A 120,109-nucleotide genomic window follows, 5' to 3' on the forward strand; every position below is an offset into this window, starting at 1 on the left:
GATGGCACGCAAACAAACGTGGGTCTGATAAAGACATTTGACTAAATTTGGAGTAAGTTCTAACAGGATGTCCGTGTTTCTATGATTTCCTGTACAGGGTGTACAGACTTAACCGCAGATGTTTGTCTCTGCTGCTGCCTGCTGTCGTCCACTTTGTCGTCGCTGAGGAGCAGTTCATGTTGGACAAGCCTTCAGTCTGTGAAGCCTCACAGAGAGATGAGAGGAGCAGCTATGAGTTTAAGTGCAGCAGCCAGTGGATTTGTTGTCTTCCTCCTCTCTGTGTCAGGTACTGTATATCTACAGTTACATTCACTGCATTCAAAGAGGGGAATGTGGCAACATGTGGGCTGAAGCTCACATGTGGAAATCAGTGGATCAGAGTTGTGTGAAGGGAAAACTTCCCAGAAACACTTTGGATCATTTCTGTTTGATTTTGTGTCAGTTGTAATGAATATCAGTAAGATGTTCTGCTGTGTTGGCCAACATGTGTTGCTGTTGTCTTTTGCATAAAGTAGCTGTGTGCTAAGCACTTTGACATGCTGTGAAGTGAGAATATTGTGGCTTTTATTCCTAACTGTTTCCTCCTCAGCCTGTTTCATTTGCTCTAAAGCCGACCCTGCTTGTAGAAGCTGCAGCTCTCGTGGAGGACGATTAGTTTCTCTCTGCAGCTTCTTTTATGACAGTGAAGTTTTTTGGAGGGATGTTGGTCTCACAGTGAAGTCGCCACATACTGACTGAACGGCTCTCATATTATCATACGTCTGCACCAAACCCTGCTAGTTCATGTTGTGCTGTCTGACCTCAGTGTGATGTTTCCCCCCTCAGAGCTGACGGTTGTTTCAGCTTTTATTTTTATGCCAAAGTTTGCTGCTGAAAACAGTTTCTCACACCTCAGTGTTCTGCTTTTATTTTTAGTCTTCACACGTCAGTCAGCAGCAGCCTGAGCACAGAGTGAACAGAGAGAGAACTAACCAAGACAAACACAGACTCTCTCATAATGAATATTTGTCCTCTTATCCTGGTCAGTAAAGCACATTAAAGGTCACAGGTCCAATACATTCCTGTTGACTTGACTGCACCTTCAGACTGGATGATGTCCTGCCTCAGTGCACACAGAGATGAAGTGTAGGAAGCATGTGTACATCTTCCACTCTTCCTCTGCACTGACTGTGTAGAAGTGAGCAAACACTTTGTGTTTGGACTTCTGTCTCTTTGTGGTCCCTCTGGTTACATTCAGGAATAACATCCAAAAAGTCATCAAACATTATTTGTAACAGGAGTCAGAGAATCAAACAGGACATTAACTGAAGTTCCTCATTTTGATTGTGACTCCTGATGTGCTCTGTGTTACAGTGGTACAGGGTCAGGATGGCTGGGCAGTGACTTACACTCCTACTGAGATCTGTGCCTTAAGAGGATCAACAGTGGACATGAGATGCACCTACACATACCCATCCAGGATGAATGGCCTGAACACCACCGTTGAGAGAACATTCTGGCATACTTTATCACAGGGTAACGAACCTGTGGATCTGAAAACAGACCCACAGTATTCAGGTCGTGTGGATGTTCAGTGTGGTGACAACGACTGCACTCTGAGAATCACAGACCTGAGAGAGAGCGACTCAGCTGAGTACAAGTTCAGGTTCATAACAAACCAACCTGGTGGCAGATATTCTGGTTCACCTGGAGTCACTTTGTCTGTCACAGGTGACATTTTCATTCATATGTTAATTATTTCTAAATATTCAACATCTAGAAAACAGTGATATAAATGTGTTGTGTGTGTTCACAGTTTTGTCTAAACTAACTCTCCTGTTTCTTCTTCACTGATCCAGATCTGCAGGTGCAGGTGAGAACCTTATCTTCTAACCGGACTGAGCTGACGTGTCACAGCAGTTGTCGTCTACCTACTTGTCCTTCCTTCGTCTGGTACAAAAATGGAGAGAAAATTGAGACACAAACTTGTTCTTCTTATTCAGTCGACTTTGGTGATGCAGACAGTTATTCCTGTGCTGTAGCAGGACATGAGGATTCCCCCTCTCCTCCAGTGTGTGAGTGTCCTATAAAGTCTTCACTAACACACTAGTGGACCCTTATGACTCCATGTGTTTTAATATGGAGACCCTCATTGTGACTGTTCACACAATTGTTTTATCTTTCAGGTGTTCGTGGTCAATCCTGCAACAAAGTGACGTACGCTGACAGACGCATCTGTGCTGTCAAAGGCTCATCAGTGGACATTTCTTGCACTTACTACAGTTACAACAGATACATCAGGTCTAAATTGTGGTTCAGTCCTGGACGTAGTCTCCAGTGGCAGAGTCCCTCACAGCTGGACTCTCAGCGTCGTGTTCAGGTCCTTGATGAAGGTGGAGGACGCTCCACTCTGAGAATCAGTGACCTGAGAGAGAGCGACTCAGCTGAGTATCGCTTCACATTCACAGCAGGAAGCTTTGAATGGGGGAGGAGTTTACCTGCTACAACTCTGACTGTCACAGGTACTGATGAACTCAAAGTGATGTAAACACACCAACACAGGACATTTGAAGTCACAGAACATGTCAGGAATGATCCATCATCACGAGTTTGTGTACTTCCTGTTGTGCAGTACTACTACTTATAGAAAGTGTAACTGCTGTGTTGACATGTATGTACATCTACCATGGATTTCTTTCAGAGCCAGTGATTGTAATCTTGTTTAATGTTCTCATATCCAGATGTGCAGGTTCAGGTGAGCAGAATATCAGTCAGTCAGTCTTATACTGAGGCAGAGCTGAAGTGTCACAGCAGCTGCAGTCCAGCAGCTCGTCTTTCCTACGTCTGGTTCAGGAATGGAACGAAAATCTCAGGGGTGGAAACGTCTTCTTATAAAGATGGCTTTTATGTGGGAGACGTCGTCTCTTGTGCTCTGAAAGGACATGAGGATTACGTCTCTGCCTCAGTGTGTGAGTTTACTCCACTGTGTCAGGACAACAAACACAGACACACACAAAGAATTATTTCTAAAACATTATGACACAAACACCAAACTAAAGTGCTAAAGTATGAGGTCCATAAGAAAAACAATATTTAGATATATGTTGTAATACAGTATTTGAATTCTTTTGAATTTGATGCCTGTAACACGTTTCCAACAAGTTGGTTTGTTGGCAAAGAAAGACTTCCTTGTAACTGTAACTTAAATGAGAGGCCTGTCAGGACAGACAGACTGAGCAAACAGGACCTGGACACTGCCAGCATGTATAGAGAAGAATGTGTGGAGTTGTTGACAATAACAAATTATTAACGGCTTGTTATGGTCACTTCTCACCATCAGGAGTCCAAACAAAGACAGATCCAGGATCAGAACTCTGGACAGCCGCAGGGATAAATACAAATAAACTCAGAGAAAGACATTTAAATTAAAATAGTCAGTGGTCTGATAACATGTTGTAAACTTTGACTAATGCATGTTCATATGTTCTCCAGATGGTCCAAAGCTTCCCTCTGTGTCAGTGAGTCCCTCTGCTGAGATAGTGGAGGGCAGTTCAGTGACTCTGAGCTGCAGCAGTGATGCTAACCCAGCAGCTAATTACACCAGGTACAAAACTAATGGAAATGGAGTCAGTTTTAAATCCCAGCTTGTCTTCAGCTCCATCCAGTCCTCTGACTCTGGACAGTATTACTGTACAGCTGAGAACGAGCTGGGGAGGACGACGTCTGAGTCCATCTCTGTGGATGTGAAATGTGAGTGAAACAGTTTGTTTAAAAACAACAAACATCCTGAATGTTTTCAGCCTTTGCAGGAGAAGAAGCAGAACGAGAAGTTTTACTGTTTAGGTCCACTTTGTTCAGCTCTGCTTGCTTCACATCCATTTGTCAGACCACATTCAGTCTAAAATGCTGACACACAAAGCAACAATTTGAGTCAAATCAAATCATTTATCTCCTCCAGATGGTCCAAAGCTTCCCTCTGTGTCAGTGAGTCCCTCTGCTGAGATAGTGGAGGGCAGTTCAGTGACTCTGAGCTGCAGCAGTGATGCTAACCCAGCAGCTAATTACACCTGGTACAAGGAGGATGAAGACTCACCAAAAGCATCAGGACAGAAGTTCACCATCACTGACTTCAGAGCTGAACACAGTGGGAATTATTCCTGTGAAGCCCAGAACATAAGAGGAAGTCATAGGAACACCTTACATCTGACTGTGGCAGGTGAGTTTTGTGATTATCTGACTGTTTCACCTGACAAAGTGACTGATGTTTCAATCCCCACTGAGGTCTCATTCCTGTCTGTCTTCATTTCCAGACACATCAATAGTGACAATGAATATCATCAGGTTGGCTTTGACGGCTGTGATGCTGATTTCTCTGCTTCTGTTTGTCCTGTGTATGAGGTGAAACTCATTTCCATTACTGATCCTTTACTTTGAACGGTGACTTTTGGAGGTTTTGATTCAAACTTTTCTTTGTCGGTTTGTTTTTGGATTCACTGCAGGAAAAAGAAAACTCAGAGCTCCACCACTGAACCGAATGAAGCCATAGAGGCTGTGGAGGTGAGACGTTGGGCCACAGTGACAGAACTCGCTTGACTAAAGGGTTTTAATTTGTTGACTCATGAATTCAGTTCCTTTTCTTGTTAATATATGATGTCTTAAAGACAACTTAGATTTAACATGATCAGCGACGTCCTCCTTCATACAAACCACCATAACGTGTGTTTGCCTTCACACATTTTACAGCCACATTCACTGCAGATGTTCGTCGTACCAAAGAAGAATTTAAGGAAACAACTTTGCTCAAATTAAATCCAGATTCCATTAATGAACCTCATCTTGTTGTCTCCCCATCAGCTGGAGTCTCTTCATGATTATACCAACGTGTCAGCCTGAACAGCATCACTGCAGCGTGAAGTACAAGAGTTTCATTGGAGTACAATGAAAACTTCATTCTTACTATCATATATTTTATATATATTATATGTCCAAATATGTTATTTGAAGGTTAATGAAATAAACTTCCTTTAAGAAATCCTGACTGCCCCGTCACATCACGCCTGCCCTCGCAGAGAAAACCAATGTGAACCAAGTCGGCTCAAAACAGACATGTTGAGCACAATAAATACGTATTCATCAATACTTCATTTACAAACCAAACATTAGTCCAGCACTATCACACTTTGCCAGCTGTAACTTATGTAGTATTGCATTTGTGACTGAAATGAAAAGCTTCAACAGCAACTCTGTAGTCTGAGCGTCGCTTCACTTCCCTCTCACTGCAGCAGAGGGCGACAGAGTGCAGAGCGCTTTGGATTTCAGCTTCAAACTAACTCAACTAAACAAGAAAATTAGTATTTGTAAACAATAAACACAAATAGAATGTAAAACAGTTGGTTTGGTCTGACTTCTTTCCCTCTTTACCATTTGTTCATCAAGAAAACTCGTAATGCTCCCTCTGAATAAAATCCAGAGTATCCAGACTCTAAAAATCCACAGGTCTCATTCTGTCCGAAAAGGTTTATCTGATTATGAGGCTTTAGCCATGCAACATGTACAGACCACATGCATGTGTTTCAGAGCTGATCTTCTCAGTATGAACTTTTCTCTTTCTCTGGAGTGGGGTGTTACATTGAACAGATTGTAATGTGTGGAATTGTCCTTTAAGTTCCTCCAGTAAATGAAGTGTTGTCCATTCAGCCATGTTCCCGTCACAGGGTTCACCTTATTGAGGAACAAGTTGACTCCTGAAGCGTGAATATTATCGCCCTCTGCTGGTGAAAAACAACAACAGACTGAAATCGAGTCTTTGGATGAAGAAAATCAGACTGAAACCTCTCCCCTTCTTACCCTGCAGATATTTTACTGGATGGTCATTTCCAAGGGGACAAAATTCTGTCCTCGTTTGAATCAGAAAGTCCCGAGGTGAGCGGCAGCAGAAGCCACATGTCCCGTGAGGTAAGCACACCTGCCCGTCAAACCTCTCGAGCTGTTTGTGTGTCTGTGAGGGAATTCAGGCCAGATTACGTGAGGTCACCTGTTAAAGTGAGCCCGTCTTTTCCAGTGCAGGTGCTGCCGCATGCCGCATGAGACCAGCTCTGCACGCTGAGGAAACCACTCCAGGTCATTCATCTGCCCCATCAAACGCAGCTTATGATTTCTTACAGGCCAGGCCATATTGTTGAAATATTTCACTTTGTACGACATGTCCTTTAATGCAGTGATTCTCAAACTTTCACATCGAGGACCCCTAAACTAATAAATCAGCCCACAGACCCCATCTGAGTCTCCCACCTGAGATGTTTGATTGTAGAAAGTGTGTGAAACCTGATGATAGTCACACATTCTGTCCTTGTGTTACTTATGGATGTGAAATTCACATTATGGAGGATTTGTCCAAAAATACCAACAGTGCAAATCATTGACTGTTGAGGTTAACTGTAACCCCTAACCCTGAATAAATCATTTTTTCTTACTCACAGGCTGCCTGTGAGAGCTCGGTACAGTGGGAAGACTCTGCCTCTCCTGCCTTGTCGAGATGTGAGGCCTCCGTGGGGAGACGATCAGGCTCCATATGCTGGTCTAATCCAGTCCAGGTGGTCCTGTCTGCTCCTATTAGAGCAGGCTGCGACCAGAGGAGCCTCCAACGGGACGACTCCAAATCAAAGAGGAAAGCAAAGTGGTGATAGTGTGCTTACCCTGAGGTTACAGGAAAATCCCCCAGGAGACGCTCTGCCTCCCACAGTGCACCTGAGGGAAAGGATGCATTTTTATGTATGCAGTCTGGCTGGGTTGGGTCAGTGCTTAGTCAGGAGGCTCAGAGAGCTGATGAGAAAATCAACGACGCTTGATCCCTATTAACCTGCCAGCAGGTCCCGTTTTTGTCTGCCGAAGGATTACGAACGCCGCTAAAGCGTTAGCATGTAATGTTTCTTACAACCAGATGGAAGTTCCCTAAATCGCAACAGGCCCAAAAGCCACCTGCTTAACGTGGTCTCTCACTTGGCAGCCATCTCACCTGAGTGTCGCACCACCTCCACCACCACCTCCCTTTACTCCCGATATGAAAGGCAGCTCATATACACGTCATCTCAATGTAACATGACACATATGGTAGAAATTTTAACTTTAATTAAGATTTGTAAGCATAATTCACAATCAGTGGTGAAAATAACAAACTAGGAATCAAACACAGTACTGGAAATGTCGGGGCGTAAGGTGACCAACAACACACACTCAGCCTGTGCCACAGTCACACTCCTTGAATCAAACCAAGCCCGGGTCTGATCACGTTTGTGAGGCTTGTTTTAGCCTCCTGAGAGCCTCAGATGGGTGGAGTTAACTCACACTGGGACAAATTTCACTTTGGGTAGCAAACACGGAGACCCACATTAGGTTTCCTTTTCGAACATGCAGTCCTCATCAAGATGGAGGTTACAGTAGAGAAGAACAATTCAGTGGCACAAAGTTCATTTCATGTGCCAAATATTTCAACAGACAGCATGCAGGATGGGCTGATGACACAGAAAGTGTGTTCAGTTTCTGTAATTCAAAAGCATCAGCCTTTTAGCTGTGAATATCTGACCACCTTTAGACACTGAAGCAGCAGAAGTCCAGGCTGAAATCCTGACTTTTAGGCTCAAACGTCTTCCAGTGCTACACCTCCAAAACTCAACAGCACTGAAACCTCCCTGTTTGAGCTACACTCCCACTTTGTAACCACAACGTAACCACAAGAGAGCAGCTTTGTTATGAGTAAACTAATCGTTTAGTGTAACTTCCCGCCCAGACTTTTCTTCTCAGTCAGGGTATTTGAACTGACAGCCCGTGTTTACCTGTGAGTTGACAAGCCCCACCCATCTGGCACCTGCACAGACAATGATCAGACCCAGGTAGGTTTCGATGTTCACTTGAAGTCACAGCTCTGCTCTCCCATCAGACAGTTGATCTTCTTCCACCACGTCTCGGAGAGGCTCTTGATTTTATCTGGCGTCTTCTTCCTCAGAGTCAACCTTTGCTGCTGGACGCTACAACTGTCAGTGTGCTGGATGCTGGCCAGGATGGCTGAATCAAAAGCGTCCTTCAGATTCTTCTGGGTCAGCGCCGAGCACTCGGCAAAGCTCACTGCCCCGAGCTCCTGGGCGAGCTGCCTGCCCTCCTCGGTGCCCACCGGCTGCTCCTGGTTCTTTGCCAGGTGAATCAGCACCTGGACGTCCTCCCTCAGGTCCAGCTGGGTGCCAACGAGGACCAGGGGCGTGCCCGGGCAGTGCTGCTGGATCTCGGGAACCCACCTTGTGATCAGGTTGCGGAAAGAGCAGGGGCGGACCACGCTGTAGCAGAGGAGGAAGACGTCGGCGTTCTTGTAGCAGAGAGGCCGAAGACGCTCCAGCTCGTCCTTCATGAGGCGAAAACAGAGAGGTGAGGTTAGCGTAAAGTGGATACTTTCAGGATAAGGTTGGCATTATTATATCAGTCCACAAATCCCATGAAAAGACCAGAACCAGCAATGTGTTAGTAGACACATTCGCTGCTGGTTTGGATCTGTTCAGGGAATTTGATGACAGTAAGACAAATATGAAACACCATCACCTCCCTACCTGAAGGAGGATCTAATGGAGGCCACTGAGGATGGTTTTTATGAAGATGAATTTGGCTGCAGATTCACCTTTTTTCCCGAAATGCAACTAAAAAACACGTTGGCTTGTTGAATCACAGCAGGTCTTAATCAAGGCTTCCATAGTCTGGTCTCACTCGGTCTTAAAGTAGCAAACGTGTCATCTTGACTGTTTTTACGACAGATAATAAAACAGATGTGAACCACTCAGAATCAATCTAGTCCAAATTTGACCATCTCTGGAGCTTTATTGTACTTGCTGTTTTTTATTCATGCAGAATCATCATTGACCTCCCTTGACATCTGTCTCTGCAGACGGTTTTGGTTTAACTTGTTCCAGATTTGTCTTTGTTACTGAGATTTCTGGTTTCAGTTTCTTTGGTAAAGCTACTTTCTTCTGACGAAATATTCCCCATAAACCCTGTTAGCAGTGAGGTCTGTGACTGTCCAGAATAATCCCGTTCAGCAGCTGACTGTCAGACACTGAGAAGGTGTGAAGTTGAGCTCCGGGTGACAGAGGGAGTAAAACCTCTGGATTACAAACCCGTTTCATTCCTGCAGGGGGCGGTGGAAACTGCGGAGTTACAGGAGGACTTGGCACTGGGGGTCTTAAGGGATTTTAGTCCGGGACTAAAAGCAGGCTGCAGGGGGCAACCAACACAAACACAGCCGGAACTACGAACGTTCAAAGCATCAACACCAGCAGTTAGCAACACTTATTGATCACCGATGACTTACGTTGATTGATCCACCAACCAGCCCCCATTTCTATCAGGTAAAGACAGGAAGGGAAAGAAATGCAAAAAGAAGCGGAGCTGAGTGTCCACGTGTCCACTGAATACACGCAACGTCACGTCGGTCTGACTGTGCTCACATTCAGACTGCGACCGAGAGGAGCTCACCTGTCCTGCCATGTCACACAGCTGCAGTCTCACCGGCTTTCCGTCAACCACAACCATCACTGAGAAGACAAAGACAGCACATGTGCTTCAACAGTCTCCCTGTGGACGAACTGCAGGCTTTAAGACCGGAAACTGGGCATGCAACACAAACCAAAACAAATCCCACAAAACTTCCAGGTGCACCTAAAACTGGATCTCAGCTGCAATGATGTCAGAGATTACCTGTAAAGTTGTCAAACGCTGTCGGGACGTATTCTGTCGGGTATCCGTTGGTGGTGTAGCTGACGATGAGGCTGGTCTTGCCCACCGCTCCGTCTCCAACCAGGACGCAGTTCACCTTGCGCTCAGGCGCGGAGCCGGACCGCCGGCGCTTCACGCTCAGGGGGAGGTCCCGGTTCTTCCATCGCCGAGGCGGGACCGGAGGAGCGTCTCCGCCGCACACCGGCTCCGACACGCGGCGGGGCTTCTGCTTCCCGACGTCCTGAGGGAGCATGGCCCTGCCTTCCGCCAGCGAACGAGTGGTTTTGGCTGTTCAGAGTTGTCGGCGCTCCATCTCCCGCACAGCCCACGTGTTTCTGCTGATGTGTGTCAACGGTGAAGCGCCAAACGACGTTGAGGTGCGCTTCGCGTGAGGCGTGGCACAGATCTGAAGCGCGCAGTGGCACAGCCGTCTGGTTTCTCCGCTCAGCGGGAGATCCTGATTGGCATTCTCCTCCGCATCTGCTGTGGTCGTGAGTCCTAAGAGGCTTACCGAGCAGAGCGCCATATGAAGCTCCAGAGCTGTCCAAGTGAAATGAACTAAGCCTGCTGAGCCTTTACCCCACAGAGTGACACACAGTACGTCACCTTCGTTAGCCGCTCAGATGATGGAAACAAAGGCCTGGCTTTCATGTTGATGGTGGATTCATACGTGTAGTTCAGTTTGTCTACGCAGCAGGAGCCACACAAATACATTCATTACAAGAGACTGCGCCAAGTTCAGCTGTTTTTAAACCATATTAAGCTATGAAATCTCCCCTGATGGAGCTCCTTGAGATAAAAATCTGCCCTGGAAAATGTGAACGGTGATGAGTGAATACAGCCTCCGTTCAGTCAACCACACACTTCACCTCCACCAGGCTGTCGAGGTGAAGCGGCGCGCTGACGCCCCCTCGTGGTGACTGAAGTGCCGGGTGCAGCATGAATCATCCCGTCCTCAGCGTCAGCACCAACGGATAACCAGCAGAGGCTCCACAGAGAGTCTGAAGACCAGCATGAGCAGAGCAGAGAGGAGGCTGACACACACTGAGGTTCAGACAGGAACGGAAACAAAACGCATGGGCTCACAGCGTCCGTGTCCAACACGTTGGAGAGGACATGTTTGGGTTGGTGCAGGGTAAGGCTGAAGCAGCAGTTTTCTAAGCCGTTAAAAATGGACCCTGATTAAAATAAAATAACGTCCTTCCAAAGGTGTGACAACAACTTCTGCAGCTCAGGACGCTGAAAATGTCCAGAACCTTCTGCTTCACAAAGGGCTCATGGTGCCCTGAGACATCAGACTCTACTGTTTTATTATGTCACTACAGACAAGAGAAATCATGAATCCACCCAGCCGGCGTCTTCGTGTGTGTGTGTGTGTGTGTGTGTGTGTGGGAGGCAGAGTGTGTTGCCATGCATTGATTGAACGTCACCAAAAACACCAGTGAGTGGGAGTGAAACCACACGCACCAGCAAAGAACAAGACGCCTTCTCACACACACACACACACACACACACACACACACCGACGTGAGCTTGTTGTCAGCCTGAGAAGCTAACGCCAACATTAGCCTGTTAGCTTTAAATTTCCCTGACCATGTGTCAGTAGGCACAGATCCTCTCCGCCGCCGATGTGTCCAATGCCCGCTTGTCTTCTCTTGTCCCTCAAAGCAAATCTGTGACAAGTGACATGTTAGCTGACAAGTTAGCTGTTGTCATGGTTACGGGCGATCTCATGTACAGTCTAAACACAGATACGGACATGACAGAACGAGTGTGGACTGAACAATCCAGTTTACAGTTCAAGTTAAGATCTACAGGATGGGTCACAACTTAAGGACGAGGACAAGCAGGACATTTTTCTGTAAGGAGGCCCCTGAACTTAAACTCACTCAGTCTGCCTTTAAAGACACGAGGGCCGCCAAAAAAACGTCCTCGCTCCCGAGCTCTAAAACCAAAAGGTCAGTCCCCGTGAAGATGAGACGCACAAGAGCAAAGTGGCTCTCGGCTTCTCGCTGAAGATAATCTTTAACCAGGCGCTGACATCACTGCTTAACAGGATTAACGAGGAGTCAGCGAGAAGCAGCAGAGATGCTCCGGCTCTGTGAATGGAGGCAGCGGGCAGCTCCAGAAGCTGGCACAAACCCATAAACCCTGTCAGCACGCACACACAGACACACACGCACACACACACGCACACACACGCACACACGCACACACACACACACGTTACACACAAAGCTGCCATTCTACTCATGTACAAACAGTCTCCCTCCTCCTCCAACATCTGATAAACTAGACACCTAATCAGAATCTTTGGGGACCCCGGGCCTCCTATTGGAGTTTGCAGACCAGGCAAATACATTAACTCAATTTAGAGTTTGGGATTAAGGACCCACCCCTCCCCCGTTATAACACACACACACACACACACACACATGCAGATACAACACACACCTCCTCCTCCTTTGCCTTTCCTCCTTCTCTCATCTTTTTGATGGGATCAGCTGAGCGCTACATTCTCCTCTTCTTCCCCTGCACCCTCTCCTCTCCCTCTCTCCTCTCCCTCAGGGGACCGGCCTGCTCGGACTCTATAGTTATGGGCCGGGGCCATCTGTCACCGTGCGCATTCACGCAGCCACCAGAAGGCCGCAACATGTGCAGATTTAAATGGAGAACCCAACTTTCCCAGGACACACAGGCCTGACCCCGGCAGCCGCGGCAACCCCCCTCCCTCCATCCTCCTCCTCTTCCTCCTCCCTCCCCATCACCCTGTGCCCCCCCCCACCACCACCTCCTCACTCCTCCATCCCACGATCATCACCACCATCATCCAGCATCCCTAAAGCCCAGACCCCACCCGCCTGCCACACCCTCCTCCAACACCACCAAGAAATACTGTCTGCATGTGAATCAGTGAATTAGACCCCCCCCAGCCAAACCTCCTGGACCAATAACCCCCCCCCACCCAGCCCGAACACTAAGCGTGTGTGCTGCACCTTCTTTATGCACAATGATGGATTTCCACCTTACATAGCAGCTGATGGTGAAGGGGGAGGTAATGTGGGAGGTGGGGTGAGGGTGGGAGGAGAAGGGGATGAGGGCAATGCCTGGTGGATGTGTGAGAAGGAGCGAGAGGGAGATCAGCTGATTGGTAAAATTGATTGTGAAGGAGAGAGGGAAAGGAAGAAGGGGAGTGTGTGTGTGTGTGTGTGTGTGTGTGTGTGTGTGTGTGTCGAGCAGCAATATGAGTCTGTGATGTGGTTTTTGTGGTGGTGAGGGGGGTGAGGGGTGGGAGGGTAACAGGATTGGTCTTGTCTGTGGGACCCACGGGGAGGACAATGGGACCGGCGGGGGTGGGGCGAGTGTCACACGCTTTTGCTTTGTGGCTCGGTCAACAGGCGTGTGCCACGGGTGTCGTCTCGCCTCCCCTCGCCTGCTGTCCGACTCCGAGGAAGGACCAGCAGCCATGAGAACCGGGGCCCCGGGCCCTTTAATGAGGGGCGTGCTGTTTCTTATCAAAGATGGACAAGCCATCATTACAATCATCATTAGAAGCTGCACAATGGAGCACGCCTCCCTCAGCAATGGATGGGAAAATCCTCCTACAGAGCTGGCAGGGGGGGCTGAAACCAAACCAAAAAGAGCACAAAACCGTCTGAGTGAATGTGTGCGTTTAGTGAATCTGCAACAGTTACGTCTGGCGAGGCAGCACGGATCAACACGCAGCTGAAAGATTTCAGCTTCCATTGAACGCTGAAGGAAGTACAAACCTGCGACGGCTGACTCAACCCCCCCGTCTTATTCAGTGCTGCCGTGCGTGTTTTCAGCCCGATCGAGGGTGCGTTCATGTCATGTGGGATCGGTGGCAGATTCCCATTCACGTCACCGGCCGACTCAAATGAGTATCGAGTTGGTGGTGTGAGGGATAAAAGTACTTCAGAAGGTCAGTATAAATACTGCTGACTTGGAGCACAATATCAAGTTGAAAATATCAACATCAACTTTCAAGTTTCCCAGTCAAACTTACGACTTGGATCTTGGCGTGAACACCACAGTCTGAAACTGCGAAGATATGAGGGTGTCTCATCTTGTTTCGATCACACGCTACAACTGATCAATGAACAAGCCATCACGCCCTGTGAGACGTATGGAAGCAGGTCCAGATCTCGACCCTTTACAGGCAGAACGGCTCCACGAACTGGGACAATCTGTGGCACAAAACACACAGCACCTGCTTACTTACTTTATGCTGGTTTTCCTTTCATTTGTCACCCGTTTGATGGATTACACTCTTGGTCAATGCACTCCAGAGTGTCTACCTGAACTGATCGGGGTGGGAGATAAAATGATGACTAAAACAAATGTGACTTGATAAGACCAGTATCAGTATCCACCGAATGACAGATGAACTTTGCCTTTTTTATGGTTTGAGTCTAAAGGCTGAAGTCTGTAGTTGATCTATTTGTGTGTTCGATGCCAAAGTGAAAGAAAAACTATTTGTCTCACAAGTCTCAGTTCTTCTGTCTGAGAGGAAATCTGCAGCTGGGTTTGTGCGTCTTTGGACAGAAGTGAGTCTTCAAGTCGGCGTCTTTCCATCGAGCTGCTTCGCCTACAGACTCCAGTGACTCTCACACAGAAATCACCATCCCTCTTTGCATTATTCAGCTCTCTGTTTAATTCACTCTGAGTGGGCTGGCGGGCCGATGCGCCCAGGTTACCGTGTCGAGCACCGTAACCCCACTCTGAGTTTGTCATCATTAATGTTCAGCCAAAAAACATGTTGTTCCGCTGAGGCCTTTCTCAACACTGTCCTCCAAGTCCTTTTTAATGCTGTCCTCTGGCCTGTGGCCCTGGCCGCAGGGAGCATTGTCATGGTGCTGAAGGTGGAGGGGAGGTGTGTGTGTGTGTGTGTGTGAGAGTGTGAGTGTGTGGAGGAGGGGGGGCATGACGCTGCAGCAGTGGCAGCTGGCGGCCCAGCTTGCAGGGGCCATCTCCTCACAATGGAGAGCCTTCCCCCTGGGGCCAGTGATTTAGGACAGGGCTCTCTGGACAGGCCCCTGGAGAGGAGGAGAGAGGACACTGGCTTTGGAGGAACGCACCCTCCCCTCCTTCTCCTTGTCTTGTCCTCTAAAGCTTCCCTGCTGGTTCCCGTACACCCCCCCCCCTCCCCCCGCCTCCCCGCTCGTCCTCACACACTCCTGACACCCTCCCCTCATCCCACCGTGGCTAAGCTCTCTCCTGGGACGAGCAGCCAGGCCTCTGGAAGGGGAGCATTCCTGAGGTGTAGCACGCTAACGCTAGCCGGACACAATAGGGGGACGACAACAGGTGCGTGTGGATCCTCTGTCGTCCAGTGGCAGCTGAGAGATAGGGCCGGGGGGCTATTATGGCACCATTATCCACCGCTGCTCTACCGTTGGGCTGTTGGACCTCTTTTCTCGAACAAAAAACAAGGCTTTTTATGTGTAACCTGGTCTTGTACCCACCCTGCTCCAACAAGCCTCTCTTTCATCCTCCTACCCCAGCTAGCACCTGCCACCCCCGGGCCCTCCAAACGAGCCCACTTATCCCAAGACTGGATTCAATTCAGTCGAACCCCAACTGCAAGAGAACCTGAGCCCACTTGTTTAAAACACCCACTGCGTCATATTGAAGCCATAGAAATTATCCAGGCAGCCACCTCTGCAGACCACCCCGTCCCTCTGAATTATGTTATGTCTCAAATGAGCAGTCATACAGCAGATTGTTCGGTGCAGCCACTTGATATAACTGGTGACAATGCCTCTAACAGAGCGAGTGTCCTGGGGGGATAGGCAGTATTTGGTTACTGCATCCCTGATCTCTCCCCATTGTGGTCGGCTCCGGGTCCCATGGAAGGTTGAAAGGGGTTTTGGGGAGGGGGATATGTGCGCATATGTGGGCCCACAGCGCAGGTGCCTACATCTGTTCATTTCTGGGCAGATGCTCATGGCTGTAGAGATAGAGAGGGAGAGTTAGAAGGGAGGGAGGGGAGGTGGACTTCCTCCATTTACTCTCTCATCATTCATACTGGTGACTAAAACCGAGATGGCACCACATTAGAGTAGAGCTAACGGTGACAAATGGAGACTCACACTCATTCTGGTTGCAAATAGACAAGATGTAAATCCTCCATGTGTTTTGTTTTTGTTTTTCTCAACATAAAATATACAATGTGAGTGAAAACATTTTGGTCTGGGGTTGTTTTTCATGGTTTGGAGCCAACTACTCTGAAAATAAGTGTATTATGTAAGTCATTTATGGGACAAAATGTTTTGCTGGTCACCTTCACTGTGTCAGGCTTCTCAAATATGAGTTATTCCTCATTGTATGTCTGTTTTATTTCACAGTAAATTGAAAATCTTTCAATTCTGGACTATTGGTCAAACAAAACCAGAAATCTACAAGATGTGACCTTGAGCTCTGGGAAACTGCAAAGTGCATTTTTTATGACATTTTATAGCTTAAACAGTGAATTGATTTATTGTGCTGACTGTGAGCCAGGACTGTTGATGCTCCTGTCACTGAATAGAAGCAAATCCCAGCAGCCAGACTCCAACATGCGCTGCCAAACCTGAAACCAAAACAGTGGAGGCTGTAACGAAAGCAGATTATGGTCCAATGAAATGTTTATCAGTCATAAACCAGTATAACATTTGATTGCCTACATGATTTGGCAAACCTAATAAAACCTGCTGATCATGACATCGTCCTCAGTAGAGAAGAAGTGATTTTATTGTTATATGATTTCATCATATTGCAGTACATTAAAATCACTGCACAAACACAGCTCAGTGTGCCTGTCCTCTGCTGTTAGCTCCATGCTAACATGCTCACAATGGAAAGATTCAAGATTCCATTTAAGTCATTGTTATACAGGAAGGACTGTACAATCAAATGATGGATGTAGACCCTTTCTCACAAAAAGCAAAATGTAATAAATGCATGACTAAGTAATGAAACATACAAGTGGATACTTCTGTACCTCTTGTCAGGCGGCAGTGGGCTGAACAGGGTGAGTTAGTTTGTAAGGTTTACCATGGCCACCATCTTAGTCAAGTGTGTAAGCATGGTAGGATTAGCTGAGTAGCACTAAGAAAACACTCGGGGAACAAAGTTATTACAGTCCCTCTTCTGGGGGGCACGAATGTCAGGAGTAAATTCATGACCGGCCAACTACAGAGTGTTCAGATGCTGGTAGTGGCGACCAGAACTGTGTGACATGTTGCTCCACCTTCTCTCGCAGGTGTTCAGGCTAGTTGCGATGTGGTGACTGTGAGGCCAGAGTGAGCGATTCAGGCTTTTCAGGGCCCCCGTGCTCTGTGGATGGGAGGCTGTTTGTGTTAACATGCTTTCCTCTTGCCATCTTGATCCAAAATGGAGGTCAGCTGGGTCTCCTCTGTCTTGTATCATACAGAACAGCTGTATGGAAGCCTCCGCACTTCTTCTGTTTCTCTGCTCACCTGTTCAACTCTAAAATTTTTTAAATGTTCTTATAGAGTGAAAAATGGCCATTGTGGTGTTTTGAGACGCTTTAAAACATTTTTTGTGAGATTTACAAGGAGGAACCTCAATACTAAATCAGGTAGTTTGACGTCTTTTTTCCTGTAATGACCTATAAAACACTATATTATTAAGTGGTTTTTAATGTTTGCTTAACCCTCAAGCTCGACATCATTATGTCAGGCTGATCTCTCATCAACACCAACTTGAGTATTTGTTGTGGGTAAACGTGTCACGCACAGCATCAGTTGCTGAAATATCGATTTTATTCATGGGGACCCGCATATGCTGCGGTGCGTCACCCCGAGGTGCGCGGCAGATGTGCTTTCATAAACATTGGCACGCGACTGGCCACGTACAGCTCCCTCTTTACCTCCCCCTTAGGTCCCCAGTGCCTGTGCGCGCGCACACACACACACCACCCCCTCCGTTCTCACACACTTACAACGCACACACACAAACGCACTTGCAGGCGCGTCTCTGGGCCCCCCACGTAATTACCGCGGCACTCTTCCCATAAACTTAAGCCCAGCACGTCTCCAGTAACAGCAACGTATGCAAATGAGACAGCAGCCCCGGACCGGGAGCCTCGAGGAGCCGTGGGAAGCCGTGGGGAGCCTCACGGAGCCCCGAAGAGCCCTGGGGAGTCGCGGATCTGGCCTGTGGCCCCCTCTTCCAGCAGCTGCCCACAGTAATGTGATCTGGACACAAAGGAGCCTGTTGATCTCTGCTCTTGAGCAGGTAAAATAGGCGAAGCAGACACAGACAGTCCAGGTCTGAAACCAGGAAACAAAGACAATACGACCCATCATGGCAAAACCAACCTTTGGTAGTTTAAAATTTGTAAAACAAAGTACATGTTGATGGGACGATTTTAATTTTCCACGTGATGATTAATTAGTAACTTATCATGACGTTAACTCCGGCTCTTTGCGCGTAAACATCATTAAGGACTCGGGGAGGCGTGCGTAAAATCATCTCCTGACAAAGTGCTGATTCAAAGCCTGCCGTTTCCTTGAGAACTTTCTTTGCCTACATTTAGCACGAGTGGCCTCTAAGATACCCCTCCCTCCTCCTCCTCCTCTCAGCTCCATCCAACCGTGCAGGTCTGGTGCCTTGCTCCTCCTGCATCATTCAGGGAAGGGAACCACCAACCCTGGCACCGCAGTGGAAGTGAAGATGCGTCAGTATTTTCTGTGAAAATGAGGTATCAGTGTGAAAAATCAATTGATCATCACGCAGCAGCCCCCTCCCCGCCCCTCGGCCTCCGTTCCCCAATCACCGTTTCATATGATCGATATCGTGTGATGCGCGCCTTGTTTACGTTCCCACGAGTGACCATGTGGTGTGTCCTCATCTGGGACCAAAAAGGAAAAAAACTCCTGGCTTCCCCCTCGCCATATGGCCCCGGAGGGCCCATACCGTTACAGGTCCTTTAACATGCTTCCAGTTGAGTGTAGCCGGAGCCCGGTGGACAGAGGACATAGAGACGTGCGCTTCAGGCCGGAGGAGGGAAGGAGGGAGGGGAATAAACGTCGTTTTCGGGATGTGGGGGGGTAGTTAGTGGCAGATGGCTTGTAAGGGTCTGTCCGCGTCTGAAGGCGTGTCGTGGTCCTTCACTGAAGACCCCCTTCCTCCCTCCCTCCTGCATTCACAATCAATGGAAATTAAAGCGCAGAGAATGGATGAATAGTCAGACCCCGAGTCACCCTTTTTTGTTTGGCGCAGCTACTGGTGGGCAGGAGTTAAACTACAGCAGCCCCCTACAGTAGCACTTTAGTTAAACAGTCAGAGCCCAGCCAGCAGCATCTTGGCCAGGAGAGCAGGGGACAGGACCACCGAGTCCAGTTTTTGTCTTCTGGGTTCAGCTCCTGCTTGAGTCTGACTCATTTCTCTCGTCTTGGTGCTGTTCGGGTTTAGATGCAAACTTTTTGTTCTTCTGAGCAAAACATAAAAAAGGACAAAAAGTGAGTGAGTGATGCTGCTGGTCAGTCTGTTCAGGGGTCAGAACACAACATGAGCAGAGAGCTGAGCTTCAGTTAAAACAGGATGAAAACCTTTTAAACCTCAAGCCAGTTTTCCTGTCCCACATCGCCCCTGGTTGGTTTTCACACCTGGTTGTGGCCCGTCAGTCAAAGCAGCAGGATTAATACAAACCCTGTGGGTTTACGTTGGCGCCTCCGCCTGCAGATCTTCACGTTTTCACTTTTCAGAAGTCCAGCTTGAGGTTCAGAGCGGCCTCACGCTGAGATTTGCTCTCCACAGACTTTATGGAAGCTGTAAAACGTTTCAAACGGCCTTCCTGAGAGAAGCCTCTTCTCTCCCGGGGTGAAAATATAATTGATCGTGTTGTCTCTCTCGATCTGAGGTTAATTGTGACGGTCACGGTTCAGCCGGCGCTTGGCTTGAAGAATAGCCCGGTGTGAAAGGAGAGATGGACAGGTTTATTAATGGAGGAGGACTTTGTTTGGTTGCTGCTGCCATTGATTGGAGGTAATAAGTAACCGCGGACACGTCAGCCACGTTGGGAAGTGAAGGTGATCAGGAGCAGAAAGGGAAAGGCCAGCGGGCAGGTGAGCGCGCACCGGAGAGGCGCCGCGTGGCGCATATCTGAGCACAGCGACGCAATGCGCGTGCGGCTCGCGATTGGGCCAGAAAAAAATCACACCACTAATGAAGGACCTAATTAAGAAACAACCCCCCACCTCCTCCTTACTGGTGCGCGTGCACAGGCCACCTTCACACAGAGACACAAATATACCCCCACCCAACACCACCCAGCACCACCCAACACCACCCAGCGCCCCTCGAGCTACACAGGATTTGGTCAATATTTAAAGAAGAGGCAGAAGAAGAAGAAAAGGGAAATATATGCGATGTTTGTCCGGTTATGTTTGATGTGTGGAGAGAAAAGCGTGTGTGTGTGGTGTGTGTGTGGAGGGAGGAGACAGAGTATTGTGTATGGGACCATGTGGGCGCGCGCCCAGCCAAGAGAGGCGCGCGCACGCTGTTATTGAGGGGAGAGCAGGTGCTGGGCGAATTACCATACAGCTGAGGGGGAGAAGGAGAGAGCAAACTTATTCCTTCAGCACACACACAATAACAAAAGTTCCCCCTCATGTTGGCCACGCGAGCGACTCCGGAGCGCGCGCGCACGCTTGCACGCACACACACATCCATGGACATGGCACACACACACACACACGCGTTCCCCCCTCCCTCCCTTAATCTTAGCCCGCAGAAGGAGAAGAAGGGGAGAGCAAAATGGAAAAGCAGGAGTCCAGCCCCTGCAGCAGTTCAGCGCAGCACACAGCTCTGCCAAGGAATGTTTTCTTTAGAGTCGATTCAAAGCACCAAATTCTTCCCACAACCAGAAAATACCAAAATCCAGAGGGTGTGTGTGTGTGTGTGTGTGTGTGTGTGCGCGCGCGCGTGCAGAGGACGAAAAGAGGGAGGAAGAGCAGGAGGAGGAGGAGGGGTGTAAACAATTAACTGAGTCAGGTTTTGACCGAGAAACATTTTTGTTGTTGTTGTTTCTTGGCACTTTATCCAAAACATCTTAAGATGCCCAGAAACAAAGAGTCCAGTGAGGCAGCAGCTGGAGGGATCAGTTCAGCCGCATGTCATCGATATCCAGCCAGAACTGGTCGGACCTCTTTGCGTTCAGATGGATCTGTAGACGCGTTTATGTTGGAGGAAACTTCTCTGCAAACACCAGCAACAGCAAAAAGTTTATTCGCTCCCACTCCTGTTAAAGTTAGTGCCCCCCCAGGACGCTCCCGTAAACATGAGGCATGTCTGAAAGGATTCTTTAAAACCACCTTAAGCGAATCCCTGTCCCTCAGCAGGCTCTCTGGAGTCTCCCAGCACCTGCAGGAGCCGCGCAGCTTTCTTTTAAAGTTTCACTTCTTATTTGGTCGAAATGCTTCCACACGTCTCCATTTTTGGGGGGTTCAGACTTTAACGTTGTGTGTGCTGGGGTAAAGGGAGGCTGCTGGGGCACTTGCGTGGGATCCCATTGTGGTGAGCCAGGCCAGATTGGGAGGTGAAGTCGGGGAGGAGGAGGAGGAGGAGGAGGAGGGGGGCCATTTGCATGTTATTACCATAGCATGTGTCAGGCCGTATATAACAGGCTGCAGGCGGCCTTGGCTGGAGACAGACGCACAGTTCACAGTGAGAAAAGACATTAGGAGGAAGAAGGAAGCATGTTGGACCAGTGACAAATCCGTCCTTGGGTTAGACCAAGACCTTCACACACACACACACACACACACAAAAAACGGCTTCCTAAAATTCGTCACAAAACAAAACAAGGAACCCATCTTTGCTCTTCTGCCTTTACGCACTGGATTAACGCTTCGTAACGGAACTGGAGGACTTCTCTGTTTGTGCTCTCCGCAGCGCACGCACACACAAGTTCACAAGTCTTGTTTTGTGATCTGTTTTTTTTTCATTATCACGTTGAAGGTTTGGGATTTATCCTGTTTTTTGTTCCTCGGGACATGAATGAGAGCGGCGCGGCTGACAGCGGCAGCAGTTGATGAGAAAACCCCGTGAGGCGACAGAAACGTGCTCAATGCATCTTCCTCAGCGGGATTGAACAGGAGGAGGCACCCTGAGGACAAGCCGAGCCCCGAGACTTTTTAACTCTATTTATTTATTATTTATTATGTATTTATTTAATATGGGGCGCGTCATCCTGCTGACTCTTGCCGTCATGTCCATGTTGCTGTGCCAGGTAAGCTTCTGAATCAGTATTTCTTCCAAACAATGAGCCTTCACCCCCCCACACCTACACACACACACACACACACACACACTCCCACCTCATTGTGCTTATGGCTGATGATAAGTTGCTTTCCTCCTCAGGGGTTCTGCTCCGGAGTTTTTGAGCTGAAGTTGCAGGAGTTCCTGAACAAGAAGGGAGTGCAGGGCAACAAAAACTGCTGTAAGGGAGGCCTGACCGCGTCCTTCCAGCAGCAGTGCGAGTGTCAAACCTTCTTCAGGATCTGTCTCAAGCACTACCAGCCCAACGCCTCCCCGGAGCCTCCGTGCACCTACGGCGGCGCCGTGACGCCCGTGCTCGGCTCCAACTCGTTCCAGGCGCCCGATGCCATCCCGGAGAGCTCATTCACTAACCCCATCAGGATTAACTTCGGCTTCACGTGGCCGGTAAGCTCAGCAATTCATGTCCATTTCACTACAGCAGAAGTGAAGCAAGCGAAATGGCGCCATTTTTTGGGGTAAATCCGTGCGTAAAAACGCGCTGATCCCAGTTCACAGACCGAGAGCGCACAGAGTTTACAGGTATTTAGTTTCACGTTACGCGGCTTGCCCTCAGCTCAGTGGGTGTATGGCACAGTCGTCACGGGCTTTTGCTTGATGTTATCGCCACATCCCCGCTGGCCACCTGTCTCATGAAGCCATTTGTGTTCCCAGGGGACCTTCTCGCTGATCATTGAGGCATTACACACCGACTCCAAAGACGACCTCTCCACAGGTAGGCAGTAAACTCCCTTCCCTTTCCACTCTTAATCACATGCACGCACTTTGCCATCCCTTAACCTCCCTCGTTTTGCGCCTCCACTTGCGCACTTCAGAGAACCCAGACCGCGTTATCAGCACCATGACCACCCAGAGGCACCTGACGGTGGGAGAGGACTGGTCTCAGGACCTGCACACCAGCGGCAGGACGGAGCTCAAGTACTCGTACCGCTTCGTGTGTGATGAGCACTACTACGGGGACGGCTGCTCGGTGTTCTGCCGGCCGAGAGACGACGCCTTCGGCCACTTCACCTGCGGAGAGCGCGGCGAGATTGTGTGCGACGCCGGCTGGAAGGGGCAGTACTGCACCGAGCGTGAGTAACAGCACGCTCCTAACACAATGAATGTTCACGTTAGATGTAAATACAAAACTCCGCGAAGCTTCTTTAAACTTGACAGGCGCAGGAGGGTTTATTATTTGTTGTAAATCGAAAAATGTTAAGCAGGAAAAGTTTATTTCTGCGCCGGGGCTGTAATCAGATCCTCTGAGTGCCGTTAGAAGGCAACTTGTGCGTAAACACCACACGAACCCCCTCCCCTCACACACACACACACACACACACACACGACCACTTGATTTATTCTAAGGAAAGTTTTTGGGAATAATCTCACGCGTGCCATAAATTTACATGCTACCTTCCGATTCGTTACTCTCGGAGTGGGCCGGGCTCTGATTGGCCGAGGCGGGGGAGGTATTGTTTGAAGTGGGCAGCTGCCGGCAGAGAGGAGACAATGGAGCAGCTGTCGCGCACTGGCAACACACTCGCCAGCTGTCCACTCTTATCTGCCCCAATCCGAGACATTAAGGGGAGTGTGTGTGTGTGTGTGTGTGTGTGTGAGCGTGTGTGCGCACAGAATGAATAAAAGAGTTTTGACCCGCAGCGAAGAAGAAAAAAGGAGGGTGGTGGGGTGGGATGAGGGGCTCTGTGTGTGTGTGTGTGTGTGTGTGAGCACTCTGTGGCACACACACATTCACACACTCCCTCCTTTGTCTCAGCACTATGTTAAGCAGAAAATTCTTCCATGCTGATAAGGAGATTGAGTTTAAGGTAACGGCCCAGGGGTTTATTTTAATTACTGTTTAGGCGATAGGATCAAAACAAAGAAGCCACATCTGAGTTCTTCTTCGTGCCTCCGTGTGTCTGAAAAGTTCTCCTTCTCTGTCCTCCCATGCAGCCATCTGCCTGCCAGGCTGCGACGAAGAGCACGGCTTCTGCGAGAAACCCGGAGAGTGCAAGTAAGTTTCCCTCCACCAGTCCACAGGGTGGGGGTGGGGGTGGCGTTAATTACTTATTGGGACACATGAGGTAATGTGAGTGGACTGACCGGTGTTCCCTCCTAATTGGACAACAACAGGTGCAGAGTGGGATTCAAAGGCCGCTACTGCGACGAGTGCATTCGTTACCCGGGCTGCCTCCATGGGACCTGCCAGCAGCCCTGGCAGTGCAACTGTCAGGAGGGCTGGGGGGGACTCTTCTGCAACCAAGGTGAGGAGAGGGAGGCACTGATTGGCTGATTAGCAGGTAGAAAGGTGTCCAGGTGTTCAGGTTAAAACCTCGAGGTGGGTTAAAAAGTGAAAGGTTAAGTCAAACAGCAGAAGCAGGTCCTGCCTACATTTGGAAGGCTCTTAATTGACTTTTCAGCTAAAGTCAGTCCATTTTCACGTCCTTAAACCGCTCAAGTATCACATCAGTGCATCTGGGTTTGCTTCAGCTGTAAATGACCAAAGTCCCGTTTTAAGAGAAGGCAGAAACGGGCGACAGGAAGTGGAGAACAGGAAGTTCTTGAGGTCAATTTTTACAAAATTCAGTGCAGGAGCTTTGCCTTGTGCTCGCTCGTCTGTTGAGTAACGTTTAACAGCTATAAAGAGGCAGAAATGTGAATGTGAATAAAACAAGGCACAAGATAAAAGGCATCAAAGCTAAAGCAAAGGCCACAGAGCAGCAGTTGTCTCAGACTGAACAGCACAGACAGGAAACCTGGACAGAAAAAAGAAAAAGAGGGCTGAGAAAGAGTCGAGTGTGCCAGAGGACAAAAAGACATTCTGTTGCTGCTGCTGTTGTCCTGCCATGTGTTGTGCTGTGGCTAATCCACATGTGCTGGTCTGTCTGTCCAGATCTCAACTACTGCACTCACCACAAGCCCTGCATGAATGGAGCCACTTGTAGCAACACTGGTCAGGGCAGCTACACCTGTTCCTGCAGACCCGGCTTCACTGGGGCCAGCTGTGAGATCCAGGTCAACGAATGCGCTGGAAACCCCTGCCGCAACGGAGGGAGCTGCACTGTGAGTGTGATCTGGGCTTCTCGAATGATCTCGGAATGAGTACAGTGGCTTCCTGTGTGGCTTGGCGCCCAGTGATGCCTTTGTGTCTCACCATTTCTTTAACCTTCTCTTGACTTTACATTAAGCCAGAAAACCTGCCAACATTTCAACACAACAGAACCGATACAGCAGACTGAGACTTGGAAAAGGGTGTCTGTAGCAGCTGCAAGACCCATCTTGATGTCAAGCCTGTTCTATTTTTTTCCCCGCAGGATTTGGAAAACACATATACCTGCACTTGCCCTCATGGTTTCTATGGCAACAACTGTGAGCTGAGCGCCATGACGTGTGCCGACGGGCCCTGCTCCAACGGTGGTCGCTGTGCTGACAACCCAGACGGAGGCTACTTCTGCCAATGCCCCACAGGATACGCAGGGTTCAACTGCGAGAAGAAGATTGACCACTGCACCTCCAGCCCCTGCTCCAACGGTAAGACCGCCTGGCCGTGTGATCCCGCCGAACCTACTCTTAGTGATGTGTGGATTGTGTGCTTTGAATGCCAAACAAGAGCTGCTCCAACCTCCCGACCAAACATTTATGCAACTCCGTATGTCTACTCTCAGGTGCGCGTTGTGTGGATCTTGTCAACTCGTACCTGTGCCAGTGTCCAGACGGTTTCACTGGTATGAACTGTGACCACACTGGGGACGAGTGCTCTACGTACCCTTGCCAAAACGGTGGGACGTGCCAGGAAGGTCCTGACGGCTACACCTGCACCTGCCCACCAGGATACACCGGCCGCAACTGCAGTTCGCCCATTAGCCGCTGTGAACACAACCCTTGCCACAACGGTGCTACCTGCCACGAGAGAAACAACCGCTACGTGTGCGCATGTGTTCCTGGCTACGGTGGAAGAAACTGCCAGTTCTTGCTTCCAGAGCACGCCGCGATCCGGGGCTCAGAGGTGCCCTGGATGGCCGTCGGGTCTGGTGTAGCCCTGGTGCTGCTGCTGCTGGCAGGATGCGCCGTACTTGTTGGATTTTTCCGATCAAAAGCCCAGCGTGGCGGTCAAATAGAAACCGCTGGCGAGGGAGAGACGATAAATAACCTGACCAACAACTGTCACCGCAGTGACAGGGACCTGGCGGTCAGCGTGTTGCCAACACCAGGCGTCAAAAATATCAACAAGAAGATGGACTTCTGCAGCGGCGACCCTGATGAAGGATCTTCGCCGGGGAGGAGCGGCTACAAGAGCCGCCACCCGCCCGCAGACTACAACCTCGTACACGAGGTCAACTACGAGCAGGCGGCTAAAGAGGCCATGCTGGAGGCAGCCTGCGAGGACAAGTGCCAATCCCTGGACTCATTTGAGTTTGAGGAGAAGCGCAGCAAACGTTTAAAATGGTAAATGTTTGTCACTGAAATGCTGACAGTCTCTCACACACAATGCAACACCGAGGCTGTCAGAGCCATGAAGCTAACAACCATTTTTTCTCTCTCCCTCCCAAAGCGATGCATCAGAAAAGAAAGCCCCAGAAATGTCTGCATGTGCGGACACCAAGTACAAATCTGTGTTTGTGATGTCAGAGGAGAAGGACGAATGTATAATTGCAACTGAGGTGAGCTAAGTCTGCTTTACTCTGTTTTGCCTCTCAGTGAAACAACACTTGTGTGGTCACTTGGCCGACAAACGCTAACGTTTTCTGGTCCCTTGTGTGCTCCCTGCAGGTGTAACGAGCCACCGTCGGGCTGCCCGTTGCTCATTTGCTCTATGGGAGAGTTTTTGTACTCCTTCAGATGCTGCTCTAACCCTAGGGGGAGGTGTCCCGCCTTGAGACTGCTGCTGATACTGAGACGTTTAACTGATATTCAGAGTGAGCTGGTTCTCTACTGGAAACTAAGCGCAGGCAGCGGCGGCCTGTGGGATAAGAACTGGCAGGGTAAAGAAAAACGTTTAAAAAGTTTACGGTTGAAAGTAAACTGCCACTTAGCTTTCAGTTCTGCTTTTTTTCCCCCTTTTTTTAAAAAAAAAAATAAAAATAAAAATAAGATATAAACGGACGCCGACTCGTGGCGAAGATGTGCGATGCTACGAGTTTTGTTTTTGCAACATTTGCACCCAGGCCTTTTCTCTAACCCACACGCCGTTGCTGAGCGCAGGAACTGCATCAAACGGTGGATGTTTGGCCATACTGGCCTGTTCTTCACGAGGCTGTTCACGTGGGCTGTGCTCCCATCACCACACCTGTGAAGACTGTATGTATACTTGATCACTGTGTTAACTGAAGTGCGTTTTCCCTCCAAACCATTTATGACATAGTATTGTTCATTCTCTTTTGTTTCTTCTTTTGGGACATGAAAACTTTGTCTTAATTAAAAAAAAAATGTTGCTTTTTGATACAGATTGTCCTTTTGTAAAATAAATAAAGAAAAAAAAGAAGAAAAAAGATTTAAAATTATGATTTAATTTAAGTTAATTTAATTAATTTTGTGTTATTTTTATTTTGTATTGTATATTTGTGATGTTTGTTATGATTATTTAAGTTGGCTTTTTTTAATGATGATATTTGCAAAGGCACTTCAGGTCAATGGGACTTTTCTTTCTTTTTTTTTTTTTTTTTTAAAGAAAATGTTATTTAAGAGGGATTGTACTGTACAAATGTTACTGTCTCCTTTACCTTTTTTGAATGAAGGAATTAGCCAAGACTATTTTTCCAAATAAATATTGCTAAATGTGAAATTTTAACTGCGTCCAACTTTTGTTTTGTCCATTTGCGAGCGTGCTGAAAAACACTTTTAGGGGTCTGTGAGCAAAGTTAATCAGTAACATCTGTTGTCGTCCCCTGGCGACCCCATAGTGGGCTTTTCTATGCCGACTCTGTTGGCTACTGCCAGAAGTTGAAAGTGTCTCCCTGGAGACGGAAGAGGGGGCCTATTCACAAACAACAATGTCCCTACGCTAGATTTACCACTCCTAGTTCTGCCCCAAAGGAACAAGTCAGGTAATTCATGCCTCTAAAATTCAGATCAATGTAGCGTAACGCCTACTGGACATCCAGCTCCGCCAAAAAATACACAACAAAATTACTTTTTCTCACTCACGTCTGTCATATCTAAAAGTGAGAAAAGCAACTTTAAAACGTGCCGGTTGACACTTAGACCATTTTTCACAATGAACTCTTTAAATTCCCCTCAGTTTTCTTTCTTAATTGCCCCTCAAAGACGTTGATTGTGTTTTCACACAAATAACTGTAAATCATCAGCCCGGTAGAGTCGGCCTCTGGAGGGGTTTATAACCCCGCGGCATTATGGGAACAGACTTCGGGAGACAATGATGGAATTGACAATGGGGGCACACAAAAGGCCACCCTTGGGAGAGCCTGCGTGTCCCTCGGCATGCTGGGAGAAAGAGAGTAACAGGAACAGATGTTGTTGAGTAACAGATGCCTTCTGGCCAGAGTTCAGCCACAACCAGCCAGACCTTCAAAGGCCCGAGCTGCAGGGGAAACAAAAAGAAAGAATACGTACGTGGGCTTCAAGAAAAGACAGCTTTCACGCGTTGTCGTCCTGACAAATACGCTGGGGTTTTGAGAAATGGCAGCGATAAGAGAAGACCTTCGAGGACTTTTGTGTTGAGCGATGAATGCGGACAAAGAAACTACAGTACGTTCAGCTCGAAACGAAAGAAAACATCAACTATCTGAGGAATAAAGGAAAGTTATTTTTCACGCATTGTGAGGGTCAAATCACACCGAGTGTTGTGAGAAAAACAAGTGAAGTAAAACCATCCTTATTTACGTGACAGAGCTGTTCCTGACGTACGAACATCAAAACAGTGAAAAATGACAAAAATGGCCAAGAGATATTCAGTTTACCACCACATGGCAGTCATGAAAAAGAGCAACGCTTAACATTCATTTACCTGCTCAGCAATTTCACTTTGAAAGGGCACTAATTAATGAGAAACTTTTAACAAAAGATTTTGTTCAAACCTTATTTGTTAGAGAAACAAGCGGATAACGTTTTAGTTGTGTACCAACTGAAAGGTCTGAGAGTTCGCGACCGCTCATTTCATCGCGTTATGAGCGACGAGTAATTCATAAAAACATGAAAATTAACGTTCACTGACCACCGTCACTTCAGACAGCTTAAGCTAAGTTGCATCAGTAGTAACTTCACTGAGTTGAACTCGGTATTTAAGGGCCATTTTGAGGTACTGGGATTTTATTTGGGTACTTTTTACTCTACTTGTACTTTTCAAAGGCACTTTACTAACTACTTTGTAAATACAGTTAATATCTTACTCACAAAACCACCTTAATGATAAATCACATTGTTACTGATTAAGCTGCCTAACTCCTAATAAGCTTGTTAATAATTAACTAACAGTATAATGACTGTTTGCACATCAACGCCTCAGTAACAATACAGTATAATTTTACAACAATAACGAGTACTTGTTACTTTCAGAACTCTTTGCTACTCTTCAGGACTTTCACTCATGTTAAACTTTTAGACTCTACTACTACCACAAATGATAAAGAAAAGCAGCAGATTTAAACTTTAGGGAGCTGGAAACAGCAAATGTTTGACAGAGTTCACTGAAAATGAATAACTGAGATGATGAATCGATAGCCAAAATAACTTAACTCTTTTGATCGACTAATCGCTCCAGCTCTGAAGTATTTTCCTGATGTTTCCCGTCCAGACAGGAACATTTTAATGTGGACTGAAAAAAAAAATACAATAAAAACAAAATCAATGACGAGCAGCTGGCCGGGAGCCATAGAGGACTTTTTTTATTTGGAGAAAGAAATCTTTGAAATCACTCATTTTTAAAATTCAGTTATTTCATTGAGTACAACATCTAAGTTCTCAGAAAAAGTTAAAATCATGCCTTTAGTCTTTTTATACACAAAAGATGTGGTTTTACGATGACAAGTGATATATATATATATATATTTTTTTATAAAATGACCGTTTCTTCTTCTGACATATTGAACCTCTGTTAAAGAAATATTAATGTAGAAAAACAATGATCAACTTCCCTCCTGATAAAACAAAGAACAGAAAGAAAAGGCATAACACAGTACGTTACAATGCGCTGACATGGCTTCAAAGCACACATATTACAGTACTGTACAAGGGTCCGCCTCAGACAAGATGCACCAAAACCACTTCCACTGCTGAGGATGGATCAAACCTCGGAAACAGCTCAACACTGCTTATTTACCAAAGCCAGACCGCAGCACGGTGTTGGCCACTGGTACATGAGGTAACTATTTCCAAAAGAGCACCAAAGGTTTGGCGTTAAAATTTTTATATAGCTTATAACAACAGCGACTTGGAGGAGTTTCAGTCCAGCTTCTCTTAAATCTCTTTTTTAAAAACGTTCTGCCTCCACAGCGCTGGTGAAACCGACTCTGCACATTAACTTGCAGCGTTCAGAGGCCAATGAGCGCACGCTGCCAGGCCTGCTCCCCGTAAATAAGCAGTTTCTCCACGTTTAAACATTTCATGTCAGTATTTATAGTGAAGTCCAGAAAGAAACGATTTGAATCTACATCTTTGCTGGAGTCACTCTTTTAAATCAAAATAGTCTTGAGTCTTAAAGTGATTTTCTTTTTTTCTTCTTTTTTTTTTTAAGTCAAATCATCCCATAACTGGCAAACTTCTCAAGCTCGAAATGCCTCCCTCGTTAAGGAGGCCCACCTGTGAAATCACGTCAATTAGAAGGCTCTTACAAAGCTTAAGTAAACTACTGAATATCATATAAAGCTTTGACTAACATTAAGGAAAATGAGCAAAAAGCAGGGACACGTAAGGTCTTTATAAGATCACCTTTCAGTGTAAAAAGAAAAAAAACCCCAACAACAACAAGAAAAAAAAACAAATAAACAAACAAACAAACAAAAAAAAAAACAATCTTAGGCCAAATACTTTAGGGGACCACAACATCTATGTCTAAGTAATAAGATGTGCAAACTTAAATGTGCATAGAGATCAAATTGTAATAAATATTAATGTGATAATTATCATCATCACGAGTTTGACTTGGTCAAAACTTGAAGGGGTGATTGTACGTTTTCATGATTAATTTAGATTTATTAAAATATTAAAAATGTTTTTTTTTCATAGTGCTGCGAAAAAAGCTTTTATTGTTTTTTTTTTTTTTAAGCAACAAACACTTCCCATTTATTATTAACCAGAGCCCCAAAAGACAAACACAAACACTTAATAAAAATCCCAATAAAAATCACTGATTTGTCATAGTTATAAGTTTAACTTCCTCTGAATGGCTTTCTCTTTGTTTGTTTTTTTGTTTTTTTAAAGTTCTGCCTTATTTCTGCATCAAAGAATCACATGAGCAACAAATAACAAACTGAGCGTTATAGCGATGTACAGGAACTTTACAGAGAAGTACTTTAGTAAGCTTTCAGAAAAAGTAAACGGATCTATCTTAGCTTTCATTTTCACTGTTTCTTCGTTTGATGTAGCTTAAAAGATGTGAAGCATAATGCCTGTCTTTGGACCACAGAGGTAATTGTAGGTGTGTGTGTGTGTGTGTGTTTGTGTAAAACATGCTGAAATGTTTCCCAAACATTTCAAATGAGAAAATAGTGTCCCTCCGAGCCATCGGGGGCTCGTCTTGGTTCGAGGTATATGATCCTGGGGCCGAGCGCTGGCGCCTGTGGAAAATGTTACAAAGCTGTCTGATGGATGATGGGTGAATTTCATTCACACTGCTGTGCATCACGCCTCCTCCCCCGCCGCCTCCCCCGCCCTCCCCTCCCTGCTGTAGTCTCAATCCGCTCAGACCACTCATCCCTCTGCATCGACCTGTTCATCAACAACCCTTTGTCACCGTGGGTTTGCTCCTGAACAGCGCTGGGCTCCATTCACATTCAGTTCAGTTAAGTCACGAAGTGCATTTTTTCCCTAAATATTCAAAAGTGGGAAAACACTAATGAGGCTTTTAAAGTAAAAGAGAAGCGAATTTTGCTTTCGTTTCCTGTAAGAGAATCTGACCTGGAGTCTTTCTGAAGTTTTCAGCCCCTAACAGATAATAAATGTGACCTGAAAGTGATTGGCTACAGCCGCCTAACAACACATGCTCGACCACAGACTTTTCACTTCCGACCTCCAGTTTATCTCCTGTTTTCATGCTTTTCTGGTGCAGCATAAAACAGCCTTGGGATACCGAAACACTTTTTAAGTCTTTGCCTAAATTTCCAACACTTGAAGCTGACCTGATCATTATACTGACCGTGTATGGATTTGCCTTGAATCTAAATTCAAATTTATTTTCACCTTAACATTAAATGCTGCTACAAAAAAAGAACCAAATCAGGAATGTCAGGATTGATCATTAAGTGTTCTAAAGTGCTATTTAATCAATTCTCTCAGAGTCAGAGCTGTTTGAAGACAGTCAGTGTCATGTTACCTGCAAAGGTGTTTGGAAAATCTTCAGTGGCCTGCAGGCTTCACTTGTTTCCTAATGAAGTCTCCATGTTACATTCCAAATGTGCAGCAGAGCCCCTCCTCTTCGTCTGACAGCACAAAGTGTTTATCAGCTTGTTAGTGGCTCGCAGCCCCAAATCTCTGCATGTAAAAGACTACTTAAAAATCAATGCACTGTTTTTGAGAAAGTATCACTAAAGAAACTACTGCGACTACTGCGATACTCAAGTATCTTAATGTTTTTTACACACCTAGAATAAACAAATGGAAGAAGCCGCTGGACGACGTCTGCTTTAACGCTTGATGACGTGACACTGAACAGAACTGACTCAACTATCAACTTGAATTAAATGAATTGAGGGTGAATAAAACCCAGCAAACCCTTATTTTCCCTAACTGGCATCTCCATATAACTCCAATCCCCACCCTCAACTCCACCTAGAAATACTAAGACTCCTCTCGCCCTCGCCCTCGCCCACTCCCAAACCCGCTCTGTATTCCTAACCTCTTTGGTGACTCTCCGGTGTCTTTGAAACAGGGTTCCTACACATTTCAAAAATTCAAAACTTTTCTCTGCTGAAAAATAACTTTTTGGCTGGATTTTGGATGGCTGTTCAACAGGCTGTGTGATTGTTAGCCACGTTTCTGATTAGCCATCACAGCAACAAATGTCACAAAACAGGAAACGAATAGAAGGACTACAACTACTTAAGATGGACTTCTGCAGCAGGAACAACTACCTTTTTTTTTTTTTTTGATTTTTTACAAACTTTTCCTGGGTTTCTGTGCAATTTCAAAACCTCCTTTAAAATTTATATTGTTTTCAGAGTTCAAAAGTTTGTTCCAACCCTGTGTAGGAACCCTGAATGTTTCATTGAGCTAAACCAGTGGAACCCGATAAGCTTCGGTCCCACCAGAACAAAAGATCAACAAGGCTGTTAGGACCAAATAAGTTTCGGTTCAAGGAATGGGCTCTCTAACCCCCAACCCCCCGTATCTCCCTCTTCTCTCGCTCTAGGTGGAGGAAGCTCCGTGGCTTGGCATGTTGGCCATGCTGCCAACCATGCCAGCCGCGCCAGCCATACCTGAGGGCCCTCCCAGAGCCGGAGGACTGTGCTTGGTAGGTGAGGTCATATCGGGCCCACGCCCCTGGCCTTGGCCCTGGGGGGCGTGGTGGGCGTGCTGAAGGGCATGGCGCTCCAGCAAGGTGCGGTGGGTGAAGGCCCGGTGGCACACGTTGCACTGGAAGGTGCGCTCGGCACGGTGGGTGCGCATGTGCACGTTAAGCGAGCTTTTCTGGGTGAAGCGCTTGCCGCACATGGAGCACTGGAAGGCCCTGACGCCAGTGTGCACCACCATGTGTTTGAGGAGGTAGTCGCGCAGGGAGAAGGAGCGCCAGCAGATGGAGCACTGATGAGGTTTCTGACCTGGAGGGACAGGTGTGTTCAGACACGCAGTAGGTAGAAAGAAAGACTCACACAAAGCAGTCATGTCACACAGCAGTTTTTCCTTCTGTTCACATGGAGTACTAGAGCAGAGCAGAACCCGGCTGATATATGTTTTTCAATTAGAGGTCCACCAATTAGAAGAAAATGAATATTATATTCAAAGAGGATCCTCCATGTTATCATCAATGACTGATACTGGATGGTCGATAAATGAAGTCAGACAGCATCCTGAAATGTGTGCCTGCCAACTCAGAATATTACTAGTATTCATTTGGACTCCACTCGATGAACTGATCATCACTCTCCTTTTAACTCGAGTTTGGTCTCCACCTTCTTGCGAGAGGAATATCTGGCCTTTTGGCCTTATCGGGGCCTGTTTGCTGAAAACAACTCCATGACACCAGTTGTCATAAGAACAACTTCGATCTAAATCTGAGAATAAATGTTCGGTAAAAGCAAAGCAGTCAGGTAGAAGTGTTGGTGATGTACTGATACCACCTTTGTTCTACCAAGTACTTGCATACCAAGTGCTACTTGCCAATACAGAGCATCAGTACTGGTACTCTCACTATAACCTAATTTTAAAGCAGACAGTGTAGAGAGGATGGAGATGGAGACTAATCTGAACTGCTACTAGTGCCTTTCCTCTGCCTACCTGCTCAGCTCGAGACGAGAGTTTAACAACCTGCAGCACAGTACTGACCAATACCAGTACTGACCAATACCAGTATCCGAGCATCTCATGGTCAAGTCGATAAGTAATAATAACTAAACTAAATATGTGATATAAATAAAATAACCAACAATTAACAAGCTGGAGGAGAAGGAGGCAGGTCCTACCGGAGTGGATGAACATGTGCTTGCTGTAGTTCTTCCTGGAACGTAAAGATTTGCCACAGTGCGTGCAGTCAAACGAGGTCTCAGATCCTTGGGAGGAAGGGGAGGGGCCCGCAGAGCAGGCGGAGGTGGAAGGGGGCGGGGCCGGAGTCATCGGAGCTGGGGGAGGAGCCTGCTGCTGCTGACCGGGCTCCGTCCCCGCCATGCTGTCAATGCCACCCATGGGCCCACCCACGTAGAACGGAGCTGGCTGCGACTGGCTCACTGGGTACTGGAAAAGGAGCTGAGGGCGAAGACAATGTCCACTGGATGAAAATACCTGAAAATGAAAATTACAGCCTTCCGAACTTTGCTTAGTTTTGTTTATGCTCACACAGGCAGCGTTAGAACCAACAAAACAAAACAAAACAAGGGGGAGACCATACGATCAGTTTATTAATCACCCGCTGAACTCGCCCACCCTGCTCGCTGTAACGTACATCTGCTTTGTCATTCTTTCTGCTAAAGTCAACTCACATTGTCCTCCACAGCTGAGGAAACTGTTGACGGGTAACATGATGTCAATTACATGAAAGTGATTTGGGTGTTAAGGCTGTCTACAAAATGTGCCACCGGTCAGTTCCAACAAGGACAGGAAACACAACAAATCTTTTCCTCAAATCACTTGAAAAGCTTTCATGCCAGCAACTACATCATTATTTTAGTGAGTTACAAGAAGAGCTAACAAGTACTGTTTTACTAAAGCACATAACAAGTGTTTGCACATGATGTCACTTTATATTACCTTAAATCATAAAATATGTTCCAAACGAAGGCCTGTTTGCACAGTTAAATGTTTACATTGTGTTATTCTAACTATATTCTGAAGTTAAACTTAACAATCCTCTGGTTGCTTCAGGTGTCAGTCACTATCATCATACTCTTCAAGCTCTTTTTAGTGAACAACACGCCACTTCGACCAACCCTGTCATAATTTCATAGCTAATTTTTTCATCAAAAATGAACCCGATGGCAGTCTGTAGTTATAATCAAATCATCTAGACCAGGGCTCGGCAACCTTTAGCATGAAAAGAGCCATTTCGCCCATTTCCCACCAAATTAAAACCCACTCGGAGCCACAAAACCTATTTGACCACTAAACTGAAAATAACACCACATTTAGTTTCCTTAAACTTCTGCTTTATATATGAGAACTATAATATGTTACTTTTATAAAATTAATAAACTTTTAATGAAAAATGACAATTTTTTATTTTCCACTTTTAACAGTGCAAAACACCTAATTCTTTTGTAAGTTGCTTTGAGAGAAAAGTATTTATACATTTATCTTCAAATAAAGGACTGGGACTGGGCAAGGGACGCGTTAATTAACACCGACAATTATTATTCTTTATTTTATTGCGCATTGACACAGTTTTTTTAAGTGAGCAAGTGAGCAACGGACTTTAAAAATAATTATTATAATTAAAACAACAGCGCGATAAAATAATTGTCACCGTTAATTAATTAAAAAATGTTTGCTAATTTCTCACCACATATTAAGCACACTGGTAAACCAGTTTTGTCAGCAGTAAAAGCAAACCAGTCTGTCCATGAGGCATAAACAATCTATTTTCACCTGAAACTTTTCTCTTCTTTGATTCGTCCATTGCTAGCTTAACGCGGGGCCAAAACAAGTCATTTATTTGGCGGCAACAAGTGTAGCAAACAGGACTTGACGGATATTTTGATCAACAAAATATTAAAAGTTTTACGTTAATGTCACAAGATCACCTCAATCTCCAAAGAAATAGCTATTTCAACAAAAAAACCCTGAATAAATAGAATGAAATCAATTTAAATTAAGTGTCCATTATTTATTCACATCATTTTTTCCCCCAAAATATGCTCGCCCTGTCGTAGTCACAGGAGCCACAGAAGACTCCCTCAGGGAAACTGACTCACAAGATAAACTGCATTTCAAAGTTTGGTTGCTATTGTACGAGGGTGAGAAAACCAGCGGCGGTGGGCCTTTTCACCTTTCCCTTTCCACATGGTCACGCATCTACTGTCTAAAGCTTAAAGCGCAAATGCAAGCCCTCTTTTACATTTCCAAAGTCGGCACGACTGTCAGTCAAACTGTGTAGGCAGCACTTTGGAAAAACAAGATAAAATAACTCCAACTCTAACAATGCACTAAAGCTGCATTTAGCTTTCTGTGTTTGCTTCAATGTTCTGACAGTTTTTGTGCAGAGCCGCATTACTTCAGATTGTGTTTTCTGTCAATCACCTCGTTACAGCAAAAACCAGAAGAAACACAGAAGCTGTTTGGCCTAAACGAACGTCCTTTCAACGGAGCGCAACAACAATTCAGCTCGTACGAATGTGATTTCCATATCCTCGTCTCTTCAGATGCTGCGGGTCCAGAAGGCAAACCAGTCACATAACTTATTTATTCATTCAATCGTGGTTAATCTATGTGTCCCCTAACATCTGCAGTATGTCTTTATGTTTCTCTGCTGCCATCATTTACGCTTTCTTGAGATAAAAATATCATCAGCAAAACAATTAAAATTTATACTGATGTGTCCTCACAGCTGCAGCTTTTCAGTCTTGTCTGATTCCCTCTGCAAGTCTCTGTGTCATTAGTATAAATCACAGCCGCAGGATATTTCATTAATAATTATACAAAATCTATCGTCTCAATCTGAGGAAAAATATTTCGGAGGCTTTGAGCAAAAAAAGTCGTCCACGTGCTCTTTCAGCCATCACTCGTGTATCTATACTATCCTTTAGTGTGCTGTATGGGACCAAAACACTGTTGGTGTATTTTTAATGATTCATATGTCTCAAGTGTGCTAAAACTGCTAAAATCTAAAGGTAACCCCAAAAACGTGGAGAGCAGCGTATCACCTGAGTAATTATCTTTGGTTGTAGCTATAGCGACTGTGAGCATATTATTAGCATGTTATTTGGGACACTGACCTGGTTGTTGATGGACTGCGTGGTTGGAGGTGGAGTCAGAGGCTTGTTGACCCTTCCTCTGGGGTTGAACGCCATAGCCTGAGAAGGCTCGCTCTGGGGCCAGAAGCTCTCTGAAAACACCCCCTGCTCATCATAGAAATCCTGAAAGACACACACATTACCACGGATGAAAAATGGGACTACTCAGCTCAAAGATGGTGAGAAAGACAAATCAGCACCCCTGACTTGTTTCTGAACGACTTTTAAAAACGCACATACCGTTCAGTCCTTCACTTCCCCACGCTGGATGCTTACCTGTTCCATAGGTGTTGATCCTGCCCGCGTCTGTGCTCTAACTCCTCTGTTAGAGCACAACTGTTCACCTCAACTAATGAGTGCACTTATTGGAAACCAGTCCCAAACTACACATTCTTCTGCACTATACGTTAAGACCACATCCCTCTATATTTGCACGAACAACCTATTGTTCCCCCAACCCTTCCAATGCATGAGTGCAGTCAACGGAAAGATCAACTCACACAGTGTAGTCTGACCAGTCAGGCTACATTACTGTCAAAACAGTAAAGTCATAAAGGTACGGTTTGAAGTGTGCCTGACAAGATAATCAGACAAGAAATACCAGCATAGATGGAGCTCGTCTAACATGAATCCCAACATGAGGCCATTTTTGTGTTTGTCAGTCAGAAAGTTTAACTGGCTACACAGAGGATTCTAACATGGAGTCAAATGACGTAATATGTGATTTGATATTGCAACTGTGAAACGCATCTTAAAAAATGCATATAAAAATGTATATCAAATTTATCTGAAAAGTCATTTACAAAAGTAACCAGAGGGCCATTTCTGTATGCCTGACTTAATGAATTAAATAACTGAAAAATCGAAGCACATATGGATTCATTGTGCTAATTACACCATTGTAATAAACCACTTCTGCATATGAAGTTGCAATATTAAACAAAAGTGGTCTCAAAAAACCCGGCATTAACCAGCGACTTCGCCACCGTACAAAAGTGATGTCCCACTGTGATGTCATTTGGAGCCAGAGTCTGTGCAGCAGTGATTAGCATGTGGACCCGCAGTATCAGGTTCCCGCCCTTATGCCCCTCTGACCCAATCAGGAGGAGTGCTCGGCTGTCAATCATGAGCAACAAATAACTAATTAAAACCAAACGTATCACAAAAATGAACACCTGAACATACACCAGTGTGATAAGAACACCTGAACATACACCAGTGTGATAAGAACAGCTGTTTGTACAATATGACACCGTAGCCATTTGCATGTGCTCGAGGGGCCACTATGACGCGCACTGGTCACATGCTGCTTCGCTGCCAGCCTTGCTAACCCAGCTTATATTTACTTATGCTAAAAGAAGCTGTCGTGTTGGTTCTCCTCATTTCACTTTGCTATGGATTCTTTTGTAGATTTCTGCTTGAGAAAGCAGAACAGGTAGAGTTTCTTTATTAAAACTGTGGTCAGCCTGTTCAGATGAGTCATTTACATCTAGCTGAGATCCAGTCAGAGAGCGAGCCACATCCAGATGTGCTGTGGCTGATCTGATCACAGCTGCAGAGCATCCTGTGTTCAATCACACCTTACGTTTAGTTGTGTTTTTCCTTATCCAGATGTGACTGTATCTCAAACGGATGGCAAAACCTCCACAGGTTAAAAACGTCACGATTTCATCATATCACCCGACGCTACGGCGACTCGTGTCAGTATCCAAAACGATTTTTGAATTAAGCAATTTTCAAATAGTGGATGCTAACTTACTGGCTTGTGAAGTCTGAATATACAAGAGTCACAGTAAGGAGAGGCAATAGTAAGTATAGAAAATAAAGCTTAAAATATTTGTAGAGGCACATAATTAACTGCAGAATAATCACTGTCCCACTTTGCCATGTGACACACAGTTGTTGTTCGGATAGCACGCAAGAAACAAAGTGCTTCACAGCATGCTGTGTGACGAGAACTGAAGAGCACAACAGAAAGTCCGAAATTTAGATGATTTCAGTGTGTGTTTGGTAAACTGATGATCACACGCTTTGCTTTGCATGAAAAGCAAGAAACGCCTTAACTGCTCCTAAACTGAGTGGATGAGTCCATTTCCAATGTGACTGACTCTGCAGCAGCACTTGTGAGATAACTGACAGGCGAAGCTGAATCCTTTTGACTGTGTGGCAGATGTTCCTTGTGGAGTCTGCAGGGTACAGCAGGCTGCAGCATAAATCTGCTCCTCCACGTTTTTACCTCTACTTACATCAGGACTTGTGACAGAAATGCTGAGAATGAATCCAACACAATGACTTTCCTTCTGAAGCAATTTCCACCAAAAATGTTACCTTGAAATCAAAGCTCAACACTTAAATAGTGAAAGATGTTTTAGACTCTGAGCGTCCTTCTATGAGCAGTAGTTGATAAATTATTAAAATGTTCGATAAAAGTGAGCCTCACGTCTTTAACGTGGTTTTCTTTCATCAGATGCTCTTCTTCACTGGCTTCAAAGGCTGCAGCTCACCTCGGCGTTCAACTCACCTGTCCAAATCCCGCCATGGATTCCTGGGAGCCCTCCTGCTCTCCATCTCGTCTCCCATCCGCCAAGGCATAGACGGACCCATCTGTGTCCTGCACCCCTTCGTCTTTCACCACCACTCCCTCTCCCCCAAGCACCTGGAGAGAAAAAGGTCCATTTTTAAATTCGGAGCAGTGGAGACATCATGTTTACAACAGTGATCCAGCAGATCCAGAACCAGCTAGAGCCCCTTCAAGCAGGTACTAATAAGTTTAACGACCTACAGCAAATATGCAGAAGTCCATAGAATATCAACAAGGCAATTACTGCTGAAGTTAAGACGAGAGCTCCTCTGCAACAGTGCAAAGTGCAGAAACATCTCAGCGATATACGCCAATGCAGTGTGAGAAGAGGGAAAAGCAGAAAAAGAAAGAAAAGCAAACCGTTGCAGCTCTGCATGCCTGAAAGCTGTAACCATGGCAACCCCTCCCCTTATCCCTCTACCTGGAGTCTTAGCGGCTGCCTCTGCTTGCGGCTGTGGCTCGCCCCCCTGTCTCTGTCTCCGTCTCTTCCCCGCTCTCTCCCGTCCAAGTCCTCCTCCTCGCTGTATCTGTCCATCCCCACCAGCTCATCAGAGAGGTCAGTTGTGTTGCCGCGGAGGCTGTCCCTGCCGATGCTGTCCACACTGCCCACGCCGGAGCCGCAGCCTGCCGAGAGGTTCCCTGTGCTACTGGTGCTGGCTCCATTGGCCGACTGCGCCAACAGGTCTCTGAGCTTGTACCTGACGTCCTGAGTGCAGCTGGAGCTCTGCTTCATGAGGATTGCGCCGGCCCCAGAGCCCAGTCCGTCACCGCCACACATGGAGCCGGGGCCCATGTCGCCAAGCGCCATCAGACTCACGGTGTTAGCTTGCTCCATCGGGCCTGGGCCGCTCTCACTGACACTGACGCTGGCACCCCCCAACCCCCCGCTCATGTTAGTCGCCCCGCACTCAGTCATGAAGTTGGAGAAGTTGGCATAACCTCCACCCCCACCTGCGCCACCAACAGAACAGCTTCCACTTCCGCCTCTCTCTGCCCCCTTCCCCTCCCCGCGCTCTTCTTGTTTCGGGAGAACTCCTCCGAGCATCCCTCTTCCTGCCGCTGCCGCCGCCGCCGCCGCAGCTGCGCTCGCCGCCCCCGCCGCCGCCTTCCTCTGAGAGATGATCTGGGTGCACTCGTCGATGACGGTCTTGATCTGCAGGATGCTGGCAGCAGTGAGGATGCAGAGGGCCTGCGACTGCAGCACCACCAGCGAGCCGCTGTACATGAAGTCCACGAGCTGCTTCACGGTCTCGGCGGGCACCAACGGTGGCACGGAGATTTCAGAGTGACCCAGCAGCAGCTTGTCCTGGAAGAAGGGGCTGCCAGCTGCCAGGACGCAGGCGTGGGCGCGTAGCGAAGCATCGTGTATCCGCACGGTCACATCACAGAAGAGGCCTTCGCGCCGCTGCGTTCGCAGAGCTTCCAGCACCGACTGGCTGGAGTTGTGAAGGTGGATGTAGTGCACGGTCTCTGTGCCGGGCGCCATGGGAGGAGGGGGCGAATCGCTGGGGACGGGGTGGGAGTGGGGGTGGGGGAGGGGGGGTAGGTGTCTGGGGTTTTGCGTCAGCTTGAGGACTGAGGAGGGCAGGGAGAGAAACGGGTCCAGTGCATGGGCCACGGTGGGTCCGCGTTCCCCTCAAACAGTCATGAGTCCGATGGAAGCTTTCAAACCGCTGCTAAGCTGTGGTTTAAGTGAAGAGTGAGGAGCTGCCTTTGTGGTCCTGAGTGGGAGTGACGCTAAGAGGTTGTTTCCACCAGCGTCAGCGTCTCCGGGAAATCTCTGTGGAAAGAAATCAAGTGATTAAACACGACGCTGTTGTGCTAAATGCTTACATTTATTCATCAGTGTTCTCTTTGTGTTTGTGTTCTTGAACGATGCAGAATTCGTCGGTCCAACAGATCATCAACATGTCACACTGGCACGTTGAAAGCTGTTAGTTGCAGCCCTGGCTTACAGCTTGTACACTCGTTCGATTCATGTTGGTGCCAAGTCAAACAGTTGTGTGAGAAGGTGCCGGAGGTGTCACCTGAGAGACTGCTAATCAATCAACAAATAAGTCGCGTGCAGCCCACCTGTTTTGGACAAATGACAGCACGTGCGGTGCGCGAGTCCAGCACTTCCTCGGGTCAGTTTATTTGGCTGCTCTGCACAGCGGGTGGCCGGTAACGCAACGCCGAAAGTAATGTGACTGTTAGTTGTGCTAAACAGACGCTCTCGCAGTGAGGTAGCATGAGCCGAACAATGGAGAAAGAGCTCCTCGGCTGAATGTAACTGCCAGCTGCAGCGGAGTAAACAGGTTACTGAGCAGTCGACGTTAGCCGCAGCAACAAGCGAACAGGTTAACGGTGACAAGCTAAGTTAGCTAGCGTTAGCTGTTGACATTAGCCGCTGAACACCCGAACGGAAATCTGCACGAAATGCCCACGTTCACACATGCAAACCGAGCATCGTCATCGACTAAACACGAACGTGAATTGTTAAATATCAAATGCATACTGGCAACGTGCCTAGCATAACATAAAGGCGGCTGTCGGAGCTCGCCCCCACGCTCCGATACAATGCTAAGCTAGCTAGTTTACGCGCTAGCTAGCGCAATTTGCAAGACACAACTAGTAAAGTTAGCACGCCAGCTAACGCGCTACCTCCCTTTTCTGCACACAGCCTGTTTAACGCTCTCGGGGCTGACTGCTAGCCTCGCTGCATGTTGTTAAATCGTGACTACCTACCTGCAATGTGCAGTGACACTTCGGCGCTTATAAATTTCAGGCAGATGGATGCAGCAGGAAGCTCTCAGTGTAACGCACCCAACCCGGTGAGAGCTGCAAACAAACACACACACACACACACACACACACACACACACACGGACAGGCACAAAAAGGGATGTGGACTTTCTTCCGCTTAACGGCAGCTAAACCACCACCAGCTCTCACTGTACTGTAAACGCGGCGTTTTTTCTTACGATAATCCAGACGGGCAGGCTCACACCCTTCACAAAGTAGGACACATTCCGACACACACACACACACAGGACAGGAACGCGTGTAAATACGTGTAAACCCACCCGTGCACACCCAGGCTCTCCAGAAAACAAACCCTGACAAGAGGATGTTGCGCACAGACAAACATGAACTGTGACATGTGCATTCATCAGCACTAAAGAGTGTGCCAAGATTCACGCTGCGGGATCAGATCTCTGTTGGTGGTTGGACTTCAGTGACGGTGGCAGCAGGTCTCATGGACCGGGGACAGCCAGAGTCCAGGTCTCGTGGACCGGGGACAGCCAGAGTCCAGGAGCAGCGTGTACTTTGGACGGGAGAAGGCTTGTGAGGTGAGTAACGCAGTGCTGCACAGCCCAGACACGACTGAGACCAGATCTGCCACTCAGCTAATTAACTGACCGGTCAATCGAAACCAAATTAGCTGTCGGCTCTTTGGTAAATTCATCGTTTTCAGTCATTTCTCACTCGAAAATGCCGAACATTTGCTGGCTTCAGCTCCTTAAATGTCAGGCTGCTTTTACTTGTCGTTTATGACAGTGAATGAAAAGTCTTTTTTGGACTTTTGGTTCCCTGACAGAAGCAATGTGAAGACATTTTACAGACTAATCGATTAATCGTGAAAGCAATCAGCAGTTTAACTGATAATGTAAATATCTGTTAGTGTAAACTAGTGAGGATCTGTCTTTGCAGGATGAAGAGTTGAAGTCTGGCACACGTGGAAAACTTCTTTTTTCCTAAGCTGACCTAAAATCACAGCAATGGGCCTTTTTAAAAATCTTTTCCTGGCATCTAAAGACTAAATGAGGTATTGATTATATAATAAATTTTAAAAAACAAACGCTGATGAAAGGCAGCACGACCTGTAGGTAGCCTGCAAGTGGCCAATCACTTTGCTTTATTCTCGATCAAACCAAAGTGTTGTGTTTCCCAAGAAATACTGAGAAACACCAACGTCTGTCGGTTGAAAGGATTCTTCCTGATATTCATAAAAGTAAACAGAACCTCATTAGTCCAGATGACGTGCTGGTTTGAAAGTGGTGGTCTTGACAACAAATACGTCTTGACTCCTCCACCGAATACAGCTGGTAGATCCTGAGCTTGTATTGGAGTTAATGCTGAGCCAAAACACACACGACGAGAAGCTCTTTTCTCTTTGCTTTTGTTGCGTTGCCTGAGTGCAACACGTTTTCTGCACCTGACACGAGTCTACCTGTCCAGCGTCACAGCTTTAGGCCGCTTGGAGGTTAAGAAAGAGACACCAGGGTTTACTCCACGACAAAATATAATTTAATGAATTCACTTTTCACTGTGTGGATCACAAATCTATGTTGATGTAAAAAAAAAAGGAAGAAGAAGAAAGAAAAGAAGATGATCCAGTGCTGTCCTTTGTCTTAATGTAAGGCATGCAGTCTCCACAGAGCTTTGGACATTGAAAGCTACAGGTCATTACAGACGGACACACTGACACTCAGCCACAAATACACACGAAAGCGCTCATAGTGTCCACTCCTTCGTCGGGGGCCCCGATAAACATTTATTCTTTGCGCATACAATGAGTAGAAGTGGGATTCATCACAACACCAAACGTTTAGTAGTTCACAAATAGCAACAGGATACGCTAACACGTCCACTTGGGCCTCGTCTGCCCTCTCGGCCCCCTCAGAGGGATAAATGCGATGGTGCCGCTGGAATACTTTAGCATGTGAGTTACACTGATAGTTACACAAAAAAGGGGGTTAGTAGCAGATTAGCACGTTGTGTGAGCATGTTGCACATGAAATGAGGATGATTTTAACAGCCGTGACTCTTGCATTCAACCCTATGCAGCGAGCCCTTTTGGACCTGGTTTTCTGAACCAGCGTAAAGCCTGTAAAAATGAGTTTTCATCATTCAGCGAGAAGGACGTCCTTCATTTGGAAGTTACATTGAAATGCTGCTGTTGTGACTCCCATATAAAAAGTGCAGACATTTTCTTGCGTCTGTGGTGCAAAACTCCTAATGACCTCTGGGATTCAAAGTGGCCTCAGCTATATAAATACAATTATATATTTGCCTCCATATAAAAATAAAATTAGCAATACACATATATTGCACACCTAATGAGTTTAGATTTATCAGATTGCTGACAAGCTAGTGAGGAAAATGTACAAACATGGAAATAATAAACCCTCTGGTGCAGTATAAATAAATACTTAGATATTCAGTTTTAATTCCCTACGCATGCAGCATGTCTCTCTGGCTGTGGGGGGCCCAGGTGGGGCAGAGGTGGAGTCACGGCTGCCAAGGGGAGGCGGAGTCGGGCTGTGCGGCGGGTGAAGGTCACGGCGGAGCAGCAGGTCGTTCTCGAAGACAAAATGGGGCGGAGCTCCTCAGTGCTGCTGCGCTTCCTGCTCCCTCTGGCGGCAGCCCACGGCCGTGATGAGGGCGGCCCCCTTGCCGCTGCCGTCCTCGGAGAGCAGGAAGTTGACGTCACATTTTGGGGCGAGTTCCTTCACCGTCTGCTGGAAGATCCGAGAGAAGCTGAGGGAAGAGAGAAACAGGAAGTTGTGGTTATGGAAACAAATGAGAGACGCTTTCTAGTACAAGCAGCAAGCAGATCTGTCACCCCGACTGCAGTGAGCTGACGAAGGCGAGCGAAGTGCATTTAGGTGCAGTCAGAGCAAACGCATTAACAGACTGGCTGTGTCTAAATACAAAAGAAAATAAAGTTGCTTGCAGGATTGTTTAGGTAAAACAGTTCAGAAATTCAGGCAGTTTTTAGCGTGGAAAAACTTGAAGCGAGTGCCATCCACTCCTCTGAAATGATGGATACGAGAAAATGAAAAAAGATAAAACCTTTGCAGCCTGAGGAAACCCAATACGCACTGTAGTGTTTTAGAATGAATGGACCCCTTTTCCCCCGAACACGCCCCCCATTATTATGTTCTTATCCCGTGTCTTACTGTGGGTGCAGCTTGTAGAGCGTGCCGTCCACGCCCACGGTGATGTCCAGGTGGTCCAGCCGTCTGTTCTCACGGATCTTGTCCACCACAGCAGCCATTCCGGCTCCGCAGATCTGAGCCGCGCGGCGGGACACCGTGCCGCACACCTCTTTAACGATAATACTGTCATCACAGGTGCTGTCGAGGCCCAGCTGCTGCAGGATCGCCCTGACCTGCAGCAGCGCCAGACGATCGCTGTGGAGGGGGGAGGAGGCGGTGTCAGAGGTCAGCCAACAGCAGGAGAGTCACCGGATACCTCACAGCTGTTCCCACAGGCTGAGGTAGGCTTAAACAGTGTATAAACTCCAGTGGTCACATTGCATCCCCCTCCTCCTCTCATACCAAGGTGTGTTATTCCCCCGCCCAGATGCTACGTTTCTGCCAAAGCGTGTGCTCTTAAGCACCTCTCGATCATACTGCTGTGTTTCTGTATGTCTTAGCCTCAGACTGCGTAGAAGCACTCATACGTCAGGAATGTCACAGCGCTGCCAGCTGTTTGGCTGTTTCTTCCTTCAGGCAGCCACCATTTGTCATTCATTTCGCTAAGTATTAAAACAAACCTGTTTGATATACTGGGATAATCCGTCTCCCACAAAACCATGTTTGCTTTGAGAAAAACTGTTTAAATATTTAAGTTGTAATTATGCGATTGTGTTGTTGTTAGTACAGATTTATTTGTAACAGACTGCTTTGCGTTATCACACACGTACAATGGAAATATGCCGGAAAATGAAAACAGTTTAAGTTTCATTTTGCCCGGGAGGGAGGAGAAGCTCGCCGGCGGCTTTGGAAAACGATTGGTCCCATTTGACTTTTACTAAATGGACTGAACACGCAGAACTACCAGCCAGAATGTTTGTACATTTTGATTTGAGCTTTTAAAATTTGCCTGTAGGAATGAAGGGGATATTGTGTTAAAGGGACAGTTCAGCCCAAAATCTCCTTGTACCTGTAGTGATGTTTATCGATCTAGATTGTTTTGGGGTTTTGGAGATATTAGACTTTTTAGATCTCTTTAGCAGCGATTTCTCCTCATTTGCTGCTGAAAATTATTCTGATTTAAATGTATGAACGTCTCTTCTGAAATCAGAACATGTTTACTACCAAATGCCTCACAACTTGAAGGTGGAATTAACCCTTAAATGTACCTTTAAATGTGACAGGAGTTTGTAACAGACACCACAGCTAATCGTTGAGGATGTGGCGATGACTACGGCGAGTACTGCTGAAGCAGCTGAGGTAATACGTGTCACATGATTCACTCACCTCTCTATCTGTGACAGGAACTTGGTCTCGAAGATGCCCCTGGTCTTCAGCGTCTCAGAGATTTGTCCCCGGAAGAGGAAGCCGCGCTTGGTCAGGTCGATCAAAATCTGCCTGACGATCTCTCCGAGGTACATACCGCTGCACATCTTCTCGTATCTGACGCGTTGGAACGAGACAAAGCTCAGTCAGCAGTTAGATAACGAAACAGATATCTGTTCATATCTGTAATATGATTTGACAATCAAGTATTTGAACATTGGATCACTATCAGAGGTGCTCAGACTGGCTATGATGACGCTCAGATATATTTTGATAGGAGGTTTCTCGACCTTTGTTTGCCTTCGTTGAGCGAGTTCTCGTCCACCGCCTGGTCGTACTTCGTCCTGATGTCATCCAGGCAGCCGTTGTCTCCAAACGCCCCCCACTCCATGTTGACACACATACGGCCCTCGGTTCCCCCGACTATCTCGATGTTCTTCATCTCTTCCATGTAACAGGCGTTGCTGCCTGTCCCTGAGAGGACACACAGCCAACAGGACTCAAAAACCCTGAACGCGTTTCACCTCATTTCCCAAAGCTCTCTGCTGAACCCGTACATTGGAAGCACGAATCCATCTGCTCGTGTTTCCTACCGGTGCAGCAGATCGCCACAAACCAGGACGGTGTGAAACAGTAACGTACAAGTTTACAGTACAGGTTCATAACAAATATGTAGATTACACTGTTATTATGAGATGGTGCTAAACTCACCTGCGATCAGCCCCACCTCGCAGGTGGGCTCCTCGTATGCACAGGTCATCATCGTCCCCACCGTGTCGTTCACTATGGCAACCACGTCCAGCTCAAACTCCTGAGATTTAAACGCGGACAGAAGAACGATGAAGCTACACGTATGTCGTCGCGTTACGCAGATCTCACTATTCAAGACGCATGCTTTGTGTTATAATCGAGTTAGTCAACGTACAGCGTGGAGTTCAAGTCACGTTACTTTCACGTCGTTAGAGCTTTTCTGCTGGGTACAAATGATTATTTCCACCAAAACTAAACTCTGTTATAATATGTCAAATCACTTAATGTTTTCACTCAGCTTTAAAGCAAAGTAAAAACCATCTTCCACATCCAACAACTGTTGAATGGGCGTGCTGACAGAAGGGTTAATATCAGGCTTGGAGGCTTTTCAAACACCACACTGAGCACAATACGGTTCGGTTACATTCCTATACAGACACAGTCACATTAGCAAAACAAGTTGTGGAACTCAGGAGCTGCACCAAACACAGAATATCATCCCTGTCATCACTGCACTAATGCTGAGCCAACACTGCAGACACACTCCTCCACAACATCTGACTGTGGGTCTTCCAGGTGTTATGACATGCTGCTACAACAGCGATCACACACTGCTCCAGTCCCATGACGCTTTACCTGCCACTTAATGATTTATGGTCTCTTAATACTTACTGGATTCTCCATCTAAAAGGGTGAAATCGGTGTCAGAAACTCGAAAGTGGTGGCATGAATAAACACATTGTGTCCTGAATACAACACAGATGGATTCATCAGCGCAAAAAAGTTTTGTTTTACGATGGGTGACTGCTGTGACGTACATGTCACACTCTAACAGGTGCTGTTAAGGTTGCACAGTAGCAGTTAAGTGTTAAGTGCTATTATGCACAGCAGGCTGACAGGTAAAACAGTTCTGTTGTATTACTGTTGCCTTTTTGCCAAAGGAATTTTCGAAAACACTGCTGCAGGTGTTGGTCGAAAGCCAGCAGACTGCACCTGTCGGATGGCACTCAAACCTTTTGTATGAAGGCAACATGAGACGGCAATCTGTGCTGCAAAGAGGACACATTTTGCTCAAATCACACGTGGTGCATCAGCCTTAAATCTTGACCAGGCGAGGCGCCAGGATTTAAAATTTGCATGGACTTTTTAACTACAGAAGTTAATGCTGTTTGCCTTCCTTTTGAAAGTTTCTCACCAGTCTCACTGAAACAGAAATGACTGATATCATTCTGTGAAAGACGAGAAGCACGTGTGGTTACAACACTTCAGTAAAGCATTTTCAGTGCAGAGATATTTTAGTATTTCCCGTATTTTATCATTTATCATTTATTCCAAGCAGAACTTTATGGCTCCAGGTTGTTTGAAAATGTCATGATGATTTTTCACTGTGGGCAGACCAACACATCCACTCATTTACAGATTGTAACTCCGTCTAAGGAAATATCATCATGTTTGGATGATAGGGCTGGACTGTTTTTCGTTTGAGTTGATTGCAAACAGATCGACTGCAGGGTGAGCTCGACTGGGCTGCCAGTTGATAAGCTCGTCTCATCAGAAACTGTCTGCAGGTGTCAAGTCGGACTTTGTTTTGCCTGCGTAAAATGGTCTGTTGTGATTGGTCCAGACTTCACGCATGAGAGTAGCCTAAAAAATTATGTCTTTTTCTTTCTTCTTATAAAGGGAAACAATTCTTTTGAGGTTTTCTTGCATATTTCATTATCAACAGTTAAGACACTGAGGACGGGCCAAGTCAACAATGTGACTGTTCTTGACCACACGTTGCAGAAAACAACTTCAGTGGTGCATCTGCTAAGCTGAAAGTTAATTTAAACCAGCAGTTTAATGCTATAGAGTATAGATCAGTGGCTTTCAAAGTGGGGTCCGACACCCCCTGAGCTAATCACTTTAAAATTAACATTCTTTTTGATAGGGCTTTGACCTCACTAAAGGATCCAACTAACTTTCTTCCTGTGGCAGCACGACAATCCCACAGATTTGTTTATGTTGCAGGGGTTCTGATACGACGATGATCAGATTCTGTTTGCGATTACCTCTTTCCTCTTGATCGCTTCCCGAAGAAGCTCCACAACATCTTCACCTTCACAGTCTGTGGCCTTGAAGCCTTTGGTCCAGGTTACGAGGATACCCTGCAGAACACAGCACACTTACTGAGGAACATCTCAAAATGCTGTTGGGACAGCATGACGCTGATAAAAATCATCTGAAGGGTGAAGAGATTCGAGCAGCCTTGTAACTGAGACTTCACCTCCTGAAACCCTGAACAAGATGGGAAAATATCAGTAAGAGCAAAGGATATTGAGTGCTGCCATGACCTTCATCAGGGTTTGTGGTGTAGCCTCCCTTTGCATTGATATTTCTGACAAACTTGGATGGCACCCAGAAAAATTGTGAGCTATTTTTGAGAGTATTGGTAAAGAACGTACTGCATCCAAGCTGGTCTGATGGCAGGGGAAGGAGAAGGTGAAACCCAGCGGCAGCCGAGCGCTCTTCATTCCCATGTAGTCCAGGAAGTCGGAGATGCAGTGCACAATGTGGTCAAAGAGCTGGAAAGAGACGTAATTTTAACTTCCCTGTCTTTGACGAGACATGAGATGTTAAGATGCATTCAGACGGTGATGTGAAGAAGTAAATCTGCTTCTCGAAGGAAATGAAAGCAAATGAGAATTATTTCCAAATAAGCATAAACTCCACGGGAGCAACAGAGAAATTAAAACTGGAAATCGTTACCTCTTCTCCTGTGCCCTGCATGACTTCTATGGGAATGGCGTAGATTTTGTTATGCATCTCCACTGATCGCCTCTTCCCGCTTCGAATCTTTACCAGAAGCACCCGGAAGTTTGTGCCGCCGAGATCCAGAGCGAGGAAATCTCCGTTCTCTGTGTTACAGGAAAAGCCTTGTCACCTTAAGGCACATGTCACTCACTCCTTTCATTGTAATGATTATATTGCTTAGAGAAAGTCTACTGCATTAAGTAACATGTGAGAACCTACCTGAGTCGTGATCACAGCGTCGGATAGTGTGACAATAGTTTTGGAACACTACCAAGTCAAACTATTTAATATTAAGTATAGCTTAAGGCGCCTCAACTGAACAGTAGCAACGTCTGTCAATATCAGAGCAATTTTGGAGTGCACCATTAACTGCACAAAATAAATGACTTGCCATCTAGTTTGACGTGTTCCTGTATGATGTAGCCTGATGTGTGACACAGCTGATGAACATTTCTAAAACGCAGTCGAATCTCTTGAGTAAAAAACAGTTTCAGGTAGTTGGTTAGCAGAAAACCATCTAACTGTACGCTGTCTTCAAAGTGATTGAGGCTGTATTGTCCGCCTGAACTCTTCTTTTGAACTTGAACTGTCTGTCTTAGAAAGCACAAGTTGATTTTTGTCACTTTGAAGCGAACAGAAGACGTAATCGATCGCTCATTTGTCACCTGATAAGCTGAGAATCACGTTTTTAACATTTGTTTCCCTTCCCTTTAAGTGTAGTAAGAGGGCGGAACCTTTACTTCAGTGCTTCAATAACACTGCTATTAACCCTACTATCAGGTAATAAATCAAATCTGGTTCATTTAGAAAAGACATTTAAAGGGACAGTTCCCCCCCAAATCAAAACTACATATGTTTCCTCTTACCTGCCGTGCTGTTTATCCATTCAGATAGTTTTGGAGATATCGGCTCTAGAATATAATTAAACTACATGCTATCTCACTTGTGGTGCTCAAAGCACCAATAACCCAACCCAACAATCTTTAAGAGAAAATCATGTTGTCCTCATGGTACTCTAGGTAACTCACAGACCTTGTTCTGAGCAGTTTCATGTAGGAACTGTTTTCTTTCTGTGTCATTGTGCATCTGCTGATGAATGAGAGGTTAGCTAACTAAGCTAATGTTTACATCCCACCCTGTCACGAGCACAAGCCCCTTGTGGATGAAGATGATGCACTGCACACCAAAACACCAATCTAGATGGATAAACCGCACTACAGAAAAAACGTGTATTTTTCATTTTTGGGGTGTCACTTTAATGTAATCTTTACTGTCCTTACTGTGTGGTAGTACTAGTACTATAGTAGTACTGGATCTGCTATGGCTCTTTCTAGTCACCTGTTCCATCTGGTGTACTTCGTACAAAGGTTGGCAGCATTTTGACGGTGGCCTCCTTGTGGCTGTCCTTCTTGAGGCCTCTTTCGATCTCCACCCTCATGCGTTTCTTCACCTCCAACAGCTGGGATTTGCTCAGCCGGAATTCTGCCAGAGTTTGCTGAATCTGGCGCGACTGCTCCGTCAAACGGTACGCCACTGCTGTCACCATGGCTGCGCCTTTCCCGCTGCCACTCTCGGACAGCAGGAAGCGGACATCTGAGTCTGGGACCAAGCGCCGCACCGTCTTGTGCAGACGGCGGGCGTATCTGTTCAGAGAGAAGAAGATGTCTTCAGAGCTGCCACAAAATCCAAAATTTAATCTTTGCTGAGCTTTTAAAACCAAATCTTTTCACACGTTTCTTTTCTCTGCGGTGATGGAGCGGGCTGTTAATCTTAACATTAACTTGGATTTGCTCTAATGAAGATATTTATCACAGTAAATAACCGATCCAATGGTGAGAGCATTTTCCTGTATTTTAATATTGTTCTTATGTGTTAAATAACTGATTTAGTTGGGGCGGCACGGTGGTGCAGGGGTTAGCCATGTCTCCTCATAGCAAGAGGGGTCCAGGTTTGGATCCCGGGCCGGGCTCTTCTGTGTGGAGGTTGCATGTTCTCCCCGTGCCTGTATGGGTTTTCTCAGGGTTCTCTGGCTTCCTCCCACACATTAGGTTAATTGGCTAGGTGACGGATAAGCGGTAAGGAAAATGAATGAATGAACTAATTTAGCTTTTAGTTACAGTGTTTGGCTTAAAAATGTCATCATCACATTTTTATTCAGCTGAAATAAATGCTAATATTGTCTTCCTTCCCTAAGACCAGATCAGATCTTGAAAAATCTTTTATGAAGAGACATCATGTCACTTGAAAACAGCAGAAGCGATTTGGATTCATTCCATTTAAAGACTGATTTATGGGAATCTGAAGTCTTCCCACTGTCTGGTGTACATCCTTTTTATTCCACAGAGGATCACTGCATTCTGCTGTTGATGTTTATTTTTCGGTGGTGTTGGGGGTTCTTTCAGGCAAACATGGAGGCTAATACAGAGACATGAAATCCCCACTGTCAGTATGAAGCATTGATGGACTCTCCACGCTGCTCTGCCCCATCGTAACAAATACTCACTGAGGATGCATCTTGTAGAGGGACCCGTCGATGCCCACGGTGGTGCGCAGGCGTGCGACTCCCTTGTTCTCCTTCAGCCGGGAGAGGATGCCTCCCAGCGTTGCGGCAATCAGATTGGCCGAACGGAAGGATACGATGGTGCACACGTGCTGCACAGCCAGACAGTCTTCATCCGAAGGCTCCACCCCGAGCCTCGTCAGGATCTCCATGCATTTCTTCAGTCCTTCTTTAGTCCTAAAACAACAAGTGCTTCTAGTTATCAAAGCTCTCATCCCTGCAGCTGAGGAAAAGCTAAAACCAGCAACATGACCCAGGGTTATGTGTTTTTCTTGACACTGCAAATTGTCTTCCATGCTCACTTTTCAATGGCAGAAACGTGTTTCGTCTCAATCTTTCCTCTGGTCAGGAGCTCTGGGGTTATCCGACCCTCAAACAGAAGCCCCTCTTTGGCCATCTTGACCAGGATGAGTCGAACCAGCTCGCCCATGTACATCCCACTGGCCATCTTTTCAAACCTGAGCAGAGAGACACAACATTGATGCGGTTTGCATTGATCTTTCCATCTCCTCTTGTGGAGTCACTTTTGTGAAAACACCAGCAGTCTATTTATTTATCTGGCAGGGACAAATCACAGCTAATTCAGAGTTAGCTAATTCACAAATTGACTTTATCTTCCATCCATTTGTAATCCGGTATTGTGTTTTACAGTTATGTAATTTTATATTATGTGTTATTTAAAGTCTTGCTGTAGTCTTGCTAATAGATGTTGATGCTATTTTCTGACCAGATTGCCCACTTCTGTCTGAAAGTGTAGCCTGGAGAAACAGGATCCATAAGGTTTGAATGAATGAAGGTGTGAAGGAGGAGCTTACAGCTGCTTTCCTGGGTTGATGGAGCCCCTGTCGATCTCACGGTCAAACTCGGTACGGATGTCCTCAATGGATCCGTTGTCCCCGAAGGCGCCCCACTCGGTGTTGATGCACATCCGGCCTTCGTCTCCTTCCACCAGGTCAATGTGACGCAGCTCCTCCATGTAGCATGCATTAGTTCCCGTTCCTGAAAGGATGCAGAGCAGCATGACTTCTGTGCAACATGACACGAGGGTGCATGTACCTTTGGCGCCCCCACATGTACGACTGTGGTGTGAGGTGCTTTGGACTGACATGTGTTCTTAGTCTGCTTTTACCTGACATTAAATAGCTCAGTGAGAAAGTAATTTCTTCCCCAAAAAGGGAGAGTATTCTGTCGCGTCTTTACCGATGATGATTCCAACTTCACAGCGCTGATCGTCGAATCCGCAGGTCATCATGGTGCCCACTGTGTCATTCACCACCGCCATGATGTCTGCCTCATAGTCCTGCAAAATAGGGTATTATGGCACTATACTTTGAAACGCATCAGGCAAAACTGAACGTTTAATTTTTTATGCAGTTGTTTCAGTTTAAAGGAAAAGAGGAAACTCACCCCTCGCTTCTTGATGGCCTTGTTCAGAAGCTGCACAACATCCATGCCTTCCACACCACTGGCTTTGAACTTCTTTGTCCATGTCAGTAAGACGGCCTATAAAACAAGTCGTTTTGTAAAGCCGACGTTTCAGTTAGACGTTAGACTTGGCAAGTCCAAACTGCGTGTCCCTTTCTGGTCCAACAACAAACTCACTGACACTTCTTTATAATGGGAAAGGCACAGCTGTCCCTTTAACGTCAAACTGTGCAACACATTTCTTTAAGTGTTTACCTCGTCTAGTTTGGACTGGGCACAGGGGAAGGAGAACGTAAATCCCACAGGAAGCTTTTTGTCCTTGATCTTTTGCTTCTCCATGAAGTCGCCGAGGCAATCTGCGACGTGGTCAAAGAGCTGCACACAGGAGGGATTTTACACTGTAGCACAACGCCAGCCAAACCTCTGGTCAACGGCAGAATCCACAAACATATTACGTTTTTACACACACTCGCTGTCTGAAATTATCGACTGTTTCACAAGAAAAGAGCAAATTTAAAGAATTAAGAAAAGGATTAAAAAATAAAAATTCACAACAGCCCTGCCGTAAATTCTGAATGTTCGGTTTTAATTGAAACGGTGGTGCTGATTCAACTTTATGCTCATTTTGAAAATTACTTGGTGGAATTTAAGCAGATATTTGTCTGTTGATCAGTGCAGAATAAATATTGGAAACTCCCCTAACGCAGTACAATTCAACAGTCTCCAAAATGATCATAAATTATACCCAAACCTCTGAAATAATTTGAAGACTCTGACTTTTGTGAAGGCAGGGTTTTTTGCAGGACTGTCACTGTACCTTATAAACTGGCAACTGAGTGTCACACTTCATACTCTCAGCACTGCAGGGCTGCACTCACTGCTGATATTCACATGGGTTTTCAGGCCATTTACTTCTAATGTTGACGTGTCTGCAGCCAGTGCGTTAATACAGAACAGTGAACAGAGTGGGTGTCCATTATCAGGGGTTAATGCACACCCTGCAGCCAATCACTGTGATATAAAAGCTTATGAACGACTGTTGACAGGGGAAGATCTTTCATGGAATAACATCACACTTAGACTTTAGAAACAGCTGAACGTCCTTGACGAGGTTCACTGTGATGAAGGCTGCCGTGCCTCATATTCCTAGTTATTGTGTTTTACCAAGTCGCCCTCCATTAAGCCACCTTGTTAACAAACACGCTCCTGTAGCACATTGTCGGCCAGCTGTCGCCTCGTCATTTCATTAGACGGCATCTGTCTCCGCTCTGATCCAATCACACAGCCGCTGGTGTTTTGGTTATCATGTTACTCTGCGACTGCCAGCTGTTCCCCACAAGTTCAGCGAAGGTCAGCTCGCAGCGTTACTGAGGAGGTCATTTTACAGACACGGATCCTCAACTTGACCTGTGCTCGAGGGCAGACGCAAACACTGAATATGTGGCATGTGGTCATGCAGTATTCCTGAGTATTTGCTGTTGATTGCAGCACAGTTTAGACTGTGCAGTGCAACATTCATTCAGTTCTGAGGTCTGTTTAGTGACTAACCACACCGCAGAACAATGATTTCTTTTCTTTTTAAAACAGAAAGTTTAACACAACATGTAAAAATTTGAATGAAGTTGACACATATTTGTATTTTTACCCGTGATCCGCTGCCGTGGATGATGTCATCGGGCGTGTCGTAGACCTGGCTCTCCATCTGAACCGGCTGCTTCTTGTCCTGCGTCACTTTGACACGCAGGATCCGAAAGTTCGACCCCCCGAGATCCAGAGCTATGAAGTCCCCCTTTTCTGTCGAAATAAGAATACACATTTCTGAACTTTCTCGGTTTGCTTTCTTCCCGATGTGTTGTCACTCTGTCACGTGAGTACTGCTCTCATGTCTCTTTCCTTTGGATTCTCTGGTGATGAGGTCTGAGCGTCTGTAGGTGGAGCTGTTGCTTTGAACTACAGTTTGTCTTCTGAGAATTAAAAACCGACCAGGAGACAAAGCTTTTTGCTTCGTTTGTGCCAAAGGATTTCTTACCTGGAAATAAAGAGCTTGAATCACCACTGATGACTCAGTGAAACAGGGTTTTTGTGCTAAAGTGTCAGAGATTATTTTAAATACGATTGACCCAAAATATAAACTTTGAAGAAGTCAAGAGAAACATCTTTGGTTGAGGAGAAATGAAATCGTGTTTTTGGTGTTCTTATCCAACAGGTTTACTGAGTAGGGATGCACCAGTTGTCAGCCTGGTGGATTATTTTTTTACAGTTAAATGTATTGGTGTTTTCTTGTATGTTTTCTTTACTATTTCTTTACTTTTATTATTACAAGTAATAATAAAAAAGCAAGTAGTAATGGAGTAAAATATGTGCCTCCAAAATGCAGTGGAGTTGAGGTATAAAATGAAAATACTCGTATCAAGCACCTCAAAATGAAACTCTAGTACTCGAATAACTTTGACTTTTTTTTTTTTTTATCTTTACTGCAAATATCTATCAGTGCCAAGTACTGATTATTGGTCTCCTTGATTACCAATAATGTGTATTACTTTTTGATTCCCTGTTAAAGCTCCCTGGAGGCAGTGCTGCTCCCTGACTCCAACACCACTTGGGAACTTGACCTGCTACAGAAAAGGAAATGCGTACCACTGAGTCTGCCTTATGCAAGCTTTATGAGGTGCACTTGAATGCACCTTGAAGTACTTGAACTACCCGCGTCTGGCGCTTGATGGGGGTTAATTTTGGATCCTGGGGCAGAAGTATGACGTCAAAGGCCGTTCTACCGGCTGCAGGCACAGTCGTCATAAAATAAATCATTCATACGGTCCACTCCTGCCTGAACCGTTCAGACACTAAAAGCCTGAAAAGTGAAGTGGCCATTAAGAAAGAGAAGACCCACAAAGAAGCAACAGGACCTTATTTAAAGGTGCACTTCAGCAGAGCCTCCAGCCAGGTGCTGAGTCTCCAGGCAAGAAGCCAAAATGTAAATCTCTCCTCACCAGGGAGAAGCTTTCTCCTAACGTGTAGAGTTGGTTTCATTGAGTTTATTCCAAGACGAACACACAACGTGTCTCTTGTAATATCCAGTATGTCCTAATATTTCAAAAACTGCAGGTCACTACGTGCTCTGAAATGTCAGTGAATGAAAGAAGGTGAACAAACAACAGCAAACAAAGTCATATTCTCATTATTAGCTTTCAGGTCTTTATCTGACCCTGATCCAGAGTCGGTTACAGTGAAAGAGTAGAGAAGGCAAACATGATAGTGTGTGGATGTATGGGATCAGACCTGTGACCTTTCCGTTACGGGAAATCGGCCAGGACGCATTGCCTCCCAACAGAACAATGTTCTTGGTTTAGTGCCGCCGTGAGTGCCCGGCGTGTTGCGTTGTGCTCTTTGTCTCCTTGACCTGACTGGAATGACATGTGAGCAGGCCTGACATATAGACGTGTGACTGAGCTGCTGCAGAGTCCCTTTCACAGTCCTTGTCTCACTATATTATCAGCCTAAGTATGTGTGCTTCATATGCATGTTGGGAGGCAGACAGCAGAGGCATCCAAAAATCATTTCTGCCAGCAGTAAACTCATGTAGGAAAGAAACGAATATGCACAAGCTCAGAGACGTTACGCAAGGATTTCACATAGTTAGACAGCAGAAATGTGGTTGTCATTCTTAAATATAATCCCGGCAGCGCTAACAAAGCCAAGCGTTTATTCAGTTTTCAAGAATTATAATCCCGAAAAAGTCAGCAGGAGCATCTGAAGGTGCGGTCACAGGGGTCGTCGAGATCCCGGAGAGCTCGAGAACTTTGCTGGGTGAATGTAAACTGGAGAAAACACAGCTGGTCACAGAGCAGTGAGCCGGAGACTGGGTATCGAATAAGTCTGTTGAAGCACACATTAGTAGCAGAGGAGGGCGTGAATTTGGCCATGTGACCAGGCTTTCCTCAGTGTTCAAACTGGACTAAAACTGCTAACTTACTTGCTAACTGACTTACTCGTCAGTGGTTTGTAAACCAAGATTACTTTGCAGTAACGGACGGATTGACTGATTGACCTTCTGCTGAAATATGAACAGAACAGAACATAAACTGCATTTGATGGGATGAACTCAGTGAAACTCAGTCTGTCACGGTGATCATGTGACTGATTGCTGAGCCAAGTCAGAGACAGGAAGACGTTGTTGTCAAGTTAGTTCCATTATTTGATGAATTCTGTCTTTGGAGGACATCACTGTCCTCCTTTCATGTGCGCACCCTTCATGATTGAAGCTGAACTCGAGATGAGATTTAAATATTAAGACGAGCTTTTCTCCATTTTGTCTTTATGAGCTGTTCGTCTAATCTTCTTACACGGTAGAGATTACCCCGAGCTAACACCAATAGAGCTGAGTCATGATTTCATTGACTCGTTTTGCTTTGAGAAAGTCTGTTCTGACGTTACAGTGCAGGAAAAGTTAGCTTTTAGTCGTGTAGCTGCGGTCGTCCTTCCAATTGCATGTCCATCGCTGTTGATCAGGCTTTCAGTTGTTGGTCATTTTTACCTTTTCACCTTTGTCCTTTGCTTTGATCCCTCTGAGCTCCTGTAGTTGTTGAAACCTGAGGCTATTTATATTGCAAGAGAAGGCAGCAGACAGGCAGCGTGGCCTGTCTCTCTCTCTCTCTACTGTCCGACAGGCGTTTGGTGTTATTTTTGTGTCCTGGCTTGACTTTGGTGGTTTAGATTCTCTGAGGATATTTAGCACATTAAAATAATCCTGCTTTGTCAGAGAATACCCACGCGCAGATCCAGAAACGGCTTCACTTACAGCTTTGAGATTATTACATCATCGATTTTGTATTTCGAGTTTGTTTTTCCCATAACTACATAATTGTTCCCTATAAAGATGAGATCAATAAAATGTCAGTTTTAGTTACAGTATTCCCCCCCCCATAACTTTAATACGATAGGTTGACTCCCCCATGTAGTTCGCCATCTTGCACCTTTTCTACAGTAGCTGAGAACTGGCAAACCAAACATGGACTCCAGAGAAAGGCCCTTCATGTTTTTTTCATTTTTACTGGCCGTTGTCAGGGAGGGTGAGACGAGGGGGTGTTCAGTTGGTTGCATTCTGCATCCTGAACACTAGGTGGCACTGAGTCCTACACACTGGACTTTTAATTAGTGTCACCTGCAGAAAACAGATTTCCCAAGTTCCCAATTTTAATTTCAGCAAAATCAAACCCGACACGACCCCGATCATAATGTAACAGAGTTAACGTTACTGCTGCTATAAGATGCCGACGGTCAGACTGTGAATCATGAATATTTAACGTGCAAAAGGTTTGGAATGTATTAGTTAATCACATTGAAGCTGGCATGATGAGGTTCTTGTCTGCCGGCTGCATGTTATGAGGTGACGTCGGGCTGTTTGGAGCTAAAACAATAGTGATCTACTGAGTCCAAATCCAGAGCGCAACACAAAGAGGCTTATGTCAGAGAACAGGCCTGACCATTTCACCACATCAGCACATTGTTTGTAGCCAGATAGAATCAGGATACATCAGGTGCTGCTTTAGCACGCTTTCCATATGGAAGGGCTGTATGTGACATTACAAACACACTGTAGTCTTTACTCATTTGTCCCTTCAACGTATTCCAAATGGATAAAACATTCATAAAGTCACACAACCAAAACAATAACTGAAATAAACTCAAGAACTTTTAACAAAAATTACCCTTAAATTAATTCTGAACATTTGGCATAACGATGTAGTCCCTGATTTCCCAAAGAGGCTAAAGTCAATAACATAATTATGGTGACAGGACTGCAAGGTTTATTGAATGATGAACTCACTAACCCTGACCCCCCTGAACTCGAGCCCTTTACTGACTTTTACAATTTGTCACAGATCATTAATATGGTCACAAGGAGGTGGAGTTTTTCTCAAGCCCTTTTTAAACTCTTTAAATGCTTGTGTTGTTCCTGCATTTTTGATGCTGTCACGTATTCAGTTCATGTTATTATGGTCGGCTTATCGGAGTGAATTCAGCTGAAGCCCTCTTTGCTGTTTCGACAATATGATTAAATTACTCATTAGGTGTTTTGTGTATTGTTTGCTGAATCGCCGAGTTGAGCAGGACACACGGAACTGATGTTGAGGAGTGGCGGTCAATTCAGTATTTAACTAATATTTAACTTCCAGCTGAATATTTCAAACTGACCTCCATGACTTCCAGTCAATACCTGACAGAACAAACTGGGTTGGCAGCCACAGATCAGCTTCTTTACGCCAAGTTTTTCTTGAAGATGCACAACATTTTAAAGCTGCTAATCTTAATTTTGCTTTACCGGGTCACAAGTTCTCCAGATTTTGCCTTAAAATACCATTAACTGGATCCCGTTCCCTGTTCCAGTCTTTGTCCCTTTGTAATTGTCTTTGCCAGAGGTTTGGGATCAGGACTGGAGTGTTCACACAGATTGTCTGTAAACATGTTGAGTTATGACAGTGGTCTGTTTCTGAGAATCTTCATGTGAACCGTACCTGATCCGTCAGGGATGGACCTGACGAAGGTGGGCAGCATCTTGACGGTGGCGGTGGGGTTGGTGTCGCGGCCGAGCCCGTTCTCCATTTCCCTGCGGAACCGGTTCATGATGTCCTTCAGCGTCTCATCCGAGAAGCGCATGGAGTACAGGTACTTATCAATCTGAGGAGCGGCAGACGCAAACACACGAGGTCAGGGAGTCTAAACGTGCCAAATTATTTACAGACAGAATAAATGTGCCAGTGGTGAAGGTCTGGCGAGGACCGCCGGTGAAACAACCGTGTGTCAATCTTCGGACAAACTGACTTAACTACAAATTTAAACATTTAAACCCTGAATGCCTTGTTGCTTTGGCCTGTCCTCACGGTATAAACACAATAACTCACTGCGAGTTGTGTCCCGATAAAGAAAATGTTGAACCACCTCATCCGTTAGATTCGTGTGTAAGGACACACCAGGTTTTGTTTGTGATTATTTAACTAATTGAATGAGATGTGTGTTGGCTGTGAGGCTGGATGCTGGTTAAAAAGTCAGTAGATCGATTGACTTGACACAAAGTGCCACACATTGTGACCAACAAACATGTTGACGTGTGGACAAAAGTGGTGACACTACTGCAGCACAACACAGTAAGCAGGCGCTTCCTGCGTGTCTGACGCCTTCGTAGTATGATGCAAGATTCAAAGCAGCAGCGTGATAATAATAATAATCAGTTTGGTTAACATTAGGGACGCACTGAACCCCCGACAGCAGACGTTGCCTGAGTTCAACTGATAAATTGGTGCGTCCCTACTTGAAAGAGCATGTGTGGACACTGACTGTTGGATAATCACACAGTGAACATGCCATGTGGGACGCCACAGTTCAGAAATCCATTCTGTGCCATGAAGCACAGTCCACACATTTGTTTCTCACCGGGCGTCTCTGTGTGGCTTTACTATTATTAGCCTCAGACAGACTAATGCAGTGTGAAGCGCAGTGACATGGCAGAGTATTGACTGCACAGGATGACACACCAGGAGTCAAGTCACTGCTTCCTGTTTATACCTCTTAACCCCGTCATTTTGGTGTCATTCAACTTGTCTTGATTCCCTTCTTACATTTTATGCATGACTGCTCCATAACCGTTGGACACAAAGACATCCTCATCACTTTCCGTTTTCCTCAGAGTAGGAACTACCATCGGTGTAGGACAAAAGTTTGCCTTCATTTTCCCGGGAGATTTTGTACCCGTTGGCAGACAGAACTGCAGAGTCAAACTGACTTTTGAACTACAAGAACAGAACCTTCGTTTGGCTTCAGTTATTCATATGCTTGGATAGTTCTCATCCTTTTAAGGGTTGTAGTTCACCCCAGTGGAGACTTTTGTAAATTCCACTAACCTACTTCAGCAGAGGCACGTGAAGCCACCACACTGTGACATCACATCTGACATCATAATTCACCCCCACACCCTCCCCCGTGCGTCTCATCTGACTCCCGGCCAGGGGAACGTCTCGCCGCTCTGTCGTCCCATCCAGCGGCTGATTTCTGCTGAACCCAAGGTCAGTTCCCGTAGGTGACCAGGGGCTTTAGTCCTGCTCAGATTCCACTGATGGCAACATCTGCGTTCTGCTAGCAAGTTTATTTGGCTTTCCCGGAGGTAATATGAGAACGAGGGAGTAAAGAGAGGAAAGATGAGACGGGGGGGAGAACAACCATGAGAGAAAGTAAGAATCGGTGAGTGGAGAAGTCAGCCATAGAGGGAGGAGATCGGAGGGGCACACGGCTTTTCCCAGCAGCCCCTCACAGACACCTGTCTGCTTCAGACGCCCTGGCAACCGACGCTCCGGAAACACTCGATGTGATGAGGGTTTGTCTGCAGCTCATCCCCACCATCACTGGCCACAGCCCCTCTCAAGGACATCCATGTCAAACACTGCTAACCCCTCTGAACAAACTAAAATAGAATCGAATCCAGAGAAGAATGCATCATGGCCTCCTTCTCTTCTGCTTCCCCAAATGCTGCATCCTCCTCCTCCCAGCCCACAGGCTCAGCACTGACATTCAGATAAACCGTCAACCGGCGTCCGTGCTGCTGTCACGTTACGCAACTCTCCAGCCCACCAACACAAGAGCACCACTGTGGCGCTTTAAAGCTGCTTCCACTCACCTTTTTGAGTTGATCATCCTTCAACTCGGTGAAGTAGTAGGCCAGAAGCTGAGCTGCTATCATCCTGCCTGCACGTCCGCCAGGAGCTGTCAGCAACTACGAGCTGGTTAGAGAGTAAAGAAGGAGGGAAAGGAAGGCTGCCGTCCGTTCGCTCCTGTCCCCCCACGCTGATCCGTCTTTATCCTGAAGCGGAGGAAGAAGCAGGCCTGAGCTCAGCACTGTGGCAAGGCAAGGTTACAAGGAAAAAAGTCTGCTGGAACAAGAGTGCAGCAGCGGCTGTGCCTGCTAGTCTGCGACAGGCACACACTTACAACCACACACACACACACACACACACACATACACTTCAGCACACAAACACACACACACACACAGAGGCTGGGTCTGAGCGTGTCTCCTCCCTCTGAGCTGCTAGCTCCCTGTTAGCTCTGGGGAGATGCAGTAGCTCTGCACTGGAATGGTGGTTTTGCTATGCCCTGCCCCCACCGAGCGCTCTGATTGGCTGAGCTGAGGACGTGCAGGAGAGGAAGAAGGGGAGGGGTGGAGGAAGGGGGCTTCTCTTTCAGCGGGAAGGGAGTGGAGGGAGGGGAGATCCACACACACACACACGTTGCCACGGCACCCAGAGGTGTACGTGCAGAGGGGCAAGGCGACCACACGATGACGTCATCACCCGTCTTCCTGCTGCATCACACTCAGCATCAGCTAACAGGCTGAAGGGCTGCAGTGTCCGCAGCTGAAGAAACTGACTCGTGACCGTTTGTTATCTCCTCCAACACCCCCACCCACACACACACACACACACACACACACACACACACACACACACACACACCCCTCCTCCTCCCACAGCAACTGAGTGTCATGTTCTTCTCAACATGGCAGCCAAAGGCAGGCCGCAGCACATGAATCCTGGCTTCAGAGTTTGCTTGGTAACATTCAAACTTCTTACCGAAGATGATGGAGCACAAAGACCTCATAACATACTCTGAACATGAGGCTCCGTCACTCAGCTGTTCCTGCTGTCTGTCTGGATCACCAGTGTGGTTAAAAAGTGCCCAGAACTCATGCTGCAGTCAAATTAAAGCCATCACCGTAAAGGTAATATTCACCCAAATGTACTAAATGTACTTGGAAGCACATGTGAATTATACAAATGTGTACTGCATTCAAGAGGTCGAATGCTTATTGGCCTTTTTCACATTTACCGCATTTTTCCCAAAAACCAAATCGAAGACAAAATAAACGTCAGTGCTTTCCCTCACAAACTGCTGTTTAGGACTTTGATTCTCACTTAGTTCAAACCCGGGATGAGCCCCAGATTCTCGTTACGGGATCCTACTCAAAACCTGATGAAGACGCCCCCTGAAGCTCTCGATCCCCTCAGGTGAATGTTGTGCATGCGTGAAGCACTTTTCATCTCTGTGACACTTGTGGGCCTGCCCAGAGGACAGTTGGAAGTCAGTGAGACAGTAGTCGTCCTCTCGGATGTGCTGACGTGCTTTTGGTCTCATGAATGCGTTACATAAATATTTAACCGTGACACACTTTTAGAAAATTCTCCTCTTTTAATCACATGGTTTGACGCCCCTCTTTGAGTCGATTATGAGGCCTGATGCAACAAATCTCAGCGTTGCTATTCATAGTCAGAGCCGACCCCCCACCACCCACCACCACAGCTCAGTTACGTCAACGCGCTCTGCGTAAAACGACGCGCATCTGCTGACTCAATGACGTGCAGGAGCCTGTGACGTCCCGCTTTTTCCCTTTTTGAACGGACGGCCGAGATTCAGGACTCCCTTTCTAGATTCCCCATCTGTCCTGCCCACAGTCCCCTGCTCCTCCTCCTCCTCCTCTTCTCCTTGTTCCTCTGCCCAGTTTTCCTCTATCTGTGGTCAGTGAGTGCATGAATTGAAAGGACGGCTCCCCTGTACCGTCTTTCCCCCCTCTGAGGCCCAAAAGAGCTGCTCAAAAGGGAGAGTGGAGGAGGAGGAGGAGGAGGAGGAGGAGGAGGAGGAGGGCTGGATTAGCATTCATTCACTCCCCTCTGCCTCAGAGGGGAGTGAATGAAGAAGTCTGGCCTGGTGTCATGGCTGCTTCACCGTGACCTTCTGCACTGACCTTCACAGGAGCCTTCATTAGAGCCATGTTAGAAAATATGTAGGTTTATAGATATATAATATATCTAGTTTTTGTTGTTGTTATTGTTTGTTTTGTTTTTGTTTTTTATACATGCAAACACCTTGGCAACATGTCCACAGAAAGAAGGCGGACAGAACTGTGTGATTTAATGGGATATTTAACCAGACAATAATATTGATACACAGGGCAGCCATCTTGGATTTTGAGGTCTTGAGGCGACTTCCCAAGTCGAACATCTGACTTCAGGGGCCGTTCAGTTGAAATTTCTGGGATAGTCGCATCTGTAGCTGTTTGTTACACACTACAGGCGTCTGCTATTGTCAGCGATGTTTAAGAAATGAAATGTTGAGACAGTTGAAGATGAATTTAATCAATATTTTCCATTTTTGTGCTTTATCTTCTACTACATTTGTTTGATAAGTTTAGTTACTTTGCAGATGACCTGTTGCATCAGAGCCACGTTTACACATTTTTACATTATATTATCTGCAGTCTGATTTAAAAAAAACAGATGAACACTGATTCTAATAATCCTAAACATTCTGAGTATCAGATCCAATAATCAGTTGATCCCTGGTTTACACATACATGGAAATATATGTGTACTTATATATTTAAAGTATTTCTACTTTGTGTCACCAGACTCTCGTCTTTCACATTCACTCATTATTCCTTTGATGGAAATCAGGGCAATAGTTCTGCTGACGTTCTGTCCTAACTTCAGGTACGTTTGACCTGGTGTCACAGGAGAGGTCATCATGCAAATCAGGCCTGATGAGGTTTTCTCTCATCCCCATCCTGACATAAACGAGAACAAAGAAAACTCTTCTGACCTGTTTATTATGAAGCAACAATTTATTAAAATGCCTCCTCATTACTTGAGTCACAAACAAAAAGTCAGTGCGTGTTTGAATGGATGGACGTCCACACACCCTCAGAGGCCCCTCAGACTTCCTGCTCGTCGTATTATCATGCTCCAATAATCTCCTTTATTCCCACTACAAACATGCTGCGTACTGGGGCCAAAGAGAGGAACGAGACTGGAATCCACACACACTCACACACACACACACACACACACACACACACACACACACACACACACACACACACACAATGGCATAAATCAAAAACTTCAAACGTGAATTGATCAGTCGTAGTCATAAAACTTCTGTGATACCACTGACCTCTCATCAGTTGAATTGAGTATGTATGAGGAGGAGGAGATTGTCAGTACTTTGGAAACATTTTGTAAACTGTGTAAAATATTTTTAAATAGTATATATTTATACTTACAACACGCTGCAGCCTCCCATCGAGCAGCAGTGAACTCTGGGAATATTCAGGTCTGAATGTGAGCTCCATGACAACCGCACCACCCAGCAGTGTTCTGGTATTCAAATTTTATATGATCACTTTGTTGAGTGATGGTGAAGGTATCCGTACACAGTATCCAGATGTAAGTACTTGTATTTGGTCAGAGAAAGAAGTGGTACTGGTGCATCCCGGGTTTTGGTCACCACACTGAAGTAACCAAGTACATTCATTCAAGTACTGTACTGTGCTGTACTACTGTACACAATTTTAAAGTACTTCTACTTTACTGGAGTAGTATCATTTTCTGCCACTGCGCTACAGTCCAGATGCAAATGTTGTTTCACTCTACCACATTTGTTTGACAACTTAGGTCACTTTACAGGTTTAGTTCCTTAATACAAAATATAGCAAACAAATAAATTATGATGTGATATTATTGATTTAGACACACCCATTATTTATTTTTTTTACCTTTGGTACTTTAAATATGTCTTGCTGCTTCTGTACTTTTGCCAAAGTAAAAATTTAAATGCATGATTTTTTCTTGTATGCTGTGCGATTGCTACTTTTACTTAAGTACAAGAACTGATTCCAGTACAGTAGCAGTTAATTGGATTTTGTTCTATGGTGCTCAAAGTGTTGAAAGATTTTACATTATGTAATCCTGTTATGAATCCTTAAGTAATTCTGTAAACTCAAAATTAGGTCACAGGTTACTGTGACCTAATTTTGAGAGGAACAATTTAAATGAGGTTTATTAAGATTACTAGCAATAAAACTCCAAATTATGATAACGGAGAGCAAGAAAAACATTCTCAAGCAAAAGAAAGATTTGATATTCCAGATCAGCTGATCAACTTTAGCAAACCAGACACCAGGTGGCAGCATTTAACAGAGAATAACTGAATGTGGCTTTAAAGGGCAGCTCCACTGATTTTTATTCCGTTACTGGTTGTGCTGCTCAGCCAGTGAAACCTGCTGTTTAATGTAATCCACAGCAGTTTAGGTACACAGAAGAAGAAAACGCTGCAACACTGTAAAATAACAGTGGTTAGTTTATAGGAATGGCCTCTTGTACAGAGATGGAGTCACTTCATCAGGAGATTTGCAGTAAGTGAAGCGGCAATCCAACAGTAAGTCAGTAAAGTTTATTTAGTACACAGGAAAGTCACATGTGCTTCTCAAGAATAAAAGGAGTATTCATAGAAAGACCATAAAAATTAGCAAAACAAACAAAACAAAACAATAAAACAAGCAACAACAAAATTTGTAAAAGTACAGACAGTCATGGCTGGCTACAGTACAGGACATCAGTAATAAAAATAATAAAATAAATCTTTCCCAAAGATGATATCTGTCATTTTAGGTAGCTCTTATCACGTAGATGTTTGTTCAAATGTAAACATCATTAATGACAGCTGAGTGCTGCTCCTAATTGGCTCAGATGGGCGTATGGGTGGGAACTCTGTACCAGAGCTCACAGCATGGCAGTGCTCGTTTCTGGGATGTTTTGGCTTAATTTACTATGCAATGGGAGGAAACGGAGATGCATCATCCATCTTTATTTGAGTGGTGTGCACTGACTTCGGCCACAGCGTCTTTCCTGAATCTACCACTCGGAGGCGCCATAAGCCTAATTGTTTTCTTTTTTAGATCTCACAGTGTAAGGAGAACATGTAATACATGTTTTAAAGTTTTTTAAAGACTCATCTGTAAGCGTGAGCAATGATGAAGGCCAGTGTTTTCTAATTAGAGAAGGGCAGGTGACCTTTCCGTTGAAGACACACGGCAACAACTGCAGGTCATCTGGCCAATAAACGTTCAAGACCAGCTGCCTGTTTTGGGTTCACTGTGGTGTTTTCTGTCACATCTGAGTTTGACCAACTCCACCTCATGAGAGGTTTCTACTCTGTGTCCTCAGTCCGTTTATCTTCTTAAATAGACTTGTGTGAATGAAAATAGCTGCAGGGGCTCTTGTACAGTAAGAATTGGGGGTGTCACTGTATCGGAGGACTGGCTGTTAAAAATAGCCTGAGTGTTGCTCACAAGTGTTGAGCCAAGGAGGACAGACTGTCTTGAGAAACCTAAAAAGGTCTCATAAGCTTGTCAATGTTGGGATTCGCCAGCAAATTATTTCAAAATGTCTTCCTGGATTCGCCTTGTTTGAATTAATACTTATGAAAGATGAAGTCCTTCTTTCCAGTCTTGTTAGAAAAGGAGATGAGTTGATAATGGGAAGGTCAAAAAGGTACCATTTTAACCTGTGACTTGTACAAAAACAGTATTTCATTTTAGAAATCCAGCCTCTGTAAGCATTTAGCAGACATTTTACATTTTTAGCCTTTTACTAAATGTCTCAAAATAATCTTTAAATGTAATAAATCCAGTGCATGAAACATACCTCTGAACTATTCAATAAAATTGCAGGCATGGATGTGCACTCCTCATCTCCAAAGTGCAGAATGAGACCAAAATTTGGGACTAAATGCTATATATAGTCTTAAGTGCATCCATACATGGGGTGGAAGGGGGACAGCATTCCTCCACTGAGAGGGTAATATTTTTGTTGCCATCAGCAAGTGCTTCCCAAGCGGCATCAGGCTGGTCTGCCACCGCTTTGCGCTGTTTTAATCTCTTGGGGTAAGTCTCTTTTCCTAATATTTGTTCACCAGCGGGCTGACTTTAATGTAGAAAATGAGCATTTGCAGGGTGATTTTTCAGAGCAGGAAGGTAGAAGGTGTCTGCTCAGGTCAAACGTGGGATCAGGGAAATGTGCTGCTGTAATGAATGGCTGAAGATAATCCGTCTGCTGTGTGGGGAAACGGCAGCAGTCTCTTGTAATCTCCCTGAGTGGTGCTTCCTTAACATACCAGGACATTAAGAGGTTGCTGACCTTCTTTTCCCAACTTTTGTGTGCCATTAAAGAGGTACAAATGATTGATTCTGTAGGATGGATGGCGATCCTGTGTGAGTGTGGATTGGATTTTTCTTGTTCACTTTGAAAGAGCCTACGCTACAGTGCGATCAGTCCCATTTCTCATTTTAATCAGTGTGAGGGCTGCCGGTAATCACTCAGTTTCCTTCATTTCTCCAATCATGGAATAGGCAGAGTGCTGCAAGCTATTCATAGCTGAGCTGTGTGAGGTTGTAAGCTGAAACATTTGAAGTGCTGAGCTCTGGTATCTGCAGGAACCGTCCTGATGCCTCCTCAGTGCTGGACTTTAACTGCCTCTAAGATAAATATGTTCACATGATGTCTTTCTGTTCCCTAAGAAATAATAATATGAATACAGAAATTATTCTTGAGAAGAATGTTAGAGATAGTTGTACTGAGGTGCGATTGGGACAAAGATGCCCTGTTGATGCTTTGTGCTCAGATGAATGAGGATCACAGAGACGTCACAAGGACAGACTTGTAATGACATTGTTATCGTGGTTAACACATGTTTGGTCTCCCCCACCTCACCCCCACCCCCACCACCCCCCCTCGGTGCTCTTGGCCAGGTCTCCTTGAAGTGTTTCCAGTCATGGCTTCCAAAGTCATACCTTGGTATAAGAAGAAGCGTACGAGCCAAGTCAAAACTGATTACGCTTTCCACCACAGTAAAAGTGTTGTCAAGCAGCAGATTGAAAGGTACGGAGGTGGTCTTCACCTGCTGCTTTGCTCGTGCTGCTTTGGCAGGTAGACCAGGAGATCGAGCTGCTGCTGCTGCTGAGGGGCAGAGGGGGTCTTACAGTACGAGTCTGCTTCCCAAGACTGGCTGCATGTTTGTCTGCTGAGGCTGGATTTAAAGCTGTGAAGTTCAGACTTTACTGAACAAGTCAGCCTGAAGAGTCACATTCATATTTATGAGACTGGATGAACCTCATGAAGAAGCTCCTCATCAGTGCTGGACCTTTTTGTATTTTTGCATTAGAATTAGAAGGTAACCAGTCCGTCTCACTATCAGTGGAATAATCAGGATGTTCACCTTCCAGCGTCAAACACCACACGTTATCTTCTGAATCAGACTCAAGGCACTAACGTTTCCAGGACAGATTGTGCCTGAGTTGCAGCTTGTTGTTGGCTGGAGACCTTTTGAGAGCTCAGGTCATGTTGAAAGGAAATGAGATCCAGCTTTGAACGTGGGAGAGCATTTCATCCCTCTGTGTGGTTCTGCTTGTTCCTCTGTCCTCAGTGAAAGATGGCACATGTTCCACATGTTCCTAAAGCTCTCCGGAAGAAGCTGCCACAAGCAAACAAGTGAAATCACGTTTTAAAATGGTCCCCAGCGAGTCTGTAGCCCAGGCACTGCTAGCACTGCTGCAGCTTCTGTCCACAGTTTTCGGCTGTTTTTTCTTTATTACTCAGAGACTTTCTTTGTGTTTGTGTGTGTTTTAGTTGCATGCTTTTAGCACTGCACTCGACCTGGCTCTTAGTCTGGCTCTGCTACGCACTGTGGTTATTCTGATCTTGAAATGCAAGTTGAAGGCTGTGATAGCTAGCTTTGTCTGCGCCCGTGATGAGGGTAGAAGTTAAAACTGCCACACCTCAGCCCCTGAAAGCCAACCTCTGATTGCCGGCATCGTCCTGCAGAAAAGTGACGTGTTGTCATGGAGCTCCTGCCTTATGTCAGAGGCTGCATGCCACTGCCCTGAACCTGACCCACATCTGAGGCTACAGCTGGAGATACGGACACCAGTGCTCATCAAGTCTCTCAAGAAGTTTTCCATAAGAGTGACTGGAAAGGAAACAGCACGGAGGGCTGAATGTCGAGTTTTTGTGTTTTTTGGCTGAAGAATTTGTCCTTGTGGCTGATGCTCCTTGGTCAAATTCTCTTCACAACCACCAGTTTCACAATAGTTTTAGCTGCAGTTCATCAAAACTGTCCATCAGCTGTCCTAAAGAGGGATCATTGAGGTTTTCTATTCCAACACAGTTGGGGTTTTTTCCTTTCAGTTGACAGCCAGTAAGTTCATGTAACAAGATAGGATTTTGTAGGATTCTATCTAGGAGATGTAGAAGTGTGTTATATTGGCAGCGCAAAGGAGAGATGTTTGATATGGATCGTCCCTTCATAGTCAACGAAAGAGAATTTAAATACTACAGACAAACAGGCACCATTTTGCACTACTGTAGAAACACGTCACGTAAAACAAAAATCCTGGAAGATTTCCGATGACAGTTTCTTTTCATTGCTGTTGTTCAGTGATGGACCTCTTCCCTCCTCCCAACAGGAAATCAAGCTCTAAATCGGTGAGCCAGGTGCAGGCCGAGGCCACAGAGGCTATGGCAGAACCAGCGTACACCATACCGGTGTTCCGGCAGAGGTGGGTTCCTATTGGCTGCTGTCATGTGTCAGGCTATTTCAGGTGTAAGGTAATACTGACCTCCAGTCTCTACGAGCTGTCCTCAGACAAGAAGACAGCGCATTTCTTCACTGTTACATGTTGTTCACTTTTCAGTAATAATCACTGTGACTTATCAAGTGCTGGTTATCACACGAGCGAGGAGGCTGACTGTGTGATGCGTTACATTAGCTCTGTTTTAACTGCAATGTTCACTGAGTTCGTACATGCATTCATAAGTATCGATGCTTCCACACGTTTTCGATACCACACTCCAATCTCCAATCAGATTTTCAACCCAAGACAGCACAGATACTAGTGTTATTACAGACGTGTTGGTATGTGATATTATGGTTTTTATTTACAATCAAAAATAGATAGAAAGTGTAAAACTGGATAAACGAGTTGGGGTTACATGTGTTAGTTACTGAAGAAGTACTTCTATGAATCCAACACGCTGACGAGCACATATCAGTTACTCTTACTCGTGGTTGACACACTGAATTATTAATCAGATTTATGTAAGAGCAGTTGATCAGTGTAACTTGGTAGCGGAATTTTTACTTGAAATTCTTTAACTGAAATAAAAATAGAAATTAGACTCTGGGAAAAACAAAACCTAAATGAAATGATGGTGTATCTAAGCTGAAGTAAAAATAAAGAGGGAAGTGCCTGCTGAAAGTAATAAAAACTAAACTGAAAAACCCACTCTGGAAACAAAAAAAACAAAAATTGAAAATGAAATAAAAATTTAACGCTGTGGTTTCTCTGGTTATTAGGGCTGCTGAGGAGACTGAGGAGTACCAGCGAGTGGCGACGAATGTTTCGAAGGGGTTGACTGTGATTCAGGAGGAGCTCCAGAGGATCAGGATAGCTACCAAGGCCCAAGTGGACAGTATTGCTATCCAGAGAGAGGTCAGAGCCAATCACACGGCGGCATCATCACCTGCAGAACTGCTGTGACAATCCTTAACAACAGGTTTGATCCCCCAGACCGAGCAGGAGGACTGAACAGGTCCAGGTCTCAGCCGTTGAGCATAGTGTGCCTTGTTTCAGTTCTTTACAGTTAAAACAGCACACAAATTGACCTGAACGGGGTGTCTCATGTCGCCGTAGACGTGATGAGATCATGCTGAAGTTCAACGTTGTGCTCAGACGTCCACTTTCACATTTGTTGACACTTGTTGAAGTGAGCGTGTCGACGGCATGTCAGAACAGAAGGGTTTATAAGGACTTTTCATTGACAACATTTTGCTCAGTGTTTTCATGTTAAACCTTTAAACGTCTAAAGATGCCACTGCAACGTGTTGGAGAGCACCATGTGCTGTATGCTCTCATCTGACAGCAGCTCGCTCTCTCCAGGTTAAGGGCATGATGAAGAAGAGGGAGGATTTGTTGGATGAAATCCCCAAGATGCCGGACTTCCTGGTTGCCCTGCGGCCCCACACCGTGTGGGAGAAGACGCCGGTCAAACTGTTCTGCACCGTGCAGGGAAACCCAAGACCCATCGTCAAATGGTCAGAATATTTCAATCGAAGCTACAGCACTGTTAGCGTTCCTTTGATCCATCTGTTAGCAGTGTGCAGTGTGTAGCAGTGGACGTCTCCTTGTAGTTAGCTCACACATTTCACTGTCTTGTTGGCTGGACCATCAGAGTCGCGTGTCCACATACCGATTTAAAGTGAGTGCGTGTTGGTGTGACCGGTGGCTGACTGCCGGGTGTTTGCAGGTATAAAGGAGGAGTGCCAGTCGACCCCCTGAGCGCCCCAGGAAAGTACAAGATTGAAAACAAGTATGGAGTCCACAGTTTGGTCATTAGCAGGTAACAGCACCAACAGCAACCACCTTTAACAGCATACACCCGTCACACACAGCAGCTCTTTGGTCTGAGGAGTGTTACTGATGTGCCCCAAGTGAAAGCTCCACATTCATCCGCCTCATCTGGCTTCCACACAACAAGCAACAAAAAAGATGGCATCATACATGTTTAAGAAAGGAAGTGACAATTTGTACCTCAAACTACAAGCTAAAAATCTCCTCTTTCCCCTTTGATGTTTTCTCTTTTTATTTTCGTCCATAAATGAACACACGTATAAAACCCAAACAGTTCACCTCCTACCAACCCCCACCTGCAGTCCTGCTGTGGTGGAAAGGTCTTCCTCATTCATGCCTGAAAGTCAGAAAAATAAAGAAAAATGTCAGGTACAAGCTCATGGATTTGTTGCCTGTTTAGAGAGGCTTTATGGTGTAGTGCGCTGGGCTCTGTTAAAGGTATTAAACTGTATTCCTCTTTGATCTGAGCATTTCAAGAATATGGTGCCGGTCGCTCTTTGCCTTTTAATGTTTTAATATTTTAGCTCACCGCCTTCCCTCTTGGTGTCTAAAATTAAAAGACAAGTGGTCAGAGGGGGAAGTCAGCCTGCTGGCCTGTTCGTCATCTTCAAGACTCCTCAGCTGTTCGCGACAAAGTGCTGACCTTTGCGCCATTCGAGCCATGAATTCCTCCCACTGCTCCCTCCCTCTCTGCCTCCCTCTCTCCCCCTCCTCTTTCTGCCTCTGAGGCATTGAATAATCCAGTCACTGCGTTACAGGGTCAGTGGGCAGACTCTCATTCGTGTCTCTCTGTACTCTCTAAAAGAATTTTCTCATTCAGATCTCCAGTGAAAAGCTGGAGTGTGGAAGAAGGACGCAGTGTATGACCTCCACGGCTGAGAAAATGGATCCTCTTTTAAAATAGTTTGGTCCAGGGTGAAGGTCACATATCTTCCTTCTATTCTCACCCTCAGACTCCCGTTCAGCCCTCCCAACATGTGAGGCTAAGTTTTCAGAAGGAGGCAGCACATGATGTCTCAGTCAGACAAAGCTGACCTTGAAGAGCCGTCGGTGTGTTGTTGAGGAAAAGGCAGAGCTTTTGTCCCCCATTCAGTTTCACCTCTCAGGCCACATCACCGGCTGCTCATTAGTGTCGGGGCTGCTGGACCCACATGCAGCCTGAGGGCACAGGGAGACCAGATGTCCTGACAAAGTCAAGGCAGTGCCGAGCTGCCCCGATTCCTGTCCCAAAAATTAGACTAAACCCCAGTTTTGAGTAGCTATAGTCTAATAAAACATTAAATCCTGATCACTGGGAAACATTCTTATGGCCCTCAGATGGGCTTGGCTACAGCAAGGACTGAAATTTAAAAGAACATGAAACAGTGAACGTTTGAACCCCGAGTGTTTCAGGTTTATGGAATATGTAAAAATTGTGTGCATATATTGAAATAATTGATTAAGGTTTTATGTTCTGTCCGGTCTTGTAGGTGTGTTGTGCGTGATACTGCCGAGTACAGCGCCGTGGCCACCAACCAGCACGGCACGGCTACCAGCAAGGCTACCGTTACTGTGAAGAGTAAGTCATCCTCCCATTTCAGACGTTCAGCCTCTGCTCTCCTCTCAGGTTTCTGTCTGTAATCCACATTTTCTTTTCTTCACAGGACCAGCAGGATCCGGGGAGCTGTGCCACCTTGGCTTGGGTGAGGAGAAGGGCGGGTCGTAGTCGAGGGTGTAGCTGGAGGGTGTTGGGGGCAGTGGGGGTCATTTTTGGCTGGAATCAGGCCCAGACACGACCAGTTCGACCAGCTGGCTACAAATAGCTTTGCATGTGAGGGGCCTGATAAACAGTGGAAACTATTGTAAGAACCTGTTGTCCTGATCCAGGAACAAGTTAAAACGAGAAGAATTTATCTGAATACCCGAATATCAATGACAAACAGATGAACTGGGGTGCAGTTGTTCTCCGTGTCCAGGGGCCCACGGTCGGGCCCTTTCAGTGATGTCCTGTGGCCCCTGAGCCACACTGTGGGCACCACAGCAGTTTCTAAACAGCCTTCTGACCACTGAAGGTGACCCTGGCAGCTTTATGTGCTTTAATGGGAATTTTTGGCAATTTTTTAACGCAATATCAAAGTAGAGTATTCTACTACTACTAGTATTTCTCTATTCTATTTTTATACTCAGTTTTGCATTGTGTGTTTCATGGTATTCAAACATACCAGACTGCTATGACAACATAATTTCCCCTCGGGGATGAATAAAGTCGTCTATCTATTTAGATTTTAATGAAAACTAAATATATTAAAAATATCTCTACCTATTATGGGATGTCTGGTATTCTCGACGGGTGTTAAAGGTGTATTACCTTAAGATGGCGGATGCAGAAAATGCAGGAAATTCACCATTCTGGTCATAAGTAATTTAGAACGGTTTTGGTTGGTTCAAGCCCACGTATGCACATGTCTTGTTTTATAGAGGGAAAACATGGTGGGATTTGATATGGGTTTGTGGTCATTTCCTGTTTATTGGTTACCAGGTGCACAGCGTGACCATGAATGTGATCTAAAAGGCTTAAAATGCAAGACTTTTGTCATTTTCCTGCTCAGTGCCTCATCTGACTGAGATCCATCCCAGTAAGCTGGAGATCACCCTGCTCGATCGCTTCCCGGTGAGCTTTGGCGTGGAGGGCGGCTCCATCAGTCTGGTGTGCAGCATGGTGGTCGTCCCCGACCTCCCCAACGTGCCCCCCCTCGCCCAGTGGTACAGAGACGGTGAGACATTCAGTTCAGGTCCCAGACGGCACGTCAGCGTCGCTTTTCATTTATTTATTCTGCTGTTTTATTATTTCCACGTATTTTCATTCCATGTTTGTTTTATTCATTCGTTCTTCTCTGCTGTTCTGCTCTCCTGAAGTAAAACAGCAGCTTGTGTTTGGCGGCTTCTCACCGTGTCTTCCGTGTTGTCTGCAGATAAACTGCTGAAACCCAGCAAGCTGGTGGAGATGACGGTGGGTGGAGGAGCGGCCCGTCTGACGCTGCCCCACCTGGCCAAGGACGACGAGGGCCTCTACACCCTCCGCATCTTCACGAAGGACGGCACCGCCGAGCACAGCGCCTACCTGTTTGTTTCAGGTACGTCACTCTGCATCGTGTTGACTTTAGAGTGGAGAAAACTGGGTCACGTGTTGACTAGAACAACTGGAAGATGATCGGCAACGGTCAGTGTGACTGAGTGTAAACCACGAAAATAAATTCAAACATCATCCCGTACTGTGCTGAGCAGGAAAGGGTGAACCTGGATGGTGCAGACGTGGTTTCTCTGTAGCGTCAGGACGGACGCCAGATAAACCGGTTCCACTGAATATTCACCTTCTTTTCACCACAGTCACAGTTTCGGGACTCAAGCCAAATCTCAACCCTTTACAAAAATGTCAGATCAGTTGTAGATTATGCAACAGTCTCACACACTCGCCAAACCTGATCTCAGGATGGGCCTCGGCATGACAAAAAACCAGGGGTTGTTTTCTTTAGCGCTCGTCCACAAACCATTAATTATTGAGGATTTCAGTAATTCCCATGAAAATCAGCGTAATTGGCCTGGCTGGAGTTTTGATGAACTAAGAAGATTTTTAAAAGATTTAAATCAAACACTTTTACTACCAAAGGAGTGTGAGTTATGACTGGTTTGATTTCTGTGCCTCCCGTGAAGTCGTGTTTCCTTCTACTGAAAGCTGCACTGCACCAAACTGGTTTCATCCTCCTCTCTGCATCTTTCTGTCCTCTGTCATCCCTCCTCCTCCCTTCCTCCCTCATGCCCTCACTTCCTTGCTGTCCAGATGCTGCCCCCTCGGCGCCCGGGGCTCCCGGTGCCCCAATGAGTGTGAAGGCGTATGACATCAACTCTGACTACGTCCTGGTTGCCTGGAAACCCCCCAACACCGTCAATGAGGCGGCGATCACCGGATACTTTGTGGATCGGTCAGCCTGCGTCCCTAAAACTCTTCAGGCTTTCTCTTTATAGCACAGAGCTGGCACACTGACATGAATACAGTCAGACCTCAGTGCTCTTAATGTGACTTGATGTTCAAAGCTGAACTCATCAATATTTTTATCAGCTTCTCTGCAGTTCTGTGAGCCTTTTAGTCTCTTTTAGCCTCATGGTTTCAGAGTTACGTCACATTTAGTTTCTCGTCCACATGACTTTTGGTTAATCGATCGAGTATTCAGTAAATGTTTGGATGTGAAGTGAGATTTTCTCTCTGATGATGTCATGCAGGTGTGAAGCTGGCAGCGACACCTGGGTCCAATGCAACGACGCCCCCGTGAAGGTTTGTAAATACCCGGTTCATGGCCTGAGCGTGGGCCACTCCTACCACTTCCGGGTCCGAGCCGTGAACAGCGCCGGCATCAGCAGGCCGTCCCGCAAGTCCGACAAAGTGACCGCTCTGGACGCCGCCGAGAGCGAGAGGCTGCAAGGTACCGAGGAAGGTAAATGCAACATGCAAAGCAGCGGGATGCAACCGTCTCCTAACGGGTCTGTTGTCGTTGTCGTTTCCCGCAACAGTGATTAAAATCGAAGGGAAATACGACATAGTGATCAAGGATGATGAACTGGAAGGTACAGTAGTACACAAAGACTGATCTGGGTTCAGTGATTTGCTTTTATCACGTCAGTGGAATCTCACACAGAACAAATACTAACATCCACATTCCAAACTCATCAGCATAATAACAGCAGGGGAGTCGCACTGCAAATAAAAATGCAATTGAAATTTTATTGCCACTCTTATCACGGCTTGTTGCACTTCATCACATTAACGTTTCATACCTCATGAGGACAAATCAGCTTCTTCTTTCTGATTCATCTGCAAACAACAAAAACATCCAGAGGAACAAAAAATTATCTCCCAGTTACAAATAAACACCACAATCATGAAAATAAATAAAATAAAAATTTTATTTTTTTTCGCCTGCCATTTTAGATTTTTCTTAATTTGTCTGAAAATTTGGAGATTAATTTATGAGTAACAAAAATGTTTATCTCTACAGTGCCAAATTCCTCCATAAAGATCAGATCTGAATGTATTAAAAATGTCCTTTTATTCCCTCTTTATTGGCATTTTTGTTTGCTTCCAGGCAAGCGTCTCTCAGATCTTAAACTTAAAACCGAAAACAAAACACATCCGGTCTAAAGTTTAAAACTTAAAAACATCTCTAACGTTTGCTCTAACTTTTCCCATCTCCTCCTGTCCTGACTGTTGCGGTGCCGTCTTTGCTCTAACTCCAACTCTTCTATTCGTGCTTTAATCAACTCAAATTTAATTTTTTCTTTTAAACCACCTGAACAGTTTTGCTCTTCCAAAGTGTGTCGAGTTTCTCCTCGTTCACTTAAAACCAAATCTTTTAACACAAAAACTAATTTAAAAACTAAAACAAATGACGTCACTGCGTATTATTTTTACCCATGAGGCTGTTGTGGAAGTCCCACATGTCAGTGCAACACAAACCGCAGCTCCTTCAGGTTCTAATGGGAGTCTGCTGAGGAAATCCACAACCCTCACGCTGCTTCTGCTGAACCTAAAGGAGATCCTTTCATCTGTCTTTGTGAAAAGCTGAAACACGAACACCTCAAACGCAACACTCATGAGGCTTTCACAGCTCTTCTGTTCCAATCAATGTGCTGTTCTTGTTGTTGTTGTTGTTGAGTGCTAACAAAATATTAGTGTTAGTAAATCAGCAGTCCCAAAATACACACCGTTCAGCTTTTTGTGAAGACCAACGAAAGGATCTTTTATCAGAAGTGCAGTCTGACCAACAGAGCGTTTGTCAAAGGGAACAGAATTAAGCTCTTTATGTGAATTAGGAAAAGATGCTGCTGTCCACCCAACAGCGACATGGTCTTTAAACCCGCTGACAGAGGTCCATTTAGTCATATAATATTATGAAATACAGGATTGAAAAACGCTTCACAACACCAGGTTTAAAAACCACATGATGTGGGACTTCTGCAACAGGTGCTGCTGTGTGTACTTTAGGCTCAACACCGTTCGCTCCCCGTCTAGGCTACGTTACAATCCCAGGGGAGCCCACCGACGTGCACGCATCAGAGATTTTCAAATCGTATGTCGTGCTGAGCTGGAAGCCTCCCAGCCCCCGCGGACGAGCTCCGCTGTGGTACATCATCGAGAAGGTGTGTGTGTGTGTGTGTGTGTGTCGCTTCACCGTCACCGATACACTTCCACCAGCGTAGCCAGTGTTTTCAGTGTTTCTGTAATGTCCTAAGCACATAAACATGAAAGCACTTGTTGGTCATTATCTCGTTTTCAAGAGAAAGCTCAAAAATTCCCCTTCAGCTTTTTCCTCCGTAGACCTTTGTCACAGCTGTAAGGCAGTCCTTGCCAAAATGTTTAATACGAAACAAATATTGTAGCAGATGCCTCTAAGATAATAATATTCATATTAGTTCCCAGTAATCCTCTCAAGATCAGATTAGATTTGCTTTAGTCTGAGTTTGGCAAAATTAAAGGTGCAATCTGTAAGATGTGGCCAGAACAAGAACATTATCAACAGGGTGTGTAGAAGCAAGTCCTGCCCCCCCTGTCTGCAATACCATGTTGAACCACTAGAGGCAATAGTTTGACAGCTCCCCCATGTTTTCAGCTGGGAGATGAAAACGAGCGGCACGTTCGCTAAGTTTCACAAGATCTCTTAGAATTTAGTCTCATCAAGAAACAAAACAAACTCAGAAAATGTCGGGAAAGGAAATATCCTTACAGCCACTTTCCTTACTAAACAGAAAAATACAACCGTACACTTTCTGAACTCGAGTTTCTCCCTCTTTTACCGCAGTAAGGCGAGCTTATCTGCCATGTTAACTCGTCATAAAACTTCAATCACTTCAATCAAACGAGACATCAACAAAGTAAAACTTCTATCTTTGTACTGTCCAGTCGCAGTCTGGTTCGAACCTCCACTGTTCCACTACCAATCGCGACTCCCTCGTCACCTCAGGTTGCAGTCCAGGCAGACTTCAGTTAGCTATAGGACCACTAGCTCCGCGGCTAACTGAGCTAAAGGTGGTTGTAGCTGCAGCCAGAGTTAACTACATTAACCAGAAGCAGTTACTCAGGTGATAAGCTGGTCTCTATATACAGGAATAGTTCTGGCCATATTTTACATGTTGCCCCTTTAAACCTAAACTGAGCCCCAGCTATGCGAAAACCCATAACCTGTAAGCTGGACGCTCCTTGATGAGGTTGTATTGCAGATGGCTGTACCTTCTCATGTCCCCACTCTCCCACAGTGCTTAGCGGGCACTGGAGCATGGCAGCGGATCAACACGGCAGTTAAACTGCACTCCCCTCGTTACCCGGTTTTTGATTTGCAAGACGGGCAAAAGTACCAGTTCCGAGTGTATTCGGTCAACATGTACGGTTCCAGCGAGGCCTCCGTGCCCTCTGAGCCCATCCAAAAGGTCGATGAGGACGGTAAGGGCTCGGATCAGTGTCGTATATTCACACAAATACACAAACATTCAAACGTTTGTACACACTCATACATACTTAAAGGAAGTGAGAGCTGATATTTTATACAAATATTTGTAGTGCCCTGTGGTTCCCCTGAATCACAAACATTTCTCACACCTAAATGTTGAATTGTGATGAAGATCAACAGCACGATGGAAACCATTTTTCGTTGGTTAGTTTTTACTTTACAACAAAATTTATTGACTGTGAAACAAAATCCAAGCTAAAACGTATTGTAAAAAGTATTGGGTTGCTTTTGAGTGCAAAACGGGGGAATGTAACTTCCCAGTTTCCAGTTTCTATGTTCCAAAACTGTTCAGTGTGTCTCCATCCGGCCTGTCGTCTCACCTGGAATTTAATTCGCCTGAGGACAGAAAGGCCTCTAAAACGTCATTGTCTGTACCGCCACACCACAAACTTTGAGAACTGAGTACACAAACACATGAAATGCTTTCTGTTTAAAGTGAATCGCTGTGTTGTTGCAGGTGCTGAGCTGCCAGTTGGTATGTACAGTTCAATGGAAGCACCTTTTAAACACAGTTCACAGTTCACTCTTCCACTGCGTGGTCTCACCGTGTGAGGGGCCGAGCTCACAGGGAAAATAACACCGGGTGCAGAAAACACCTGGAGGACACACCTGCATGAGCACTGCATGATTTACAAGTGACAGCCATTTTGTAATCCACAGCACGATGACAGCAGCGTCGGGTAATGAGTTCCTGTTACTGACAGCTGATCTGATGCTGTCTGAACAATCCCGATGGGGTAAACCAGGCACGCTCGGTCTTCTTGATATGTTAGGATGTTGACACTGTTAACCAGAAACTGGCCACCAGTTTTTGACCTCTGGTTGCCATTCAGTTTTCACTTTTTAAAGAGAAAGTTCACTCCAAAATCAAAAACATGAAGATGATGGGATTAAGGTGTTTAACCACAGGGTTGAACATTTCAGCTAACCAGTCAACAACCCAAACAAATGAGCAAACTGATTCAACCAACAAACAACCAGACGAACCTCAATGAAAACCATAGAGGAAATTTGTGTCTTGGAAGGTGACGAATGTGGAGAATTATACTGCAACGCGTGAAGGAAAATACACAGTAAGTGACACATCAAGCTGATGAGTTCACAACAAGCACTGGACATGACTGTATGGTTAGCTGCTTAGTATTTAAATTACTGAAAATATAATGTGTCTGAAAACGGTAACCGCATTCTCTGATCCGGCCACCGAAAGCTGATGTTGAGCCCTGTTAGCATAATTAGAGTTTATAACTAGAGTTTAATAATGACTCTTTTTGTCCTGAACAGGTGTGCCCTCTGCTCCCGGTCAGGTCGTTGCCACCAGGAACACCAAGTCGTCTGTGTTTGTGCAGTGGGAGCCTCCCAAACATCTGAAAGACCTCATGGGCTACTACATCGACGGCCGCGTGGTCGGAGCCAAGGAGTGGTTCCCCTGTAACCACAAACCCTTCAGACACACCAGGTGGGACGTTCTGTCCAATTTAGATCAATAACAATCCATATGATTCACCTGGGATGTATGTGATACTTACAAATGACAGTGTTGGCACGGAAATCCACAGGTAGGCACAGGAGTGAAGTCACAAAGGTAGCTCAGGTTTATTTAAATACAAGTACTCGGTGGTGGACTGCGCTGTCGTGGCTGTCTGTCCAATGTGATGTGGTGACATCTCTGTGGCAAAAAGGAAACACTGATTTTGTTTGTTTGCATCTTTAAAATAATGCAGGTTTGTGGTCCACGGCCTGATCCCAGGGGAGACCTACGTGTTTCGTGTCCAAGCCGTCAACATCTTTGGTCTCAGCGAGGAGTCTCAGGAGTCGTCCCCCATCGCTGTGGAGCCAGCCCTCGGTGAGAGCGCTTGTCACATTTACATTGAACCAAAGGAGCTAATAGCAACGCGCTTGAAAAAACCTTTAAAATGCTCGTAAAGACGGCAGGATTCTGCACAACATGAGAAAATGTGAAGTGTCAGAAACATAATCAGTGTGGCTCATTTCATTACTCTGTCCAGGTAAAGGGGTGGAATATGGTATGTAAGACATGTCTCCCACCTGACTTACCCACTGCTCCCCCTTTGTCCACTTTGCATTATGTGACTTTAATCACAGACTGATTTTTGGGCTTGATATTCAGCATTTCTCCAAATTAATTTAAAAATTGTCCACTTGGCCTCCTCTGTCTGTCTGTCACTCAGTTTCCCACCATCTGATTGGCTACACATCACGACTAACAGCCAGTCAACACTAAATGATCTGAAGTAACTAAAGAAACTAAAGGAAATACTCACGGCAACACTCAAGTCACTCTAAATAAAGATAAATCCCTTATTTCCCATGTCACTGTACACAGTAGTAATCATAAATGTCACCAAACCCACCACAAAACTGCAGGTGCTGAAAACCTTTTTGTTGACGTGTTGTTGAGGACGCGTCACATGACTTAAATCTGCTCACAGCCGTCTGAAATACTCAGTCTGCACCACTTACTGAACCGTGAATATTATGTGTGGTTCAGCAACCCCCAGCGCTCCCCACGGCATCACCCTGCTGAGCTGCGACGGCTCCTCCATGACTGTGGCCTGGAGGAGCCCCAAACACTGCGGCGGCTCCAAGATCAACGCTTACTACATCGACAAGCGAGACGCCGACACCTTGGTGTGGAAGGAGGTCAACCTGGAGGCCGTCACAGAGAGGATCTGCACTGTGAGGGGCTTTGGTCACCAGTCACCTTCAGATTACGTGACCCGTTAGTCGCTGAGTCTAATACTGATGTCAGTCATCTCTGTACCTTCAGGTTGCCAATCTGACGGAGGGAACCTTCTACGAGTTCAAGGTCCAGGCCGCCAACCTGGCCGGTGTCGGTGTGCCCTCAGCTCCCAGCGCCCCGATGAAATGTGAAGCCTGGACCATGGAGGAGCCAGGTAGGTGGACCATCAATGCTGTTCACACAATACAAAGCTGACGGCTCGGTACACCAAGTGTGTGAATGTGAAGGTCGCTTGTTCTTAATGGAGTGATCCAGTCAGATGAGCCAGCACCAGCTACCAGACTCACGTTTCAGTCGTGAACTAAACCAGAAGATAATAAACCGTGACGTCATCTTTGTCTTTTCAAACCATTTAACTGTTTGTGTTGAGATGTCAAATGTGGTCTGACAGACAGACAGAACAACAAACTCAGCCCAGGGTTTCCCTCCGTCTCTCCTCTAGGACCCGCCTACGACCTGGGCTTCAGCGAGGTCAGAGCTCACTCCCTGGTCATCCTGTGGAAGGCTCCTGTCTACACCGGAGCGAGCGCGGTCACCGGGTATCTGGTGGACATGGCCAAGAAGGGCTCTTCAGACTTTGTTACTCTGAACCAGGAAGCCGTGAGCCACCGTTACCTGCAGGTAGGTGGCCGACTGTCCGGCCAGAAGTCAGACTGTGCCGACTGTTTCAGTTCTGAGTTTTGATAGCAGTGAACACGGACTTGCACAGTCGCTCTTCACTGAAACTTGAGTTCATGGAAATGTGAGACGCGAAGACGTTTCCTTGGTTGTCGTGCAGGTGACTGGTCTGGAGGAGGGCGAAAGCTACGTGTTCAGAGTTCGTGCTGTCAACGCAAACGGCGTGGGAAAACCTTCGCAGCTGTCTGAGCCAGTTTGTGCCAGAGCTCTTCCAGGTAACAGCATGTTAACACCTGCTAACCAAACCAAACGCAGACAGTCTCACAGTGACGCCATTAAAAACGCCTCGTGTTGTACATCTGTTAAACACAGTGTCGTTGGCAGAAAGTCTCAGATTAGCAATTTGGGACTGACATTCATCTAAAATCAAAAAATCCTTGAAGCAGCTGAAGCACAATTTAAGTATTCTCTTGTCCTCTGCAGTATACACATTTATATTCTTAAACCTCCAGTCTAAGTGGTTGCATGTTGTTCTCAGGCACCAAAGAGATTGTGGCTGGCGTGGACGAGGAGACCGGAGACATCTTCCTGTCACTCGAGGCCTGTGAGATCTGCGAGACGTCCAAGTTCGTGTGGTCTAAGAACTACAAACCGATCGGCGACTGCCCCAGGGTGTCCGTCACAGCCAAGGGCAGAACGTAAGCTGGCTGCCGTCCACGACAGGAAGTTCAGCCGCAGAGGCTTCGGTCACAGCCCCGAGTTCGTTCGGTCACAGACAGAAGGATCACTGAGCTCACTGAGATACCAGGATCCCATCTCGGTTTCCTCAGTGTTCACACATGTGAAAAAAAGTTGTTTATCACCGAAACTGTCTTGGTTTGTCTTTCCACAGTCTCCTGTGGTTGGTCACAATAAATCCTCACTTCACAGAGTAAGACGTGAAAATATTCCAGCTCTAAGGTTCAGACCAAGAGAAATCTGTCATTCGATTCAGGCTGACAATGAATCTCATTTCCTGTCGCCGTAACTTCCAGGCGAGTCAGAGTGTGAGGAAGGAAGCTGTGACCAAACGTTAATCTGATTGAAACTTTAAAACGTAACCTCGTCTGTGAACGTGTCACAACGACAGCTCCCATCATCCCGCGCTGCTTTTGTTTTTATTGACGGACCCGCAGTGGCAGACATGACAAACTGACGTTTATCAGTTTACTATTGATTACTCCTGATCTGCCAGCCCGTCGTGTTGCAACGTAAGCTTTACAGGAAGTAAAACGGTGCTTGCGTTGTTTGGATCCGAGCGGACGTGTGACAGCTGCTGTGTTTGTTTCTCAGCTCCAGACTGACTTTCACCAACCCCGATAAAGACGATCTGGGCAGGTACTCGGTGGTGGTCACTGACACAGACGGCGTCTCTTCCAGCCACACTCTGACCGAGGACGGTGGGTCACGTAGTCAACAGCCAGCAGTCTTTGTTGTTGTCATTTGTGGTTTGTCGCTCATGTTTGATTCGTCCTGCTCCGCAGCCCTGAACACCATGCTGGAGCTCAGCTACGCCATCAGGCATCCAGGTGAGGACTGTGCAGTAGCAGCAGAGCGCCCAAATGAACGGTACTTCCTGATGCTGACGAGTGTTTCCTGTCTGCAGTTGTTCCTCTGAAACACGGTCTGAACTACGAGATTTTGGAGAAGGGCCACGTGCGCTTCTGGCTGCAGGCCGTCAAACTGTCCCCGTCGGTGTCCTACAGGTTTATCGTCAACGACAAGGAGGTCACCAGCGGGGAGGTAACGCCTTTCACACCGAGATTCCACATTAAAATATGAAGATACACTCAGAGGCCACTTTCTTACTGACACCAGTCTGTGATTTGTCCCCTCGGTGGGATGGAAATGTTGATCCTCCTCGCAGGGACAGAAGATCAGCCACGATGTGAACACAGGAATCATCCAGATGACGGTGGATCACTTCACCAGAGCCAACGAGGGCACTTACACCGTCCAGATCCATGACGGCAAGGCCAAAACCCAGAGCTCCCTGGTCCTGGTGGGAGACGGTGAGGCTTCCTCCCCCCTCACTGAGCCGTCGCTGATCATTTCAAACAGTACAGTGTTGTTGACCAGATAAACATAAGCTACGGGGTAGTTCAGGATTTGTGAGGTATTATCAGCTTTTCGGCATTTTTCTGGTTGTCTTTGCTCATTTACACACAACAAAACATGTAAACATAAACAATCAGTACAGACGTGAAACTTAAACTCCTGGAAAAGAAAAACAGACAAACTGAACGATATTTAATGAGCGATGTTGGCCCCTGGTGGCCCCTGGTGGCCCCTGGTGACGTTTACTGATCGTGTTTCTCCGTTCCAGTGTTCAAAGTTGCTCTGAAGGAGGCCGAGTTTCAGAGGAAGGAGCACATCAGGAAGCAAGGTACACACAGTCACACACACACAGTCACACAGTCACACACACACAGTCACACACACACACACACACCTGTAAACACTCTGCTGAAGCTCTCACTGGCACATGCTGCTGAGTTAAGTCGTTTCTTCCAAAGAGAATCCAAATTGCTTCCATCGTGTTTGTTTGTTTGTTTGTTTGTTTGAAGAAAAGCTAAAAAGACGTGTCAACATACGTCAGTGAAATGTGTTGTAACGTGAAGCCACGGGCCAAGAGACAAGTGGTTCAGTTATGGTTGTCACAGGTTTCTAATGAAGGCCGTCCTGACTGAATCACCCTCTCTGAGCGCTTTTAACGCTTCATTTCCTTCATCGCCGTCGTCTTCATGTTCACAGGACTCATAATATCATGTGGCTGCACTTTGTGATTTTAGGTCCACATTTCTCTGAGTATCTGTACTTCACCGTCACTGAGGACTGCACTGTTATGCTCGCCTGCAAGGTAGCGTTCAACCTTTTCACCTTTCCTGTCGCCCGACTTCCCTTTTCAGCCATTTAAACTGGTGTTGTGTTTGTACGTCAGGTGGCCAACGTGAAGAAGGAGACGACTTTCCATTGGTACAAAGAGGACGACGAGATCGTTCCAGAAACTCCTCCCAATGTCATGTCGGGGGCCTGCGCCCTCCCCATCCCTCTGGTAAGCACTGCAGCAGCCACACCAGAATCCCAACGCTCACAATCAAAGTGATGTCGGCCGAGATCGCCTGCAGTCCCACGAGTCCCCTGAACGGCGTGAATGAACATGAACAAAGTTGGAAGCATAGCATTGTCCAAAATGTCTTGCTGTGCTGAGGCATTAAGATTTTCCTTCACTGGAAGTCAGGGGCCGAATCCAAACCCTGAGGAACAGGTCCATGAAGACATATGTCTGGATACTTTTGTCCATAGTGTATCGTATTGAATATGTAAAAGATTTATGTTCATCTTGCAGTGTTTTTGTGTGTGTATGAAAACACAGACGTTTGCATGTTCATACCATGTTGTTTGTTCTCCCAGTTCTCCAGAAAGGATCAGGGCATCTACAAGGCTGTGCTCAGCGACGACAGAGGGAAGGACACGTCTGTGTTCGACATTTCAGGCCAAGGTACTTCCTGTCTGCTCAGGAGGACTCACTTTACTCTCATGACCAGCACGTCCTGATGCGTTTTGTCCATTTCTTTGATTCACAGTGTTTGACGACATCATCAACGCCATCGCCAAGATTGCTGGTGAGTTTGATCAGCTCAAACGACGTCGTTTTGTTCGCCGTCGTGTCGGTGACAGGATGTGACGAACGTGTTCGACTGGCTGGTTAACGATGCGTCGGGGCAAACAGTTGATAACATTTACTGGAAAGTTTGTCCCGAGGATTGAGACTCAATCCAGGACTTCCTCTCTGCCACGTGATTCAGCCCGAAGGTCTGTGGGCCTCCGTAACACGTTTTAGAAAGTGACTGAAGGCTGGAGGGGCTGTTTGGAGAAAAGTCTGAAGAGGGTTCAGACAACAACAGAAAGCCAACAGATAAACAACAGATAAACAACAGAAAGCCAACAGATAAACAACAGATAAACAACAGAAAGCCAACAGATAAACAACAGATAAACAACAGATTAACATCAGACAGGGTAGAAGTTTAGCTTCTGTGCACAAAAACTCTGAGCTGAATGCGTTTCTACTGCAGTGACTGTCGTGTCTGAAGTCGCTGCAACGCCACTACTCAGTGTGTGTGTGTGTGTGTGATGCCTTCAGGTGCGTCTGCCTCTGACCTGGTGCTGCAGTGTACTCCAGAGGGCATCAGGCTTCAGTGCTACATGAACTACTACACAGAGGAGATGAAGACCGTCTGGAAACACAAGTACGCCTGCCTTACACATCCTGTCTGAGTCCACGCGACACGTTACAAACCAGCGGGATTCAGACACGTACCTCCACAGCTCAGACGTAGCAACGTTTTTTATCCCGATGTCTTAGCCTGATTCATGTGCAGTTCTCAGTAGTTGTCTTTGCTGCTCTGACACCATCAGTGTGTGACGTAAACCCCACAGGGAGAGTAAGATTGCCTCCTCTGAGAAGATGAGGATCGGCGGCACAGCCGAGATGGCCTGGATGCAGATCTGCGACCCGTCTGACAAGGAGAAGGGCCACTACTCCATCGAGATCTCCGACGGTGTGAAGACCCACACCAGGACCTTTGACCTCTCCGGACAAGGTAAGCTCCACACCTGGAACGTGGAGAACACTTTAATCTCATTACTCTGTAGTTTCTGTGTTCTTACTTTCTTGGCTTTGAGTTCCTATAAACCTTTTGGTGAAACGTAAGCTCAGTTGTCATGAGGTTGTTTCTGTTTTGTGCAGCATACACGGAGGCCTATGAGGAGTACCTGAGACTTAAGTGAGTTCCTGTCACAGAGCAGTCGTTTGTGAACGTGTATGTTTAACTCATATTCCAGCTGTGATTAATCACACTCATGTTCTTTTGTCTTTCAGGGCAGCTGCATTTGCTGAGAAAAGTGAGTACATCATTAGTCATATGTCACGGTGAGGTTTTTAAAGAGCGTTTTCAGACGAGTCTTGCAGGCAAGTTATTTGTTTTTGGGGCGACTGAATGTTGCATCTGAACGTTTGAAAAGCTTCACGTTCCTCCTCCTCCTCCATGTGAACTTCTCCAACAGCTGGAGTCCCACGTCACTCCACAACAAAAGCAGGTCAATAGAGTTCTGTGTTTCATACGTGTTGTTGTCTCTCCTCAGACCGCGGCAGAGTGGTCGGCGGTCTGCCCGACGTGGTCACCATTATGGAAGAGAAGGTGAGGATGACGCTGATGTCCATCAGGTAGATGTGTTGCACTTTAAGCCAGCAGGAGTCAGGGGCTCCAGGAGGTGCGCTGCAACGCTCAGAAAAACGTGAAAAAGATTTATGAGCTTCCACTTGTTCTTATTGTTACGTAAAAAGATCAGCAGGGGTAGGAAGAAGAGGGAGCGTGGAGTCCATGTGGAGTGGACGTGTCCCGTGTTGTCCGTCGTGTATCCTAAAGGGTCACTTCATCCAAATTACATGATCTGTACTTTGTCACCTCAGCTCAGACAGTTGGGGGTTGATGTGATTTTGCCCCCCGTTAGAAGGACCTCAATGGAATTTTGTTTGCAGTTCAAAGGACTGAAGTAAAACTTTTATAAATTAAACGTCTACGGAAGGCATTTACAGACATTCTTTTATTCGGTATGACAAAACAATCCCACCTCGGGGTCCATTTTGAGCTTTTTCTCTTTCGTTCTCTTTCTCTTTAAATCACATCAACACAAGTAGAATAATGACACCGTCAGCGTTTTGATTGGTTCCCTTCAAACCTCACATTCACTCTGCAGTTCTGTTTGCTGCTGGCAGGAAGTCTGCCAGGAATATAAAGGCCGACTGGTTTCTCCAGCAGAAACAGGTTCCTTTCTTATCCTGTTAGCCATCTAAGGTTTATTTTATGAACCCCAGGCGACGTCCTGATCCACAGGTTGAGAAGTACTACTTTTAAGTATTTTTTATTGTTTCACACACCCTTTAATTTATTTGAATAACCCTTTAATTGTTTTGTGTACAGTAAACAAACTTGTATTACGGTGAAGTTTTGACCTGAGTTGACTCTCGACCCTCTGCAGTCCCTGAGCCTGACCTGCACCGTGTGGGGCGATCCCACCCCTGAGGTCACCTGGTTCAAGAACGAGCAAGAAGTCGCCTCCACCGAGCACACCAAGGTCACGTTCGATGGCGGCAAGTTCGCCAGCCTCGTCATCAACAAAGTCACTCCAGACGACTCCGGCAAGTACAGCATCAACGTCCGGAACAAGTACGGCGGCGAGTTCGTCGAGATCACCGTCAGCGTCTACAAGCACGGCGAGCAGATACCGGAGCCCAAACTGGGACATCCCAAAACACCTGCTGCCACGCCAGCCGCTACACCTGCAGCCACGCCTGTGCCGCCCAAGTCCCCGGCACCCCCCTCCAAGACCCCGACCCCCGTCCCTTCTAAGTCCCACACCCCGGCGCCGTCCATGAAGAGCCCAACTCCGGCTTCCACCCCGGTCCCCAAATCTCCAACTCCAGTCCCCAAATCTCCGACCCCGACCCCAAAGTCTCCGACCCCGACTCCGTCTCGCGGCGTGAAGTCACCCACCCCGCCCAGATTCATGAAGTCTCCAACCCCGCCGAGGAAGTAAACGGCGGCGGTGACATCTGAAGGAGGGGAGGGTGTTTACTGTTAGCAAAGCTGATTTATAAAGCTGATTTGTAGCATGAGTGTGAAACTATGAGCTGTTAAAGTTTAAGTAGATGTAGTCACTGTCCAAAGCTCTGTGATTTTTCTTCTCTGTACGTCTGAGAAGCAGCTGCAGGAGGTTTACAGGAAAACGTACAGAAGAGGGACTTCAGCAGGTCAGTTACTTCATGTCGTTCAGCTGATCACTGAGCTTCTGACGCAGGTGGGGAAAGAAAATGAGGAAAAATTAAAAAAAACAAAGTAGATGTTTCTGTTTTGAAAGCTGCACCTTCCACTGCACCACCTCAGTGGAATGCCTGTATTGTTTTTGATGTTGTTGTTGATGTTAGAAGATAATTACTGTTTATTACAACTTGGTCCATATTTGCTCAGTTCCACTTCAGGCTGACGTTGCTAAAAAGGGAGCTCAAGACTCATGAACAGTCAGACACCATTTGACAGGATGTCAACAAACCTCAAGGTCGACGAAAAGGTGTAAAACCATTCGCCAGAGTGTCCAAAGTTGTAATAAAACAGAATCTTCTTTTAAGCAGGACGACCTGGGACTTAACTGGGCGCAAAGCTGACACTAGACACCACATTATTATTTTTTGGTTTAGCTCTGAGTTGGTTTAAGTTTGTCCCAGTCAGCTGTCACCATAATGAAGCCGCTGAGTGATCCTGTGAACACGGAGATATTCACTTCCTGTCCTGAGAGAAGTCTGTCTTTGTCTTTAAACGCTTTGTGATGGCAATAAACTTATCAGCCTCCTCCTGTTGTCTTTGTGATTAATCTCCTCACCGCAGACATGACAGGATGTAACACGAGTCCAACGAAAAAAATGTTATTCAGGATCAAATAGACTGCACGACAAAACTAAGCTGCTCCTGCAAGCCAGGTGAGCTGAGGGGGCGGGACTTGTCATTCTATGTGAGTAATAGGGCAGGTACAGCAAGCTGCTGGTTTGCATAGACAGTTCAAACCCACACCTTAGTGCTGCTGGTTCACGCTGAAGAGCCGAGGCTGACTGAGGGTTTATCTGTTCGAGCTGTTTCCTCTCTGGGCTGACGAAGCTTTCTTTTTCCAGTCATGAAGTAAGTCCAGCTTTTTCACCTGTTACCTGTTCAGTTCAACAGAAGTCAGCACATACCTGGGCTTGTTTGTCTAGCGGTGAATCACACTCGACAGACAGGTTTTTGTGACTTTATGTATGTGAACTGCTTTTTCTGTCAATGAGATTCCCAGTGTTGCCTCCTTTTGTGTCTGAACAGTCACACAAGTCGTCACACTGAAGGTAAACCAGAGGCCCGTTGAGTGTGACAGACTCAGACTGGATCTGACATCCATGGAGTCCTATCTGTCCCAGGTGTCTTCGCTGAAAGAAGACGACACTCCAGTTTACATCCAGCCACATTACAAAGAATCCTACCGCCTGGCCATCTACGCCCTGCTGTGTGGAGGCAGGGAGGCCTATGACGAGTTCCTCCGAGCCGAGCACATCAGCCACTTCCTGTCCGAGGAGGAGATCCTGTTCATTTTGGAGAATGCAGAGTTACCTTTTGTGGAGGATGACGAGGGAAAGCGGGCCAAGGACGCGCTCAGCCCCTCCACCTACTTTCCAATCGAGTCGGACGAGGAGGTGCCCGACCTGGAGCTGGGATGGCCCGAGGTGTCGCTGGAGGGCACCGACACGAACATCAGCCTGCTGTTCCACCCGCCCAGACAGAACACACCGAGCATCAAAGAAGTGGTGCGCAAACAGATACAGGAGGCGAGGCAGGTGAGAGGCAAACACTGTCAAGTACATGAAGAAGTACTCTGAAGGTATGAATGTGCTCAGATTCAGTTCACTTAGCTTCTGTTACAAGTGGAGTGGAGGGACTAAAACGGCTAATCTGCGGCACAAACGCAATGAAACACGCTCACATTTTACAGAAATGGATGAATCCAAAAGGATGGATTCGCGTCCCGGGACAGACGGGATCGACATCATGTGTACAGAACACAGCATCAGTATCACAGAATGAGCTCTGAGTTTTTATCACTTTATTATTGTGGTAAAAAAAACAAAAAAACAAAAACAATTTAAGCTGTTTTCATCCTCCTTTCCATCCTGTTTTCAGACCAGAGGAATTTTAGTTTTTTATTGTATTCGCACTGCAAGAACCAAGAACGGCTGTAGTTTTTAGAGTTATGCTATGACGGTCTGTTGGGTGACTTAAGTGTGTGCTGATTGGTTGAACACATGAGTCAATGAGACAACAGCTGGTAGTGATGGGCTTAAAAACAGAACAAAACATTTTACAGTTAGTTATATGTGAAGTGGAAGTTGTTCCTGTTGACGATATGAATGCGAACAGCAACAAGCCAATGCACTCTATGTAGACAAAAGTATTGGGACAGCTGCCCATCACACCAGCAGGGACTTTAATGACGTCTCATTGTAAACACACAGACAGCTTTGCAGCTCTAACAGCTTCCACTCTTCTGTGAAGGCTTTCCACAACATGTTGGAGTGTTTCTGTGGGAATTTGTGCCCATTCATGCAGTAGAGCATTTGTGAGGTCACACACTGATGTTGGACCAAAAGGCCTGGCTCACAATCTCCGTTCCAGTTCATCCCAAAGGTGTTGGATGGGGTTGAGGTCAGGACTCTGTGTGGGCCAGTCAGGTTTATGAGAAGCAAAGCTCCATTCAGGTGAAACATGCAGACTCCTGAAAGCTGGATACACTTGACTCGATCGCGATGGAGGAGCCGGCGGAGCTCATGAGCAGACACGTGTGTCAGTTTACACATGTCACAACATGGCCTCCCGCTCTTCTGTAGGTCAGGCCTGCCGAGTCCTGCAGCAGCTCATTCACTCTTACAAAACCATAATCTCCTGCTAAACAAGATGTTGCTGATTCTGTTGTAGGGGTTTTAACTGTCAAACCCCGGAGAACAAACTTAATGATCATCTGAGTCAGTGTGACGAGGGAAACAGCTGCTGTAAGTGGTTATAATGAGAAACTTCATCAAAATAATGACTTGAAAACTCTCTCAAAGGATAAATTATTCATCATTTCAATGAGGTTTCTCATCAATCACCAATCACTTAAGATTTCTTTTATCCCTTGAAAGATAAATTGCAGTTTAATTAAGACAATATAATTAATCATAAAGTTTTATAGATGTCAAAAAAATGTTGGCTCTTGATTGATGATTCAGCAGTTTGGCGACTGTGAGACGGACTCACTGTGTGTGTGTGCTGTAATCTGAGCATCTCTGTGTGTTTTGATAGCCCGGCCGGCCCTGCATTGCTGCATGTGAGCGACTCCTGAGAACAGATTGGCTGTTGAGTCGAGTTGAGTATCGGCTGAGCTCACTCACATAACTCGCCAACCTCCCCAAACACCTTCAGCGCTTCATTCCTTTTCACCCAAGCCTGAAAAAAAGAGCTATTTGTATGGTTTTGCTCACAGCCAATCACAGTAAGCGTTCTTCAGCTTAACGTGACACGTGATTGGCCCACTGCCACAGCAGCTACAGGCCATGCAGCCTGTCTTTTGTTAGGAATTAAAAAACGCAAATGCAACTGATTCACTGAAAATGTACAGTTTATTTACTGACAATAAATCAAGTCATTTTCAAGGAGAAACATTTCAAAGTTATAGCTTGAGATTTTGTGTTAATTTTCTTACGTTTATTTTTTAATGATTTTGAAGTTTGGACTGTTGGCATTTGATGTTTCTCATTATTTTCAATAATCAGTGGATTAATGGAAAAATCGATCAGTCAAAGTGGTGGGAAATGAGCTCCACCTCAGCCAACAGTAAAATCCTGTTTTCACATTAATGCACAACTAATAAGAATTCAGTACAAAATCTTCAAAACACTACACTTACACTTCAAGTACACTTTCCTGAACGGAGTGTTTTGACAGTGAGGATCTGAATGCCTCCTTCTAAACAACACAGACGTCCATTTTGACAGCAGTGAAAATGTGGCAGAAGAAGCAGCTACTTTGACATGAGAAACTGAATCACCTGAGGCGACTCATTAGTCAGTTTTCACTCTACAGGAATAAACAGAAAAAAGTTCCTCCTATAGCAGCACTACTGAGCACACGGCGTACAGGACGGACTGTATTAGCTAACCTACACACACACGCACACACACTTTCTATTCAGCTTCTTCACACAAGCTCCTGATGCAAAGAGCGAAGACATGAAGGTCACGTTTTGCTTTCAGACACATGATGTTAACCAGCCAGCGTGTCTCAGCTTGATTGTACCTGACGTTCAGCTCCCAGTTCAGCAGAAACTAATAGCTCAGAAATTACAGCAGGGTGTGTGTGTGTGTGTGTGTGTGTGTGTGTGTGTGTGTGGACACACAGATATCCTCAGCATCTGAAAGTGACTGATTTAATCCACACAGTGTGTAAACAGTGATGCGGTCGCGTCTGAATCGAGTGAAATTCAGTCTGAACTGCATCCAGCCGAACAACCAGGAGTCCCGCCTGCTTTCAGACTTGATTTCATCACAGTCTTTCCCTGCAGAACCACTCCTCACAGAACATCTACCTGATGCAACATGCTGGGATGCGGCCTGTTAATGATTTACCTCATAAACATTTAGATCAAGCCAGCAGACTCAGACTCTCGTAAAATGTGGTGAACATCCATGAAGAGGGTAAAACTAGCTGTGTTTTAGTTTTGTACATTCATTCACTCAGTCAGTCAGTCACTCATTCATTCATTCATTCATTCATTCACAGAGGTTTGGGTCTGCTTGGCTAAAATCAATTGTTTACTTGCTTCGATACAAAGTTTTCAGTCTGGTGAGAAATGCTCGCCTGCCCAACATTTTTACTGTTTCGTATAAGACTTGTCTTTAAATGCTGTTAAAAGTCCTAATTTTGACTGCTCCACACACCCATAGTCTGAATAAATATTGACTTTTCTGCATTCAAAGTGTTTCCAAATGTTTAACATGTCCCCAGGTTGTTGCCATAGCGATGGACGTTTTCACCGACGTCGACATTTTCAAAGAGATCGTCGCTGCCACGATGAGGAGGGTCGCAGTCTACATCCTGCTGGATGAGACGCACTTCGGCAGCTTCGTCACCATGTGTCACAGGATGGGCATCAACGTCCAGGACCTCAAGGTGAGGAACCTGCCGCCACCGTCGAATCAGACCCGCCAATGTCAAGCCGGTTTGAGAACTGATGCGGACAAAGCACACGGTTCAAAGGCTGGAAATTTAATCAGCAAAATGCCACTAAAACAATCTAAACTTGAGCAGGAAGTGAAGCCTGCCGCCCCTCACAGGCCTCTCCTCAAGCCTTAACCTATTTCAGTGACGCAGCAGTTTGCTGTCACACATCAGAAGGGATGACGTGAATATAAAAATACTTTTTTTTTGTCTAGTGAGATTTTACAGGATTTCAATCTGCTTAAGGAGTTTGCAGTCTCACTTTGGGAAAGCGAAATATTTTTCATGTGGTGGACCCCAAGTATTTGAAATGTAATGCTGATTACACAACAGCACACATTTCCAGCAATGCAAGAAAACTTTGGCTGTGGTTAAAAAAAGAAAAGCTTTCTAATATAACAGGCAAACCAGACACCAGCTGATGTTTATCTTGCAAAATTTGGCAAAAAATGTACTCAGACTGTTAATGCTGGAGACGTCCTGCACCTCCAGTGAGTGGGTGGTTTTATTTTTGGGAATGAAAAGCCAGAAATGTCAGCATCTTGAGCAACAAAAACAGACAGTAACATCTTAGAATAAAGCATTTGTACAAAACCATGAAAAGCACCTTAATCTGCTCTTAACGTGTTCCCACAGTCCCCGATGCAGAATGAAACGTGAAAAGTGCTGATATTTAAAGGTACCCTGTGGAGTTTGTGTCCTTTGTTAGATCAGTGTTTTGATGAGAGGAAGAAGAAGAAGACGAAGGCTAGCAAGTAAAAATGAACATGTACAATTTCAAATTGCATGAGGAAGCAAATGTTTTGACATGTTCGTCAGACCTCAGCGTGTTTTGGCCAGAAACTCCACGGGATACTTTTAACGCCTCGGTGATATTTTACCCTTTAAATGCTATAAATCCCCTCATTAAATTACCAGGTGAGAGCAGGCTGAGGAATAAAAGCCACCTTCATCAACTTGATCCTGTCTACTGAGGATCTTATAAAAACTTTAAGAGGATTTTGAGATTTTTGATGTCACTGCGTACAGTAAGATGCTGTAAAAGTTTCACTTCCTGTCTGGGCCACAAGGTGCTCAGACAAAACCGATGCTGACTATTAAAATCAATAATGTAGACAGTGAAGTACAACAAAATAACCCGTTAAACGTGATCTGATGTGGACGTTTTCTGACATTTTGGTGTGTAAAAATCGCCCATCTTCCTCTCCTCCAGCCGTACGTTTGTCGATTTGTATTCCACCGCCGTTCGCTGCCAGAGGAAGTTTGGCCTGCTGCATGACCTTTCTTCTATTGGCAGGAGCATTTAGTGGATTAAATCTGACATTTGCTCCACGCCCTCGTGAAAACGCTGTCATTTACCAGCATTCCCCTGCCATGTTTCCACCTGTCATTATCATACGAGAGACAACTGCAGCAGCCGCGGGACTGATCTGTTAGCGGGGCTGGATTTTCCTGTTGAACTGCATCAGAACAGGACAGGAGTCCAGACTCCACGACATCAGAGCTCACACGGTGACGGCTTTGTGAACTTTGTGCAAAGTGCTTAGCCAGTAGCCATACCAAAATACCAGCCTCAGAACAACTGACGCACAGGTTTGATCTTGTCAAGTATTACAAAGGGTGTCTGTGTGTGTGTGTCTCAGTGTGTGTGTGTGTGTGTGTATTAAAGCTACCAGTAATGGGAAAAAAATCCTGCTGTACTTTCCGGCTTTACTTTGTTAAGAATCTACTTAAACCCCCCCAACTATGAAGTCATAGCTGAAGTAAAATGAGTAAAACAAAACAAAAAAATAAATCCTCAATTCACAGACAGACTATACACACCTTTTTCCCTCACTGATCATGTCAGACTCGCTGGTTTTTCCTCCCGTTTCTTCTTCCTGAGGTATCTCCAACCTGTTGACGCTTTTTGTTTCTCCATCAGAACATTCGTGTTCGGACGGTGCGAGGGCAGCAGTATCAGTGCCAGTCTGGGATGAAGTTCCATGGAGATTTGGAGCAAAAATTTATTCTGATAGACTGCCGAACGGTGTTGTATGGATCATACAGGTGAGTCGGTCCTACCTTTACCCACTCAGATCCCACAGCAATTAAAGTATGGGTCCCGTTTGGTGCCTCTTATAGTTTTGCTCTGGAAAACCAGCACCCTGTCACTAAAATGCAGTCTGTATCAGGATGTCCTGTTTGGGTATAGACACTCAGCTGTGATTGCATCTAGAAGCTTTTATCGTGATCTGATCTCAGCCAGGTACAGGATGTCTTGGACCGACCTCGTAAAAACTTGGGAAAAAATTATGCCACATCCATTTAATTTCTGTTTGTTGACTAACTGCTAGTGTGTACGAGGCAAGAAGCAAAAAGACCCAAAGACAGACAACCGGGTGGGCAGACAGTAAGACTTTGGTGATTTATTGGAAGACTGTTGATACCTTAGCTTACAGAAAAGGGTAGCAAATCCAAAACAAAATAATTAGCTTGTGGAGCTCTGGAGTTCTAGTTTCTTCTCTGTTTTCTTCTCTGTTTGATCCTAAGTCCTGCCGTATATATTTAGTACAACAACGATTCAAATCAGAAAGCTTTGCATCAGCTCATTATTAGCAAGGTGTAAAATCTGCTCATCGTCATAATTTCTGCTGGCTCTCTGATGACTGTGTCGCCATTTTATTTTTCAGCTACACGTGGTCGTATGAGAAGATCAACCTCAGCATGGTCCTGGTCATCACAGGTCAACTGGTCTGCCATTTTGACGAGGAGTTTCGAAGACTCTACGCCCGCTCTACAGCTCCATCAGTTCAGTCCAAGGAGAGGTCATCTGTCCAGTACATGAGAGACTCTATGAGCCTGCAGAGCCTAAACTCCAGTCAGCTATCCCTCCACCAGATGAGATCCAGAGGGATGCATGGCATGAGAAGCGCCCAGGATGACAGGTTTCACAATCCCAAAATGTTGACCAGAGGCATGAGCATGCAGGAGAGGCTGCATCAGTCTCACTGCCCTGACATGGGAAATCTGGTGCGGGGACACAGTTACAGTGGAGAACTGCAGAGGCTTAACTCCATGACTCGGCTGAGGATGGGAACCAAGGACATCGGAGGCCACGTTACTCCAGAGAGGACTGGCTCTAACCTGAGGGGGATTGGTGACATACTGCTATCAAACAGTTTGTCTCAGCAGCATCTGAGGCACCAGAATCTCTATGGACCGGACCAGAATCTGATACCATTCAACTCTGAATCGTCACTCCACAGGTGGAAGATGGACACATACCTTAAAGAGAGCACTGCGCCTCCGAATGCATCATGTGATGTGATTTCCCCTGTGACGTCTCCATATAGCAGTTACACGGGCTTAAACGAGCATCAGTCTCAGCTGATCCACAGTAGATCAAGGGACATTAAGTCCAGGATGGACGAAACAAGACAAAAGAGGCTCAGCTTGCAGGACTACACCAGTCTCAGGCAGAGCCAAGAGTCCCTGAGGTATCTGACGGAAAGACCTTCCTTTATGTCCTCACTAAGAGGTCTGGACACGAATGTGGCAGAATTAGAATCAAATGCACAAAACGGTTATGGCTTGGAATCATCCAACCACAAAGACAGTGAGCCAAATAAGGAAGAAGTTCTGACTTCTTCTCACCGCTCTGCTTCTCACTACGATGTCAAAAAGGTTTCAGATCAAAAGATGACGCAGACGTATGACTGGCACGAGCCTCTCTCCAGGACAACCTCGGCGGGTGAATTAGATATGAAACTAAAGGATCCTTCACTGAAGCTCTCTCATTTGCAGCCCAGTGGTCTCAGTATCCAGCACACAAGAGCGATGGAATCTTTGATCGAAATCCCCGAAGAGAGAGAGGGTTCAAATACACGCGCCAACAGTTCAGACTTCATTGCAATCAATGAGGAGATTCACCAAGACGAAAAACATCTTCCACAGGAGTCCTATATGAAAATGAGCTTACCTGCAGAATCACAACATCAGGATCAAGCCAGAGGAAGCCATGGTTCTATTGCTAAAATGTCCAGCAGCTCAGACTCTGTTACTCCAGGAGAAGGACAGAAATCAATATGGGATGAGACACAAACTGTCCCTTCCACAGGGTTCCAGCATGCAGTGGATGCTAAGAGCAGTCACATGGAAAAAGGACAAACACAATACGAGGAACAGACCCTTCAAAGGAAAAATTCCTTGAGAATGAAAGTATATTCGCTGCTCACATCAGATGACAAGAAAACATCCAAAAAAGAGGAGAAGTCGCTCCAAAGAAAGACCTCATTGAAATCAAAGAATCCGTCGGGATTAAACCAACCACCTACCAACCAGCAAAGCATCTCCAGTTTGCATAACTCAGTCAGTGGGCCTTCAGAGACCGAGAAGCAAAAATCTCCGTTCCTGAGACTATCTACTCAGCGTTCAAGCAAAAAGAAGACAAACGTCTCAGCAGAGCAGGACCGAGGCTCTGGGTGCACTCAGGAAGGTGAGGGAGCGACTGTCTATCAAAGAACGAGAGTCTACAGTCGATTCGAATATTTGCTTACCACTGAAAATGTTTCCAAAGACAGAGGTTCTTCAGCGAACCGGCCCGACTCTGGCCATCCAGCCTATCAGTCACAAAGTGGCACTGACAACAAACTGGGAAGATTCATGCAGCGAGTAGGAAATCTTATAGGCAAGAACAAGTAGAGTTGCAGCAAGAGAAGAAGGCCGCCATGCTCAGGAATAAAAGGCAAAGCTGGTGCACAGTGAATCTGTTGTTTACTGATGTAATGTGTGTGTTCAGTGTGCAACCTTTCCCTCTGATGGCTCAGGTATCAGGGAAGTGCCTGTCCAATTCCCTGACATGGAAGTCACAGGCAGGGGGCGCTCAGGTGAAAATAACAGCAAGTCAAGTTGTTTACCAGTGAAGTTGAATCAGTTGATGTGACAAAAAATGATCAAGTAAGATAAAATGTAAAACTGAAAAATTATACAAAAATATATCAGTGTTTATAGTGAATGTGCTTGTTCCTTTCAAAGGTTGGTGAAAGTATAAATCTGGTGAGCTTTCATATTTTGTCTGTTCATAACAAATCCCATGAAAAGACCAAAACCAAACAATGAACTCATCCCACTAACATCCACAGCCTGGTTTCTGCTTCTGCACATCAGTGAGCCCTCACTCTCAGGTCATTTTGACTCAGTCCCACCTTGTCCTGCTGCCCCACATATACTCACATGACGTGGATTAGCAGAGGTTTGTTTGAACACCAGAGCACACCTGTGATGTGTGTGCATATGTGTACACGTTTTGAAGGTTATGTAGCCATCTTTTCTGACAGAGCACTCAACGCATGAGCTGACAGCATGAAGTAATCAGTGGACCTTAAATGTCAATTTGACAACTTTGACCAGGGCTTGTAGATGTTTATTAATTTCAGTCTAGTTATGCAAACTGTGAACATTGTGAGAAACAAAGCAGTGTCAGAGGTGAGAGCCAGAAAGGAAAGTCAGAGAGAAAATCATCCATTTGGGTCTTTTCATGGAATTTGTTAATAATAACAAACATAAAGCACCACCAGCTTCGTCCTTTAGTGTACTTTTGCTTTGTCTGTTTTGTAAAAATGTAGTTTTTCTAGTATGGCTTAATGTTGTGTGTTTGTGATGATTTTATCAAAAATGCATTAAAGATATTCATGCTTGTGGCACCTACGACTGTAAAACGGAGAAATCCAGATGTTTAATAAATAGAACATCAGGACAACCACTTTGACTGTGTTGAGACAAATGAGGTGTGACCTCTCTGACATCTCCACGAGCAGGTTTCATTGGATCTACGTTTTACTGAAAAATACTGTAGCTCCTTGGATCTCATTGAAGACTACTGGTTATCCAAACTCAGTAGTTTAGTAAGACATCGCCTCTGGAGAAAGGATCTATATAATATGTACATGTGACTTATCAATGTAGGTCACAGCAAAATTCCACTGGCTTCAATTGTATTTGTACTGCAGCAGAAGAGAATCAGAAAAAAAACCCCAAACACATATCATAAAACTAACAACGTGTATAAGTACCAGTGAGGGTACATCAGAAATGTGTTCCTTGAAGAACCTGGAAAAGGCAGTGTGGAAAACATTTCCACCTCAAGGTCTTTTTATTTGCTGCTGCCAACCTTTTGACCAAATCACATGATTTTCATCAGCAGATGGAGTTTTCTCACATGTTAATTGCATTTGTAAAACTAAATATTTTTCTACTTGTCATCATGACAGCTAGTAAATGTCCCCGCCGAGGAAGATCATGTGATATAACTGAAAGCTCCAGAACAGCAGCCAACTGGATGTTTGATTTAAATTGTTTTCTTTTTTCTGGTAAAATGTGTTCTGAATGCTCACAGATGAAAATGTGGATTGTTTCAAAAACAAATGCAACACTTGAGGGTTTTTAGGTGTGAAACATATGTTGTAAGTACAAGCAGATCTGATGAAAAAGCAATAAGAAAACCAACTTGTTTCTCGAAAGCATTTTTTCTTTAAATTCACATTTTCAGCTCAGCTGAAAAGCTCTTGTCAAGTCTGAGGTCACAGAAGATGAGATTTAAGTACTGCTTTACTTCTGTACCTGAAAACAAGACTTAAGGTCAAAAGCCATGCTAGCGACCCCAAGAGGTTGTAAAGTTTACTACACTTATTTTAGCTGTAAGTTTGCAAGATTCTGCTTTTATTTCCCTTGCCATTACAATGGTTAATGATGTAGTACTTATACTATATATATATACTTATAAACTTCTATGTTTTCGCAGGAACAGCTGTATCAGTATTGTCCTTAAAATGAATAAAAACATAAACACACAACAACAACATTGCACAACACTGCTTTGTACATTGAGGGTGCACTTGTACCTTTATTTTGAAAAAAATTCAGACAAATATCTACACTCTGTATAATAATGAGCTGTCAAAATTATATGTAAAATAAAAAGCTTTTTTAATCAAGCTGTTGTTTTTCATGCTTTTATTTGCGCGGCAGGAAGAAGCGTGTGTCTTATTCTACGACGAGGAGGATGTCTAGATGAAATACTCCAGGCACTTGTTCCTCTCATCATCCAGTTCTTGGGTCTCAATCTCAAACTTTTTCATGGCAATGAAATACTGAACAAACGGCTCTCCGAGGGCACTGCGGATGACGTGATCATCCGCCAACGCCTCCAGAGCATCATCGAGCTTCACTGGAATGGCGAACTCTTTCTGCTGACTGGGGGCTTTGCTCAGACTGCTGTCGACATTCAGGTTTCGTCTGATGCCGTCCAGTCCTGCGGCCACAGTAGCAGCCAGCACAATGTAAGGGTTGGCCATGGCTGAGCCCAGCTTGTTGTCAATGTGCATCTCCCTCCTGCCATGACACTTGATATTGAAGGAGCTGCTGTTATCATTGCAGCCACAGGTGGCACACAGAATTCGTTTGGGGTCTTTGATCGTCTTGGCGATGTGGCTCCGGCAGCCTAAGCCAGGCGACATCAGACAGCTCAGGGCGGCAGAGTGGGTGAGGAGCCCGGCCAGCCATTTCCTGCCGATCTCAGACAGATCATTTGCCTTCTCCCCGCTGTGGAAGAGGCTACGTCGACCATTAGCATCCCACAGACTGTGAGAGAGTACCCCAGCATTGTACAGTCCATCATCGGTGAAGAAACTAGCAATGTAGCTGTGTTTACGAGCCATCTCTTTGATGCCAGTGCGGAAGGTGAAGGCACTATCTGCGGCCGCAATCCCAAACTCTGGCCTCAGGTTGATTTCCATCTGGCCGGGGCCACTTGCAGACGAGATGCTGTCTATGTCTGCGCCCATGCAGTACATGCTATCCACCAGCTGCTGAAAGAAAGGCAGGTCATGGTTGCTGAGCAATGTGGTAGCTGGGAACATCAACGTCTTTGGTCCGATCCGGTCTGGTGCTCCGAGGACGCAACATTCGTAGGTGAAGGATGAGTGCAGGGAGAATCCCATGCTTTGGAGCTGGCCAAGGAGCTGCTTGGCGATGAGACGAGGTGATGTGCGAAGGGGGCTTCCTGTGACGGTGCAGGGGTCGCAGATGACCCGGGCTGTCTGCTCGGCCCAGGGCAACATCCTGAAGGTTGAAAGATCCGGGATCAAAAGGACATCACTGCTGAAGTTGGCAGTGCTGGCATTGTCCACTTCATTGCTCTTGGGGCTCAGGGTCAGCTCCAAGTAGCTTCTCGGCATTGGTACCCCATATGCTGCTTTCTCCTGTGGGTACAAGCAGCAGTTCAACATTTTTGGAAATCATTAATTTTCTTTTTGAGAGCTGGAGTTCTTTTTGAGAGAAGAAAATTTCTGTGTTATATGTATTCAGACATGAATACTGAGGTGATCATGCTAGCTTAGCATGAAGAGAAACAGGCGAAAACAAACACAGATGAAATATGTGATGTGATGTAACAGAAGGGAAACCACGTGTTAATTAGAGAGATGTGCCAGTCAACTTGTTTTAAAAATTGGACATAGCAATGCTAAATGTTTCCTCCTGCTTCCTGCCTTTAAGCTAAGGTATGTTAAATGCCTCACTGCTTGAGCTTCATCATTTTCTTAGAGATCAATAGGTAGATAGATAGATAGAAAGATAGATAGGTGGTTAGGTGGGTGGGGTGTATTACATGGAAGAAGCGGACAGGCACTGTCTTGGACCTGGACACCCCGTGGAGGTCGGTGGCCTCGAAGCGAACAAAGTTGATGTTTTCTCTGGCAATCTGCTGCTTGATCTGCTCCATGGCTGAAATGAACCTCTGATTCCCAAAGATCTCCACAGTCTCGTTATCTTTGGAAAACAGTTTGAAATGTCTGCTAAAACACTGGACAACCGTTGGAGAGTTTGATTTCAGACACAATGTAGTCCATTTTTGAATAAAAACATAAGTAAACCCATGTATTTCCCTCAGTATTTCTAAAGGTCAGGGCTCAGTTTGATTTCAGTGAGTACTGCTAGATGATAAATCTGATGAGCTATGAGCTAATTTAAGATATGTTAGTCTCTGTCAGTACCTTGACCAACAGTAAGAGTATGCCAATTTAGAAACAGTGTCATCAATACAGAGAGCGCTGACAAGTTGATTTTTTGTTTGTTTGTTTGTTTGTTTGTTTTAGCTGTAATATGTCTCTTGTATCTTGGTTACATTTAGATAAAAAATAGAATCCCATTGGTAAAACAGCCTTTAAATAGACAAAATAAGCCATTGTTTCAAATGTAAAAATTATTTTTTTTAGAGATGTTGAGATGTAGATCCTCCTACTGGAACTCAAGACCAAATTAAACTACAAACTGACAAATCAATTCGTAACAATTGAAAGGCCTCTTTTTTCAGGTAAAAGAGGTCATCCGTCAATCACTGAATCCGAGTTAAATCAAAAAAGCCACAATTCAAAAATATTTCTTGAGTGTTGGAACCCTGTTAGCGAAGACCTCAGTCTAATCTCAATATGCATCTTCATTTCTATCAGGGATAAAATTTTAACCAAAGCATCACCAACCTGTATGAGAATCTCCAGTCTCTCCCCAGGAGCTGCTGCTTGCATTTGTGTGTGGACTGACTGTAGGCTGACTATTTGTGTTGGCATCAGACCTGAATGAGCTGGATGAATCCATGGTGGAAGGCAGCTGAATGGATGTGCTCTCTCTGGAGCTGGGCCCCCTTCTGGAAGCATCAGAGTGGGGTTTGAAGGTGCTGAACACCCTGTTGGGGTTTCCATCGTCCTGCCGTCCTTCGGGTCTTCCGCTTCCACCTCTACCACCGCGGTTGTTGCTGCTTCCGTGGAGGTATGTGTAAGGACTCCCTGGCTTCCCATCCACTCTTCCCCGGATGCTGAGCAGAGGACTGTCCCTGAGGATGGTCTTCAGCTCCTCCATGGTCTGCCGGGGGACACCCATCTCACCGTAGGACACCCTGGTTTGAGAAGACGCATCTCTGGTCCAGTCGTCCCCAACGGCAGGTTCATCCACCCTGGGATCTTCGGGTCTCTCTGGGGGTCTGTGAGGCACAGGGCCAATGGAGATCACAGTGGGGGTGTCTGGAGGTAAAGGGATGCTGGTGGGAGGGTGGACGATGGAGGGACCTCCTCCTCTTCCTGCCGCTCTGCTGCTCCAATCCACCGGTGGCACATATTTTCCAGTCACCCGCACTCCCTTCCTGTTGCCCAGACTCATCCCTGTGCCATCTATCTGGTCTTTGCTCCTAGTCTGTCCCTCCTGGAAAACACACAATAGATCTGTCACAAGTATTTAGTAAGAGAAGTTTGTATGAAAAGAGTCACAGAATGGTGCAAAGAATCCAATCTAGTCGACAAACACATCAAAAGCATGCATCCATTCACACTTTTGTGCTGAAACAAAATGAAAGAGTTAAATGTGGCTTTGTTACCTTGGAATCTTCAGAGTCATTCATTTCTTTCTTTGTAATCTTTCATGAACTGTGATTTGGAATTTCATAGCCCTCTTGTGAAGGCAGAGCCTCACTCGCACATTAATTTTTATAGACAATTGGTACAATAGTGACGGATTAGAAAATTCTCTTTGTCCCACCGACACTCACTGGAGTCCGGCTGGAAACTGGCACCTGCCGGCCTGCTGGTGGACACTGAACCACTGCTGCTTTGAGCTCATTGGCTGTGGGAGAGGACAATTCAGTGCTGCCTTTGTGTCACTGCAGAGAGAAACAGCAGAGCTCAGCAGCTCTGTTTGTGCTTCCAGAAAGATAAGGGAGCAAAAGTATTTATTCCAGTGAGATGAAAACGCAGCAACTACGAGGAGCAGACAATGAGTTTGGTTTGTGATGGTCTGCGCGTTAAAGAGCTGCGATCTGAGTGAAATCTCTGGTCAGCAGGGAACGTCAGCTCAAACAGAAGTCTAGCTGTTTTCTGCTTAAAGGAACAGTTCACCCAAACGTGACACTTCAGTCATTATCTCCTCAACCCACATGCTGATGGAAACTCGGATGAAGTTTCTTAGTCCACAAAACATTTCCAGCATAATCCAGTTCTCCGGAAGCACCGAGGTCCCAAATCAATTTGAAAAGACAATATTGTGAGAGTAGATGCATGTTTCCTGGTGTGCGTTGACACAAGAGAAAATAGTTCCTACATGAAACTGGTCACAACGACGTTGAGTTTTTCAGATGTATTTTTTTTGTCTCTTTGAGCACAACAAGTGAAGTGCCATCTAGTTCCATTATGGTAAAGTAAAAGCAGGCATTTCTACAGCCGATATCTCACAACTCTGCAACTCCATGATGGATGGATGAGCAGCACTACAGGGAAGAAGAAACATGTATTTTTAACTTTTATGAAAGACAAATCAAGCTGTGCTGACGGCAGATGAGCGCCAAGCTACAGGACTCGTGTGAGGCTATGTTTCATGGGTCTGCGTTAAAAACAAATGTTCTCGCTAGGACGTCTCCCGGAAAGAAAAATTACTTAATCAGAAATGTCACCTAAACTCAATTTAAGCTCAAATAAATATTAATTTTTGAGCAAATTATTATTTGAAATTTGTTCTTTATCTGTTGTATCGTGTGCTTGTCTATGAACTCGGCTTTAACTGTATTCTCACTATACAATGGAGTTTAACTGACTAACCAACCAATGAGTGTCTCTATTTGCTCCTTGGAATTTGTCAGGATTAATAATCAGAAAACAGACTTACAGAAAAAAGTATTAACAAAAGACTTTCCATGACCAGACAGTTTTATGAATGGTTTACTGTTGCTCTAGTAGCAAAACATTACTGCGGTGATATTTTAAGAAAGCCTCTATTAGAATCCTATAGTGTGACTTACAAAGAGATACTGAGAGATATCTTTAAGGGTTTATTTGACATGACAGACCTCCTGTTTATCTCACTGAACCTCCGGCGAGAGTGACTCAGCTCTGACTTCAACACTCATGACTCAGCATGAGACACTTCCTAATATCAAATGATTCATTATAGAGAACTTAATTAGGATGCAGTCACCTCAGAAATCAGCTTCACATCCTACCGGCATCAGCTTTAATGTGCTGGTCAGTGATACAGACCTACGTGTAATCAGAAGCTGCTGTCACTTTTATCCAAGCTGATAAACCAGTAAAGGCTCAGTTCACACAAATTGCAAGACGAGGATCTAATGTGGTTTTTGTTTCTGATCGAACATGTTGTGTTGCAGTGGAAGTGGATACAGATGTGTATAGAGTTTTGGCACACAAAGACACTTTGCACAGGATGTCAGTGAAATCCTACTGCCAGTTTGCATCTTAACAATACAATAAATGTTTGCTTTTGGCCTGCGACCCACCGTTTAGTTTCACTTGTTGTCCTCCAAGGGAAGAGTGGCCATAAACAGTATCGTAACTGATTTGTCCAGAGAGTATGTTATTCTGTGACTAAAGAGCCTAAAATATAGCAATTTACACAAAATATTACATCTATCAGAAAAGACAGCTTTATCTACAGCTTAAAGCAGTGAAAAATATTTTAATAAGTCAGCAACAGCAACGCCTCTTGGATGCATGCATGGTTAGATACCATCAAGGGAAACAAGGAGAAATAATGAATAAATGAATTTATTTCATTTATTCACTCATTTTTGTGCAAAGCTTTACAGATTTTTCTTTCAATTGTTCAATAAACTCCATCAATTTGAAATCTAGCTTGGCCAAAGTGGGCGCAGGGCGGTTCTGGAGGAGACCGCCTTTGGTTTTGTTAAAACACTTTTGGTCGTAATGTTTCAGTGTTTCTTTGTGGTGATTTCTGGTGTCCACACGTGGCTGCACGAGGCCTCAGCAGCCAGCAGCTGGTCGCAGCTGCATGGAGGCAGGGAGATGTCTGGGCAGAACACCTCGCGTTTTCAGGGTGGGGTTTAAAAGAGCTGCCAAACTGCGGGCAGTTCAGCGTAGGCAGGACCGGAAGTTCCCTGGGTTTCTCTTCAAAATAGAGCTCAAGGTGTGTCACAAGAACAAAACATGGAGACAGCTGTTGTGAATTAAGCAGTAATATAACAGTTTAATCATATATAAAATTATACCTGAGAATAACATTTTCAGAAATATGACAAATAAAATCCATTTCACCGTTTCTTACATCTAAAGGCTGTAAAGCAGAAGTCAAGGCTGAAATACTGAACAATGTTTGTTTTTATGGGAGGACCCTGTGATTCCAGTTTTGTCATGTGTTGGTGGTAATTTTTGTATTTGAACTTTGCTAGAAGGATCACAACTTCAGAGAAATCACCTGAAGGCTGCAGAAACTGGTTAGACAGGGTTGTACAAAGTTTGCCTGATAAATGTTTACACTTTGGTGATACAAGTATTTATATTGTGTTTGGTACCATATTAACCCAAATATTATGTTTTAGTTTTGGTTTTCTGAAGTGATGGAGGACTACAGAACAAGACAGTAATGTAGAGTCCTCACCACAGTAACTCTGAAGTACTGACTGCTTACTAATTATGAATTTCCTACATGGCCTTGCAGGCTAACACTTTATATCAAATGTGGAAATTTTAACAAGAAATCCTCTGGTAACAGCCTAAACCAAATGAAGAAAATCAGGATTAGAAAATTTTATATTTATGTGCAAAATTTTAAATGAATTGTTTAGTGAAAAGAAATCCTTGAATTGCTTGTTTCGCCAGTTCAACAGTGGAAAAAAAAGAGAGTGATTCCGACTTTACAAAAATCAAACAAATAAACAAAACTGGGAAAATCAATTAAAAAAGATAACAGAAGCGCACGCTAACTCGTAGTACTGTTTTATTGTGAAAGTTCTGACAGGAAGTTGTCTTCTTCTTTCTTTTCCAGGCTGACAGAGTCGCCGCTGCGGATCAGGAGACTTCGGCTCCGCTCGGAGAAACAGCAACGGACTGTATGGTGAAGAACCGTTTACCCATTTTACCTTTTTCTGGGGACCGGCTGTATGATTAAGCTACAATCTTCAATGAGTAAGCATATCCCAGTAAGTAAAATGTTTCCCGCGGCTGCCATTTTGTTTCCGTTTTCATTTCCTCGCCTTGTGTTTTAACTCAGTCCTCTATCGTTACCAGCTGGCCTTCATGTTTGTTCGGTGAAATCACGGCCTGCTCGTCGTGAGCCCGGTTTAATTCCGCCCCGACTCGAACGTTTAACGTCAAATCTTCCTGTACCGTAACATAAGCAGACTGCGCGGATGTTTGTCCCGGTTATTTAAGCGTAGCTGAACCCTGCTGGGGTGCTCGTCATGGGGAGGAAGCGGGCTGCTCCTGACTCGAAGTTTCTGACGGATAAAATCGACGTATTTCTCATGTGAAATAAGTCAAAAACGTAAAAGACATTTTGTTCCCGGTTTCCGACACAGACTGTCCCCGCGCTGCTTTGGCGAGGCGTCGTGTTTGTCACCTGAACGCACCGTGTAGCTCTTTGACAGTGCCTATAGGCCGCTAACGCTATATGATGGCGCCCGGGCTGTCCGCACACAAAGGACACTTTACGGCTCTGTAATGTAATGCAACATCTAGTCAAAGCACCACTTCTGTACTTCTCACCTCTTTTGTCTTTCCACATCACACATTTCATATTTTCTGAGTCTGCCAGCCGCTCCGTTTTGCTCGCTGTGCAACATTTTCCACCAAATGCTGTTTCCCCAGCCGGAAAATACCGGATTAACAAAAGCATAGTTGAACAGCTTAGGGTTTAATATTTGAAGCATAAGCTGCAGACAGACACGTCCAGTACAGCAGGCCTTCAGGTGGTACACCCGCCTCGGGGGGTGGGTGTTGAGGCCAAACGCTTTAGGAGCAGTGAAAGCGTTTGTGAGTCAGATTTGTGGTGATAATAAGAGAGTGTTGTGTTTAAAGCCCAGCAGAAGGCCTCGTGGTGAGCTCAGCTTTCACAGATATGACCCAGATGTCAGAAATGACACATCCTTCCTATTGTACTCCAGCAGCCATTAGGTAAGACGGTGCAGCGTGACTTTATATAACACCCTGCTGGGTAGAGTTTCATCTGTGCCCTGTATTTCTTCTTTATATCTGCCTTTTGGTTTGAGGCTGTTTTGTTTTCTCTTGTTAAGCTCACCCGTTCAGTATGGATCAAATCCCACACCCCACAGTGGATGGTGTTTATCTTAAACACACACACACACACACACACAGGGAGGAGTTTAATTGGTCTGAAAGTTGTTTGAAAACACTGGACGACCTGATTTCAGTGTAATAATGAGTGTTAATGTAAACGCAGGTTTTCTTCTGTTACGATGACCTCATTTCATTTCTGTCAGGGTTTTTCGTTGGCTGTGGACGAGTGCAGGAGTTGCAGGAAGAGACCATTTAAAGACGTCAGACAAAGAAATTGTGTCGTATTTGTCCGTCTGCTGTGCCTTTTCTGTGTTCCACCTTTTCTTGTGAAGAACTGATGAGTTTGGCTTTTCAGCGTCGGTTTCAGTGTGCAGGAAGGTGTCTTCAGTGTGACGCTACAGACATGAATTCACTCTGATGTTTAGAAGAGCTGACCAATAAGTCATATTTTCATAGTCGCTGTGATGTGAACGTGTGCGACAAACACATTGCAGCTAATCATTTTATTCACACACACACACACACACACACCGCGCACTCACACTCAGCATCAGATGGCAGAGCGTTCACACCATTCGGCCGGTCAGGTAAAGCGACCCTCAGCTTCGATGGTGTGACGTTGATGGCGACCGCGAGGTTAGCGAGCACAGCGTCTGCCTGAGAAGGAGAAGAGCTCACATCCTCACTGCAGTGAGGTCATATTGTCATGCAGTTTTTTGTCATATTAAGTTATCGTTTTGTGTTATTGTGCCAGTTATTGTGTTTTTGTTTTTCCACTTAACAAAAAATAGTCCAGGATCAACAGTAAAAACAAAATAATCCAGACTGTTCAGTAACCCTGACAGCCTTCCAGTCCTTCAGGGTGTGTCAGTCGAGTCCTTACGCTTCTGAAGATGTAAAAAAGGACATTTCTTTTGTTTCTTTTGGTTGATAACGACTGATTTCTCTGATGTTTAAAGTTAAGTTCAAACTTAGACTATTTGACTGTTCCAAGTTTGAGTGAATCACGTTCTCCAATAACATCTTGGACGCAAAGTTAGTTGGTGTAGTTAACATCGGTAACAGATTCTTTTTCCTTTGTGATAAAACATAAAGTCTGGTTTTAATGAGGATATTTTACCTTTTGTCTTTAAGCTCTTTTAGTTATGACAGTGAAGTGAATCTCTTTGAGTTGTGAGGTGAGGACCTTTGGGGCCTTAACATCATCATGTTTCTGCCAGCCGTTTAACAAATAATTCAGCACATAAGCTTAGTGTTCGTACTCTGCTCACTGTCACTTTGTTTGCAAAATGAATGGGTGGAACTCGTCGTGAAATAAGGATACCGTTGGCTGCGAAACCTGACATTAGTGGTGGAGTCACAGGACGGCAAAACATTTTCTGCCACCGGTCTTGGGTCTGTTATCTATGGGAACAAGGAGAATACAAAGTCCACCACCAGGAGCTGTGCTGTCACGTGTCTCTTTTTTTAGAGTCTGTGTTTTTAAAAACATCTTCCTCTTCCTCCTCTCGTGTCCTGCAGCAGTTCTGTGGTGTTCTGGGTCACACATTTATGGAGTTTCTGAAGGGCAGTGGAGACTACTGCCAGGCTCAGCACGCTGCCTATGCAGACGAGTGAACAGCCGAACTCGCCATCGATCCGACGCACTTGAGCCGCAAGAGGGACCCCGGGAAGTTGGCAGGACCGGGACGCCTCCCAGAACCAGCGACAACTCGGCCTGGATGGGGTAACTCCACCCGCTGCACACTGCCCTCGTCGGCTTCCGCCTGGCCTGAATCAAGGTGGAACCAGCCTTGTTTTTTTTGTTTTTCTTCCTTTTCTTTTGTTTTATTGCGAAGCAGAGGGTTTTGAGTTGTTTCTCTGGTCGTCCGCCCTTTTTTCGGCCGCTCGCTCCCCAAATTTGCCCGTCACAGCCTTCGTTTGTGTTCAGCCTCGCCAACCTCGACTGAAGACTGGAGGATTTCTGTTTCTGGGTTTCTAGAAGCTAGCTGGACACGTTTTGTTTGACATTCCCTCCGAGTTAAACTCAGTGTTTACATTAGTGTTTTTAAATCTGTGGAAGACTTTTGTTATTTTTGCGTTGTCACCATGGCTCGTATGAACAGACCCGCCCCTGTGGAGATCACCTACAAAAACATGAGGTTCCTCATTACCCACAATCCCACCAACGCCACCCTGAACAAGTTCATCGAGGTGAGTCCCAGTTTCATTGGTTAAAATTTACTGAGTCACACTTAAGGGAAATTTACAAGGTTACAAATTACAAAAGTCCCCGAAACTTCATGTTCACATTTTGGAAACGTGTAGGACGAAGTGCTGATGTGCTGGGAAATATTTTTATATGGAAGCTAATAAAACATTCAACGTGATCTGATTAAATGTTTCCACAGAAGCTCTCCTGCTCCTGTGTTTTTTTATTTTCTTATAAATCCTGTTTTTGCAGGAGCTGAAGAAGTACGGAGTGACCACCGTCGTGAGAGTTTGCGAGGCCACCTATGATGCCACCCTGGTGGTGAAAGAAGGAATCCAAGTTCTGGTGAGTTCAGGCCTGCCGACCTCCTTCATGACTGTTGATGCAGCTCTGTGTTACACTAAACCCTGACGGGTGTGTGTGTGTGTGGGTGTGTTTTCTAACCGTGTTTGTTTATCATGTTGTATAAAATTTTCCATCCATAAAACTCATGATGTCATGATGTTGCGCTCACAGCGTCCTGTTGCCAGCATGGTGCTTTAATCATTAAATCTAAAGATTTTTTTTTAGACCTGACATGTAGAAAGTTCCTTTGATGCTTTAGTTTCCTAAACACAATGACAGAGAAGATAAGCCCTCCCTGCTGGCGTCAGCCTCACTCTTCTTTTGTCTCCGGTTCTGAGAAACTGGGCGGATGACGTCATTTCCTCTTTTCTCCCTCTTCTTTCCCAGGATTGGCCGTTTGACGATGGAGCTCCTCCCTCCAACCAGATCGTGGACGATTGGCTGAACCTGCTGAAGCTGAAGTTCAGGGAGGAGCCCGGCTGCTGCATCGCTGTCCACTGTGTGGCAGGGCTGGGGAGGTGAGCGCTCGCTGCCAGAGGGATTAAAGTATTACGTTCCTATCACACGGGATAATATTTTACATGTGATTTCTGTCAGTCGTCTTGCCTCGTCCTGTTTGCACATCCTCTGATGCAGAAACTGTTAGCGCTGTTGACTGGTCTGAGTATAAACTGTCCTCCTGTTTTGACGTCAGGAAAATTAGGAGCAAGACCAGCTTCGTCCACACAATCACTCGTGTCAACCAGAAATCTTTTTAGTGTTAGTGTTTATGTGTCTCCCGTCATATTTGGTTGTGGAAGACGTGACTAGAAAGTTGGAAATCAGCATCAACCACCAGCCAAATGCTGGTAAAATGCTGGCGCATTTCAGCCACAGAATAACGATTTGAAATTGAGCGTCTGGTGAATTTATGTGTTAAATTTCATTTTGACAAACAGAAGGAGGTGAGACATCTGTTGTTGCCGTCCGAAATTCAAGCCAGAAAAATGCAAAGCAACAGTCTTGTTTTGTCCCACTTGTGTGTTTGCGTAGTTTGGACAACAGCCCATCAAACAGGTTGTTTTTGTTGTGACCTGAGGTTCAGGAATAGCTCCACGTCCACTCCCTGAACTCCTAATTTGTTGGTGTCGTCTTACACCTGCGGCTCTGTTTAACACGCAGGCTTTAATTAGCTGAGCTCAGCCACAGACGTGAAGGTTGGAGAGAAGGAGGAGGAGAGAAGTGTTGAATGGGTGGGACAGTGTAATCACCTGACGTGCTCCGTTTCCTCCTGCAGAGCTCCGGTTCTGGTGGCCCTCGCCTTGATCGAATGTGGGATGAAATATGAAGATGCTGTCCAGTTCATTCGACAGTAAGTTCACGTTGTCACGGTGACAGACTGAAGCTCAATGGCACCTGGGGATTTTAAGAAGCCTGAGTACATATATGCACATAGCAAAGGTAGTCGGGAGGGCAGGAGGGGGGACAGAGGCAGCACAGGTCCTGAACTGGAATCAGACTGGAGGTGTGAGGCTTAACCCAGAATACTGTTTATTTTTTTAGCCCATGCAAACATTGTTATTCAAAAAGATTTCCAGGCTAAACACATGTAGTTACATTTGTATATTGTGACCAGGACTCATTTAACAGCTGAACAAAAAAAAGGACTCGCGAGCGCCCTCTGCTGGACAAACTATGTAACCGTGACTTCCCTCGAACGTGCAGCAGGTTCCTTCTCCACAGCAGTTTGTCTGTGGTGAACCCAAACTGGCTGACGTCTGAGTGCTTGGCGGTTTGCCACTAATTCTGACATCTTCCTGTTTTTCTGCGAGACGACATTTGTCCCAGAAGCTGAGTGTTTGGGTGGTCCTTGAGGCTGGAAGCTACAAGACAGGGTTGAAAATGTCACCCGGAATACGTCATCGCCGTATGTGTAATGATTTCACGTCTCGTCGTCTCTTCCAGGAAGCGTCGAGGAGCGTTCAACAGCAAGCAGCTGTTCTACCTGGAGAAATATCGTCCAAAGATGCGCCTGCGCTTCAAAGATTCCAACGGCCATCGCAATAACTGCTGCATCCAGTAGAGCCAAACCCTGAGCCACGCCAACCCCCCTCCCACAGCAGAAGAGTTCAGTTCAGCCTCGCGAGCTTCTTACCTGGCAGGTCGTTTCTTATCTTTTCTTTCTTTTTTTTTCTTGTGTTGAAGTATTTTATCTTGAAAAACCATGTGTTTACTGTCCCCTTCTTGCGCCGGGTTTGAATTTAAGTGTCAAAAAAAAAAAGAAAAAAAGAAAAAACACAAACCAGTTTTCTCTTCATGTGCCCAGAAAAAAAACCCAGAAATGAGGCAGGGCAGCGCTGAGTCGTGTGTCGTAAGGATGTTGGATTACGTGTTTGTCTGCATCCCAAAGATTTTGATTGGCCAGTTTACACAGCCTGAGAATTAAAAAACACCCCGTTCACTGTTAGGGTTCTGTTTGGAGACTGACGAGAAAGAGGTATGCCTTCCTTCAGATCAGATGGTTCATCCCTAAATGCCTTACAGTCGAAGTGGAACAAAGGCAATCGAGGCGGGAGGCGTCGACTCTTGCCAGCATTTGGAAGACGCGTTTGACTTTTCTACTCGAAACAAACAGAAAAAAAAACAAAACAAAATCGTTGCCTTTGTCTCGTGCAGGAAGTCTTACACTCACTTAAGCCCTTCAGTAACTATTTTTTAATATAAAATGCTTAACTGTTGCAATATTTGTCAATTGAAAGTCTAGGAACTTGTTTCGTTTCTTTATCAAACCTTCTGTTTACTAATTAACTGCCATGTCCGAAATGTGATTATTTTATTTTTCTTTCTTTTTTTTTTTTTATTTTATTTTTTGGCTTCAAACTGGACTTCCAACGTCTGCGATATTTTGTATGCCTTTTTATTTGATGTCTGTAACTTAAGACTTGGATACTTGATGATTTTATGTATTTGAAAATGTGTATTATTATTAGGTTGGCTATTTATACTATCAATGGATGTGTGATTTAGTACCGTGAGCGACAAAAGTTGTACCTGTTCACCAACTTGTGAGAGTACATTAAATGATACACTGAAAAACAACAGAGAGAAGTTTGTGGCTGGTTATTTCCACAGGTTGAACAGCAGGAGATAGAAAAGATTAGTAAGGACAAAGTTAGGGTGGCTTTGAAGAGCATGAAGAGTGGGAAGGTGGTTGGTCCTGATGACATACCTGTGCAGGTATGGAAATGTCTGGGAGAGATGGCAGTGGAGTTTTTAACTGGTTTGTTTAACAAGATCTGGAGAGTGACAGGATACCTGTGGAATGGAGGAAGAGTGTTTTGGAGCTGATTTTCAAGAACAAGGGAGAAGTGTGAGTTGTGGAAACTGCAGAGGTATCAAGCTGATGAAAAGAGGTGAAGAACTGTGTGCAGGCTGGATGGAATGGGTGGAGAAAGGAAGAATGAAAGGTTTACAGGACGGTGGTGAGACCAGCCATGCTGTACGGTTTAGTGGCTTTGAGGAAAAGACATGAGGCAGAGCTGAAGATGTGGAGCTTTTCTTTGGGCGAGACCAGGAGGGATGGGATCCTCAGGAATTGAGTACATCAGAGGGACAGCTCATGTGAGATGCTTCAGAGACACAGTTAGAGAAGCCAGGTTGAGATGGTCTGGACACGTTCAGAGGATGCTGAGGTTAGAGCTGCCAGTCAGGAGGTCTAGAGGAAGACCAAAGAGGAGGTTTATGGATGTAGTGAAGGAGGACATGAGGGAAGAGGGACTTCCTTCATGTCCTCCTGCAGAGGATAGGGTGAGACGGAAGCAGATGATTCGCTGTTGCGAGTCCTGAAAGGAAAAGAAGAAGACGAATTCTTCTTGTGTGTGAAGCTAAAATAAAACTTTTCTTCCAAATGCTTTTTTAAAAGCAGTGTAGTTGGACAAAAAAAATAGAAAAAGAGAAGCTGAAGGTCCACTCCTGACAATTTGAAAACCTGAAGGTAAAAGGTTAGGAGGTTTTGACTTTTCTCAGCTCTTCTTCAGTCTTACTTGCTTTCCCAGAAACAAGTCGCATCTCAAAAACGTTTGAGTCTAACCAGTATGAATCACTTTTCATCTCCTTCAAAGACTCAATCACATGATTAGAGCTGCAGCCAGTGATTGTTTTTAATTAATGAAGTATTTTTCTGATTAAACAGTTGTGTTGTCTATAAATTGTAACAGTTTCCCAGATCCCAAAGTGACTTCTTCAAGTTGCTTCTTTTACTGTCATGAATTAGCAGCAGATCCTGACATTTGACACATTTGAGAACCAGCAAATGTTTTTCCTTGAACAATGAGTTGAAAGATTATCAAAATAGTTGGCGGCTAATGAGAAAAACTCACTGGCATCCTGTTCTAAACTGTGAAAGCAGACTGACGCAGGAGGCATCGCAGCTTTAAAATGTGTCATTCAGGACGTTAGCCTCTCGTGTCGGAGACAAAAGTTTATCTGCCACCCTGTGGTCATTTTTAAACATAAAGTGTTAAGACTCCCAAAGCAGCCGCCTTCTTCTTCTTCTTCATCTCACCTTCCTCTTGTTCTTCTTCTTCTACTACTTCTGATGACCATCCTGATGTAGCAGCTTCCCCTGAACTGCAACCTCACAAGATGATCTGCTGATCCCGACTCAAAACAAAAGACTCACGTTTGGTTTGACTTCACAGCAGATATTCAAACGCTGAGAGCGTCGAGTTGAACACTTTGGTGGACACAGTTGGACGCACTTCTGCGTACTTCTTGTCCTTATTGTCAAATCGGATCCAGTTTCTGTCACCCACCTCCAACTGAGGTTCCCTCCTGAATGCTAAAGTATCACAGCAGTTTGTGAGTCCAGGACTCTGGACTCTCTCACATGTGAAGTCCCTTCTGTGGTCAGGTTTAGCCAATAATAGCACTTTGCTTAAAGGAACAGTTCACCCCCTAACTGTCCTTATGAACTCACCACCTCATGCTGACTGTCATGGAAAAGATCGCGGCCATGTTGACAACATTTAATCCTGAAGTTTAAAATCATTTTCACAAGCTGCTGTGATACTGCGTTGAAAACAAAACATTTAACCTCAAGTTTTCATTAATTACAGAATAGCTGAATTCAAAAATATTTTTGTCAGCTAATCAGGAGGAATCAGCTGCTGTTTGTGTGTGAAGTGAACTTTAAAAATGTCACTATTTGAAACAACCCCTTGGTTTTACATTTAAATGCATTCATCTTTGCAGACTG

At 45.6% G+C, this 120,109-nt stretch overlaps 8 protein-coding genes across 20 annotated transcripts in view; 5 read left to right on the top strand and 3 right to left on the bottom strand.

Moving 5' to 3' along the window:
• LOC124051169 (hemicentin-1-like) overlaps nt 1-5,910 on the top strand; it is a 150,680-nt gene extending 144,770 nt beyond the window's left edge. The window contains exons 16-25 of the mRNA XM_046374206.1: nt 1,354-1,710; nt 1,833-2,054; nt 2,166-2,501; nt 2,721-2,948; nt 3,472-3,729; nt 3,938-4,195; nt 4,290-4,377; nt 4,479-4,536; nt 4,834-4,893; nt 5,834-5,910. Of these exons, the coding sequence (XP_046230162.1) occupies nt 1,354-1,710; nt 1,833-2,054; nt 2,166-2,501; nt 2,721-2,948; nt 3,472-3,729; nt 3,938-4,195; nt 4,290-4,377; nt 4,479-4,536; nt 4,834-4,872 (1,844 nt within the window). The 3' untranslated portion in view covers nt 4,873-4,893; nt 5,834-5,910. The remainder of the gene's footprint in view (nt 1-1,353; nt 1,711-1,832; nt 2,055-2,165; nt 2,502-2,720; nt 2,949-3,471; nt 3,730-3,937; nt 4,196-4,289; nt 4,378-4,478; nt 4,537-4,833; nt 4,894-5,833) is intronic.
• A 1,183-nt stretch (nt 5,911-7,093) lies between these two features.
• On the bottom strand, nt 7,094-11,078 carry LOC124051340 (rho-related GTP-binding protein RhoU-like). 2 transcript variants are annotated; one of them, XM_046374624.1, is made up of 4 exons: nt 9,715-11,078; nt 9,493-9,551; nt 9,329-9,358; nt 7,094-8,371 (listed from the first exon to the last, which is right to left on the bottom strand). In XM_046374624.1, exons 1-4 carry the CDS (start codon nt 9,983-9,985, stop codon nt 7,883-7,885), a joined length of 849 nt encoding a protein of 282 aa, XP_046230580.1. In that variant the 5' UTR covers nt 9,986-11,078; the 3' UTR covers nt 7,094-7,882. The 2 variants fall into 2 exon arrangements, with proteins under 2 accessions (XP_046230580.1, XP_046230589.1); XM_046374633.1 differs by lacking the exon at nt 9,329-9,358 and having other exon boundaries at nt 9,715-11,076.
• Nucleotides 11,079-19,182: 8,104 nt separating this feature from the next.
• dla (deltaA) lies at nt 19,183-27,679 on the top strand. Its single transcript, XM_046374264.1, has 11 exons — nt 19,183-21,991; nt 22,123-22,425; nt 22,693-22,753; nt 22,854-23,111; nt 23,974-24,034; nt 24,154-24,284; nt 24,914-25,083; nt 25,335-25,551; nt 25,686-26,466; nt 26,573-26,681; nt 26,791-27,679. Exons 1-11 carry the CDS (start codon nt 21,923-21,925, stop codon nt 26,794-26,796), a joined length of 2,166 nt encoding a protein of 721 aa, XP_046230220.1. The 5' UTR covers nt 19,183-21,922; the 3' UTR covers nt 26,797-27,679.
• Nucleotides 27,680-29,824: 2,145 nt separating this feature from the next.
• zbtb45 (zinc finger and BTB domain containing 45) lies at nt 29,825-43,536 on the bottom strand. 6 transcript variants are annotated; one of them, XM_046374805.1, is made up of 7 exons: nt 43,099-43,536; nt 40,793-42,151; nt 40,312-40,446; nt 37,773-37,913; nt 34,812-35,091; nt 33,609-33,950; nt 29,825-31,751 (listed from the first exon to the last, which is right to left on the bottom strand). In XM_046374805.1, exons 2-7 carry the CDS (start codon nt 41,855-41,857, stop codon nt 31,561-31,563), a joined length of 2,154 nt encoding a protein of 717 aa, XP_046230761.1. In that variant the 5' UTR covers nt 41,858-42,151; nt 43,099-43,536; the 3' UTR covers nt 29,825-31,560. The 6 variants fall into 6 exon arrangements, with proteins under 6 accessions (XP_046230761.1, XP_046230725.1, XP_046230742.1 ...); XM_046374769.1 differs by having other exon boundaries at nt 34,812-35,127; XM_046374786.1 differs by having other exon boundaries at nt 34,812-35,127; nt 43,437-43,522.
• Nucleotides 43,527-92,845, top strand: myom2a (myomesin 2a). 6 transcript variants are annotated; one of them, XM_046374700.1, is made up of 41 exons: nt 43,527-43,635; nt 43,667-43,703; nt 46,491-46,636; nt 47,639-47,749; nt 72,533-72,625; nt 73,423-73,558; nt 74,006-74,160; nt 74,373-74,465; nt 75,946-76,034; nt 76,120-76,158; nt 77,065-77,229; nt 77,428-77,589; nt 78,294-78,435; nt 78,734-78,933; nt 79,022-79,075; nt 80,520-80,647; nt 81,761-81,944; nt 82,469-82,486; nt 83,296-83,470; nt 83,736-83,857; nt 84,021-84,038; nt 84,524-84,711; nt 84,803-84,929; nt 85,218-85,396; nt 85,554-85,668; nt 85,932-86,091; nt 86,726-86,832; nt 86,917-86,961; nt 87,039-87,175; nt 87,300-87,444; nt 87,759-87,818; nt 88,225-88,292; nt 88,374-88,487; nt 88,847-88,934; nt 89,020-89,058; nt 89,580-89,685; nt 89,876-90,039; nt 90,186-90,222; nt 90,318-90,340; nt 90,581-90,636; nt 91,478-92,845. In XM_046374700.1, the coding sequence occupies exons 1-41, from the start codon at nt 43,610-43,612 to the stop codon at nt 92,033-92,035; spliced, it is 4,809 nt and encodes a 1,602-aa protein (XP_046230656.1). In that variant the 5' UTR covers nt 43,527-43,609; the 3' UTR covers nt 92,036-92,845. The 6 variants fall into 6 exon arrangements, with proteins under 6 accessions (XP_046230656.1, XP_046230674.1, XP_046230665.1 ...); XM_046374718.1 differs by lacking the exons at nt 43,527-43,635; nt 43,667-43,703; nt 46,491-46,636 and adding an exon at nt 61,716-61,854; XM_046374726.1 differs by lacking the exons at nt 43,527-43,635; nt 43,667-43,703; nt 46,491-46,636; nt 47,639-47,749 and adding exons at nt 69,880-69,955; nt 70,820-70,949.
• A 194-nt stretch (nt 92,846-93,039) lies between these two features.
• On the top strand, nt 93,040-103,294 carry LOC124051407 (protein FAM83B-like). The gene is made up of 5 exons (XM_046374757.1): nt 93,040-93,168; nt 93,346-93,854; nt 97,057-97,221; nt 99,194-99,318; nt 99,942-103,294. The coding sequence occupies exons 2-5, from the start codon at nt 93,420-93,422 to the stop codon at nt 101,950-101,952; spliced, it is 2,736 nt and encodes a 911-aa protein (XP_046230713.1). The 5' UTR covers nt 93,040-93,168; nt 93,346-93,419; the 3' UTR covers nt 101,953-103,294.
• A 752-nt stretch (nt 103,295-104,046) lies between these two features.
• lgsn (lengsin, lens protein with glutamine synthetase domain) lies at nt 104,047-107,506 on the bottom strand. Its single transcript, XM_046374825.1, has 3 exons — nt 106,788-107,506; nt 105,917-106,077; nt 104,047-105,509 (listed from the first exon to the last, which is right to left on the bottom strand). Exons 1-3 carry the CDS (start codon nt 107,458-107,460, stop codon nt 104,316-104,318), a joined length of 2,028 nt encoding a protein of 675 aa, XP_046230781.1. The 5' UTR covers nt 107,461-107,506; the 3' UTR covers nt 104,047-104,315.
• Nucleotides 107,507-111,064: 3,558 nt separating this feature from the next.
• ptp4a1 (protein tyrosine phosphatase 4A1) lies at nt 111,065-117,951 on the top strand. 2 transcript variants are annotated; one of them, XM_046374838.1, is made up of 7 exons: nt 111,071-111,227; nt 113,859-114,063; nt 114,443-114,530; nt 114,781-114,873; nt 115,261-115,391; nt 116,150-116,224; nt 116,818-117,951. In XM_046374838.1, the coding sequence occupies exons 1-7, from the start codon at nt 111,203-111,205 to the stop codon at nt 116,933-116,935; spliced, it is 735 nt and encodes a 244-aa protein (XP_046230794.1). In that variant the 5' UTR covers nt 111,071-111,202; the 3' UTR covers nt 116,936-117,951. The 2 variants fall into 2 exon arrangements, with proteins under 2 accessions (XP_046230802.1, XP_046230794.1); XM_046374846.1 differs by having other exon boundaries at nt 111,065-111,241; nt 113,859-114,530.
• The last annotated feature ends 2,158 nt before the right edge of the window (nt 117,952-120,109 follow it).

The sequence above is a fragment of the Scatophagus argus genome, chromosome 2 (genome assembly GCF_020382885.2).
Source record: "Scatophagus argus isolate fScaArg1 chromosome 2, fScaArg1.pri, whole genome shotgun sequence".
Taxonomy (NCBI): domain Eukaryota; kingdom Metazoa; phylum Chordata; class Actinopteri; family Scatophagidae; genus Scatophagus; species Scatophagus argus.

What these genes read in the sequence shown, in the direction of transcription:
- LOC124051340 (XM_046374624.1), bottom strand. Translation starts at nt 9,985, where the DNA reads ATGCTCCCTCAGGACGTCGGGAAGCAGAAGCCCCGCCGCGTGTCGGAG. An exon ending in AGCGTTTGACAACTTTACAG is followed by an intron (nt 9,552 to 9,714) that starts GTAATCTCTGAC and finishes TTGTCTTCTCAG; the next exon opens with TGATGGTTGTGGTTGACGGA. An exon ending in TGTGTGACATGGCAGGACAG is followed by an intron (nt 9,359 to 9,492) that starts GTGAGCTCCTCT and finishes TTTACCTGATAG; the next exon opens with AAATGGGGGCTGGTTGGTGG.
- dla (XM_046374264.1), top strand. Translation starts at nt 21,923, where the DNA reads ATGTATTTATTTAATATGGGGCGCGTCATCCTGCTGACTCTTGCCGTC. An exon ending in GGGGCAGTACTGCACCGAGC is followed by an intron (nt 23,112 to 23,973) that starts GTGAGTAACAGC and finishes CCTCCCATGCAG; the next exon opens with CCATCTGCCTGCCAGGCTGC. An exon ending in CGCAGCAAACGTTTAAAATG is followed by an intron (nt 26,467 to 26,572) that starts GTAAATGTTTGT and finishes TCCCTCCCAAAG; the next exon opens with CGATGCATCAGAAAAGAAAG.
- zbtb45 (XM_046374769.1), bottom strand. Translation starts at nt 41,857, where the DNA reads ATGGCGCCCGGCACAGAGACCGTGCACTACATCCACCTTCACAACTCC. An exon ending in CCATGGCGGGATTTGGACAG is followed by an intron (nt 37,914 to 40,311) that starts GTGAGTTGAACG and finishes TGTGTCTTTCAG; the next exon opens with GATTTCTATGATGAGCAGGG. An exon ending in CGCAGTCCATCAACAACCAG is followed by an intron (nt 35,128 to 37,772) that starts GTCAGTGTCCCA and finishes TTTCATTTTCAG; the next exon opens with GTATTTTCATCCAGTGGACA.
- myom2a (XM_046374700.1), top strand. Translation starts at nt 43,610, where the DNA reads ATGGACCGGGGACAGCCAGAGTCCAG. An exon ending in GACGGGAGAAGGCTTGTGAG is followed by an intron (nt 43,704 to 46,490) that starts GTGAGTAACGCA and finishes CTGTCATCACAG; the next exon opens with GTGCTGTCGAGGCCCAGCTG. An exon ending in GTATTGCTATCCAGAGAGAG is followed by an intron (nt 73,559 to 74,005) that starts GTCAGAGCCAAT and finishes CGCTCTCTCCAG; the next exon opens with GTTAAGGGCATGATGAAGAA.
- LOC124051407 (XM_046374757.1), top strand. Translation starts at nt 93,420, where the DNA reads ATGGAGTCCTATCTGTCCCAGGTGTCTTCGCTGAAAGAAGACGACACT. An exon ending in TCAACGTCCAGGACCTCAAG is followed by an intron (nt 97,222 to 99,193) that starts GTGAGGAACCTG and finishes TTTCTCCATCAG; the next exon opens with AACATTCGTGTTCGGACGGT. An exon ending in GTGTTGTATGGATCATACAG is followed by an intron (nt 99,319 to 99,941) that starts GTGAGTCGGTCC and finishes TTTATTTTTCAG; the next exon opens with CTACACGTGGTCGTATGAGA.
- lgsn (XM_046374825.1), bottom strand. Translation starts at nt 107,460, where the DNA reads ATGAGTCTGGGCAACAGGAAGGGAGTGCGGGTGACTGGAAAATATGTG. An exon ending in GACTGGAGATTCTCATACAG is followed by an intron (nt 106,078 to 106,787) that starts GTTGGTGATGCT and finishes TGTTTTCCAAAG; the next exon opens with ATAACGAGACTGTGGAGATC. An exon ending in TGCCTGTCCGCTTCTTCCAT is followed by an intron (nt 105,510 to 105,916) that starts GTAATACACCCC and finishes TTGTACCCACAG; the next exon opens with GAGAAAGCAGCATATGGGGT.
- ptp4a1 (XM_046374838.1), top strand. Translation starts at nt 111,203, where the DNA reads ATGATTAAGCTACAATCTTCAATGA. An exon ending in TAAGCTACAATCTTCAATGA is followed by an intron (nt 111,228 to 113,858) that starts GTAAGCATATCC and finishes CGTGTCCTGCAG; the next exon opens with CAGTTCTGTGGTGTTCTGGG. An exon ending in CCCTGAACAAGTTCATCGAG is followed by an intron (nt 114,531 to 114,780) that starts GTGAGTCCCAGT and finishes CTGTTTTTGCAG; the next exon opens with GAGCTGAAGAAGTACGGAGT.